The sequence below is a fragment of the Ixodes scapularis genome, unplaced genomic scaffold, assembly GCF_016920785.2.
Source record: "Ixodes scapularis isolate PalLabHiFi unplaced genomic scaffold, ASM1692078v2 PGA_scaffold6__148_contigs__length_123643588, whole genome shotgun sequence".
Classification (NCBI taxonomy): Eukaryota; Metazoa; Arthropoda; class Arachnida; order Ixodida; family Ixodidae; genus Ixodes; species Ixodes scapularis.
This window is the reverse complement of record NW_024609881.1, coordinates 40531265-40675443: the sequence shown is the minus strand read 5'-3', so window position 1 is coordinate 40675443 and position 144179 is coordinate 40531265. Positions and strand designations below refer to the sequence as shown.

General features: G+C 44.3%; 1 long non-coding RNA gene across 1 annotated transcript; it reads left to right on the top strand.

The window, feature by feature from the left end:
• Positions 1–49615: 49615 nt before the first annotated feature.
• Positions 49616–50139, top strand: LOC121838369. Its single transcript, XR_006078475.1, has 3 exons — positions 49616–49717; positions 49856–49964; positions 50091–50139. It is a non-coding gene; the product is annotated as an uncharacterized LOC121838369 (long non-coding RNA).
• The last annotated feature ends 94040 nt before the right edge of the window (positions 50140–144179 follow it).

Genomic DNA, 144179 nt, shown 5'->3' with positions numbered 1-144179 from the left:
CTCCTGTTCTATGCAGCATCTTTTTGTCCCAAAGCGATGGAGCCATCGCTCAGCAAATAACCAACGGCGAGGTTCCAAAAATATACAGGTACGTTGACGACTATCTCGTGCTTCTAAACAATAAACCTGGTAAAAAACTAGACGCAAATCAACAACATCCGAACAATCTTTACAAAGAATGCTGAAGGGCTAAAGTTTACATACGACCTATCTAAAGACTTCACCCTACACTTTTTCGATCTATGACCGAAAATTCCAAGAAAACCGCACTGGCTGGATATATAAGCCAAGGTCGAAGAAAAGATTACGTCAATATGAGTCTTCGCATTCAGTACTCATAAAAACGGCAATCATCAGCAACTGTTTCAATGCAGCCCTCAAGAAGTCATGTGAACACTAGGCGGGACAGAGTTTTAAAGTCCAATTACAACGGCTTCCGACTTCTGGCTATCCAAGTACCATCATATTTGACGCAATTGAAACAATAAAAAGCTCTCGAAGGGGAAAAGAAAAAACTAAGCCCCCAAGACAGCGCCGTGCAGTGATAGCCTACATTCACCTGGTGTCACGTAACACGATAATGGTGGCGTCTAGATATGACATCCCTGTATTATTTTCAGCACCAAGCAAGCTCAATAAGCTGCGTCAAAAGATAAATACTCCTCCTCAAGATCGACAAGTTCAGTCCACCATCAAACACAAGCAAAAGTATGTACCTCGCCAAAGCCAGGTAATTTATGAAATACCATTCACTTGTGGCAAGATATACGTCGGTCAGACAGGCCGCTGCGTCTACACCAGGTTGCGGAAACACGCCACCTCACTCAAATCAACTCCAGCTGGGCATCTCGCAGTACATGTTAGAGACTGTAAATGCCAACCGATTCTGACAAGAACCAAAATACAAAGATGGTTCCGAGATAAAACTTCACGAGAAATATACGAGGCCTTAACCATCAAGGAAAAGGAAGATGCTTGCGTGGCTATACCATCGGTGTCATTAGCTGACAAAGAATTATTGTACCTTGGATTGCCAACTTGAGGTTGATTCAGCGGGAATTTGTAGTGTTTTAACTTCTTTTTTTCAGCTATAACCTTTTGCTTAATTGTGAAATATTCCCCAGAATTAATTTAGTCACGCTGTCCCCTTTATTTCCTTCTCTTTTCTCCCTTTTTTCTTCTTTTCATTCCTTTTTTTTTATACCTTTCAATTTTCTCCTTTTATTATAAATCTTCTCTCTTCATTTTTTCGCTGTATTTATATGCTGCTTCATTTTCTTTTTTTTTATTAAAATGCATTTGTGGGTGTTAGCGCTTGTCCTGTCTACGTGTTCTGTCCTTTGTCCTTTGCCCTTTGTCTAACCTTTGCGCTATTTAATTTTTATATCATGCGTATCCAACTACCCACATCAATACTTTAGTACAATTACTATCTTATCCTCGCAGTACTATCAGATGGTTAAAAGTGTTGAGGCGTTCGTGTACGGTTTCCCCCAATGAGAGGCATTAGTAGAAGCCATGCTTATTCTGAAGTCGTTAAAATAATATCCACCACAAGAGCCGCGCCTACCGCTTTGTAGTGTTAAGGAGCACACCAACGAGGTAAGAAGTGCCGTCCTTGATCCCTCCGCGAGCGAACACAAACGTCGCTCCGGTCGCCACGTCCTCATTGGGTGAGGTATACCGTGACGTCGGCGGAAGGACTCCACTCCGCGATTTTGCATCTGGCTCGCTTCCCTGCACCGGTTTACTTGTTTGGCGTTGCGTGCCGCAAGCACTTCGAGGAGCGGGATCTCATTTACGCGCTGTGCAATTCGCTGGGTTAGGCCGATATTGACTTGCTTCCGCACATATTATAAGCCTGCTTGTCCCGTTTACCTTTATAATTGGGTTACAAATTCTGAAACCTATCGGTGGAGGCAATTCCACCGATGAACCTTTCTGTCGGTCCCCACGGCACAAGGCAATCTTGCGAGGTGTCGGTGAAGCGGTGGCGTAATTGTTTCAGACGCTGGAATTCTGTTCCGTGCATGTTCATGATTTAGGAGAATATTACATCCCGCTTTGCAGGCAGTTGAAAGAACATTTATATTAAGGGCCTTTGGGCGGTCGGCAAATTAGCACGCGAACCCGACTCTGCGCGTGCCATTCTGCATGCGCTGGCACGCAGATGATCTAAAGGCCCTTGGTCCGAAAACCTTTGAAGTGCTCGTGGAACAGTTTTGTTGAACATAAATGTAGCTTCATCGTGAATTAATTATATATTTCAGGCACGTATGCAGGCATATTTTTAGAAGGTGCACAATTACTCGAAATTAGTTTGTATGGTGGCAGGAAAAAACGCCGAATTGTCCCGGCCTGTATGATATGTATTGAACTCCCCAAAGTATTGCACAGCAATAGTACCGTAATTTGGAATGTATGTACTTTTTCTTGACAATCTTTGTTTATTCCAGCCTTGGGTATTTCGGAAATAGATAGTTTAGTTCAAGATGTCATTTCCATTTAAAAGATACATTGCTGCAGGTCCCCAAAAGCTTCCTCAGCCTCCAAACTCCCTGCAACTGAAGTACTTTACAACAGAGGAAAACAGGAGAAACAGCAAGCATTTGAACTGCTGTCCAGTGGTAGATGCAGCACTAGTAGCAGAAAATGGGGAACTTGTGAAGGGTTACAGTGTGCAAGAAAAAAGCTTCTGGTATTCTAGCTTCAAGAGAATTTTATTTAGCTAAAATCTGAATTTTAGAGCCTGAGGAACTAATAACGAGCTAACACCTTGGCTTACGTTTGTTGTACAATACTTAAGGGAAGATATGAAGAAGTCCACAGATACCACCTGTGTAGCCCATTCAAAAACTATCCGAATCCAGTAAAGGTTAAATGGCGAGAAATGTATATAAATACATGTTGCTTCTTTCTTAACTTTGACCCTGTAGTTGGGCTGTCTCACTTGTGATTCTCTCTCCATGACCCAGACTGTGTTTGACATGTTGCTCAAGCAGCATGCAGCTTTTCTGCTTCACTGATCTTTTTGTTTAAAAAAACAGAGATACAAACAAAATACAAAAGTGTATGCATAACCTGTCAATTCATTCAGATCATCAGCATTTATTGTGAGAGATTGAGTGATGCTTCTGGAAAGGTGGCCATATTTCTTTATTTTCACACACCAGCTGTGATTCATGCGTTGCATGTCCAGTCAACCATGCCTGAAATGTTGGTTGGAGTTTCGCATGCAGCTACAGGCCATACCTCAATAAAGCCACATATAAAAATTTACACTTAGTACGAAAAACACGCTCCAAAAAGATATTTAATAGAAACTAGCGCACCGTCAGCTAACGTCGTCACAGCCTCCCCAGTGCGAGCGGGACAAGTTGGGGAAAATTCCTCTCCTCGCCGTGACGTCACCCCGGTTCGCCGTAAGGGGGCGACACGCGAACCTCTCAGGGCTAATAGCTGAGCACGTTGCGGCTTGTCCCTCGTGTTTCCCCGATTTTGAGGTCACCTCCGTGATGGCTTCGCGGAAGTCGAGATACGGAGCCAAAATTTTTGAGATTTTCAAAATGCGTCACAGTCAAAGGAATATTGGTTCTCCCTCCCTCGGCCTCTCCTTGGCTGACCTTGCCTTTCTTCGATCAGAACTTCAGTCACGACCACCCTTTCTCCCTCTTTCAAAAATTCGTTAGGCTCCTCCCCCCATTTTAACCAATGCTCTAACCCGTCTCCTTCTTCAGGAAAAAGACCCTCGCCCTTCTAAGTTGTTATTAAAGCTTTCCTGGCAGTTCAGATATCGCCTTGTCCGTCCTTCTATTTCGTGTTCTTTACATTACTTATATTACCCTTAGCAGCATGCTCTCCACTCCAACTACACCTGGTATGTTATCGCTTCTCTGCATAGCACGGGTCAGGACGGCGCAAGTGACGGTAGTTACTCTGCTTCAAGTGATTTTTGTTATTTGGGTTTTCATTGAGAAGTCTAATAAAGTAATTCACTTTACTGGAGAGACTTACACTAAACTTTGGACAAAGCGGAAGAAAATGATTTGCAAGTCAACACGAAGACTGCAGCTTTACTATTGAAACTAGCTGCAGAATGATAGTTTATTATTTTGAACGCGAAGTAAACAAAATATCTGGAGGCACTCTGATGACGGTGTCCACAAGAAGTCAGCAGAAATATTTAATCAGTAAAAAAAGTGACAATTTTTTTTCTATTGAAACGAGCTATAGAACGTGATTTAAAAATGTTCAGCAGAAGAACAAATAGCGGCTAAGCAAACGTTTGCAGACTTCGGATGGAAATATGAACTGTAAATTAGCAGAAATATTTCAACGCGAAGTCAAGAGACAGTCAATAGCTTTTTCTATTAAATCGTGCTAAAGGAAGTAAAAACAAAATTAAACTCGAAGTTAACAGAATGTGAGCAGACAACGTCAGTAGGAAATCCACACATTTTTAATAAAAATGTAAAAACAAAATATATCTATATGAGTTGTTTAAGGCGTCCTCAGCAAGCGTGCGACGTGGTACTCATTCCAAGCATATGAGAGTTCAATTTTTGTAATTCGAGCAAGATCTTGTAATTCGAGCAAGGGCTTGCAATTCTTGAATCGCGATGATAACAACCAGGCTTAACAGAAAGTATTAATATCGCCGAACGCAAATAGCTGATTCATCAGCGTGCTCGACTCCCACACCCCTGGCTTTGCTTTGCTTTGCGGTTGTCCTCTTTTTGTTTGCATGACTGGAATGTTCCAGTTGACTGGAAATTCTTCTCACTTGTTTGAGCTGTGAATTTTGAGTCTAGTTTTAACATAAAACATTCTTTGGCTAGGTTCTACTGATTTTGTGATGCCGTGGAGAGGGAAGTCACATAATGCGACACGCGCAGTATTTCCTCATGGGATGTGGCAGACCTAAAACCACTTCAGTTTGTCCGCTAAATTTAGCTGGGATGCTGAATTGGTGTATAGGTTTGCGACGTCCCATAGTGCAACGCGCTATGGGACGTCCGCACCACTTTAGTTTCTCTTCAAAATATAACGGGCAAGTTGAATTGGTGTGTAGGTCCCGCGTTAATGTGACGTCAGTTTCCCCGCTAAATATAGCGGGAAAATGAGTCTCCTGTGATCTACAGAATATTTCAGTTCTGCCGTTATTTTTAGCGGGGAAATTGACGTCACGTGAACGCATATCACGTGACCCATACGGCAATTTAGTTCATCCTCTAAGTTTAGCAGAAGAATCAACGTTACCCGACTTACACACCAATCCAGTTTGCCTGGCAAATTTAGCGGGGAAATTAACATCACGTGGTCTGAGGTCACGTGACGCCAGATCTTTTCACGTATGTAAAAATATCGCCCAAAACATAATTTTCCCACATAACATCTGCTCTGTCATCTCTTTGAAACATGAAGTTATGGTATGCAGGCTTTGATTTTCGAAGAGCGCTTGTTACCTGTTTTTTTTTTTATTCTCAGAGGACGTCTCAAGGTTTTAGTTTGTAAAAAGTTTTATAGTGCACATCCCTACGATTAATTTCCATTGCTTCTGGTGTTACCCACGGTTTTAGTAATTTGATATGCGCGATGCGCTTTTTATGTAGAAAGCAGTGGTTAAAGATTTCAGAAAAGCTCTTAGTAAACAAGTTATACGCCTCGTCTGCCGAGACGCAGGAGCTCGCCGCACTCCAGTTTGTACGTTGTACTAATTTTTTTGTCTTCAAAACAGCGTAGTCGACCCAGCTTATATCACGATATTAGGAGTGATAAGTTTCAGATATTGTTCTTGCCGCATGTTCGAGATTAGCAAACAAATAAATGAGAAGGTGGTCACTGATCGTGGACCTTGTGAGACCTGCAGTTGCATGTGACTCATCAATATTCGTTGTAAACAGGTACAACAACGTTGCATTCAGATCATTTACTTGTGTTTACTAAGATATCGCAATAAAAGAAACAGAAACAATATACGACTGACACAGCAAAAGAAAGTCAAATCGACGGCGTAATGCTGCCGTCATGTTCATACTGAAATCCCCACACAAATAAATATATTACTCTCACCAGTAGACTTTAAAAAAATGTTTCCAGAAATTAAAAAAAAAAAAAATATCGGTCAATTTTTTTGTATGGCGGGCACCGAGATCATAGATTTTGCGCTCCAACTAGTCAAGATTTAAAAATCATCTCTAAACGCCTGAAACTCGGTAATAAACGTACATTCAAGGTAAACTATAGCATACTCTACTCAAGCTACTGAACTTCAAATACATTTTGAAGTATCTTGGTATCTTGCAAATACGTTTGACCGATAGTATTTGATACTGTATTTTAATTACATTTCTGAGTTTCTGGTACACATTATCTCAAATATATTTTTGGCATTGCGACATGTTCTGAGTTTTTCGGTATTAAGTGGCGTGGGCGTCACACGAGCAAACTTGAACATTCTTTCGAGCAACCAAATCCTGTTGCTAGCTCCGATAAGCTCGGATGACTTTGATTGAGCTCGTGAAAAGATCGCTTTTGTGCCGATTGTGTCTCATATTTCACGCCAAAGGTCTACAATGATGTTTTTCTCCTTCGCCTTCCTAAAGACGCCTGTTTTTCCGTAGAGCTTTCTCCGAAAAATCCTCAAACAAAAGGGGTGGCTTCACGAAAGTAAAGATTGCCACACTGAGGCGCGGTGCAGAGGGAGAAACGACTCACGACAACAAATCAGACTTCAGTGCCAAGAAAATAGCAAATAGACGAAAATCTAGAACTCAACACAAAAATAAGACTTTTCTTGTTGTAGTATATTTGATCTTGCTACGGCAAAACGTCGAGGTTTCTTTTGTTTCTATTCTTTTTGTCGTCCACCCGGCACTCATTGCTCTCGCGAGCGCAGCCAGTAAGCGAACATTGATAAGCAGAGAACCGAAGAGGAAACTAACTAGAAGCAGGATGACCTTTTGAATTACCAACAACTTGTCTACAAACGTTGAGGGCCTTTTTGAGCGCTACATACTTGAAGAAGGTGCGACGTGTGCCCTGGCTATTATATGGGCTTTCGTTTTCATACATGCACTCATTTCCTTTCCCAAGGTCGTTTATAGTGAACTCCCCATATATGAGAAATGAATTGTAGTTAAACGATGCTTGTAAGGTCTGCCGCAAGACGTTATATTCAGCGATGTCACTATTCGCAACTTTTTGCGATGGTGCTTTTATGGTGTGAGTATCGCGCTCCCTAGAGGTGCATGCATACACCTACCTGGCGGAAAAAAATTAATTAATACTGCTCGTATAAAGTAAAACTAGAATTAATTACGCGTCGCAGACCCCGCCTCGTACTGCTGCTCTACAAGAATCGTCCAGATGATAGCAATTTCGATAGGCACCTGCGTGCCCCTCATAGATCGTTAAAGTTCCCAATTGCTAAAGCGACCTCTTTTTTTGTGTTCCAGAAATGTTTTGTAACATGTATCAGTGATATTCTGCTACTCATCACTGGACTCCATAAAATAACCACACAATGTTTTTTTGTTTGTTTTTGTTCTGTGTTGTTGCCTGTTAACAAACCATTCAGGTAAACAAGATTTGCGCAACTGTATAATTGTGTTTGTCCATGACGTTGATAAAAATTATGCAATGCTGAAGTATCTTCAAAAGTTATTGAGTTACAGTACTAAGTATTTTTTTTCTACTCAAGATACTTTACAGTGAAAGTAACTATACGAGTACTTTAAATATTTTCTGACGCCGTCATTTAGTAAATTAACTTTAAAACAATTTTTACCGTGTTTCTTGGCCAACACTGCTTGTAAGTAACGTCGTCACTTCCAACACTGGGGGGGGGGGGGGGAACCTGGCTCGATTAAGCGTTCTTCTTCTTTGGGATATGCCAGAAACAAGATTTAGGTGAGCGGAGAATAAGGTAGAAAAGCATCCGCTCACTGCCGTTACCAGACAAGGCTCATTGGAGACGAAATATCCAGATCCCACTCCGAGGAGCTAAGGAAGGCGGGCAAACGAGAACAGGAACAACATCAAGGAGAACATCTTGCGAGCGTCGCAGTCCGACTGATCAGACCCCGAAAGGGCTAAATTTCGCATGTCCTTTTTTTGTTTTTCCTTTCTATGTTTTAGTTTTCTGGCATGAATGCATCGATAATGTTTTCATTTGCTTCTCTTTGGTGTCGTACAGTCATTGACAAAGGAATACGAACAGCTGACTGCGTGCAATCATGGGGGTACTTGGTGCGACTCTCCGATCAGGTTCGTGATTTCAACCGCGGCGTTTTCGTTCCTCTCCGATACACGTGGCGCTGCACTCGCTTCTTTAGGTTGGCGCTCATTTGAATTGCTGAAATTCATCAACAAAATGGCATCAGTGAAGCCATGCAAACGAGAATATACAAAATTGAACATTGTGACTTGCTGCTCTGAGTCATCCCGCCGCGAATATTATTTTTCCATCAACGAATGTCTGCCTTTGTTTCAACAAAATGATTGCATTATTAGTGCGCAACTCACAGTGCCTGTAAACTAGTAAAGAACGACGCCTGTTCGAAACGCAATTTGGATGAACTTATTCTAATGACTGAGCGGAATCTGATAGGAAAATACACAGCGGCTGCACACTTAGCTCCCGGGTGTCACAATTTCCTATGCAGAAGCGGCTTCGTTTTTGCAGCCATTCACTCAAGAGCACATCATAAAAACAACGCAGCTGGCAGTGAATCGGACATAGAAAATTTGTCGTCATGAATGAGGAAAGATGAACCGTTACCTTATTTTTACATTTCTTAGATCCGCTGCTATGAGGAACGCAATATATGTTTGCCTCCATCGCGGCTCTCTTGTTTGTATTTCTTTTCACCAGTACTGTAGGTGCCATTGCTTTATTCGATTTACGCGCGAAAGTGCACTAATTTTAGTTCATATCATTATGCCAGCACAGTAGCTTTTTTAAAATTTATTATAACTTTTACACGGAAGCAGAGCCGTAACTAGCAAATAATAGCTCAGAACAGACTAAGGGAGTATTTTCTAATGCAGACCCAATAGCGCTACCCTCTATAGCAGGCTCAAATCCCGGTCGAGGTGTCCGCAATATGACCATGCATTATTGGGGAGAAGGAGCAGTGTAACCGAGAATTCGACTGCTTGTCAAAAGATCACACGCTGATCGAAAGTAAACCTCAGTCCTCCGCTGGGCGTGCAAGGCGCACGTCTTCGGTTTGGCCCAAGTTGCGAACTGTCCTTATGGAGACATACCCTCCTATGTTTGAAAAAAAAAAAAAAAAAAACTTGACATATCCGCGCCAGAACGGGCCACCAGAAATGGGAAAGTTAAAACTATATACCTGAGCGAAATAGGGTCTTGGGAGGGTGGTGGTATACCGAATCCAAAACCACTTTTCACAACTCTCTTATTTTACTTTTCTTAAAACAAAAACACAACGTATGTCACATCACCCCTCCCCAATTGTACGTTTGAAACGTATGAGAGAAACCGGATAAGTGTTTTATTCTTGTTTGTCTTACAAAATACAAGCTGCAAAGCGGGACCATTCGCCTTACTACAACTGTTTGGCTCTGCCTTCAACTATTTGCCCCTCGTCACCCACTCAATCTTTTTTTGCCCACGACGTGGCAACCTGTTGCACTTGTGCGGAAGGCTTTCGCCCTTTACATAGGAAGCTGTTTTGGGTAGAACTATATTTTCCCGAAGTACCTTTTTTTTATATGGGAGATATCCGAACGCGATAAATTTCCGACTTTCTAACAACTTTTTTCAGCTTTCAACCAAGCGTGTTCGAATATAGTAGAACCCTTTATTTTCACGGCCCTTATTTTTCGCAAATCGGTCACGGAGGACATAATCGCAGCCATTAAATTTCGCAAATTTTTCAATTTGCGAAAGTTAAAGGCTAACGAACATTAAAGGTTCTACAGTAATCTTCTAAATTAACAACTATTCTTCGGTGCTTTCAGGCAGAAACGTTTTGGCCTTTGTCGCATACCTCATTATTGAGATTTTATGATTGATATGCGCTTATTATTGCTCACCAATCGCAAAAAGCTATCTCCGAAATATCCTGCAATTATACCCTTTTTAAAAGCCTGCACCATTAAGTGTCCACCATCGTTTGGTCACGTTCTCTGATCATGGATTGAACTCGAGGATGGCATCAGCGTTTCGAGTGAACGCGGCCCTGCTCATACTGGCAAATTTCAGAGAACAGAGATGGTGGCTCCGCAGTTTGAGAATCGCGCTCCTTAGACCTCTCGAAAGATCGATCGGATTCCGAACCAAGGTTCTTGCTTACTCCATTTTGACGTTGAGGTATCAAGTACGGCTCTTATATCGCTCTTTTATCGCAAAATTAGAATTACCTACGTGAAACAGACCCATCCTCGTCGTGCTGATCTACGACGATCATCCACATGCCAGCCATTTTCGTAGGACATAGCGCGCCCCCTGTAGGCCGCGAAAGTCGCAAATCGAAAAACAAATGCCGCGTAATCGTTCGACGATAACTCGGACTCAGTCACGTGCTACGTGTTTAAGCAGTGCCGACTGCCAACGTTAATTGACGGGCTTGTGAAAAGGGTCTCTTAAACAACATAAAGCTTTACCAGAAACGATAGGTTGCAGCGTACAAGGGGCACTCCACATTCCTTTTTTATGAGAGCAGCTCTTAGGCGCCCATTTCCATGTTGAGCGGCGTCGGCGTAACCGCGCTAAATTTAGCGGGAAATTGACGTCACACCCTTAACATCAATTCAATTTTCTGATGAATTTCGCGAGGAAATAAAGTTTTTCCGCGAGATTTAGCGGACAAATTCCATTTTCCGCTAGATTTGCGCAGAAAAGACGTCACGTGACCTCAACACTTATTCAATTCCCCGCTACGTGGCCTCAATACCAATCCAGTTCCCCACGTGACTTTAATTTTCACGCGAAATTTATCGGAGTTACTGAATTTGTTCATAGGTGACGTGACACAAAGTCCTGTGACGTAGCGTTCTGCCTCTAAATTTAGCGGGGAAAGTGAATATGAGATGAAGGGGAGAGGATGTTATGGAGGAGGAGCAGGAGACGTGGAGTGGAGGAGGAGGAGAGGAGGAGGTGGAGTGGCGTTTTCTCCCCTCGGTTTTCTCCCCTCCTCTTACAACAAAAGCTGAACACTAATTTCGCATGAAAGAGAGTCGTAAACCTTGTTCATTATTATTACGTATCCTCCGTTAGCTCACCAGACCTCTGTTATTCATCATATATTTGTACGCTAATCTCGTCTCTAACTTTTTTTTTTAGCCTCCAGATTATTATTTTTTTCTTTCAATGTCTCTCCTGCGCGTTTCGATATACCGTAGCATCGTGCTGCCGTGCGCTCATGTAAATATTTCTAATTGATGCATGTTATAAGCTTCTGACTAGCTGGCGTTCTGCACTGAGTAAACGGCAACTCAGCAGCGTTGATTACGATTGCCATATATGAAGATCAAAAACGTTTCGCGGAATTCAAAGTCATGATTTTTTACTTGCTTTCTTTTATTTTTATTAAGTTTCCGATAAACATTCTGAATATGGCGTATGGTTTGAGAAGTGGAAATTCGGTTCCTAACAGTCTTCATCTTTAATGGTCAGTAATTGTGCTAGCTGCGACTTAATACTCGGTAAAGAAATCGAGGTGTTTTTCTTTTTGGAATGTAAACGCCAAAATTTAGTATAAAAACCCCTTCAACCATGACCACCTTTGATTTCGATGAGCTGTCGAGTAAGAAAATCGAAAATGTCACCATGCTCGTCCAGACGGCAAGGAAATATCCTTGCTTGGAGGTCAGTCCTAACCCCTACATGACTTTCAAAGGATGCGATGAATTTAATCATATAAAAAACTAACAAAAAAAAAAAGTTGACCGATGACACTATGCGGGTCGACGACCAACATTTTGCCATTTTCGTGTTCAGATAGGTAGAAGGAACACGTTGAAATCAAAATGCGCCAATTCCTTCAAAAAAGACGATTAAAAAAAAGAAAAAAAGAACTGGGATCATCAGAATTGTTGTTATTACGAGGAAGGAAAGTTAATATACTCCGTTTCACTTGAAATTCGACCGCAGCCAACTCTACGACTTGATGAAGCAAGTCAAACAGCGCTCAAAATGCATCATGGCGCAGGCTGTGTTTTGGTGCGTATTTTATTAACGGTTAAGCCAATCACGTACAATAAAAGCTCCGGTCTACAGCTTCCTGTGGACCTGAGCCCGTGATTGCTATCGTTGGTAATACCAGACGCACAAACACGATGATTGGCTCCTTATAGAGTGAAGCGATGGGCCGCGATCAGACATCAAGTGAGATGGGCAATAGTTGCTCCTAAATTACCGAGCATTCAGACCCTTGCCGGCTCCAAACGCGAAATTGCCTGGTTAGCAAGAGGGTGGCTGTCTATCAAAATACCTTTTTTTTATCTTATTTCCCGTTCTATCTGCGACCCGCAGTAATGCTGCTGAAGCGTTTTTGCCAGCGTCGATCGCGATGCTCATCCATCGTCCCTAGTTGCGGCGACTGTGTGTGTGCGATCATGGTTCCCATTGTCACCCCTTGCGAACCTCGCGACTTTCCCGCAAGCCCGCATCGTGTCTGGAGGCCGTCGTCGACATCGGGGACACCGCGAAGGCGGAAATGGAAAAAAAAGGGAGGTAACTCGCCGAGTGCAGTTGGACAACGTGCGCGCTACGGCCCTCGGCTCGAGTCGTGGTCCCCTAGTTTTGGGTTCTCATATCTACACCGTTTCACTCCAAGCCCGACACCGCAGATGATGTTACGAATCGATTAGGGCAAGCCAGAGTTGGGCAGAAATAGTCACAATTGTATTTGGAAATACAAATACTGGAATACATTAAAAGAGTAGCTAAAATACTGATACTAAAATATATCCGTAAAAGTGTATCGCGATACGTATCAAAAATACATTTTTAAACAGGCAGAAGTCTTTGAAAATACAAATACAGGAATAGCTTTTATGGAGGGCAGAAATACAAATACAAAAATACCGATAGTGCAATACATTTTTTTCTAAATTTGTTTGAGACGCAAAATGAGATTAAGCTTGAAGTTGGAAGTGCAAATTTTTGATCCCGAGATTACTTTCCCGTAAGCTTGGCACTCTGCCTTGAAGGTAGCGGCTTCTGATGACGAGGAGTCTTCAGTGGACTAAAAAAAATTCAATCAAGGACTGACTGCGGTCCCTTCCCTGACATCCTCTCCGTCTGACGAGAGATGCGTAAAGACTTCGATGACTAAATAAATTCTATGTCACCCTAAAGCCCATCAAAACGTCACCACGCCCTTATCAGCATTGATCACATGACGTCACGTTGGAATGAACTGGTATTCTTTACTGTAGGTGTAGCCTTGAACAAAAAACTTCACCACGCTGCAGTATGAAATGACAATAGACTGTAGATTACCTCGTTGACGATCGCGCAGGCAGTGTCATTTGGAATTTTCGAGAAAAGTGGACAACCTGAAGCATCCTGGAACACATGTCTTTTCTTCTGTTACGGTTGAGAAAAACGATACGGTGGCATCCCTCTTGTGATGGTCCTTCCTGCCGATTTTCAGTCACCGATGCATGGATTGCAGCCCTGAAGTTTCACCTAGCACCATCCAAACAGAGACGTTGTGGATTGCGACCTGATATTGCCGGCACGGGTGCGAGCTCTCTGAGAAACTGCGCGGTGGAGACGAAACGCAGGTGTACGAAGACTGGCCAGGCAGAGCGAGGCCTCGTCTGGCCTCCTTCCTAGTTTTCGGATCATCAGAGCAGCGGGTCACGGTCACGTCGGCTGATGACGTACTCTTTAGTCGTGTAATATTACGGGCGCAGCCGCAGACGCATTCGAATGTGTGTTTAACTTCACGCGTATGTCCATCCTACAATTTCAACCCAAGCACCGCCAGCCTCATGCTGCAATGAATTGTGACTCAGCTTTGCCGGCTGGGTCTACTGTGTACGCTAAGGCAAGAGAGACGGCTAGCAGCGGGCATTTAATGCCGGCAAACGATGACTCAAGAAATCCCTACCTAAGGAACTGAGACAGAAGATGCTCTGACTCTACTCCTGGCACGCCACCTCGTTCGAGTCTCCGACTACGCAACACTTCTCAGAAGAGAGAAGAGGACGGATAGAAAAATAGCTTGGAGAATCGGAAGGAGCCTTGGTCAGCATGGTAACAATGCCTTCAGGAGTAAGAAGTAAAAAAAATCATTCGGACTTGTATTTTTTTTTTTCGGGCGGGAGGGGGGGGGGGGGGGGGGAGTATTTCTCAAGAAATGTAACGAAATAGCTTTCACCCTGATTTTATCGCAATACAAAGAAACATTGAAAATGTATTTTGAGACAGGAATGTAGATGCTGGTAAAAAAATGTAAGAAAGACAGATACGAAATGTATTTCTGAAATACCATCGCGATACAGTTGTGTCAAGATAATGCCCAACCCTGGAGCAAACCAAGCTGCGCCAAAAAGTGTAACGCCGTCGCGGCTCTCGTTGCCTTTGGGTGTTTGCTATTTCCGTGATCCGGTGCGATTGTTCGAGGTGGTTATAGGACACCTCCGAATGCAATGAGCGTCGTGACGAAGCACCTTTGGCGTTACGTGATTGTCTCCATCGGATTGGGTCGCTCCCTGCTGCGGATTTATTGTGAAACTGAGTATAAAACAGGCCCCGTTTGTGCGGCGCTTCGCTGTAGACTGCTTCGAAATGCGAAAGCATCGCTTGTGTTATGTGGGGGTTATAATTAGGTGATCGAATTGCGGCCGAGACCAAGAGCGTGTAAGCTAGTTATGAGTACGATACTTTGTCGTCTGCTCGCTTCTTCACAGGGTGCTTTTTTTTAAACAATATTTTTTTTATTGCAACTCACGCAGCAATTGTAAGCATACACGAAACAAAATGTAACTTATGTGGATGCATTTAACCTTTTGAACGGTCAACAACTAGGAGCTGTTCTTCAGATTTTGACTCCCGGGATCGGTGAAGTGAGAGCCTGGGCGCGACGAATTGGTTGAAAGCAGGACATTCCGCGCCATTATTGTGTGTGCGTTTTTTCATGTTATTTATCCGCTTTCCATGGGCCTTGGGGATATTTGAGTGCCCAGATAAAATACAACTGGAAAACTCAAACGGTACATCTTTAGGAACTCTAGGAGTGTGCGTCTGATATAATATTTGTACAGAGGCGTAATAGCTTTGAAACACCAAATTCGCAACGGCTCCAGATTTAGAAATGCCTGAGGATATCTCTGTTTCGTCAATGTACTCGTGTTAAAATGACTTCATTAGAAACTATGTATCGCCTTCATGCGTGCCATTTCAGCCAGATAACTGGATAGTATTTTCGTTTTCTAAATTTACACGCGCTCCATTTCTATTGCTAAAATATAAAAATAATGCAGCTTTACGCACATCATACATTCGAATTGTGTTCACATTTTATTGTTCTGGATTGCCTCTGAGGCAGCCGTGTTTTGTCGTCACTAACGGATGTCTCTTGACGTGTCTTGGTTTTTGTACTGTGTGTCTCACGATTGCCACTGAAAGGTTTATAACCCAGGGGAATAGCTTATTATTTCACGCTGCTGGTGTTGTAATTTTCTCTTCAGCGATCCTATTGGGTGATGCGACAACCCTCTAACCCCCCCCCCCCCCGCAATTCCAAAATTGTGTCCGTCCGTCTGTCCGTCTGTATGTACGCGCATTATCAGAGGGGAAAATGATATCACAAGATCTATACACGATTTTAGTTGCTCAGCTAAATTTGGCAGGAAAACTGACGTCACTTCACCGGATGTCACGGAGCATACAGACAAATGCAATTGCCCGCCAGTTTAAGCGTAAAAAATGACGTCACGTAGCCTATAGACCTTTGGCTATGCGTCACCGCGGTTTCCTCGCCAAAACAAAATTCCCCGCTAAATTTTGTCGGAAATTGATGTCACGCCACCTAAACACAAATTCAGTTACCCGCTAAATTTAGCGACGAAATTCACGTTTTGGGACCTAGACTCCAATCCAGTTCCCCCGCCATATTTAGAGGGGGAAATTATCTTTTGATTCATACATTCATTCAGTTTCCACGCTAAATATAGCGGGAAGATATACGTCACGTGACGTACCTATTCCCTCACCCATTACCCATAATGCGTTTCAGGCGTTAATGTTGTTTAAAGATAGAGATCGCTGACAATTTTCTAAACAGGAGGAGCCCCCCTTGCTTCTCAGTCTCTAGCGAATCGTCGTTCCCTCTCCAGCGCGCCTCCTTAGAACCTCAATCATGGTTCCACTGGTCATATCGCCGTTTCAATTCAGCTCTCACCCATTCAGTAGGGTCCTTTCTTTTTGAGAGGCATTGCGAAAACTGCTTCAGATCTTTGCGAGCATCTCGCGCCATAACTCGCGTTCGCGTACAGTAAGACGAAGATGGCACATAACGTATGCCGCACTTCCCCCGGGATCTGCGCATCTGCGCAGTAAAGGGAAAGGGACCGGAGTACTTCACTCTTCCACGCATGCGCGTGCATTGACATTTGACGATCTTAAATTTTTCGGGGGTGGAAACTTAACAAATATTACCGTATAGGAAATGATACTGACTCTAGCGTTCGCGAAACATGGAACGCCAAGACGCAGCTCGTTGGGCCGTAACAAGGCCTTTTTGTAGCACCCAAGTTGACCCAACCCAAACATGCAAAGAAGGACCTGAGCCTCTGAACTCCTGAAACACAAAGTTGGGGCCCAAATAGACGAAGCGCACCGATTAGCTTCTCCCGACGATGACTTCGCACTTTTTTCGACCACGTCCAATCAGCGCGCTCCTCGAACTTTCTGCTCCAGCTTTTTGTTGGACGAGTTTAGGGACCCAGGATGAACAGGAATGTTCAACAAATGTTCAAATTTGCCTTTCTCTTTAAGAAAAAAAATGGTGTTCGGCCCGCTTGTATAAACTGCGCATCACAAAAAGCTCAGGCTTTGGGAAGATGCAACACTAGCGGTGTGAATAGAAAGAAAATCTTCGACAACCTGACGTTACCTTGAGGAAAATATAGCAGAAAAAGAGCACATTTTTTATGAGCCCATGTATCCAAGCTTTTATATTCTAGAAAAAGTTAAGACATGACGTTTTGGTCGCCCGAAAATCTATGTCACTGACCATTGCAATTATCGAAAAGTGTTGTTGACTTTTATGAATTCCACATCCGTCCACAACGTCAGATCTTGTTTGCACGATGTTAGGCTTCGATGAAGGTATTGAAACATCATAAGTGTGGCCTATTATGTTCACGAAGTAAGCAGCTAAAACATAAGCTACCCTCTGCTTGTTCGAAGAGCATTTTTCCGCTCAGTTCTATACGAGGCATTAGCTGGCGAGAGCGCAAAGCCCAAATTCTGCGTAGTATAGCACGATGCCTATTTTTTTTCAACGAGTTATAAAAGATTTAAGCCACTTATGGTAATTGACCATTTAAGACAAGCAAATACATGGGGAGGAGCGAACGTCAATTTATCATAATCTAACCCCGAGAGAATGAGAAATGAAATACGCGAAAATACTTCGTTTCACCTTAGAACTCATGTGGCTTCTGAGATTCTCGTTTTATTAATCATAGCTCAATCTGCGAGCTCGCAGCAGCCGAACAAGGCCTAAATTATATTCATGCGCGGCCGATTTCTGTATTAACGAAGTGATAAAAGATCCCGACGCTTACCGTTGGCGCAGATCGACAGATGTCGCTACCTAGGTTCGCTGAAAAGGGTCGAACGATGGACGCCGCTCGTCAGCCACTTCCGAGTGATGGGTTCCTTCACAGAGGAGCGGGACTGGTGGGCCGCTCGTCCACGCGGGAAACCACCGCTCGCGAGTGGCTGACAAGCGCCGTCCATCGTTCGACCATTTTCAGGGAGGTCAGGCAGCGCCGTCTGTCGTTTCGCGGGAACGGTAAGTGTCGGGCCCGTTTATCACTTTTTTCTTTATAGGAAAATCGGGTGCGTATGATTCTAATTAAGGGCTTTTTAAGATTCTCTCGTAGATTGAGTTAAGACCATAAAACCAGGATCTCAAAAAGTACTTTAGTCCACTGACTAAAGTACTTTTTGAGGCTATGAGCCAAGCCGACGCTCCGAGGTGATCGGACCACACAGACCACGTTAAAAACGCACCATCGTGGTGTTTGTCCGCTTTCTGTACCTGTTCTACCATCGCCACACCAATCATGTACAGGGAAGGCCTAGTGAGACACCCCCTTGAGGGTGTGTTATTGGTCTTATTATCTCAAAACGTCGGCCGCCTCTACAACTTAATAAAAAAACACTGAAAACATTTTTTAAAGAGTCTGGTTGGGACACGCGTGTTCAAAAATCAATGTACCCCGAACAAAAAAAAATTAGAGCAATAATAAAAGGCGCGAGACGCGATTTAGTCCGTAGTCACCTTTCCACTTGTAATCTCTCTCGACATTCTCAGCGCGTCGAGGAGAGGTGGATCGGCTTGGCCATCAAGTGGAGGTGGAGAGAGTGTATGACCATTTCGTCACGTCATGAACTTCGCGTAAAGAATTTAAAATAAATCGCCCGTATTTAACGTTCTTCTGACCTTTCTCATTGCGTAAAACTTACTTTTTAACGCGTGTGTCTCAACCATGCTGTTAAAAATAATTTTCGGTTTCGTTTCAGTGAACATATAAGTTCAAACGAAGTATACACGGCACTAAATCCTAACTGCACACTTTCGCTCCTAACCATTTATCACTCTATCACTCCGTAGTTTTTCTATAAGATCAATGAAGAGCGAATTGTGACACGAGCAGCGCCAACTTAAAGGAGCTGTGCAACCATTTCGTGGCTTTGCTTAAATAACTGTAGAATTTGACGCCTGGGACTTGTGAACTGAACTACAGAAAACAGATTTTGCCTAGATACTCTAGTTTTTTATTTTAAAAAATGAAAAAAAGATCCAGGTTTTTGCCACCTCTCAGCTCGTACATCGTCTTCCGGATCACGTGCGCAATGACGTCGGTGGGGTAAGGGCGGGGTTCCGGCAAAGTTCTCTCTCTAGAGCCATCAGTGAGCGGCGAGAACTCATCCGCTTGCGACCGCGTGACCACGTGCTGGCGGGCGCATCGCGAACAATATGGTGAAAGGAGGAAAGTCTCATCCGGGTCCGGCCATACCCGTCCGGCCCTGTTCCCCTCCACCTCCGACTTCTGGCGGCTGCTCGCGGTAGCAGAGAGAGCTGACGGTTTTGTGGACCTCGGATGGATGGCGCAACTAAAACTCCGTGTGATGAAAGTTTTGTCGATGATACAAGCTTTTTGACGCATTTATATTTATGTTGGAGCGACAAGAAATATAGAAAAGGTATCTTTTATCGAGCACGTATTCGCACAACTTGCTATCTTTCCACAAGAATCCCATTGACGTCTTGCTGTTTGTTTCTCATGGCCCCCACTCGTGGCTGCAGGTCGGGGAATATTTTAATTTTTGCCTGACGAATACGCGGCGGAATCGCAATATTTCGGAGGTAGGAGGTGTGGTTCCTGTCATTTGTGACAAGGTGAGCAGTGTCAAAAGTAGAAAATGCCGCTTACCTCGACTTTAAAATCGTTGCACAGCTCCTTTAATAAGCTCTGCCCTGGGGATATAAAGCTTTCAGTGATAATATTGAAGCAGAGAGTACGAGAAAACTAAACACATAAAAAAAACTTCCGTTAATGAAGACTCAAGGTCGCTGCCTACAAGGCATTTCTGAACAATAAAAACGGCAAACAATTATAATGTATCATATGCGTAATGTTTCTTTATTTTTATTATAGTTCAATAGAAAGGAAGCGCGTGTTCATCAAGAAAAGATTACCCAGACATCTGGCCGAAATAGCACGCATGAACGCAATGAATCCTTTCTCTTGAAATCATTCTAACTCGAGTACATTTTCGCAACAGAGATATTCTCAGGCGTTTCTAAATCTGGAACAGTCGCGAAATCGCGACTAAGTCGCGAAAAAAAAAAAACGCCAGTGAGCTAGTGCTTACTAGCGCTCACACGGCAGTTCTCACATCTCAGCACTCAGGACTTGAAGTCCTGAGTGCAGAGTGCTGAGCAAACACGAGTGTAAAAGACGCTGCCTCTTTTACACTCGTGTTTGCTCCATATTTCGCGTACGGGTACGTCTTGCGTGCTCGAGCTGTCTAATGACGTTTGTATTCCTCCTACGTGGTACAGCCTCTGCGCTGAATTCCCACTTTAGCGACACGTTCAAAACAACTTTATTCAGCAACCAGAGAAACACACCTACATGTAAATAGGCACACGCAAGTAGCGAGAGCATACATAAGCATCTGCAGAACAGACAATAGAAGCGTGCCAAACCAATCAAATCGCTCGCGACGCAAGAGAGATCTGAAGCATAGAAGAAGGAGAGCGACACAATTGTATTTCCCCACCAGCCGTATTTGTCGCTATACAGACAATTCCGTCGGGACAAATGAGTTCGTCAAAGGCAAGTGTAGGCAGGTACCTTCGCGTCGAGGACACATCTCTTTTGTAAACTGGTAACGAAGTTTGTGAAGTGTGTTTTGTTAAAAGAAGAGCCTGGATCAACAGGGTGAAACGGCGCCCTGTAGAACTCCCTTAAAACGAACGGTGATTTTTTTATCAAAAAGCTGCTGAATAGAGTCACCAGAGAATGAATAAGGGGCAACAACTTTCTAACCGACTTTGTTTAACGTTTAAGTTAGCTTTCTATTAAAGATTGGCCGAAATGTCGTAGGAGGCGAAAGTCTTTCTTTCCCCTCAACCATGTCTTCGGTGTAGCTTTCAGCTATTAAGCTACAACCTTTCACCTGACAAGCTAGATCCATAAAAATATGCCTTGCATTCGGTTATATTTTTAGTAACCTTCCGAACAGCTTACTACGACTTACTGCTCTGCGTACTGAGAGGCTGCGACAAAATGACGCAAACAAAAACAAAAGCAATGATAACTTTTTTTGAATGATGGCATGCTAGGAATAAGGTATTGCTCTTGTATTTGGACCTAACACGCAGCAGATACAAGACGTATAACCCACGGCACTGAAATCAGGGCGCTGTATACCTACCCACGGACTTATATTCCATACGTTTTAATGGCAATCATTTGGCCTGTACCCACATCAGCCTCTATTAAGATTTCAAAGGTCGTTCTTATCCTCGATATAGAAATTAAATATCGCAAAGGTTAGACAAGTGAAAAAGGTCAGAACATGTAGACAGTAGAAGCGCTAACACTCACAACTGGCGTTTTGATAAAAAATAAGAGAAGAAAGCAGCATATAAATACACCGAAAAAAGGAAGAAAGAAGATTTATAATAAAAGGAGATAATTGAAATGTATAACGAAAAAGGAAAGAAAATGAAGGAAAAGAAATTAAAAGAAAGGGAATAGCGTAACTACATTAGTTCCGAGGAATGTATTGAAATTAAGAAAAAGGGTATAGCTGAAGGAAATAAGAAGTTGAAAAGACTAGAAAATCGCGCAGAATCGACCTCAAGTTGGCAACCGAAGGTACTATAATTCTTTGTCAGTTAATGTCACCGATGGTGCACTCACACAAGCATCTTTTTTTCCTTGATGGTTAAGGCTTCGAATTTTTCTCATGAAGTTTTATCTCGGAAACGTCGTAGGATTTAGGTTTTTATCAGGATCGGTTGGCATTTACAGTGTCTAACATGTAGTGCGATATGCCCCGCTGGGGATGATTTGAGTGAGGTGGCGTTTTCCCGCAACCTGGTGTTGCAGCAGCGGCCTGTCTTACCGACGTATATCTTGCTGCAGGTGAATGGTATTTCATAAATTACCTGGCCTTGGCAGGGAACATAATTTTGCTTGTGTTTGATGGTGCACTAAACGTGTCGATCTTGAGGAGTATTTATCTTTGGTGGACTCAGCTTCTTGAGCTTGTTTGTTGCTAAAAATAAAACAGGGATGTTATCTTTAGACACCACCTTTTCATGTTATGTGACACCTGCTGAATGTAAGGTATCACTGCAGGGCGCTGTCTTGGGGTTTAGTTTTTGTTTTTCTTTTCCCTTTCGAGAGCTGATCATTCATTCAACTGCCTCAGACAAGATGGTACTGGGATAGCCAGCAGTCAGAAGCCGTTGTAATTGGTCTTCAAAACTCCGTCCCGCCTTATCTTCACATGAATTCTTGAGGCCTGCATTGAGACAGCTCTTGATGATTGCCGTTTTTATGAGTTTTGAATGCGAAGACTCATATTGAAGTAATCTTTTCTCCGACCTTGGCTTATATATCCAGAACGTGTTGCTTTCTTGGGATGTTAGTTGTAGGTCGAGACATTGTAGGGTGAAGTCTGTGTATAGGTAGCTCGTATGTAAACTTTAGCCGTTGTTCACTTTCCGTAGGGATTACCCGGATGTTGTTGATTTGCGTCTCGTCATTTTCGCCTGGTTTATTGCTGAGAAGCACGAGGTATTCGTCAAAGCACCTGTATATATTTTGAACCTGGTCGTTCGTTATTTGCTGAGCGATGGGTGGATCGCATAGGGACAAGAAGATGTCGCATAGCAAAACAGAGGAGTCGGACCGAGCTTGTATCACGCACTTCGGAGTGATAAGTTTCAGTTATTTTCTGGCCGAATGTTTGAGATCAGCAAACAAATAAATGAGAAGGTGGTCACTGATCATGGACCTAGTCACACCTCCAGGTGCATGTGACTCATCAATATTTCTTGTTAACAGGTACAACAACGTTGGATCACATCATTCACTTGTGTTGAGTAAGATATCGCATTAAACAAGAACAAGAAACAATATACGACTGACACGGCAAGAAAAACTCCAATTGACGGCGTAATGATGTGTTCATTTTCATATTGTATTCACCATAGAAATAAATATATTGCTCTCACCAGTAGACATTAAAAATGCGTCAAGAATTTAAAAATATGGGTCAATATTTTCGTTTGGCGGGCACAGAGATCATAAATTTTGCACTCCGACTAGTCAAGGTTTCAAAATCATCTGTAACAGCCTTAAACTCGGTAATGAACGTACATTCAAGGAAAAGTTTAACATAAATGCACCCCCCCCCCCCCGCGCTTTGACCAACGATTTCGTATATAAAAATAGGCAGCCTTCTAAACTATCAATATCCTCATCAGAACGGCCTCAAGTCTCAGTCAACATCAGGAAATCAAGGGACAAAAACAAAATATTTTAGAAATACACCGAATTCATCAAATCTGATTCCTGATAACTGAACATACTCGTAAAAAAAAAATGGAATTGCTGAGGGAGATGTTTACAGAATATCAATTTTGTAAACTTATATAAAGATAATTTACTGCTCATTTATTCTTAAATCCAAAAGTACGTTAATGCGTTATTCCCAAACTTGAAAGACGTTTAGCATTCTCTGGAATGCCGTTAGACGGAGCTCTGCGGGAGGAGGAGGGGAGGATACGGATGTGAGTGTCACGTGTGACATCAGACATGTGACGTCACCGGAGTAAAATTTTCCGTCTAAATTTTGCGGAACATTTTCCCGCTAATATTATTGGGAAAAACGTTCCGCAATATTTAGCGCAAAGAGTTCCCTACAACCTCAACCGAGAAATTTTTTCTCTAAATGTAGCGGAAAAGTTTTGCCCTCGTGATGTCAGACGTGACGCCATTATGGGAAACGTACCATAATGCAACGCGCAGTTACGCCGACGGTGACGGCGACGGCGTCGCTGCCAAGCCGGAAACGGGCTTTGAAAACGTTATGTATTATCAGTCACGTTGCTACGCGGAACCACGTAACCAGAAACGCTGATTGCAACGCTACGTTAGTTGGAAGCAGACTTGTGCCTATATCAAATACACTACCCAAGATACAGTGCTTCAAATAATTTTTGAATTATCTTGGTATCTTGCAAATACGTTTGATCGAGAGTATTTCATACTGTGTTTTAATTACATTTCTGTGTTTCTTGTACTTCTTATCTCAAATACATTTTTCACATTCCGCCATTTTCTGAGTTTTTCGGTATTAAGTGGCGTGGGCGTCGCACGAACAAACTTGAACATTCAATCGAGCAACCAAATCCTGTTGCTAGCTCGGATGGCTTTGATCGAGCTCGTGAAAACATCGCTTTTGTGCCGACTGTGACTGATATTGTCACGGGTGTTGACGAATAAACAAGAAATAAACAGAAATAAATAAACGTTTAATGTGGCGAACTTGTGCCAAAAATATAGAAGGGAACAGAAGAAAGCAGAGCGTCGCGGGCGTCGAAGTCGGCGTGTCAGCAGAGTCGAACGCTGGGGCGAAACTGACTCGACAAGGTCGCGGGCGGCCTCTTATCTAGAGTGCGTCGCTATCTCGAAGATTCGGCGAAAGCGGCTCGAGCGTCGCGTGATCGGGCGAGAATGAACACGCACTTTCTAGAAAACAAAAGCAGGAATAAATGATAGAAGTTACGAGCGGTACATGAATAAACGAGAACTTTCTGGAGGTCCGTGACCGAGCGTTGCTTTCTCAGCCCTGGGCGCGGCAATATTTCAAAACAAAGTTCTACAATGATGGTTTTCCCTTTTGCCTTTCTAAAGACGCCTTTTTTCCTGTAGCGTTTTCTCCCAAAAATCTTCAGACAAAAGGGGTGGCTTTACGAAAGTAGAAACCGCCACACTGAGGCGCAACCCAGAACCAGAAACGACCCACGACAACAACGCAGACTACAGTGAAAAAAAAAAAAAATAGGAAATAGAAGAAAACTAGAAGTCAACACGAAAATAAGACTTTTTTTGTTGTAGTATATTTGACCCCGTTGCGGTAAAACGTCGAGGTTTCTTATGTTTCCATTCTTTTTGTCGTCGATCCGGCACTCATTGCTCTCTCGAGCATTGCCAGTAAGCGAACATTGATAAGCAAAGAACAGGACAGGAAACGAACTACGAGGAGGATGACCTTTTGAATTGCCAACAACTTGTCTCCCAACGTTGAGTGCCTCTCCGAACGCAACATACATGAAGAAGGTGCGACGTGTGTTGTGTCTATTACGTTTTTCTTTGTTATCAATTCACTCATTTCCTTTCCCAAGGTCGTTTATAGTGAACTCCTCATATAGGATATATGCATTGTAGTTAAACGATGCTTCGAAGGTCTGCCGCGGGACGTGATATTCAGCGATACCACTATTCGCAACTTTCTGCGATGGTGCTACCGCGGTGTGAGTATCGCGCTCCCTAGAGGTGCATGCCAACACCTACCTGTCGGAAAAAAATAAATGAAGAGTGCTCGTATAAAGCAAAACTAGAATTAACGCGTCGCAGACCCCGCCTCGTACTGCTGCTCTACGAGGGTCATCCAGATGACAGCCATTTCGATTGGCACCAACGCGCGCCCCTCATAGATCGTTAAAGTTCCTAATTGCTAAAGCCACCTCTTTTTTTTTTTTGTTCCAGAAATGTTTTGTAACATGTGCCAGTGAAATTCTGCTACTTATCGTTGGACTCCATAAAATAACCATACGATGCTTTCTGTTTGTTTTTGTTCTGTGTTGTCGCCTGTTAACAAACCATTCTGGTAAACAAGATTTGCGCAACTGTATATTTGAGTTTTTCAATGACGTCGATAAAAATTACGCAATACGGAAGTATCTTCAAAAGTAATTCAGTTACATTACTGAGTATTTCTTCTGTACTCAAGATACTTTACAGTGAAAGTAACTATAGTAGTAATTTAAATATTTTATGAAGCAGAGGCCAGATTTTTGAATCTTTCTTACGACAAAAAGTTCGCAAATTTGTCTTACAACAAAGTTACGAGCTGTTGAGTGTTCCCGAAGAAAAATGTTCGTACGTTTTCGCGTAAGTTACGGATATTGCCGTCACTTATGCAAAACGTACGAACATTTTGCTTTGGGAATACTCAAAAGTTGGTAACTCTGTGTTAAGATAAATGTACGAACTTTTTTTTCGTATAAAAGCGTCCGGAATCTGGCCTCAGGTATTTAGTAACTTAAACGTAAAAAAAATGAAAAAAATTTTATCGAGTTTTTGTGGTTAACACTGGTTGGTAGTAACGGCGTCGCTTCCAACGCTGGCGCGAATCTGGCTCAAATAGACGTTCTTATCCTTTGGGATATGGTAGAATCAAGATTTAGGTGAGGGAAGAATCAGGTAGAACAACATCCACCTGCTGCAGTTACCAGACGAGGCACATCGGGGACGAAATATCCAGGTCCTGCTTCGAGAAGCTAAGGAAGGCGGGGAAACGAGAACCGAAGAAATCAAGGAGAACATGATGAACAGAACATCCCACGAGCATCGGATTCCGGCTGATCGAATCGCGAAAGGGCTAAGTGTCGCATGTCTTTTTTTTTTCTTTTGTTTGTTCTTGTTTTTTTTTGGCGCAAATGCATCAATAATGTTTTCATTTGCTCCTTCTTGCTGCCGTACTGTCACTGAAAAAAAGAAATACGAACAGCGAACGGCATACAATCATGTGGGTACTTGTTGCGATTTCTCTGATCGGATTACTATTCGTGATTCCCCCCGTGGCGTTTTCGTCCCTCTCCGATACACGTGGCACTGCACTCGCTGCTTTAGGCGGGCGCACAATATAATTGCTGCAATTCATAAACAAGAGAAGATCAGTGATGGCATGGAAACGAGAGCACGCGAAATTGAACATTGTGATGTGCAGTTCTGCGTAATCTCGCTACGACTTTTTTGTTTCCATTCACGAATGTCTTATTTTATTGCAACGTAATGATTGCATTCTTAGTGCTCAAGTCACAGTGCCTGTGAATCAGCAAAAAACAACGCCTCTTATGAACATAATTTGGATGACTTTATTGTAATGACTGAGCGGAATCTGACAGGAAAATACACAGCGGCTGCACACTCAGCTCCCGCGGTGTGACAAATTCCCATGTCGGAGCAATATCGTCTTCGCAGCCATTCACTCAAAAGGACTTCATAAAAATAACGCAGCTGGCAGTGAATGGGATATATACACTGTGCCACTCTGTATGAGGAAAGGTGAACCGGTATTTTATTCTTACAATTCTTGGATCCGCGGCTATGAGGTAACTCTTCAGGTATGGCTGGATTGCTGCTCTGTTGTTTGTATTTCTTTTCACCGGGATTGTACGTGACATTGATTTATTTGATTTCCGCGCGAAAGCGCACTAATTTCTAGTTCATATAAATATGCCAGCACAGTTGCTTTTCTTATTTATTATATATTTTACACGGAAGCAGAGCTGCAACTGGGAATTAATTGGGAAGAATAGACTAAGGGAGTGTTTTCTAGTGCAGACCCAGTAGGCGCTACGTCTCTATGGCAGGCTCAAATCCCGGTCAAGGTGTCCGCAACATGACCAAGCGTTATTGGGGAGAAGGAGCAGTGTAACCGAGATTTCAGTTGCTTATCAAAAGGTCACACGTTGATCGAAATTAACGTTCAGTTCTCCGCTGGGGCATGCCAGGCACACGTCTTTGGTTTAGCCCAAGTTGCGAAAGGTCCTGATGGAGACGTAGCCTCCTATCTTGGAAAAATAAATTGAGATATTTGCGCCAGAAGCAGGGTCAAAACTATATACCTCAGAGAATTAGGGTCTTGGGTGGTGGAGGTATACCGAATCCAAAGCCACTTTCCACAACACTCCTATTTTACTTTTCACCAAAACAAAAACACAACGTATGTCGCATCACCCCTCCCCAATTTTACGTTTCTAACATATGAGAGAAACCGTAGAGCGTTTTATTCTCGTTTGTCTCCTGAAATACAAGAAGCAAAGCGGGGTAGTTCGCCTTACGACAACTGTTTGGCGCTGCCTTCAACTATTTCCCCCTCGTCACCCGCTCCTTCTTTTTTCCCCACTACCTGGCAATATATTGTACTTGTGCAGAAGGCTTTCGCCCTTTACGTAGGAGTCTGTTTTGGGTCAAACTATATATTCCCGTAGGAACGTTTTTGAGGGGCGAAGCTCGTTAGGGGCTGGCCATGTCCGTATGTCCATCCGCTGTCCGGCGTGCCCCTACTCGTGAGCTCACGAGCAGGAGGTCACGAGCTCGTAAGTTCAGCAGCGAGGGCAAGAAAAAAAATACGAAAAAAAAAAACGTCCGGCTTGCGCTTGCTCGTGAGTTCAGCAGCGAGAGCAAGAAAAGAAAAAATAAAAAATATGAAAAGAAAGACAAAAAGAAAAAAAAGAAAAAGAAGAAAAAAAGAGTAGGGGGTTCTGAGTTGCCATCCCATCTGTCTTCTTACAAAAAGAAAAAGAAGAAAATCACACATACGTCTACTGACGTGAATGAAAACGGCACCATTAGCACTACCTATGACCAAAATCGGTATGATCAGCACCACTCGAGCTTCGCCCCAATCAACATCATTCACCACGTGGAGATGCGGTATTTTTTTTTTTATATGGGAGATATCGGAATGCAATGATTTTTCCGATTCTCTGACAACTTTTTTTTCAATTTCAACCAAGCGCGTTTGAGTACTGTAAAACCCTTTAGTTTCGCGGCCCTCATTTTTCGCAAATTGGTCAACAAGGACTTAATCGCGGCCACTAAATTTCGCAAATTTTTGAGTTCGCGAAACTTAGACGCTAATCTTCTAAATTAACAACTATTCTTCGGTGCATTCCGGCAGAAAAGATTTTTCCTTTGTCACATACCTCATTATTGATATTTTATGCTTGATATGCCGCTTCTTATTGCTTACCAATCGCAGTAGGCTATCTTCGAAATATCCTGCTATTATACCCGTTTTAAAAGTCCGCGCCATCACCTGTCCGCCATCGTTTGATCACGTTCTCTGAGGATGGATTGAAGACGAGGATGGCGTCAGCGTTTCTAGTGACCTCGGCCCTGCTCATTTTGCCAACTTTCAGAGAACAATGGTGGTGGCTCCGCAGTGTGAGAATCGCACTCCTTAGACCTATCGAAGGATCGATCGGATTCCGAACCAAGATTCTTGCTTACTCCGTTTTGACGTTGAAGTATCAAGTACGGCTCCTATATCGCTCTTATATCGCAAAATTAGAATTACCTACGTGTAGCAGACCCATCCTCGTCCTGCTGATCTACGACGATCTTCCACATGCCAGCCATTTTCGTAGGACATAGCGCGCCCCCTGTAGGCCGTGAAAGTTGCAAATCGAAAAACGAATGCCGCGTAATCGTTCGACGATGACTCGGATTCAGTCACGTGCTACGTGTTTAAGGAATTCCGACTGCCAATGTTGCTCGATAGGCTTCTTAAAAGGGTCTATTACACAACATAAAGTTTTGCCAGAAACCATAGGTTGGAGCCTATAAGGGGCACTCCACATTCCTTTTTTATAAGAGCAGCTCTTAGGCGCCCATTTCAGCGTTGAACGGCGTCGGCGCAACCGCGCTAAATATAGCGGGAAAATTGACGCCACGTGACTTTAACACAAATTCAATTCCCCGCTGAACTTGGCGAGGAAATCCAGTTTTTCCGCAAGATTTAGCGGAGAAATTCCATTTTCCCGCTTGGTTTAGCGGAAAAATTGACGTGACCTCAACACTACTTCAATTCCCCGCTCCGTGGCCTCAATTCCATTTCAGTTTCCCGCTAAATTTATCAGGGAATTGAATTGGTGTTCATGTCACATGACGTTAATTTTCACACTAAATCTACCGGAGAAACTGAATTTGTTCATAGGTGACGTGACACATAGTCATTTTCTCCCTCTAAATTTAGCGGGGAAACTGAATTGGAGAAGAAGGGGAGAGGAGGTGATGGAGGAGGAGTAGGAGACGTGGAGGGGAGGAGGAGCGCGTACGGTCAAGAGTTCTAACGAGTCAAGAGGTCCAACAAGTCAACAGGTCCAATAGCCACGTGACAGCCGAGTCAAGAGTTCCAACGCGTCAAAAAGTCCAACGAGTCAGGAGGTCCTACGCGTCAAGAGGTCCATCGAGCCTTATTTTTTATCCTCTCTGTTTTTAATTATTTGGCTTTTAGTGGCTGCTTGTGACGGTTACTGAATGTTTGACCTATTTGGATGATTTCGGGCAATACAACTACTACATAGCTATTGGTGACAAGTAGAAAAAGACTATTTGCCTCAATGTATATGTATTTGAGTGTTAAATATTGGATAGTGCCTGGCTACATATTTTTGACTTGTAGAACTTAGTATCTGTGTTCCAGTCTCTATGTTCTAGGACACATTTGTGCCATTTCTGCGGAAGTGGCTCTCAAATTACCGAGATATAAAATACAAAGATACCTCAGCATCTCGCGTTTAGCCTTGCCTTTCATGTATATCAGTAATTGTAATCGCAAATACTTCCTTCGGTAACTTTGCCCAGTCCCGGGTTCTCGTATGTTCCATAAAAAAAATATGATGCGCTACTATTTTATGATTTAGCTTTTATTCACCGAGTTCACCGGTTCGCTAAAGACGTAAATAACACAACATGAAAAGGAGCTCAAATATCATTGGTGCTTACGCCCCTTGCCGTCAAATAGGGTGTTGCAAGTGAATGAGGGCATTGAATCCTTGAAACGTTATGACCGGTGCAATCTAGCGGACTATTCTGGGCCGTTGACTTTCTCAAAAGAACGGAGCAGCCACAAATACTTATACAAGTGGTATTTAACTCCTTTGCTGCTCTTTATTTTCGCAGATGCTGGGAAATAAGCCATGAAACGGAATGTTCCGTGATTAAGCACTCTTGACAGGAATTACCGAGCACTTGTCTGTCGATATCATTTATTTTAAGTCGACATTACGCGATGTCTTAGTCGGGTGGAATTGTAAGATGGGGGGCTAGTTGCTCAATCATTTTTAAGGAAATTGGATTATAGAGGTTGAAGTCGATTGAAGAACTGTTCGTGTCGGAAAGTGCGTCGATCTCGGATGCCGATAGATCTAGTGCGCCCAGTGCTAGTCCAGGGCGAACGGAAAAATGACTAACTTCACATGCAATGTTGCGCCAGGCCAAACTGTGTCTTCAAGTTCTTCGAGGATCAAGGACTTCAAAATATGAAGGAAGCTATTTTGACGTGACGTGAACTAATTAAATCAATTACTACAACTTCTGAAAATGATGCCACAGAAATTAAAAAAAAAAAAACTATTTTTAGTTATCTTGACGTCAAACGCCCGAATAGTGCTTTAGTGTGATGGTAGACGTCGAAATAGCAAATAACTATGGACATATCTTTTTTATATGACAAAATATGTGTGCAAAGTATTTTTACAATTATTTTGAACCCGGTTGTCAAATAGTGACTACCTAAACAAAAAAGGCACCTCAAATCGAGGAACGTTAAGACCTTTCCTTTGACGAGTTCGATATTCACTGGGGAGAGAAAAACGGGAGATGCAGATTTACGACTTTGTGGTCAGCGGTAGAAAAGCAAAAGGCCCACAGTCCTGCAGGTCCCCAACAAACCAATGCTGCTCTAAGCTTGACAGTTTATAACAAGAATCCCAAGCAGCACATTACGACCGGCTCAAGCTTGAGCCAGACTGGGTAGCCGGGGAAGTTTCACCGGGCCTAGATTGTTTTGCCTCATGGCGCTAGGCAGCCCCATCCTGGTATGCCAGTCTGGCGACCACCGGCAGTTCCCTGTGTAGCCATGGACTAGCTCACCGCTGGAATCATGGCCTGGGTCAGGCGGGAAGCTCAGTGGTACCCCAAGCTTGGCTCTGCATTGTATATACAGGATGGGCCAGCTTAGTGGCCGGGTGGTCAGCCAAGCTTGGCTAGACAATAGAAATGCACCATGCAGTTAAACTAGTTTAACTGGTGATATGACGACACACGTCATAAATTAATAAAGTTCAATTTATTTCCAGAACGAAATACATACTGCAGCCCGCAAAAATAAACATAAAAACATATGTACAATGCAGAAAAATTGCCATGATATTGATAATGTGCCCCAGGCGATTGGCGAGATTCTCCACATCTTCTGGAGTGTCGGGGTTCCGGTGGTGGCCAGGGCATCTGAGATAAGAATAATCATCAGTAATTAGAACCATGGCATATTTATTTGAACCCGTTTGTTCTAAAACGGTATGTAAATAATGCCACGAATAAAAAATATGCACCATCACAAACAGAATGAGAGGGAATATGGAAGCGTGTGCCAATTGTTCATGTGGTGCCAGTCTCGCGGCAATTAAGTAGAAACCGCATGTAAGCGATTTGACGAGCGAAGAGACGAGCGACGACGATCCGCTTCACTGTAGTTCGGTCACTCGCGCGACGCGGAAAACCGCATGAAAGCGACGGGAGCAAGCGACCAAGGCGATGAGCGACGACTTCTAGAAATTCAAAAACCGAGCTACGCGACAAGCGACCGTGGGAAATCTCCGCCGCTCGTCACTGACTCTCGTCGCGCGCTTAGTCGCTTACGTGCAGTTCAGCCTTTACGCAAAGCAACTCCTAGGAGTGAAAAGATTCTGCTGTTGTTACCCCCTTCCTGCCTCTCTAGTCTGTCGTCCGCTATGCAAATCACAATGGCGAGTTGCATAGCGGACGACAGACTGGGAAGGCAGGAAGGGAGTAACAACAGCAGGATTCCCCACCACAGTGGCTAACCACTGTGGCAGAGGATCTCTGGAGCTGAATGTCTACACTGGCGGTTGTATTAAAAAGTTCAGTTACACACGCACCTGATTATGAAATTGAATCCAAATGGCTGAGCCTGCTTACATGGCTCGCTGGCGCAGAGACAGAGACAGCCATTGCCCGCGCTGCAATGAGGACGGAGCGAATTCCGAACACGCCGTTTTTGGATGCAGCCATTTCGCCCACGAGCGTGTGGAACTCAGGCGGAGGACGTCATCAGCCACAGGAGCCATCGGCAGAGGCAACACTCAATGCGCCGGCAAACTATCTGATACAAACACAGCAACTTGTAACTTCCACAAGCAAACAGCAGCGCTAACAAAGACCCAAATTCGCGCCACTAACGCCGAATCCCGTTTTTTCTTTTTTTTTTTTTTCTTTTTTTGGTTTTTGGAATTGCGCCGCCGCCGACTGAAAACTGGCGCTTCGAGCGGACGCGAGGGCCGCGCTGATTGGCCCGCGTGCTCCCTCTCCTGGCACCGTGAGCAGCTCTCTTCTTTCAAAGCATCCGCGCTACGCGCGGGGACACTGCATCATCTACGGTCCCGGGGCACTGGCGCATTCGAAGCGCTTGATTCATCTGGGGTGCGGGAGTTTTCCCACGCTTTTACAACGTCACGTGGGAGGCTCCCAGCCTCGGGCACTTGGGGTAGATTAAGGCCGCGGGGAAAAAGCGGGAAAGTTGTAGAGTTCAAGTTCGACCAATTTCGACAGTTTCATTTCCAATTTGTCCGGTACAATTCCACTCCAACTAGTTCATTTCGTGTTTGGCCATGTCATATCCAAACTGTTCTCAAATACCTTTTTTTTTCTTTTTCAATGGGGTAAACGTGTTCTTTTTCATGTCTCTAGCTAAAACAGACTTCTTGCACTGAAACGTCGCTTTCTAGTGCGAGGGCTCGTGCCACAAAGCACCAAAAATATGTTAACAGAACGCTCATACGGATTAAAAAAAAAAAGTAAAAAAGTTGAACGAAGTATAGAGTAACTGTGGCTTTCAGCGGGCATTCTGGGTCCAATGAATTACGAGCTTGAGCCAAGGAACATTGCATAGCGGCAATTCCCTGCCCATTCCTTGTCTCACCCTATCTTCGATCTGGCAACATGCCCGAACACTGGATGTTGCTTGTATTGAATGGACCAGGGAATCCCTATGAACCACCATGGAACCTCAAAGCTTGGCATAGGCATTGCTACCTTGGCCATCTCTGACCGAGGAAAATCACTAGACAGCCAGGCTGCATCAAATACTGGCAGCGGCCTGTTTACCCTGGCCATCAATGACCAAGGAAATTCATAGGTCAACCAGGAAAGACGTTCCCTCGTAGTTCCGTGGCTTTCTGGGGCAAGGAAAGACTGTGAAACGCCAGGCTGGCATACAGACGTAAATGGCTGGGCAGTCGTGGCCAAGCTATCACAGCTAAGTGCCAACCCTGGCCCCAGCCAAACCTAACAAGTGTGCTACCTGGAATGATCTCCGGTGTTTGCGAATCCAGTGCCCAACATGCGATCTCCACAGCCCATCGCGCGCGTATCTGTCACTTCAGAAACTAATCAAATCACGGGTCTTACACACAAACAGTGATTACATCATCGGCCTGAAACGATGTATCAAAGCCGTGTTCATGAGATCCCCCTGCCGCGTGGAAGTCTTTACAGCTTAACTTTTTTTCTATTTTTCCAACAGTTTTCTTCTACGCCTTATTTTGTTAGCATCTCTGTTGTTTGCTTTTTTTAATGCGTGAGCATTACTACCTAGTTCAGTCAGCCAAAAAGCCGTCGGAAAAAACCGTCGTCGAAATCCGTGACTTACCCTACACGTACAACCCAACACAACTAAACAATTAAAAAAAAAAAAAAAACTCTGGTCACGCGATCTTTCTGGTTGCGTGAGCACGAAACCATCCCTTGTCTGGTTTCGAACCTATGCCCTCTGGATCGTGAAACTAGCGCGCTATCCGTTGCGGCAACAAAACTCGGGCATATGTAATGCTCGCGCATTCTCACATTATAAGGAAAAGCAACTTCCACCGTATTAAAAGCTTAGGTGCCCTAGTAGTTTCTGTTTTTTTTTTTTCTTTTTTGATTCTACTTATTTCATTTCCCTTGCCTGTACGTATTTCACACCAAGAGGTGCAACGAGTCAAGATATCCGATATTCGACTTGTTGACGCGTTGGACCTTTTGACACATCGAGGCACGAGTCAAGAGATCCAATATGGGTCAAGAGGTCCAACGCGTAAAGAGGTCCAACAAGTCAAGAGATCCACGGCGAGTCAAGAGGTCCAACGCGTCAGCACGTCCGGCGAGTCAAGAGGTCCAACGCGTCAGCACGTCCAACACGTCAAGAGGTCCAATAATGGGCCTCTTGACTCGTTGGACCTCTTGACGCGTTGGACCTCTTGACTCGGAATCGAGGAGGAGGAGTGGCATACTCTCTCCTCCGTTCCCTTTTCTCCTCCTCCTTGTTCATTTTTTATTACGTGTCTTCCGTTAGCTCACCGGGTCTCGGATATTGATCATATATTTGTACGCTAATCTTGTGACTAACTTTTTCTTTTTAGCCTTGAGATAATTTTTGGGGTATAAATGTCTCTCCTGCGGGTTTCGATATACGGAAGCATCGTACTGAGGTGCGCTCATATAATTATTTTTAATTGATGCATGTTATAAGCTCCTGACTAGCTGGCGTTCTGCACTGGAAAAACGGCACCTCAGCAGTGCTGAATACGATTGCCATATATGAAGATCAAACAACGTTTCGCGGAATTCAAAGTCATTATTTTTTACTTGCCTTCTTTTGTTAAGTAATTGTGCTAGCTCCCTAGCGACTTGATACTTGGTGAAGAAATCGAGGTGTTTTTTTTTAGTAGTGTAGACACCAACAATTTTTTAGTAATGATCACCTTTGGTACCGATGATTGTCGCTTATGAAAATTGAAAATGCCCCCATACTAGTCCAGACGGCAAGGAAATAACCCTGCTTCAAGGTCAGTCCTTACCCCTACATGACTTCCAAAGTGTTCGAAGAATTTATACATATCAAAAAAAAAACTAACAAGAAAAAAAAATGGTTGATCGATGACACTGTGCGGGTCGACGATCAACATTGAAGAGAAGCTTCTTGAAAGTTTGTGCCGGTTACGGTGGAGGTAATCCGGGCACTCGCTTCCGGGACCCGCTTTGCCCCACAGTTGGTCATTCGCGTGTTCAGAATGGTAGAAGTAACACGTTGGAATAAAAATGCGCGCATTCCTTCAAAAAGACAAATAACAAAAAAGAAACTGGGATCATCAGCAATGCCGTTATTACAAGGAAGCAAAACTACTATAATCCGTTTCACTTAAAGTACGACCTCAGCCAACTCTACGAGTTGGTGAAAAAAGTCAAACTGCGCTCAAAATGCATCATAGCGCACGTTGTTTTTGGTGCGTTTTTTATTAACGGTTAAGCCAAACACGTACAGCAAAAACTCAGGTCCACAACGCACGAATTGCCCGTGATTTGTTGAGCCGGTAATACCAGACGCACAAACACGATGATTGGCTCCTTATAGAGTGAAGCATTAGGCCGCGATCAGACATCAAGTGAGATGGGCAATAGCTGGTCCTAAATTACCGAGCATTCAGACCGTTGCCGGCTCCCAACGCGATATTGCCTGGTTAGCAAGAGGGTGGCTGTCTATCGAAACACCTTTTTTATTTTATTTCCCGTTCTATGCGCGACCCGCAGGAATGCTGCTGAATCGTTTTTGCCAGAACCACTCGCGAGTCTCATCCATCGTGCCCCAGTTGCGGCGACTCTGTGTGTAAGATAATGGTTCCCCCTGTCACCCGTTGCGAACCTCGCGACTTTCCCGCAAGCCCGCATCGTCTGTGGAGGCCGGCGTCGACATTGCGGTCCCCGCCAAGGCGGATATGGAAAAGGAAAAACGAGGTCACTTGCCGAGGTTGCAGTTGGACGAAGTGCGAGCTAGGGCCCTCGGCTCGAGTCGTGGTCCCATGGGTTTGGGTTCCGATATCTGCACCGTCTCCCTCCAAGTCCGACACGCAGACGATGCCACTAATCGATTGGAGCAAACCAGGGTTGGGCAGAAATACTCAAAGATATATTTGGCAATACAAAAAGTGGAATACATTAAAAGAGTAGCTAAAATACCGATACTGAAATATATATGTAAAAGTGTATCGGCGATACGTATCGGAAATGCATTGTAAGAAAAGACAAAAGTCTTTGGAAATACAAATACAGGAATACATTTTAGAGAGGGCAGAAATATAAATAAAAAAATACTGATACTGCAATACATTTTTTTTTCTAAATTTGTTTGAGACGCCAAATGAGATTAAGCTTGAAGTTGGAAGTGGAGAATTTTCGATCCCAAAATTACTTACCCGTAGGCTTGGCACTTTGCCTTGAAGGTAGCTGTTTCGGACTACGAGGATTTTTCAAAGGACTAAAAAGAAAAAAACGTTCAATCAAGGACTGACCGCCGTCTCTTCCATGACATCTTGTCTGTCTGACGAGGGAGGCAAAAAGACTTCGATCTCTAAATAAATTCTATGTCTCCCTAAATCCCATCAAAACGTCACCACGCCGCTATCAATATTGATCACATGTCGTCACGGTCGATTGAACTGGTACTCTTGATATGTAGGCGTGGCCTTGCACATGAAACTTTACCCGCTGCTGTATGAAATGATAATACGCACTTTCGTTGTAGACCACCTCGTTGAAGATCGCGCAGGCAGTGTCGTTTCGAATTTTCGAGAAAAGTGGTCCACTTGAAGCGTTCTGGAACACATGTCATTTCTTCTGTTACGGTTGGCATCCTTGTTGTGAAGGTCCTTAATGCGATTTTCCGCCACTGATGCCTTAATTGCAGTCCTGAAGTTTCGCCTAGCATCATCCAAACAAAGACCTCGTGATTTGCAACCTGATATTGCCGGCACAGGTACAAGCTCTCCGAGAAAAATCGCGTTGGAGACGAGTCGCAGGTGTACGAAGACTGGGCAGACACAGCGAGACCTCGTCTTGCCTCCTTCCTGGGTTTCGAATCACCAGAGCAGCGGGTCACGTTCATGTCGGCTGATGACGTACCTTTGAGTCGTGCAATGTTATGGGCGCGGCCGCAGACGCATTCGAATATGTTTTGAACTTCACTGCGTGAGTCATCCTACAATTTCAAGCCAACCACCACCAGGCTCGTGCTGCAACGGACTGTGACTCAGCTTTGCCGGCTGGGACTACTGTGTACGCTAGTGCGAGAGAAACGGTTAGCTGCGGGCATTGGATGCCGGAAAACAATGACTCAAGAAACCCCTACCTAAGGACCTGCGGCAGAAGATGCTCTGACTTCACTCCTCGCATGCGACCTCGTCCGAGTCCGCCACTGCGCAACACTTCTCAGAAGAGAGAAGAGTACGGATAGAAAAATAGTTTGGAGAATCGAAAGGAACCTCGGTCAGCATGGTAACAATGCCCTCAGAAGTAAAAAAAAAAAAAATACTTCGGACTTGTACTTTTTTTTTTTTTTTTTCGGGGGGGGGGGGGGGGGGGGGTTGTATCGCCCAAGAAATGTACCGACTTAAATTTCACCCTGATTGTATTGCGATGAAAAGAAACATTCAAAATGTATTTTGATACAGGAGTGTAAATGCTGGTGAAAAACAAAATGTATAGCGATACACAAATACAGATACGAAATGTATTTCTGAAATACTATCGCGATACAGTTGTATCGAGATAATGGCCAACCCTGGAGCAAACCAAGCTGCTCAAAAACGTGTAACGTCGTCGCGGCTCTCGTCGCCTTTGAGTGTTTGCTGTTTTTGTGATCCTGCGCGATTGTTCGAGGTGGTTATAGAAAACCAGTGAATGCAACGAGCGTCATGACGAAGCGCTTTTGCGTTACGTGATTTTCCCCATCGAATTGGGTCGTTCCGTGCTGCGGATTTAATATGAAACAGAGTATAAAACAGGCCCCGTTTCTGCGGCCCTTCCCTGTAGACTGCCTCGAATTGCGGGAGCATCGCTTGTCTTTTATGGGGGCTATAATTAGGTGATCAAATTGCGGCCGAGCCCAATAGCGTGTAAACTATCAGTAAGTATATACTTTGTCGAATCCTCGCTCCTTCACAGGACGTTTTTTTTTGTTTTTAAAATAACATTTTTTTATTTCAGTTCACGCAACAAGGATAAGTATATATGAAACAAAATATAACTTTTATGTCTGCATTTACCCTTTTGAACGATCAACAACTAGGAGCTGTTCTTCAGATTTTGACTCCCGGGATCTGTTGATTGAAAGCCTTGGCGCGACGAATTGGTCGAAAGCAGGACATTCCTGGCCACTACCTTGTGTGCGTTTTTTATGTTATTTATCCGCTTTTTATGGGCCTTGGGGATATTTGAGTGCGCAGATAAAATACAATTGGAAAACCCAAACGGTACATCTTCAGGAAGCTCTAGGAGTGTATGTCTGAGATAATATTTGCACCGATGCTTAGTAGCTTTAAAACACCAATCTCCCAACTGGTACAGATGTAGAAACGCCTAGAGATATCTCCGTTTCGACAATCCACTCGTGTTAAAACGATTTCATTAGAAACAATTTATCGCCTTCATGCATGCCATTTCGGCGAGATGATTGGATAATATATTTTTTTCCTAGATCGACACGCGCTGCCTTTTTATTGCTGTACAATAAAAAGAATGCACCATTATGCACGTCATACATTCAAATTGTGTTCACATTTTATTGTTCTGGATTGCCTCCGAGGCAGCGGTGTTTTGTCGTCATTAAGGGATGTCTCTTGACGTGTCTCGGTGTTTTTACTGTGTGTCTCACGATTGCCACTGAAAGGTTTATAACCCAGGCGAATAGCTTAATAAGTTCACGCTGCAGGTGCCGTAATTCTCTCTTCATCGATCTTTTTGGGTGATGCAACAACCCTCAAACCGCCCCCCCCCCCCCCCCGCCCGGCAATTCCAAAATTGTGTCCGTCTGTCTGTCCGTCTGTATGCCTGAACATTTTCAGCGGGAAAAATTATGTCACATTATCTATACACGATTTTAGTTAATCAGCTAAATTGGGCGGGAAAATTGACGTCACTTCACCTGATGTCACGGATCATACAGACAAATGCAGTTGCCCGCCAGATTAAGCGTAAAAAATGACATCACGTGACCTATACACCTCTGGGAAATTGACAGCGCGTGACCCATAGGCTATGCGGCACCTCGGTTTCCTCGCCAAAACAAGATTCCCCGCTAAATTTTGTGGGAAATGGACGTTACGCTGCCTAAACACAAATTCAGTTATCCGCTAAATTTAGCGGCGAAATTCACGTTTTGTGACCTAGACTCCAATTAAGTTTCCCCGCCATATTTAGAGGGGGAAATTATCTCTTGATTCATACAACCATTCAGCTTCCACGCTAAATATAGCGGGAAGATATATGTCACGTGACGTACCTATCCCCTCACCGATTGCCCATAATGCATTTCATGCGTTAAAGTACTTTAAATGTAAAGGTCGCTGCCAATTTTCTAAACAGAAGGAGCCCACCTTGCTTCTCAATCTCTAGAGAATCGTCGTTCCCTCTCCAGCGCGCCTTCCTAGAACCTCAATCATGGTTCCACTGGTCATATCGCCGTTTGAATTCAGTTCTCACCCATTCAGTAGGGTCCTTCTTTTTTGCGAGGCATTGCGAAAACTGCTTCAGATCTTGCGAGCATCTCGCCCCATAACTCGCGTTCGCGTACAGTAAGACGGAAATGGCACATACGTATGCCGCACTTCCCCCGGGATCTGCGCATCTGCGCAGTAAAGGGAGAGGGACAGGAGTTCTTCACTCTTCCACGCATGCGCGTGCGTTTCCATTTGGCGATCTTGAACTTTTCGGGGGTGTAACCTTAAAGAGATGGTGAACCGTTATTTGGATTTCAAAAAAACAATGCTGGAGATGTAGGCGGGACGCTACAATCCCTACAACACTTCTAGTAGGGCGATATCTCAAATGGACGGCCGTATTTTTGGAAAAAGGAGTCGAGATTGAACCAGGCCGACGTCGCGCGTGACGTCAAGATATCTACTTTCCTCCTCTCTTCGATTCGCTCCCTCAAGGCCGCGAGGCGGAGAAGTCGCGAGGCAGTTCCCTCTCCTTCTCGAACAAACATGACGTCAACAGTCCTGAAAAATGCGCCTCTTTGAAAAATACGGTCATTCGTTCGAGATATCACTATGATGATGATGATGATTGGGGTTTTATGGCGCAAGAACAACTAAGGCCATATTGCGCCAAACAAAGGTTTTTTCAAAGGGCTTAGAGGTGTAATCTAAAAGAACTGCAAGCTACAGCTGGTGTAAAAGGCCAGTGTTATGAAGGAACTTTAAAACTCGATCGAATGGTATAAATGGTTGATCGCCAAGCAGAAAATATGGATGAAAGGGAAGGTGATCTTGAAAGAGTTCTGGAAAACATGATCGGCGCTCCTGGTTTAAAGCTTTGCAATGCCACAGGATGTGCAAACTAGTCATAGCTTTCCCACAGTTGTCGCAAAGTTTAACATCCTCATCACAGAGCAGGTGCAAATGAGTCAAACGGGTATGACCAATTCTTAAGCGGCATAGGAGAACCTCAACCCGACGGACTTTATGGAACGAACTCTCCCATACTCCCAGTTGGGGCTTGATATTGTGAAGCTTGTTCTCTTTTTTAAAATCCCAATCCAACTGCCATGAGTTGATAATCGATTTCTGTATGATCGGTTTCAGGTCTTGGTGTGGCAGGCCAAGAGGCAGTTTGGGGCATTCCTATGCAGAGGCAGCAAGCAAGTCTGCCTTCTCATTGCCAGAAATGCCCACGTGGCTCGGGACCCAGCAGAATTTGATCTGGTGTCCTAGATGAAGTGCTCGGTTTAGTCGTACCCGAAGACATTGCACGAGAAGGTTTTTTCTGTCTGCTAAGGACGAAACGGCTAGAAGAACGCTCTGGGAGTCGACAAACAGAACTGCTTTCAAAATATTGTTCTCTAATAAGTATTCAACAGCCATTAAAATACCGTACAATTCAGCAGTAAAAATATTTGCACAAGTGTGGAGTTGTCGAACTTTCCTGAAGGTAGTGGAGTAAACCGCACACCCCACGAAGGTTGATGTTTTTGATCCGTCAGTGTAAAAGTGTGAGTAGTCCTTGTATTTCTGTTCCAATTCGGCGAACTCCCGCTGAAGAACGAGTGGAGAAGTAGCTCTCTTTCTGTACTTGGCCAGTGACCAGTCACAAGAGATTGGCAGAAGGTCCCAAGGCGCAACTCTCTCATTGCTCCTCAGCAAAGCAGCTTCACTAAAGGGGAGATGGAGCGATGTTGCCATGCTCTGCACTCTGAAACTCAGGGGCCGAACAATGCTCGGCTTGTTTTCATAGAGTCAGAACGATGTAGAAGGTTGAAGGGCGTCGAAAGTGGGATGTTGAGGATAGCTGTATATCTTGTAAGCATAACAAAGACTCAAATATTGCCTTCGTCTTTCCAAGGACATTTGATGTGTATCAGCAAACAAGCTAAGTACGGGTGATGTTCGAAACGCTCCCGTGGCAAGTCTGAGCCCCAGATGATGGATGGGGTCCAACATTTTTAGGGCAGACGGACGCGCCGAACCATAAACAATTGCGCCATAGTCCAGGCGGGACCGCACCAAGGAGTTATAGAGTCGCAAGAGGCACCGTCTGTCAGACCCCCAGGACGTATGCGACATGACTTTGAGGATGTTTGATGAACGTTTGCATTTATGTTTCAAATCTTTCAAGTGTGGTATAAAAGTGAGTTTTTTATCAAATATTATTCCTAAAAATTTGTGTTCTTCCTTTACAGATATAGCAACGTCATTCAAGTGCAACACTGGATCTGGAGACAGGCCACGGCGGAGTGAAAAGGGAACACAGATTGACTTTTCGGGAGAAAACCTGAAGCCATTTTGATCAGCCCACCTGCTCATCTTATTGATAGTGAGCTGCAATTGCCGTTCACAGCTGGACAGGTTACAAGAGGAAAATGATATCTGCACATCGTCAACAAACATTGAATAGGATACAGATGGTGGTATAACCATAGCCAGACTATTAATCTTCACGGCAAAAAGTGTAACGCTTAGTACTCCACCCTGAGGGACGCCGTTCTCCTGGAGAAAGACATCCGAAAGGATGGAGCCCAAACGCACTTGGAAGGTCCAAACCGTCAAGAAACTTTGAATGCAGCGAAGCATGCGACCTCGGACACCATACGAGTACAAGTCTCGAAAGATTCCATATCTCCAAGTCGTGTCGTAAGCCTTTTGTAGGTCAAAGAAGACAGAAACACAATGCTGGCGATGGACAAATGCTTCCCGAATAGAAGTTTCCAGACGGACAAGGTGGTCAACCGTGGAGCGGCCCGCTCGGAAGCCGCACTGATTCCTATCAAACACACTTTCTGCCTCTAAAAAATGGACAAGACGGCGATTAATAAGTCTCTCATAGGTTTTGCCCAGGCAGCTTGTCAATGCAATCGGGCGATAGCTCGTCGGTAAGGAGGGGTCTTTGCTGGGTTTCAGTAGAGGAATTATGTGTGCCATTTTCCAGCAGTCAGGAAAACAAGCAGCATCCCACAATAAATTAAAAAAGGTGAGCAAACTGTTTAAAGATTCAGGCGATAGTCTCCTTAGCATCTCGTATTGGATTCTATCCGGCCCAGCCGCAGATTCTTTTTTGACACCAAGAGCCAACTCAAGCTCACACCGTGTAAATGGCTTGTTATAAGGAACACCCTGGGCACCAGAAAAAGAAATAGCTTGTTTTTCTGCTGTTGCTCTAAACCTCTTAAAGGATTCACTGTAGTTGGCTGAGTTAGAGACTTCCTGGAAGTGTTCACCAAGAACATTTGCTTGCTCCTTAAGGGATGTTGCTGATGGAAAAAGGGGTATCCTGAAGGACCGATAGTCTCCCCTAATCTTCCTAAGACGATCCCACACTTCCTTTGATGAACCAAAACTACTCAGATATGTGACATACTTTTTCCAAGAACTGCCTTTAGCTTGCCTTCGCACCCAGCGAGCTTTGGCTCTGCTTTTCTTGAATTCAAGCAGATTCTGTGGAGTGGGATATCGCCTAAAGATGCACCACGCCTTGTTTTGCGATTTTCGTGTTGTGGTGCAGTCATTGTTCCACCACGGCTTGCACTTTTTGGGGAGTCGTCCAGAAGTCTGGGGAATGCAATGTGATGCGGAATCTATAATCGCTTCAGTAACGTACAGCGTGGCATCTTCGGGGCTCATATTTACAAGAACAGATGAATCAGTAAAAGCCTCCAAACAAAAAAGAGACCAATCAGCCTTTTCCAATTTCCACATTGGAAGTGGTGTCGGAATAGAAGGAATTGGCATCGTGCTTTCTAAGACAGTAGGGAAATGATCACTCCCAAAAGGGTTATTTAAAACCTTCCATGAAAAGCATGGAAGTAAAATTGGTGATGATATAGAAAGGTCAATAGATGTAAATGATTGATGAGCTGCACTAAAAAATGTGGGTTCCCTCCCATTAAAAAGACACAACCCAGATGATAATAAGAACCGCTCTATGACACCTCCGCGTGAATCCTGGCGAGAACTACCCCACAAAGGGTGGTGGGCATTAAAATCGCCTAAAATTAATAGAGGTTGAGGTAATTGTTTTACTAGTAACTCAAGTTCACTGATATGCAGTGGAGAGTTCGGTGGCAAATAAAGAGAAACTACAGTGATCAAACGGTCAACAAGAAGGCGCACCGCTACAGCCTCTAAAGGCGTAGAAAGGTGAACCTCCGAGCAAGCAACACCACTCTGCACCACTAGTGTCACTCCTCCGGACATGTTAGGGGAGAGTCTATCTTTTCTAAAAACTTGGTGCCGACGTTAAATCTGTGTATGAGTGTTATTTAAATGTGTTTCTTGCAGGCTGAGTGCAATGGGTCTCAGCTCGTCCATAAAATAATTTACATCATCTATATTTCTGATTAGGCCCCGGCAGTTCCACTGCATAAAATAAAAATTGGTCATCGTTTTAAAAAGGAGTTAAAATACGAATAAAGAAGAAACACTGGGAAAATAAATAAAAGCCCTAAAGCTGCCGCATGTGGCAAAGATTAATTTACAATGTCACGTTGGAGGGATCACAGGTTTTTTTTACTTTTGTGTTTACCCTTAGAAGTCTGCCACTCCATGTCGTCCTGGTCAGGCGCATGAGTGGAGACTTCCCTACACTCATCCATGGCCTCAGTTTCCTGAGGCGAGGCTTTTCCTCTAGGTTTGTTTGCGTTTGGGGAACGGGGCGCCATGCCCCGCCCACGACCAGCCAAAGGGGCAGAGGAGGTGCTGGGTGAGGCGTCACCCAGGTCCATCCGTTCCTGCCCCTTAGGCGCTGCAGGAGCGGCACGAGAGCCATGCCGCTCCTTCGATGATGCTCTCTCCAGGGAGCGTGGGCGAGAGCGTCGACCCTTCTCCCTGAAAGGAGACTGCGGAGGAGGGACGGTTGCGGTAGCCACCGGCCCATCCTTGGTATGGGAAACAGCCTGAGAGAATGAAGGCTGTTGTCCCGTTGGAGTGCGAAGGTCCGCACTCTGGCTGGGAGGGTCGGTGGACCGCCCAGCTGAAATTGCCCGCCCCGGGAAGCTGAATCTTCAGCTGGGGCCTGGGGGACTGCACTGGCCTCCCATAGTCCAGAAAGGATGTCTGGGTGGCCGCTGCTACCATCAGTGGTGCAGGTCCCCGCTGCACCACCTGCGCAAAACTGCCTTTACGCAAGAATCCAAAGCGACGGCGTGCCTCTGGGTAGGAGAGGTTTTCCTTGACTTTGAGTGTAAGTATCTCCTTCTCCTCCTTCCACGTTCTGCAGGATCGAGAATATGCAGGGTGGGGATCACCGCAGTTCACACAGTGTGCGTCGTTGGTGCAAGTGTCTGTGAGGTGGTCATTTTGGCACATTTCGCACAAGTGGATTTTCCACGGCATTGCTGGGAACCATGGCCAAACCTCTGGCATTTGAAACACCTTCGACGATTAGGCACATAGGGCCGAACCTTGCAGTGGAGATAGCCAGCTTTCACGGCCTCTGGAAGTGTGGCGGACTCAAATGTTAGGACTATGTGCTTTGTCTTGTGTTCTGTTCCATCACGACGAATTGTGATTCGTCGTGCAGCGACAACTCCCTGTGTCAGATGTGTCTAGTAGGTCATCTTCGGAGATTACTCCTTGGACGGTGTTCAGTTTCCGGTGAGGGGCGACACTGACTTTATAGTCTGACACAGAGTTGAGACCTAAGAGGGCATCACTCTGCTGCTTTGTACTGATTTCTACAAGGAGGTCTCCAGACGCCATTTTCTTTGCATTGAAGTTTTTGCCGACAACTCCCTCTAGAGCCTTAGCTACAAGGAAGGGGGACAGTTTGCCCAGTGGCTTTTCATTTTCAGAATGAAGAACAAGAAACCTTGGAAATTTTTCAGAAACAAATGACTTTTCAGACTGGAGCGGTACTTCGGTGCGGACCCTTTTCGGGGCCCGATCAGAAGGTTTTTTAGTTTGCAGACCCATAAAGATGGGGAAGAAACTTCAGTGCCCGGGTGCACCGCCCACCACGGAGCCCAACAAGGGGGTAGGTAATGTGCCATAACAAGAAAGGCTTGGCTGACACAATTACTCTACCACTGCTGCCCGGGCTCTATACCCTAGTGTGGTTGCAGGGACAGGACCTGTTTCCACTCAAGATTGGCCCTTGCCGCCTAAAAAGGTGAAAAAGGAAGGAAGAGAGTGTAGAAGAAAAGAAAAAGAGGTGGGAGGAAAAGGGAAAGAAGGAAGAAGAGGGTAGAAGAGGCGACTGACTGAATCATCCTGGTCGGGCCAAGCCAGGACACCCGTCTACGAGAAGCAGAGGTCGAAGCGGTGTATTGCCTCGCCCGGGGGGCCCCGAAGGGTCCAAACATACCCCGGGCTCAGCTCAACTACCAGGGTCCCCTTTTCCCCGGACACGGGTTAAGCGACGCACAGCTAGGCGTGGGTGGGTAAACCCACATAGCTCGGGGTTCGCGGTGGCGCCACTCACCAAGCACCTACCAAGGCAGGTGCCCCCTGCGTGCGGGTATGGTGGCCCACGTGGCTGGGGTCCGTGGTGACTCTACTCACCAAGCACCTAGCACCTAAGGTGCAGGCGCCCCCTGCGGGGCTCGGGGTCCATGGAGACGCCATTCTCCAAGCACCTGCTTTCACAGGTGCCCCCTGCGGGGCGAGATATCGCTATATGAGTTTTGTTTTGGTGTTTGTAGCATCCCGTTTCACGCTCTTGCCGCGTGTCTTGCGGAATCGAGATTTCGGTTCAGCATTACTTTAACAAATATTACCGCATAGGAAATGATACTGGCTTTAGTGTTCGCGAAACATGGAACGCCGAGACGCAGCTCTTTGTGCCGTAACAGGGCCTTTGTGTAGCACCAAACCCCAACCTGCAAAGAAGAACCTGGGTATCTAAACTCGTCAAATACAAAGTTGGGGCCCAAGTCAACGAAGCGCACCGATTGGTTTATCACGACGACGACTTTTTCGCTTTTTCCGCTGACGTCCAATCAGCGTGCTCCGCGAACTTTCTGCTCCAACTTTTTTTTGGATGAGTTTAGGGACCCAGGATGAACAGGAACATTCCCCAAAAGTAAAGCATTGCGTTTACCTTACAGAAAAATAAAAGGAAACGTGTTGTTTTTTTGGCCCGCGTGTATAAACTGCGCATTACAAGAAGTTCAGGCTTTGGGTAAGTGTAACACTAGCGGTGTGAATATAAAGGAAATCTTCGTCAACCTGACACTACCTTGTACAAAACATAACAGAAAAAGGCCATATTTTTTATGAGCCGATGTATCAAAAATTTCATGCTTTGGAAAAAGATACGACATGACATTTTGATCCCCCGAGCATTTATGTCACTGACAAATTATTGTCAAGTGTTTTTAACTTATATGAATTCCACATCCATCCACAACGTCAGTTCTTGTTTGCACGATTTTAGGCTTCGAAGAAGGTATTAAAACATAAGAGTTGCCTATTACGTTCACGAGGATAGCAGCTAAGACAAACTACTCTCTACGCTTTTTACGTTGCCAGGGACTGACCGTTTCATTTTATGTTTGAAGAGCGTTTTGCCGCTCAGTTCTATACACGTCTTTAGTTATCAAGACTGCACAGCCCAAATTCTGCGTAATAAAGCAGAATGCCTATTTTAATTTTTTTTCAACGAGTTATAAGAGATATAAGCCATGTATGATAATTCTCCGTTTAAGACAAGCAATACTTGGGGAGGAGCGAACTTCAATTTATCATAATCTAAACCACGAGAAAATGACAAACGAAACAGACGACAATACTTCGTTTCACCTTAGAACTCATGTGCCTTTTGAGATCCGCCTCATTTTAATTGTCATAACTCAATCTGCGAGCTCTAAGCAGCCGAACAAGGCCTAAATAACATTCATGCGCGGCCCATTCCCGTATTAAAGAAGTAATAAAATATCCCGACACTTACCCTTAGCGCAGAACGAGAGATGGTGCTGCCGGACCTCGCTGAAAATAGTCGAACGACGGACGCCGCTCGTCAGCCCCTCCCGAGTGATGGGTTCCCGCGTGGAGGGGCGGGAAACCACCGGTCGCAAGTGGCTGACAAGCGCCGTCCGTCGTTCGACCATTTTCAGCTTGGTCCGACAGCGCCATCTGTCGTTCTGCGCTAAGGGTAAGTGTCGGAATATTCTATTACTTCCTTAATACGGAAATTGGCCGGGTGTAATTGTAATTTAGGGCTTTATAGGGTTCTCTCGTAGAGTGAGTTAAGACCATAAAACGAGGATCTCAAAAAATACTTTAGTCCACCTTTAAGCTTAGACGAAGCCGACGCTCCGACGTCATGGGACGGCACAGACCGCGTCAAAACGCACCATCTTGGTGTTTGTTTCGTTCCTGTACCTGTTGTACCATAGCCAGGCAAATCATGTACAGGGACGGCCTACTGAGACACTCTCTTGACGGTGTGTGATTCGTCCCATTATCTCGAAACGTCGGCCGCCTCTACAACTAAAAAACAAAACACAGAAATTTTTTTTTAAACAGCCTGGTTGGGACACGCGTGTCAAAAAATCAATATACCCTGAAACGAAAATTTAGAGCAATATTAAAAGGCGCGAGACGTGATTTAGTCCGTAGTAACCTCCTTTCCACTTGTTTTCTCTCTCGGCATTTTGAGCGCGTAGAGGAGAGGTGGATCGGCTTGGCCATCAAGTCGAGGTGGAGAGAGTGTATGACCATCTCAATGAGGTGGAAAGAGTGCATGACCATTCCGTGGCGTTATGAACTTTGCGTGAAGAATTGAAAATAAATCGCGCGCAGTTAACGTTATTCTGACCTTTCTTTTTGCGTAAAACTTACTTTTTGACGCGTGTGTATCATCCATGCTCTTAAAAAAATAGTTTTTTGTTTCGTTTCGGTGGACATTTAAGTTCAAACGGAGCATACAGGACACTAAAACCTAACCAACTCGCTTGCACACTTTCGCTCCTAACCGTTTATCACTCTATCACTCCGTAGTCCTTCAATAAGATCGATGAGGAGCCAATTGCGACACGAGAAGCATCAACTTAATAAGCTATGCCCTGGGGTTACAAAGCTTTCAGTGACCATAGTGAGGCAAAGAGTGCAAGAAAACTAAACACCGCAAAAAACTTCCGATAATGACGTCACAAGGCCGCTGCTTCCAAGGCATTTCAGAACAATAAAACAGAAATAACCCGATTGCGATTCCCCCGTGTCGATATCCCCGCTGCAAATTCCCCGCGTTATCTCCCCCGACCTCATTTCCCCCGGGTTCCAAAAACCCCGTGCCCCCATCCCCTTATCAGTTCCCCCCGTCCTCTGCCCCCGATTCTCGTTACGGGACGAAAGAAAAAGTGCATACCGAGGGTCAACAAGAACAAAGAAACCTCGAACGCGACCAGGTGAGTTCTATTTAAGGAACTTTCAACATTGGATGCTTCCCAGACGAGGTTGAGGTGCAGGAGATGCGGGTCGAATTTTTAAAAACGCAAAAAGAGAAGGAGGTTTTAGTACCAGTCGGATTTAAGTATTGCTTTCAGCGGAAGAACCAAGATGAGAAAACTGCCTGGAGATGTGCTAAATACTGGACAAATAACTGCAAAGCAGCAGTTCTCACGAAGCACGGAAAAGTCGTCAAGACAACACAAGGTGAGCTAATGACTTTCCTTTTTTACTTTCGCAAACTCTCGTATTGCTGTTCAACTTGAAGGGCACTGAATGATGAGGCTAAAATCTGCTGCGGCCTTTCATTATCATCACGTCTATGTGTTTCAGAGCACAACCATCCACCTGATAGCAGCCAACTTCGGGAAGCGCGACTGAAGAATGCACTGAAGCAAAGGGTTAGGTTGGAGCCGCATTTGCCAGCACCGCAAGTGTACAGCAGAGAGATCTTGAGCATTGTGGGTCAAGCAGTCTTGCACACGTTACTAAAAAAAAGTAATTGATTACAATTACTATTACTCTTGGCTAAAAAGTATTCGATTAGATTACTTGATCACTCGACGGCAAAAGTAATTGGATATTAGAAAAGTAATCGTTACTTTTTGGATTACTTTATTGTGGGAAGACACATCTTTAGCGCTCATAACAATGAGCTCCTTCCAACCTATATTTCACATTTGCACAAGTATTGAAGAAGAAAAACTGGCTCCCTCTTCGTGGTAGTTGCACCTTCACAATGGGGACACAAGCATAGAATTCGTTTGAAGATGTTTAATGATTTGGTCGTTCGCCAGTCTGTACATGTGTGTGTGTTGGGGGGGGGGGGCGGAGGGGGTTCTAGATCTTGTTAAGCTTGAGCAAGGGTTATCGCTCAAAGTTTGCGTTGCTCATTTTATTATTCACATGTGGATGAGCTCGCATGTTATAAAAAAGAGCAGCAGGTCCAGGATTTGAAACGGATGATGTGTAATATCCATTAGCGGAAGAGATTGCCCCGACCACTTCTCAACTCGAAACATTGCTTGTCACAAACACCACGTAGGGGAAATGGGGAAATATTTCAACTGCCTTTGTTATATTTTCCATCCTCTTTAGGCATTCTTCGGTTCTGGTTCCCCTACGGGCTGCGAGTAGGTACCCTAAGCAGGATTTTTTTTATATTTTTTTATTACTGTGTGTGTGTGCGTGAGGGGGCAGGTTTGAACAAAGGACTCAAAAAGCTATATTCTGCTTCCTCAAACTTTGCCCTGAATGGCCTTCGTCACGCACTGTGGCTTCCCTGGGGCTTCCCATTCCCAGTCCCAGCTCGAAAAAAAAAAAAACGGACATTCGACAGAAACTGTACATAGAAGAGATTGATCTCGTTTCCTACAGCTCCGCAAAAATCTTCCTTTTTTCCGTTCGAAAAAAAAAAGCAAATTTTATTTTTGTTATTTCATAAAAAAAGGCGTGTGCCGGGAGGGGGGGGTCTCGTGGACAAATTGTAACGGTTGCAAGTAATTTTATTACTTCAAAAAGTAATCAGGTTACTCTTGTGATTACTGCCTAATAAAAGTAATCAACTAATTACAAAATTACTCCAAAAAGTAATCGATTACAAGTAATTTGATTACTTGTAATGCGTACGGTTCAAGTCTGGGGTCAAGTAAGCAAAAACATTCTCTCGTCTTTACATACTATGTTTTATTACACGCGTATGCGTGTTCATGGTGGCTGCGATTGAACCTTGTTTGTGACGGGGCCAATTTGTTCTAGGTTGACGACACGGTGATGGCTGAGCTGCCGACTTTTGAGAGCGTGAGGAGCACCATGTACTGGGAGAAGAGAAAGCAGCAACCGAGCCTACCAAGGGACATGGCCGAGATTAACCTTGGAAGACTACATACGGAGACACTCGACAAGCGAGACTTCCTGCTGTTCGACGTCAGCATAAGTGCAGGCCGTGTTCTTTGCTTTTGCACGCAGGAGCTGCTTTTTTATTTTTCGGAAATGGTTGAAGTGTTCATCGATGGCACGTTTTTTTCCTGCCCGTCATTGTTTTATCAACTGGTCACAATAAGCGCCGTCAAAGAGGGTTTGAGCTTCAATATCGCCTACTTTCTTCTACCTCGGAAGTCTCGAGAAGTATATGTGTCGGCCTTCACGAACTTCAAGACGGCGTTGGACTCTCTTCGTGCACCTCTGTCACTCAGCGTTGTCCGTACGGACTTTGAACTGGCCCTTATCCAGGCTTTTCTTTTCGTTTTTCCTGGAATCCGGCACCAGGGTTGCCATTTTCACTTCGCTCAAGTAATCTGGAGGAAGGTTCAAGAACTTCGACTTGCCAAGGCTTACCAGCTGATTCTTCGGTAACGATGTTTGTACGCCAGACAATCAGTTTGGCCTTTGTTCCGCCAGCGTTCGTACGTATTGCTTGGCGGGGTTTGAAGGCAACTGCACCACCAGCCCTTGGAGTCCCACAAGTTATCCTGTACTTCGAGGATATTTGGCTCTTAGGAAACTACGACACCCAGCAGTGGAACCACCACCAAAACAGCGGAGCCCGGACAAACAACCTAAAGGAGGCCTGGCACCGGTCAGTTCATTTTTCAGTATGGTATAAATTTGCTATAAAAAATCAGAATGCTTATTTACCAGGAGTTGTAATCCTTGTGCTTTTTATTTACAGAAAAATTAACAACGCCATCGGGAAAGCGCACCCCAATGTCTACACTTTCGTGGAGCACATCAAGCGGGACGAGGCCACTAGCAGAGTCACCCTCCTCCAGGTATCCAACGGCGGCCAAGCCCGAAAGCGACAAAAGAAGTAGGAGATGAAGGACGAAGCCATCAGGAAGCTCGAGCAGCGTCTGTCCAATGGAGAGCTCAACATTCAAGAGTTCCTGAGGCTGGTGCAGCGATATTGCGGTATCTAAGTAGTGGACATTGCTTCGACAAAACTGTATACATTAACATGTTAATAAATCTCCCATAATTTGCAATATTGTCAATCACTGAACTGACACAGGATCACGGAATAACCGTGTGCGTTGGTTTCAAAAAACATCGGAGGTGATCAACGGGCGTCCGTATCAATTCGTCGACACTCGTTTCATCGGCACCATGTTTCGTGAAAAAACTAGCTTCGTCGCACGTGCATCACAGGGACCCATGTTAATCCAGGCGGACCACCCGTCCACACCGCCTCGCGGCGACAGACACAGGCGACTTATTACAAAAGGAAGCTAATCCGAGCAGTTGGTGTAACAAACTTTTCATGAAACGATATGTCAATGAAACGTCGTTCGATCAACTGATTGCCACTGGATAGAGAGGCACACAAAAGTTGCAACATGGGGGAATTGGATACGGGGGTGCTGGTGCTCGGGAGAGGCAAGACGGGGAATTTGACAACGGGTATTTTGACACTCGGGGGAAATGGCACGGGGCATTTGGGACGGGGGAACTGCCACCGGGGGAATCGTGCTACAACCACAATTATAATGTATCCTATGCGTAATGTTGCTTTCTTTTTACTATACTCCAATAGAGAAGGAGCGCGTGTCCATCTAGAAAACAAAAATAATACCCAAATATCTGGCCCAAATGGCAGATATTTGGGTATTAAATTATCCAAATGGTGATAAATCGTTTCTCTTGAAATCATTCTAACTTGAGTACATTGTCGCAACGGAGATATTCTCAGGCGTTTCTAAATCTGGACCCTTTTTGGAATTGATGTTCAAAGATTTTAGGCATCTATGCAAATATTATCTCAGAGACAATCTTCTAGGGGTTCCTAGAAAAGTACCTTATGAATTTTTCCAAGAGCTTTTTTCTTCGCATTCCAATATCCCCAGAGCCCATAGAAATCGAATAAAAAATGCAATACAAAAAAAATACGCACAAGAAAATGGCTTGGAGTGTCCGGCTTTCGACGCATTCGTTCCAATTCGTCGCGCGCAAGCACTCAAACCACCGATCCCGGAAGTCAAAATCTGGAGATCAGCTTTTCGTTGTTGGCCGTTCAAAAGGGTAAACCGACGCACATAAGTGATATCTTGTTTCGTGTGTGCTTTCCCTTGTTGCGTGAGTGCCATTTCCCTTAAGTGACGCGGTGTGCGTGGTTCCTCCAGCGAAAAACATATGGCCGTAGATTGAGCGCTCAGACTCAAATCACTGGCTGCTGCTTCAAAGAATGTTCCAATATGGGTGGGTTCAGTAGAAAACGACTTCTCAAAAACAACAGGCAAACAAAAAAGTTCACGAATGTTTTTGTACGAACAGAGTTTCGCGATTGGAAGAGGCGTGTGCGCAACGGGACAGAGGTGGTAGGGTTGAATGTGGCACGATACATAAATATAAAATACGCAACTCGGAGGGCAGTTCCTATTTCTGTAGATTTGCTTCGAAGGATCAACGAAAACGTTTCAGCCAAAACCACCCGCATCACCATAAAAAAAAAAAAAAAAAAACTTGACCAGCAGATTTGCGACACGCGATTGAAATTCCGGCGCACATGTATTCGAATGATCGCGCTTGCGACAGGCAAAAAGATATGTACCAAGAGGATCAGAATTTATAAAAAAGAATAAAATTTTGCTTTGTATATTGAAATTTTATAGATATTTTTATCTTTCTCTTCTAATCTCAAAACAACCTCCGGTCCGAAAAAAAAAATAGTACCGGCACGGTAGTGGCGTAAAAACTTCCGTGACTTCCTGTGTTTTTTTTTTTTTTTTTTAAGCACAGTTTTAGTTTTCTAATACTCACTGGGGTGCACACTTCAGTTCTCACGTCTCAGTACTCAGGGCGCGAAGTAGAGCGTTTTTTACACTCTTGTTTGCTCTATATTTCGCGTAAGGGTACGTCTTGCGTGCTCGAGCTGACTAATAACGTTCGTGTTCCTACTACGTGCTACAGCCTCTGCGCTCAATAGACCTTTTGCGAAATCACCCAAGCGCCCCGGCCCGCGCGCAGGGAATTGTGGGAGAGACTGTCCGTCGCCTGGCCGCTCTGCCTTGAGATCGCATTTCCCCTTCGCTCGTCTTCTATTAATCCCCTGTTTTTCGATTATATTCCCTATTTTTATTTATTCCAGTGTATTTTGTATTCATTCTAAGTGTTTCTATTTTCTTCAGTGCGCGATATTTCTTCTATATATATGGTATTTGTGTCTTTATTTTGCCTTTTTCGACGGGAGTGCCGACGGACAACACTCCACTTCGCGCGTTGTTCCCCGGCTGAGTACTACCGTTGCTACCGATTCCTGTCGCGCTGTTAGCGGTTCATTTTGGATCATTTGACCCTCGTGCAGTCAAGAGGAGCCGTTTGTAAACACCCGCTCACATGTCATAGGGGCAGGCAGAGCTCTGAATCAACAATCGCGACGCGATAGCCGAGTGCGCTGTGATTTGGCCGCCCGCGCTCGCTCCGTTGACTCGCAGCGTATGCCTTCGAGTGCCGCTTACTTGACCAAGATACAGCACGCCGCATTGTCGCCGTGAACAATTGGTCCGAATGTTTGCAAAGCTGAGGCATATGCAGCGCTGCGGCGCCTGACAACTGCACGCAGCGGCGCGATCCCTTCGCAAACGCCGAAGGTTCAATGTCGCGGCTTTAATGCACCTATGGCATGTACTTCGTAATCTATCAGCTAAGTGGTTGTCAGTTGCCAACGCCCTTTTTTTAAGTTCAGAAAAATGTTGCCGCGAATCATTTGTCCAAATGCCTGCGAAGCCGTAACACCGTTCGTCATCTCCAACGCTGCGGTGCCTGACAAACTGCGCGCAGCGGCGTGGGCCCATCGCAAGCGCCGGTGGCCCAACGTCGCGGCTTGTATGCGCTTATGGTATGCATTCTTAATCTATCTGCTACGCGGTTTTCAGTTGCAAACACCGTTTTTCAAGTGCAGAAATGTGCTGTCACCCAGGCAGGTATCTTGAAACTCGTAGTTCCTTCGATAATTTTATTTCTCTCGTCAAGATGTCAGCTCAGGGTATTTTATTTCTTTAGGTCACCTTCAGCAGCAACATGACCGGTGGTACAGTTTGCTGCGTGACAGGTTGTGCAAACAATACTGCCAGCGCACAGCATGTTTCCTGGCACCGCTTTCCAAGAGGCAGCGTCCTGCGAAGCTTTTGGGTGAAGACAACTGCGTGCAGTTGTCAGGCGCCGCAGCGTTGTTTATGCCGAACGGTGTTACGGTTTCGCAGACATTCAGACAAATGACTCGCGACGGCAAAGCGGTCTCGTGTATTTTAGTCAAGTAATCGGCACGCGAAGGCACACGCTACAGTGCCAGTCAACAAAGCGAGCGCGGGCGGCTAAATCGCAGCGCACTCGGCCACTCGGCTCTCGCCTCGCGATCGTTGATTCAGAACCCTGCCTACCCCTATGACCTGTGAGCGGGTGCTCATAAACGGCTCCCTTCGACTGCATGCGGGTCAAATGAACCAAAATAACAGCTGACAGCGCAGCAACGGTAGTACTCACCCGGGGAACGACGCACCAAGCGGCGTATTGTCCATCGGCACTCCCGTCGAAAAAGGCAAAGTAAAGACAAATACTATACATATATACAAGAAATATTGCCCGCAAACCAGAATAGAAACGCTTACACTGAAATACACTGAAATAGATAAAAACAGGAAATAGAATCGAAAAACAGAGGATTAAGAGGAGACAAACGACAAGGCAATGCTATCTGAAGGCAGAGCGGCGAGACGAGTAACAATCTCTCCCAGAATTCCTCGCGCGCGGGCCGGGGCGATTGGAAAATTGCAAATCGACTATTGCCACTTTAGAGACACGTTCGAGACAAATTCACTCAGCAAGCAGAAGAACGCACTTACGCTTAAGTATGCACACGCAAGTGGCGAGAGCATACGTAAGCATATGCAGAATCCACAATAGAAGCGTGCCAAACCAATCAAATCGCTCGCGAAACAAGAGAGATCTGAATCAAAACAGAAGCAGCGCGACACAATTGTAGTTCTCCCACCAGCCGTATGTGTCGCTATACAGACAATTCCGTCGGGACAAATGGGTTCGTCAAAGGAAAGCGTAGGCAGGTACATTCACGTAAAGGACACACCTCTTTTCTAAAGTGCTAACGAAGTTTATGGAGTGTGCTTTGATTAAAAGGCACGTAGTGTAGCCTGGGAGCAACAGGGCGAAGTGCCGCACTGCGGAAGTCGCTTAAAACAAACGATGATTTTGAACAAAAAAGTTGCTGAATAAAGTCCGCAGAGAATAATAAACGCGCAACAACTTTCTATCTGGCTTTCTTTAGCTTTTAAGTTAGCTTCCTACTAAAGTTTGGCCGAATTTGCGTTGGAGGCGAAATACTTTATTTTGCCTCCAACATGTCTTTTGTGTTGCTTTCACTTAATAAGCTACAAGTTTTCACCTGAAAAACTAGACCCATAAAAATATGCTTTGCATTCGGTTTTATTTTTAGTAACCTTTCTGACAGCTTGCTACGGCTTACTGCTTTGCGGACTGGAAGCCTGCGACAAAATGACGCAAACAAAAACAAACGTAATGATAACTTTTTTTAATGATAGCGTGCTAGGATTAAGGTTTTACTATTCTTTTGGACCTAACACGCACCACATACAACACGTAGCACAAACTGCACTGAAATCATGGAGCTGGTTACCGATGCACCGACTTATATTCCATACGGTTCAAAGGCAATCATTTGGCCAGTGTCCACATCAGCCTCTATTTTAAAACATTTGTTGTTTTAAAATAAAGGCTGATGTGGCAATTAACTAAAATGTGAAAAACATTTTAGTTACTTAGCAAACTAATTACCTAATTTCACCTTTTTTCTAGTGGCTGCCATTGCCTTTTACACTTCCCCGGGGCTTAAATTACTATATCTCACGTTCCCTTTTCCTTGAAAATGTTGTGCAGCTAAAAAAAAACAAAAAAGCACTGCCTAGTTCAGGCACGTATGCAGGCATATTGTTTAGAAAATGCAATATTAATGGAAATTAGTTTATATGGTAGCAGGAAGACGCCGAATTGCCCCTAGTGTCCTGTATGATATGCATTGAACTGCCCAAATTATACACAGCAATAGTGCCGTAATTTGGAATGTATATACTTTCCTGACATGCTTTCTTTATTCCAGCCTCGGGTATTCGGGAAATACGCCGTTTATTTAAAATAGTCATTTCCATATTAAAGAGACACTACTGCAGGTCCTCAAAAGCTTACTCACCCTTTAAACTCCTACAGCTAAAGTATCTGACAACAGAGGAAAACAGGAGGAGCAGCACGCATTCTAACGGCTGTCCGGTTGTAGAAGCAGCACTAGTAGCAGAAAAAGTGGAACCTGTTAAGGGTGACAATCTGCATGAGAAAAGCTTCTGGTATTTTAGCTTCAGGATTATTTAATTAGGCTAAAATCTCAATTTTATAGCCTAAGGACTAATAACGAGCTAACACCTTCACTTCCGTTTGTTGCACAATACTTGAGGGATGATATAAACAAGTCCACAGATACCACCAGTGTAGTTCATTGAAAGGCTATCCGAATCCAGCAAATGTCAAATGCGAGCAATGTATATAAATAAATGCTGCTTCTTCTTTACTTAGCCCGTTGTTATGATCGGCCACCCAGAGAGCTGGTTCGGCTTCCTGGCAGCGCCATCGACCACCCATCGACTGACCAGAGTCTCGGGCTCCGCATTCTGGCGCCGCCGAATACGCCGACCGACGCGGCGTGGGTGGGGTGCGGCTTCCGGCCGACGCCGAGCGGGCCACCGGGCACAGCGGGAGCTGACACCCCTGACACCCCCGCTGAGAAACGGGGGCCCGCTTCCTCAGCCTTCGGACCGGGTGCTAACAGTCGATGGAGACAAGTGGAGACGTTTGGGTCTCGGCGTGTGAACAGGAGATCTGCCTGTTCCCGCGTTCTTTTGGGAAACGGGACAAAAGCGAAGCTTGGACCGGAGTGTCACCACGTGGGAGGTCCGCGTCCCGGGAGACTGCAGAGACGTCCCGTGGTGACGAAAGTGCCCTTTCCCCTCGCGGGACCTTGGACGGGGACCCCCTCGCCACATCAAGGGGGCTAGATTAGCCGGTGTTCGGACTCGTAGAGAGTCTTCTCTTCTCAGACACCAAAACTGAAAGATGACGATGTAAATATCCCTGTGCATAAACGTCTTCTCCTCTCAGTGAACGCTCCTCAGTACCTTCGGAGTCCACGACGCTTGGAAGTGGGAGCATGCTCGGCCCGGAATCATAACACCGTTTACTTGGGCTGTCTCACTTTTGATTCTCTCTCCACGGCCCAGACTGTTTTTAACAAGTTGCTCGAGCAGCATGCAGCCTTTCTGGTTCGGCCATCTTGTTTAAAAACAGAAATACAAACAATATAGAAAATAGTATACATTACCTGGCGGTGGTGACGTTTCCTAAGCTAAAATGGAAAACGACTAAAATTTGCTTGCACGAAAATTCACTGCTTAGAAGTTCCAGGCTGCCTTAACCGCAGCGCGATTTATGCATCACAAAACAAACTTGGTGGAAAAGCTATTCTTTCCGTCCGTCCACCTATCGCCAGCACAAGGCTGTGCCTCCCGAATTCTGTTACAGGTTTGTTTTTTTCTGAATAAGCTGCCTCAGCTACAAGGGTGATTTGTGCTAACTAAAGCGTGCAAGAGACTTACCGTATTTTACGGTGTATAAGACGCATCGTTGTATAAAACGCATCCCACGCTCTTCGCAAGTCTCCAAGTAAAAATTAGTACAAAAGATACACCTATATTCACGCACCTTCCGTGAAGAAACTTCATAACTTGTGTTTGCGCGAATATCGTGAAATGCTGTAGTTACCAATTAACGTCTCGGAGCACTAGTTTCTGAGAACGCTTGAGAAGCCCGAATTTTCGTGAAGAAAATCGCTCAACCACGCATTAAGTAATATCTCCCACGTATAATAGTTAAAAAGAGACTAATAAGCATCAACACGAGTTCCTACTGAGTTTGCCAAAAAGAAAAAAAATATATATACAGATGAGACGCGCCGTTGTATAAGGCGCACCGGTGAAAAGTTTGGAAAAAGGTGTGTTTTATGCTCCGTAAAATACGGTAGTTATTTATATAGATGGTGGGCATAATCACCTATCTTCCTCTGTATTTCTCTCGTTTCCTGCCAAAGTAGCAATAATAGGGGAGACAATTACGAGTAGACACCAATAACAAACTGGTGGGAGCGCAAAGCATTGCCATATTTCACCGCTAAAGTATGCCGGCAACCTGCCAAAAAAACAACGAAAAATAAAGAAAAAGTAAAGCGAGCCGCGGCAAATGCGGAGACAAGAAACCGCAGCCGTGGTGAGCACGCCAAGCTGGCGAACTCTGCTTGTTTTTGTCAGTTTGACACGTGACCTACGTACGGTCTCACCTTCTTACGTGATAGTTTACACCACAGGAAGTAATATATCTCTTTTAAACCATATTTTGCTGCGAGTTTCACAAAAAGGTCTTACGAAATAAGTTTAATTTCTGTGTGAGCGAACCTTATGATGATTATTTTAATTTTGAAATAAAGCTGGAATCAGTTCGAAAGCGGAAACAAAAAAAATATGGTGCAGTGCCACGTTTTTGTGCCCTTCTGGTGTTCCGATGCGCCTTGCTGGAGGAACGATGTTTTCCCGAGCACTTTTTTCAATACTTCCGCCAGATTTTCCTTCGTGTGTCATCTTTGCGTCGTGCACTGCAATGCACATTGCGTCTTTGGAGTTCGATGACTTTAATCGTAAATTCACAAACTTTAAAGAAACCTTTCGGTCAGAAGACGTGCGCGCTTCGGATCGCTTCGCCCGCTTTCATTTGCATGACCTAAGGTTCACTGCTTACGACTGTCTGTAGGCTTGTCGGCTTATTTTTAACCACAAGTATCATCGCTCGGTACGAATGAGGATAATAGGTTTGCCGTTCAGATTTTGTTTTCGCTTCAGCAGCAGTTTTGTTTCTATTTGTATCATTTATGTAATGAACTTCTCGCTCATACTGAAAAGCAGCTCGAAGCAGAAGGACACAGAGAAGAGAAACACATACAGAACTAGGTGCTGCGTTTCTCTTCTTTATGAGCTTGTGTTTCGCGCTGTTTTTCAGCATTAACGTTTACCAACTAGCCAACTGTACATTCCTGTGAGCTTCTTGCTTTGTTTGAATTTATTTTCTTTAGAACCGTTTCTCCTTGGTTGTTCGCGTTGTATGTGGCACTTTTTTCGTTATGAAGGGACCTAAACGGGAACTATTCTGCCGCCAAATGATTGCACGTTTTATATTGAGCATTTCAGTATTTCGGCGCCTACTTGATGAATTATTATGAGCGTGTTATTTCTCATTATATGAAAAATAACAAGCGCATATTAAGATATATAAGTGCGCAACAAGAGGGAAAGAAACCATTTTGAACTAAAAAAGCTAGAGATTAAACGGTCGAAAATATTTTATTTCAATTCCAGCACTGATCGATTAATTGAATGGTTAACGAACCAATTTAAACGCGGTAATAATTTGTAAATATTCAATCAATCAATCAATCATTTTATTTTTTCAAGTCAAATACAAATTCGACTTGAACGGTCCGCTGGCACAAAAGGCAAACAGGTTGCCTGACGAGGTGCCAGCGGCCGGCAAGGACGGCAAAATCCAGCGGCAAATACAAAAAAAGCAAAAAGCAAAAAAAAAAAAAAAAAAACGAATCCGCGCATGCAGAAACTCACAGTAACACAACATCGTGATAACACCCAGACATCATACAAGGCAAAAAAAAATACATATGCGTACAAACGACACCAGGGAGCACAATAAATAACACCGCCCGCCATTAGACATTGTTAGGGAGTGATAGAGAAGAAACACAATATGTAAATAAGACAGCAAAAAAAAAAGGCCTATAAAGTATACTATGTAAAAATGAGTATACGCATGAATTACATAGTACAGAGTACATAGTGTAAAAAAATAAGTATAATGCTTGTGTATGGAAAGCATTCCACGATATAAAAGTACCATATATTTTACGGTCGTCAGTCAAAAACACAATCTAAAACAGTGACAAATAAAAAATGGTCAGGAAAAAAACTCTTTTCCCATAATTCACCTTTAAAACAATAAAAACATATGCAGGCAAAAGTAAAAACCATTAGTATATTTATATTTACACAATACGTATCTCATTTTCGACCAAGAAGGAGCGAAGCTGTTTCTTAAAAGCCCCTGTGGTGCCGGCAAGCAATACGTTGTTGTCTAGAGCGTTTAAGAGTTGGGGTATTTAGAAGTTGATCTTTTGGTTGCCGTAATTCGTCCTAGTTCGTGGTAGTTCGTAAGCTGACTTTGCCCTTAGGTTATAGTCAGTTGGATTTGAGGGAATTAAATCAAAGCTATTTATTCCTTTTGCATGAACTAGCTGTCCAAGTTTATAGTGGTATAGCCTATTGAGCGGTAAGATGTTAAGTTTTTCAAGTAATTCATTAGCATTGCTATCGTATTTTGCGCTGGCTACAATTCGTATTATGCGTTGTTGTAAACGAATGAGCCCATTATAGTTTGTTTTGCAAGTGGTACTCCATACTAGAAAGCAATAATACAGTTTTTGATAAAACAAAGTATAATATAGTTGTACTTTTAGCCAGGTAGGCAAGATATCCCTTGTTTTATAAATGGCTCCTATAGCTCTAGATAACTCTTTCTTGATGTTCATGGTCTGTGTAGTCCAAGACAATTGGTCATTGAACCATACACCTAAAAACTTGCAGTCAGATATTTGTTCTATAGTGCAGTCATTTATTTTCAAGCGTGGTTGTCTGGCAATCTTTTTATTTTTTGCCCTGAATAGCATATATTTTGTCTTCTTAGTGTTTAGTTGCATTTTATTTGTCTCCAGCCAGCTGTTTAAAGTTCGTAAATAATTATTTGCATCGCGTTCAATGACGTCAATAGTAGTGCCAGAAAAAAAGAGACAGGTATCATCTGCGTACATAATTAAACTTGGAGAGTTTGCGATGTTGACTATGTCGTTAAGGTAGATAATAAAAAGTAACAGTCCTAAAATGGAACCTTGCGGAACCCCATACTTAAGTGTCATGTGGTCGGAACAAATACCATTGATTTGTACATATTGTTCGCGATTTTGCAGAAAGCTACTTATTAAATCTAGGGCCTTTCCCCTAATGCCATAGTGAGGCAGTTTGTGTAATAAGACGTCATAATTGATGCTATCAAACGCTTTTCGGAAATCCAAGTATAGTCCAAGTGTAAGCAACTTGTTTTCAAAATTATTTAGAATCTTATCTTTGATGTGCAATAGTGCATGCTCAGTTGATTTGCCTTTTTGAAACCCGTACTGTGCTGGCGAGAGTGCCGAGAAAGATGTTAGAAAATTTCGTACTCTGTTATTTATTAGATTTTCAAAAACCTTGGATAGAATTGGGAGTATAGAAATATTATTTGTTACTTCCCCTTTTTCGGTATTTACCAGACGCCTATCGTGTTCTTTCGGTCTCATTCCGGTAAGGTGCCTAGCGATCTTGGTAAACACAAGCTTGAGAACAGCGCATCTGTTCTTGTTTGCACAGTATTGTTTTTTTGCGTCCGTTCTTTGTTGCTGAATCAATTCCGGGAAATGATTCTATTAGGCGCGTAGATAAAGCATGCGGCGCAGCTTGCGCATTACAATTCGGTGCGAACTCCATGCACACAACTTGACGATCTGACTCTTTTTATGGTTCCGTAATGACGACTAAGCAAAAAAAAAAAAAAAAAACAGATCGTGACATATAGTGCCAATGTATATAGTTAATTAGATTCCGGAGTGCTTACCAGAAATTTCATGCTTTTAAGCCTAATCAGAGGTGTTATGATTAACAAGCAAGGACAGGTTATGCTTGAGCAATTGAGGCATAAATTAGCGTCTTTTGTCTTCTGCTCTGTCAGCTTGTGGGTCATCTGGCAAAGTTTCCTAAGAAAGCCAAATGAAAAGAAAACCACCGGAACTTCACGTAGAAAGGTTGATCTGCACCTGGAGGTGCTCAAAAAACTTGTTTAGTGGTAATATCGGAGGAGTTACTCCATCCGGTGTCACGGAGCCTCCATATATAGAACTGACTGAAAGCATGCATTGAGAGCATGTTTACAATGATCTACACCCCCTTAAAAAATTGCGCTTCGGATGAACGACACATCAGCCCTCTTATTGTGATTAAACCAGAGCCGTCAATCTTTTGAAATCGAAGGAACCGCGTTTCCGTCCTCTTAAATTCTTTAAAGAGTTTACGACAGAGCAAAACCTTTCTTTTTTAGCTTTCTCCAACGCTGTCTAAAGCCGGGTGAATTGACGCATTTGTTTTAAATCGCAACTGTCGTCAATTGTGTCCGCTCTGCCGTAGGCAACAAAATGGTGGCGTCCAAGAAACATTCGGGGAATCGAGTGTTGACAATTTAAAGGGTCGCTCACACACTTGCGACTACTTACAAGCGGCTGCGTGCATATATACTAGCTCGTGTGATCTCTTACGACGCGAGTGCACATTAGCGTCACATATCAAAGGGCAGTGAAACACTAGAGATTTCAGTTTTTTCCTTATTTGTCTGGCTCGTCATTGTTTCATTATCAGCTGGAAATACATTTGGCAATGATATGAAAGACCATGTCTTATAAATGGCACATACGTTCTATTTTGTAAACACTGCAGGTGCTTCGCTCTATGGATATGCAGTTCCCGGGTCCACCCCATAGAATGCGGTCGCGTGCCAGCGTGCCAGAGTATCCTTTCGTTATAGACTAGCAGGTTATGAGAAGAGGTACAATTATCTCGGTCATATGAGCAACCGCAAATGCGTGAACGCGCCTTAGGCGCAGCGTATAATTAGTGACTTGAGTGTATGGTCTATAGACCAAAACAACTCACGGACGTCACGCCACTGCTCATGCGAAGGCGCTTCACCTCATGCGGATCTGCTTTCTGCGCACGTGCAGTTCGTGCCCTCGGCATGGAGAAATGCGGGCTTGTTTGTAAGTACCGCGTTGGTTTATAGACACCTTGAGGCAGCTGTGCATTAGCGCCGCTATAACCGACCTTCACTTTTTCCCCTGACTTCGTCCCTTCACTTCGGCTTTACCACAGCGGGAGAGGTTATATCAACTTATTTCACTGCGTTTTTATTCCTAGCACAGGCCTTCGTGGAAGCTCGTCGAAGCCCGTTCAGTGACTCGGTACCACGTTAAGAGAAGAGAAGTTTAGCAACGGTGGCTGAAATCTGGCGCGTTTGTGTGAAGTGTCTATAGACGGACTTGCGAGTGATGCCCTACTCACGTAGGAGATCATGGGTATGTTGACGCTGGCCGCCAGGAAGGCTTCGTGGACGCAGGTCTCCTGCGGCCCTATGAAGGCGGACACGTTGCGGGTCCACAGGCGGGCGGTCTGGAGCACGCTGTGCCTCTCCCGGCCGTACGTCTCGGCCACCAGAAAGGCCAGGCGACGTCCCCCCAGCAGCGGATGCAGGCGGTTTACTTCGTCCACGGCCAGGCTCAGGGCACCGGACAGCGTCAGACCGGGCCGTCGGTAGCTGCGGTCTCCTGCAAGGATTCGACTCGAGTTGAATGTTTCCCTTAAACGGGAGCTAACACGGGAGCTAGGCCTTAAGAGGCGTATCTGAAGAAGTAACCGAGATAACAAGTTAAAACATTTTTTTTTATTCGCCAAGCTCATAAATCTTCGAGTTTTGTTCGAGAGGGTGAGTGGTACGCATCTGCTGGCAACATTGAAAACATTGCACCAGACCTTGTATTAGGGGGCAGATACAGCTTGTTAAAGAATTGCGACAATAAGGTGAGGGTGTTAAATGAATGCTGGGGAAGTTCACGCAGCAAAACGAAAATAAATGCTCAAGATACTTTGTTTTCTACACTTCCTGTTTCACTTGGAAGTTATACCACATATGACGTCATCCAACGGGAGTGTGCGGAAATATTTGAACATTGGTTTTGGCGTAACCCTTATTTTCATTTTTAACAATAGCTGTTTCGAGTTCGGAGTTAATACGCAGCATGCCGGGAAGAGTAATGCCTGGGTATTCAAGAAACGTATTTAATATGGGTAGCTAAAAAACCGCCTTTCATCCTCGTTCACACTTTCTACTTCTTACGAACGTGTGCCTTGAAACCTCTTGAAATTTCTTAAGAGTGAATATCCTTGCGCCATCTATCGAGCAGTGATAGATGGTACTTCCAGCCTTCCGCGTACTATTTCGTTGTTGTTTAATTTTTAACGGAGCAATCTTCTTTTTTTTGCATTGAGAAGTTTTAGGCAACATTATAACTTGGATTCTTGTTTTAGGCGTTTATTTATCTTTAAATTCGGAGGGTATTTCTCGGAGGTCATTTTTGCCGTAAATTCAGAGCTTAACAGGGTTTATTTTTGTTCAATTCCCGATTCTTCATAATTAAAGCTTAACTTTATCGTTATCGAGATTTAAAATAAAAATAAAAAAGTATCCGGGTGTAAACTTGTGCTAGAGTTAAAATAATGCGATTGTATCAATTGATTTTTGCTTCTTTGAATTGAGGGTTGGCGCCATTGACATTGGCAATACTCTTTTGCTACATGACAACAATGAAAAACAAGCGTTGCTTCGATAGCCATTGCTACCTTAATATCAATAAACTCCTAAAGGTAGCCGGCAGAATGCTAGAATTAATTCCATCGAATTCATTCACCTACCTTGCGGCTTCGCAGGGTGGAATGGTAAAGGATGTAATATAACATTTATTTTTCTTCGTTCCCCAATTCTCCGAAATTGGGAACTTAATTTTTCAATGTTCTTTCGTACGAAGAAATGATATCGGGGTGTAAACGTGTGCAAGCTTATGAACGAGGAGCTTGTATGAATTAATATTTATTCAACTGGATTTGGCGTTGGCACCATTGTCCTTGGCAATACTAATCTGTCCTACAACAAAAGACACACTTTTTTATAAGCGTCTAAACCTTAAAATGAAGAAACTCCTGGAGGTGTCTCTAGGAAGCTCATATTCATACCATCCATCAACCTATCCCGAGGCTACGATGGGGGGCATGGTAAAGGGTAAAATACATAAACTTTAACTGCCCGCCCCTCCACCCCCTTCTATGAAATGTCTATAGTTAATAGCTTTCACTGTTACAAAAACACCCCTCTCCTTTTTCTATGAAGCAATATGACCCAAACTGGAAACCGGACGATTCCGCGTCAAAATGTCCAACACGTCAGAATTTCCAATATTGGACATTTCGTCTCGTTCGACATTTTGACCTGGTTGAGTATTTCGTCTCGTTGGACATTTTGACTTTTTGGACATTTTGATCCGATTGGACATTTCATATCGTTGGACATTTTGCCTCTTTGGACATTTTAACCCGATTGGACATTTCGAATCGGTGGACGTTTTCACCCGATAGACATTTCGCCCTCTTTGAACCTCCCGTATCGTTGGCCCAGACTCTGACACTGCATCATGCTGAGACGGACGTGTTTAGAATTCTGAATGCTTACACGGGCCTTGAGTTTTCGCTAAACCGGTAGTAGTGTGGTAACTTGGTGAAATCTGACAAACTTTTTTCTGGAGAAATCAAAATATTTCTAGTAAACAAAAAAAAAAAAGATATACGTTGCGGACGCTGGAAGTCCGCTAAAATGCAACCCTAGTGGTTTGTAGAAAATGGCGAATTTCCGATTAGTTCTGTGGTTAAAAATGTTGGGGTGATCTTTTTTTTCCGATCAACAAATAACTTTGTTCCCGGTGACAGACGCTATTCACCTTCAAGTATGTGCGTGCTTTGTAGACCACCATTGCAGCATTGAATATTTCTAAGTATTGCCTACAATGAATCAGGCTGCGCTATGTTCTGAAAAATGGGTCCCTTGCTCCAGCCGCTGAAGTTATGTACTCGCGGGGTTGATGCTGACAGGGATATCTCCACCTTATTTTTGCGATGCTGAAAACAAGGTTTTCTTCCTTAAACGGCAAATTAGGAGACACCTGAGGCAAACTAATTAAACGTGTTGAATATCGGCAGCCAATGCAATAAGAGACTTTTTGTTATAATTAAGATAAGGTGATCAAAGCAAAGATAAAAGAGCGCTAAATAAAACTTTCGATTAGCTAGTTGGTTCACCGCCAAAAGGAATAAAAAACACAATAAGAGACGAACGAAAAAAAAGAGATGTTGTTCCATGTGTTCTCATTTGTCTGTATCTTTTTTTTGCCTTTTTACCACGTAATCTCTACATTGTTATCTTATACTAAGCCCATTTTAATGTTTCAAAACCAAGGAAAGTGATTCGTGTCCAGGTCCACGAGGTTCACACGCGGACGGTTGAAGCAGGAGTGTTTTAAGGAGACCCAAGAAGAAATTACTCATTGCAGGTGCATTCGCCATTACTTTACTTTAGTCTTCCATACCGAATCTTTCGCCCGCATAGGGCGAGCACATGTATAAGCAGTGTGTACGAAGAAACCCAGCATGCATCAGATTCGGCATCGCATACTTTCTTCGAAGCTATCCTAGATTCCTTTCTTCGAAAAAGGGGACATATGACTGCACCCTCGTGAGAATTAAAATCACTGCTGGTGGCATTAGTCAGAAGGTCTGGGACAGGGGTCGGCACATTATTTGCCTCAGTCAGTTTTTCGCGCGTTGCTATTGACTCGATCATACTTGATATAACCATACTTAGAAAGGGCTGCAAGGGCTTTCATAATAAGGATTCTTAGCGTACCCCATACAGTGTGTATACAGCATGGAACGGATTAAAAGTGACACGTGGTTCAGTACAAGTCTGTTTATTCCACGCATAAAAAAAACAGTGTCGCCTTTTCAAGCGCCGTTAGTCAGCTCAATGTGAGACTGGGAGCGGACCATTGCTGGGCAATTCTGTCGATGTAATTACGGACATCAACAACCGTGGGCAGGTGATAGCTGATGAAAGATGCAAAAGCATCAATTTCTTGGTGCAGTCTGTTGCATCGGGTTTGAATGACATGGGATTGCGGCTGAGCCACGGCCAGAGGGTCAAGCAGGAACGCTTGAATCTTGTTTTGCGCTGCATGCTTAGTCGACTTCAGGAATTGCAGAAACTCTCCCAGGTCGGGATGTCTGCTCGGCAGGTGACTATGCAGACCGTTGTGCCAGCCCTGTACGTTGTTGGTTGTCCTGGCACCTCGGTTGCCAAATTGCACCCAGATTTCTTTGAGCAGGCTCTTGGTAAGCCAGAAACCTCTGAAGTACCTGTCAAATTGGTTCAGGCGCGGAGAGTTCAGCGGCTGAAGGCTTGGCTTGTCTGAGAGCAGGTCGCTGGCAAATTCCAAGCGTAAGGCGACCGGAAAAAAGGAGATGTGCCTCACTCTAGTGAACCATGCGTGGACCGCAGGGTTATCCCGGCAGAGTGTCTTGAGGCTTGGCTCGTGCCGCCTTGTGTTAACAGCCTTTGCAAAGTGGAAGGATCGCCGTCGGATCTGTTGCGATGCAAAAAACGTAGTTGTAAGGAAGCATGTTAATTAGTCAAAGATCACGCCCCGTTTTCGTATACCAACCTAAAAAAGACACATTTTCATCTAGTTAACTCGAGAGTAAAGCATGCTTGAACTAGAGAATGAATAACGCATTCTCATAAATATACATTTTAGTTTTGCGTGTGGGCGCTCGTCACTTGCTATTTCAAAAGTGCCGGTTCAGAGACTTCAAGGAGCACAATTAATTGCTTTTGCAAAGTATTGACTATTCAAAGTGGTCTCCATGCTACTCCACGTCTGCAGAGTAGTGGCACGTGCTCAATGCTTCGATGAGTGCCAGCTCTATATTTCTCAAATTCAACCGATGGATCGCTTATATAAAAAAAGAGAATTTCTAGTGTGCCCCGCCTTAGGAAAACTTTAATAATTTACTTGTCGGCGTTCTGAAAATGTCCTGGACGCGTTGATTGCAGCTTGAATGGCTGCTGACTCGTAACCGAACATTAACGTAGCCGTCGTTGATACTGAGCCAATATGTGTGACTCATCGCTCCATTGATGCCTGCTGGAACCGAAACACAACTTCGTATGCTTCCACATCATAGGCTTGCCTCAGTGAGTACGGCACAGCGTGTGTTACCTCTCTGATGAAGGTGTTGAGTGTGTAGAGCTGTACTGGGCGGTAAAACTCAAGGGGGGGGGGGGTGTACTTGTAGGTCCCGTCGCCGAAAACGTGTTCTGCGCCCACCAGGTCATCGAGGTCCTTCTCGGCGTAGAAGACCAGAGTCCGCAGTCCTTGAGTATTGTCTTCAAGTTGGAGAAACTCTTGCGGATCCGTAGTGACACGGAGCTCAGGTAGAAAGGCGCCAAGAGTGTTTCCTTTCAACGCTGCGTGGTGTCTATTCCGTGAAAGGCACCGTCTCTTGGTAGAAAATTCGTAGTCACTGTTGAGTTTTGCTTGTATTTTCCCTCAAACGGTGTCGTCCTAATCGGCGAACCTTTCAGGTATAGAAGTGACGGCTTCGTCAAATGCTTCTCGGTCTTTTTCGGCTGCTGCGAACTTTTGTTCGTACTTCATACATGAAGCGTTTCGAGAGAATGGGGGAAACATCAGAGTCTCGGGACGGATTGCAGCTGTGGGATGTCTACGGCCGATCTGGATAGGTGTCCAGTACGCCGTTTCTTAGTGTCAGGTGAGCCACTGGGCACCTCTCAGTTGGTCCGACTGGCTGACTCATGCGGTAGCAGGCGATACACCTACAGTAGAGTGTACTGTGATCCTTTGGGTGTGTTGACTTGTAAGAAAATTTGAGAACAGCGTTCTCCCATCGTTTACTTCGATGCTGGATCAGAGGTCGACTTGAGCGCTTATGCGACGTCACAAACGAAGGGACCCCGAAGCCGATCTCCATGTCGACACGTAACCAGTCGATCAATGCTGATCTGATGTCGTCGCTGTAGTCTTTTCGTTAAATATGCAGGTAATAATCAGAATATATCACATTAAAATTTCTTCTGAACCATTTGAAAACTAATTATTCCCGTAGAACTCAAGCAGACATTTCACTATTCCACAAGACATAATTAATGTCTTACTTCTGTTTGACGAGCGCACAGGGAACTGATAATCTTCGAGTGTAGACGCTCTAATTGCTAAAGCTATTGTCTTTGATTTTAAGAGAACAAACCAATTTCCACTTACCAGATCCCAGAAGAACGTGTCGAATCGAGAGGCTGTTGCAACTTGTTTCTTAAGGTAGTGAGACTAGAGATCTTGTTCTGAACAGTTTATGTCTTGAATAACGCAGACGTCCGCAAAACGAAAGCAGACCTTGCACAAACCAGGGCGAATCTTGTCGTACCGAGAAGCGCGTTTTGTGTTAAACGGGGTCACCGGCCGAACGGACCCAGTGTCCCCGACAATGCGGTGAAATCCTTGGAACAAAACTGTGCCTCCGCCGACCTTGGCCGACAAAAGAATTTAGAGCCTCTTGTGTTAAACGGGGCCACCGGACGATCGGACCCATTGTCCTCCGCAGTGGGGCCAATTCCTTGAACAAAATTGTAGCTCCACTGACCTTGACCGACGAAACAGAAACCGATATAATTTAGCGCCTTTTGTTTTTAAACCGGGTCCCCGAAAGCCCTTCAGGGGGTAGTGGGAGGTCATTCAACCAAGATTGAGCACTTTGACGTCGCTATTGTGACCCGTTTTGGATATTTCGTCTTGATGGACATTTTGGCTCGAAGGACATTTTGACCCAATTCGAGATATTGACTCGATGGACATTTTTACCCGATGGGACATTTTGTCTCGATGGACATTTCGACTCCATTGATATTTTGACCCGATTGAACATTTCTTCTCGATGGACATTTTGACACAGGTGTCACGTGGCCTATTGGGCATTTTGACTCGATGGACATTTCGTCTCGTTGAAAATTCTGACCAGAAGCCGAACCGGACCAGTGGCTTTTGTCGTGGCACGAAAGAACTGTTGTCCTGAAGGACCTTGAAGAGATAAGCGTCAAGATTGCTTTTCTCAATAATCCGAGATTCGCAAAAAAAAAAAAAGAAGTGATATTTTTAAAAATTTATTGACCCTGCGCGCCGTAAAAAACAAATGGTCAAATTACAACTTTTTTGTCGTTGGAACTCTAAAATTCGGAGTTTATCGGATCAATACGAATTGACGGAAATTGTGCTGTTGGTTGCTTTTCAGAGTTTTTCGAATTTCTCTTAAATCATGGAACCACATAATTATAACCGACCATTTCTCGAAGTCAGTACCAACGTTTGATCTCGCAATCGGGAAAATCTTCGCACTAGTAAAGTGCAGTTCCTGGGTGAGCTCGAAAATTGCGCCAACGTACCAGTGTTGAAAATAATCCCTGGAGAAGGGGAACAAGAGGGACAAAGGACAAACATAAATCTCCAAACACAGCTAGGTGACTGGTGAGCGACCGAAAAAATCCGCCTGGTCCAGCTCGCTTGCACCTTTGCATTTAATTGCATTATAAGTACCAGTGTATTCTCTAGTCGTACGAGATTATGAGTAGTCGGTCCTATGTGAACACACGTGTGTGAACGAAACTTTATGGCTGTCCAAATAAAAAAAGAAAGTAAGCAAGTGTTGTGCACAGCACAAATCAAAATAAAAAAGTGCGTTTAGTAAAAAAAAACTAAATAAAAGCAAACATTGTGGCGCGCACGTCTGTTCATATTTTTTATTTTTTATTTTTTAAGACAAGTATTTTCGCAAATGGCTCGGCTTTCCTTCTTTTCTCTTCGCTGTCTTTCCTCCTTTTTCTTGTTTTCGAGAATTGGGGCCCTGACAAGTCCATCAAAGGCCTTGGCTACAGACAGCAGGGCGTGGAAGTGGCTGTCCGGACCAACTTCATGAGCACGCACCTGTCCAAGCAGCGATGCTACCGTTATTACAAGCGACAAAATAGCCTTACTCATTAGTTAGTAAAGAAAAAAAAAGTTGCCCAGATTTGTTTTCGTCCTGGAGATATAAGGAAATAGCGTTTACATTGCTCTCAAACACTAACCAACGTTACTAAAGCTTTATGTTAGATTTCGGTGTTCTGTGATAGTGATTAGCCGCTATCACAAACTTTGACAAGTAAATATTTACAGAGCAATTTTGTCATGTATATTCCTCTTTTCACATCAAATTTGTAGAACACAATTTTATTTTAACTCTGATTGGATCATCTTTGCTTTCACGTGTGAATGATTCAGTGAACTTCATGCGCGATCATGGTGCTAAGCAATAAAATTTACAATATATTAGAGCGCACGAATCGACCTAATTGCTTGTCTAATCACAAGGCCGTCTAGGCGGAAACACATGATTAGCAGAAAGCGCGCTGATCGACTTGGCATGTGAACCAATCAGCCATGTTTTCTTTTCAAAAGGAACCTTCATGCAGATTTAGCTGCCGCGACGCGTTAAAACCTTCAAGCGACGAAAACAGTGTCGTGTTCTAGACGGATGTCTATTACCGCAACATGTCCGTGTCTTTATGGCACATCTTCACAAAATGACAATTAGTGTCTTTCTCAGCTGAAAAGAACTATAAATTAAAAAAAGAAATACCCAGCAGCGAGTAACGTGACTTTTTAGACGGACCTTTACAGTAGCAACGAACGTGCTTCAGTTGTTCGGAATTAGGAATCTAACCAGTGCGTTTTAACGTTAGTGATAAAGGTACGGGTTATTTCCAACATCAGTTTCAAGGGGTCAAGGGATGGTAGCTTTCCTGCACCCCTTGCCCTTAAAAAAACAAAAAGACGAGAAACAAAATCCTTCTCAAGTGGACCAGTACTGTAGAAAACGGCCTTTTCTGGTACATCATTTACCATGCACGGCATTTGCTGTGTCCCTTTGGACAGCCACAAATTAGGCGGAGAAAATGAGGCACACAACGTGAGGAGGGTTATCATTAGTTAAAGATCCCCCGTACAGGTAGTTGGCGTCCTGTTTTTGTGTGAAAAACGGAGTAGATTTTAATGGAAGTTTTCGGTGGACGATTTGAACACGCCGACAGTCTAGCAATCCTGGCTGAGAGTAGCATCAAAGCAATGGTATCTTCCCCCTTTTATATGGTGTTGCTGACGCATAAAAGAGTAACATACTACGGGGATGAGTTGAGCTAGTTGGTTATGATACATTACGGTTGAATTCAGCTGAACATTCAAGGAAGGAGAAAGAGATTGGTTGTCTTTTCTCTTTCTACTTCCTTGAATGTTCAGCTGGTTCCAGCCGTAATGCATACATAAGAAGGGTTTAGCTGAGCTTCAATCAATTTTTAGTTTGTCATTATTGTCGTTTGATTTTGCGGTTTTGCGGTGCTTGCTTGCAAGTTTCGATTGTTTTTTTCGTGAATTTCAAAATAATGGTAATTCGATATATATGTCGCTGCTACATGGCATATTTCTTTACAACCATCACTCCTGTAAACTCCTAGTTCGTGTTAACGGTATCATTAATATATAAGAAAATATAAATATAGCCCCGCTTGCTATAGTGGGAGGATCGTGATGGCGTGCAAGTGCGGGGGAGCACAAAATAGAAATGAAAGTGTGCGCGCGAAGAGGCGGAGCGACTGAAGGGAATGGGAATGTCCTAGCCTATTCTATAATAACAAAGCCTGGCAGATCGCCACGAGAAGCGACCCCTGAAATCGAAAAGGTGGAGCGGCAGACAACGGACAAAAGGAGAGCCACGAGACTGGCGCCCCGCTGTGGCGAGACGCCGAAACACACTTCTCCCGAGCGAAGAAATGTGTTCAGGGTCCTTGCCGCTGCAAAAGCTGTGCACTGACGTCCAGTTTCCCCGAAAAATTACTCTTTGATGCTCTGTGCTACTAGATCCTCGCCCTCCAAATCTGCGACCGGGCACTCGATGGCTCCGTTGTCGAATTGCCAGGCTTTGTGAATATAGAGGAGGTTATGGTAATGTCTATGCCTACAAAGCGCAGTGGACGATGCCAGCCGATCAAGAAACGCCCGAAGCCCAAATAATAAACTTACCGCTTTCAGCACCCTTCTCTGGGTGTGTTATTCGAGCTTATGCTATAAAATCTAGAAAGTGCACAATGGAAATGCACCTTCATGCGCAAAAACATCTCTCTCTGCGCCACCCCCCTTCCCCCCTCCCGGCCTTTTCAAAAACCAAAAGTAAAAAAAAAAAAAAAAAAAAAAAAAAAAAAAAAAACAGAAATAAAAGGAACGCTCGTTTTTGTATTGTTCCTACGATTCCTGAGAGGCACTACTTTAAAATAGTCCACCTCGTCTCCCCTCCTCTTTTTCAAAGGAATTCACCATATTGTAAAGTCCGATCTCAAATTTTGGAGTGCTTCAAAGGCGCCTATTTTGGAGTGTGCATCTCTCGGTGGCAGCTCCGGCCGAAGTTGATCATCTTTCACTCGTGGATTTGAGGCAGCGCCCTCCCCGTGGAACGCTCCGAAACCCACCGAATTTGATCCATTGAACTGGACGGAGCTCAGCGGAAGTCGACAGAAGCGCGCTGGGTTATCTCCTTTCACTCGGCGGTGCGCACGCGCGCCGATGTCGCCTGGCCGGCCGGACCGTCGAGTTGAATCTGCTTCGGACGCGACAGTGGTTTAAGCATGACTGTGACGGCCCGAACGACTTGCTTGGATCAAGAGAGCAGAAACGGGTCTGGAGCGTGGAGAATCGTAAGCCCTGAAAAGTGTTATCCAAGAAGAATGAGAAAAAAAATGAGAGAAAATCCAAAGGAAGCAAACGCAAGCTTAGGCCTGTTCACGTTTGCCGCAGCTCTTTGTTTATTTTTTTTGCACAGCATGCCGCCAGAGTTTTCTTACGCAAAAGGCAAGAACCGTGAATGTGATGGTTCGCTTCCTCTCTGTGTTTATAAAAGTGTCATCAGCCCACTGAGTTACCCCGATAGCGATCGGTGTGAGCGCACCCCCCCCCCCCCCCCTCCCCCTCCGAGTCGGCCGAAAGTGGCGGTTTGGGACGGTGGCGAACGCGAATGTCTTCCTCGCTATTTGTGTCATGGGCTCCGTCGTACGGGTAATGCGCTCCGCCGCTGTCGCGTGTTGTTTTCGCAGCTGAACATTGACAGCAGTGACTGGGCGTCGGACAGCATGCAGTCTACTCTTCCAACCATTTCTATGGGAAAACGTACTTGATATTTTTCTCTGCGCCACTGAATAATAGAAATCACCGTAGTTTCACTACTCGTAATGGGTACTATGTAGTTTTTTCACATGATAAACGTGCTATTTGTTTAGTAATGTTTTATTTATTACCCAGTGATGTTTAAGTTAGCGAAAATTGAGGCCCAGGTCTATGATGTAGAGCATGATGTGTTAATACCAGTAATCATTTCAAGCAGACACATCAATTAAAAAGTGCGCAGGGTTTATTCAAGCTATAATAACATTCAGATGACGGAAACAGAACTGAAAGTGACTGTGGTCGGATCAAACGCAAACAGGAAATATAAAGAAACAATGAAAAAAAATAACTACGTCAACGTTTTGTTACCATCGCCAGTATTCTGCGAAAGAAAAACACGCCTAAATTTATGTCCTGTTATTTCTGCTGCTAAAGGGCAATCCTGACACGTATGATCTGGAGGATTTATAGAAATATAGCGTAAGAGGCAGTCAATACGTGGCCAGGACGAGATCGAACGTACAGCGCGAAAGGCTTGAAAGGCTTGAAATCAACGAAATCACGTTGAAAGTGGAACACATACAGATAAAGCTCCAAGCGACCGTGCGTTTGGGCCGTCCTGCTATTGGCAAAAATTACGAGCGAGAGAACGAGACTACATTTTATTATTTATGCAAAACTAGAAGGAAGAAGACAAAAAGTTATTTATTTTAGAGCAACAACAATTGTATTTCAAAGCGACAACACTTGGTTACTGCTTTATTTTTATTACGCATGTGGAGTTTGTTACTAATCAAGTACAAATTCATCCTTTGGTAGCTCTATGCTTAGTTCTTGTCGTCACTTTTGAAGGTATTATTAGGCACATATTAGCATCTTTTGGTGTTTTTTTCTAGCTGATTCACTCTCTGTGCTTCATAGCATTGACTATACATAATAACAGTCTGCAACGCCAACACTTATTATATATATGTATTGGGCTATTTTGGCCCCGTGTTCGAAGTCATGAATTCTAAAGATAAACACTCTGACACCTAGTTTTGTGTACACCCAATTGTAGAACGGACCAGGTTTTTTTATTTTTATTTTGTCACAACACTAAGAAATATTTGCTCTTTTAATCAAGCGGGAAGAGAAAACGCTGTCGCGTTTTTCTATGGGAAGGAATTACCTGAAGTAAGATTTGCACAGGAAGGATGTCGGCTTCAAAATGCAACAGCACACAAGAGCCACCTGAACCTCTAGATTCTAGCGTTTATTGTTAATAACTCTATATCGGCAAGGAGTGTTCGCGCGTACAGCGCAGGTGAGTAGGCATTGGGAGTGCGTTTCCTTTGAACCACTGACCAGAGCCGCTGACCTTGTTGATGAAAGAGGCGAGGCTGCTACATTTCACCGAGCATGCGCGCGCAATGCGTAGTCGCATTGCGCGCGCCCATGACGTTTTCCCGCCTATAGGTGAGCAAGCGTCACAAAGGGTGCGTTCCCTTTGAACCACTGACTGTCAGCAGAACGAGCTGCCCCTTTCTCTCTCCAGCTATTTCTCCTAGAAGAAACCCTCGCGCTGCGTAGATATTGGAGAATGCAGGATGATGGCCACCATTTGGCCATCAGTGGGCGAGGCGATAGCAGCGAGGACAGTATGCTCAACCGCTGTATGCTTCTGTCGCAGTTCTTCGTGTCCGTCGCTGTTCCTGTCTACAGTGCTACCGCGGCGCACGGATACCAGCTACTGCCGGCGCTTCGTGCTTCGTCAACTGTTCCTTGCTGCGTGGTCGACCCGTCTTGTTCGTCCACGGACTTCCTTGCCAGCGGAAATGAGGGTGTTCACGGTTTCCTTAACGGCCTACAAACCGTGAATCTGCAAGTCACCCCCGTCGGTGATGCCCTCCTGGATCGTCCAATCATCGAAAAGCCCAGTTCTGTGACATCGGTTAGCAAGGATAGAAAAGCTTCACCGACATCTTTCCTCTTCAGTGGGCGAGGCGATAGCAGCGAGGACAGTATGCTCAACCGCTGTATGCTTCTGTCGCAGTTCTTCGTGTCCGTCGCTGTTCCTGTGTACAATGCTACCGCGGCGCACGGATACCAGCTACTGCCGGCGCTTCGTGCTTCGTCAACTGTTCCTTGCTGCGTGGTCGACCCGTCTTGTTCGTCCACGGACTTCCTTGCCAGCGGAATTGAGGGTGTTCACGGTTTCCTTAACGGCCTACAAATCGTGAATCTGCAAGTCACCCCCGTCGGTGATGCCCTCCTGGATCGTCCAATCATCGAAAAGCCCAGTTCTGTGACATCGGTTAGCGAGGATAGACAAGCTTCACCGACATACTTCCTCTTCAGTGGGCGAGGCGATAGCAGCAAGGACAGTATGCTCAACCGCTGTATGCTTCTGTCGCAGTTCTTCGTGTCCGTCGCTGTTCCTGTGTACAATGCTACCGCGGCGCACGGATACCAGCTACTGCCGGCGCTTCGTGCTTCGTCAACTGTTCCTTGCTGCGTGGTCGACCCGTCTTGTTCGTCCACGGACTTCCTTGCCAGCGGAATTGAGGGTGTTCACGGTTTCCTTAACGGCATACAAACCGTGAATCTGCAAGTCACCCCCGTCGGTGATGCCCTCCTGGATCGTCCAATCATCGAAAAGCCCAGTTCTGTGACATCGGTTAGCGAGGATAGAAAAGCTTCACCGACATCTTTCCTCTTCAGTGGGGGAGGCGATAGCAGCGAGGACAGTATGCTGAACCGCTGTATGCTTCTGTCGCAGTTCTTCGTGTCCCTCGCTGTTCCTGTGTACAATGCTACCGCGGCGCACGGATACCAGCTACTGCCGGCGCTTCGTGCTTCGTCAACTGTTCCTTGCTGCGTGGTCGACCCGTCTTGTTCGTCCACGGACTTCCTTGCCAGCGGAATTGAGGGTGTTCACGGTTTCCTTAACGGCCTACAAACCGGGAATCTGCAAGTCACCCCCGTCGGTGATGCCCTCCTGGTTCGTCCAATCATCGAAAAGCCCAGTTCTGTGACATCGGTTAGCGAGGATAGAAAAGCTTCACCGACATCTTTCCTCTTCAGTGGGCGAGGCGATAGCAGCGAGGACAGTATGCTGAACCGCTGTATGCTTCTGTCGCAGTTCTTCGTGTCCGTCGCTGTTCCTGTGTACAATGCTACCGCGGCGCACGGATACCAGCTACTGCCGGCGCTTCGTGCTTCGTCAACTGTTCCTTGCTGCGTGGTCGACCCGTCTTGTTCGTCCACGGACTTCCTTGCCAGCGGAATTGAGGGTGTTCACGGTTTCCTTAACGGCCTACAAACCGGGAATCTGCAAGTCACCCCCGTCGGTGATGCCCTCCTGGATCGTCCAATCATCGAAAAGCCCAGTTCTGTGACATCGGTTAGCAAGGATAGAAAAGCTTCACCGACATCTTTCCTCTTCAGTGGGCGAGGCGATAGCAGCGAGGACAGTATGCTCAACCGCTGTATGCTTCTGTCGCAGTTCTTCGTGTCCGTCGCTGTTCCTGTGTACAATGCTACCGCGGCGCACGGATACCAGCTACTGCCGGCGCTTCGTGCTTCGTCAACTGTTCCTTGCTGCGTGGTCGACCCGTCTTGTTCGTCCACGGACTTCCTTGCCAGCGGAATTGAGGGTGTTCACGGTTTCCTTAACGGCATACAAACCGTGAATCTGCAAGTCACCCCCGTCGGTGATGCCCTCCTGGATCGTCCAATCATCGAAAAGCCCAGTTCTGTGACATCGGTTAGCGAGGATAGAAAAGCTTCACCGACATCTTTCCTCTTCAGTGGGGGAGGCGATAGCAGCGAGGACAGTATGCTGAACCGCTGTATGCTTCTGTCGCAGTTCTTCGTGTCCCTCGCTGTTCCTGTGTACAATGCTACCGCGGCGCACGGATACCAGCTACTGCCGGCGCTTCGTGCTTCGTCAACTGTTCCTTGCTGCGTGGTCGACCCGTCTTGTTCGTCCACGGACTTCCTTGCCAGCGGAATTGAGGGTGTTCACGGTTTCCTTAACGGCATACAAACCGTGAATCTGCAAGTCACCCCCGTCGGTGATGCCCTCCTGGATCGTCCAATCATCGAAAAGCCCAGTTCTGTGACATCGGTTAGCGAGGATAGAAAAGCTTCACCGACATCTTTCCTCTTCAGTGGGGGAGGCGATAGCAGCGAGGACAGTATGCTGAACCGCTGTATGCTTCTGTCGCAGTTCTTCGTGTCCCTCGCTGTTCCTGTGTACAATGCTACCGCGGCGCACGGATACCAGCTACTGCCGGCGCTTCGTGCTTCGTCAACTGTTCCTTGCTGCGTGGTCGACCCGTCTTGTTCGTCCACGGACTTCCTTGCCAGCGGAATTGAGGGTGTTCACGGTTTCCTTAACGGCCTACAAACCGTGAATCTGCAAGTCACCCCCGTCGGTGATGCCCTCCTGGATCGTCCAATCATCGAAAAGCCCAGTTCTGTGACATCGGTTAGCGAGGATAGAAAAGCTTCACCGACATCTTTCCTCTTCAGTGGGGGAGGCGATAGCAGCGAGGACAGTATGCTGAACCGCTGTATGCTTCTGTCGCAGTTCTTCGTGTCCCTCGCTGTTCCTGTGTACAATGCTACCGCGGCGCACGGATACCAGCTACTGCCGGCGCTTCGTGCTTCGTCAACTGTTCCTTGCTGCGTGGTCGACCCGTCTTGTTCGTCCACGGACTTCCTTGCCAGCGGAATTGAGGGTGTTCACGGTTTCCTTAACGGCCTACAAACCGTGAATCTGCAAGTCACCCCCGTCGGTGATGCCCTCCTGGATCGTCCAATCATCGAAAAGCCCAGTTCTGTGACATCGGTTAGCGAGGATAGAAAAGCTTCACCGACATCTTTCCTCTTCAGTGGGCGAGGCGATAGCAGCGAGGACAGTATGCTCAACCGCTGTATGCTTCTGTCGCAGTTCTTCGTGTCCGTCGCTGTTCCTGTGTACAATGCTACCGCGGCGCACGGATACCAGCTACCGCCGGCGCTTCGTGCTTCGTCAACTGTTCCTTGCTGCGTGGTCGACCCGTCTTGTTCGTCCACGGACTTCCTTGCCAGCGGAATTGAGGGTGTTCACGGTTTCCTTAACGGCCTACAAACCGTGAATCTGCAAGTCACCCCCGTCGGTGATGCCCTCCTGGATCGTCCAATCATCGAAAAGCCCAGTTCTGTGACATCGGTTAGCGAGGATAGAAAAGCTTCACCGACATCTTTCCTCTTCAGTGGGCGAGGCGATAGCAGCGAGGACAGTATGCTCAACCGCTGTATGCTTCTGTCGCAGTTCTTCGTGTCCGTCGCTGTTCCTGTGTACAATGCTACCGCGGCGCACGGATACCAGCTACTGCCGGCGCTTCGTGCTTCGTCAACTGTTCCTTGCTGCGTGGTCGACCCGTCTTGTTCGTCCACGGACTTCCTTGCCAGCGGAATTGAGGGTGTTCACGGTTTCCTTAACGGCCTACAAACTGTGAATCTGCAAGTCACCCCCGTCGGTGATGCCCTCCTGGATCGTCCAATCATCGAAAAGCCCAGTTCTGTGACATCGGTTAGCAAGGATAGAAAAGCTTCACCGACATCTTTCCTCTTCAGTGGGCGAGGCGATAGCAGCGAGGACAGTATGCTCAACCGCTGTATGCTTCTGTCGCAGTTCTTCGTGTCCGTCGCTGTTCCTGTGTACAATGCTACCGCGGCGCACGGATACCAGCTACTGCCGGCGCTTCGTGCTTCGTCAACTGTTCCTTGCTGCGTGGTCGACCCGTCTTGTTCGTCCACGGACTTCCTTGCCAGCGGAATTGAGGGTGTTCACGGTTTCCTTAACGGCCTACAAACCGTGAATCTGCAAGTCACCCCCGTCGGTGATGCCCTCCTGGATCGTCCAATCATCGAAAAGCCCAGTTCTGTGACATCGGTTAGCGAGGATAGAAAAGCTTCACCGACATCTTTCCTCTTCAGTGGGCGAGGCGATAGCAGCAAGGACAGTATGCTCAACCGCTGTATGCTTCTGTCGCAGTTCTTCGTGTCCGTCGCTGTTCCTGTGTACAATGCTACCGCGGCGCACGGATACCAGCTACTGCCGGCGCTTCGTGCTTCGTCAACTGTTCCTTGCTGCGTGGTCGACCCGTCTTGTTCGTCCACGGACTTCCTTGCCAGCGGAATTGAGGGTGTTCACGGTTTCCTTAACGGCCTACAAACCGTGAATCTGCAAGTCACCCCCGTCGGTGATGCCCTCCCGGATCGTCCAATCATCGAAAAGCCCAGTTCTGTGACGTCGGTTAGCGAGGATAGAAAAGCTTCACCGACATCTTTCCTCTTCAGTGGGCGAGGCGATAGCAGCGAGGACAGTATGCTCAACCGCTGTATGCTTCTGTCGCAGTTCTTCGTGTCCCTCGCTGTTCCTGTGTACAATGCTACCGCGGCGCACGGATACCAGCTACTGCCGGCGCTTCGTGCTTCGTCAACTGTTCCTTGCTGCGTGGTCGACCCGTCTTGTTCGTCCACGGACTTCCTTGCCAGCGGAATTGAGGGTGTTCACGGTTTCCTTAACGGCCTACAAACCGTGAATCTGCAAGTCACCCCCGTCGGTGATGCCCTCCTGGATCGTCCAATCATCGAAAAGCCCAGTTCTGTGACATCGGTTAGCGAGGATAGAAAAGCTTCACCGACATCTTTCCTCTTCAGTGGGCGAGGCGATAGCAGCGAGGACAGTATGCTCAACCGCTGTATGCTTCTGTCGCAGTTCTTCGTGTCCGTCGCTGTTCCTGTGTACAATGCTACCGCGGCGCACGGATACCAGCTACTGCCGGCGCTTCGTGCTTCGTCAACTGTTCCTTGCTGCGTGGTCGACCCGTCTTGTTCGTCCACGGACTTCCTTGCCAGCGGAATTGAGGGTGTTCACGGTTTCCTTAACGGCCTACAAACCGTGAATCTGCAAGTCACCCCCGTCGGTGATGCCCTCCTGGATCGTCCAATCATCGAAAAGCCCAGTTCTGTGACATCGGTTAGCGAGGATAGAAAAGCTTCACCGACATCTTTCCTCTTCAGTGGGCGAGGCGATAGCAGCGAGGACAGTATGCTCAACCGCTGTATGCTTCTGTCGCAGTTCTTCGTGTCCGTCGCTGTTCCTGTGTACAATGCTACCGCGGCGCACGGATACCAGCTACTGCCGGCGCTTCGTGCTTCGTCAACTGTTCCTTGCTGCGTGGTCGACCCGTCTTGTTCGTCCACGGACTTCCTTGCCAGCGGAATTGAGGGTGTTCACGGTTTCCTTAACGGCCTACAAACCGTGAATCTGCAAGTCACCCCCGTCGGTGATGCCCTCCCGGATCGTCCAATCATCGAAAAGCCCAGTTCTGTGACATCGGTTAGCGAGGATAGAAAAGCTTCACCGACATCTTTCCTCTTCAGTGGGCGAGGCGATAGCAGCAAGGACAGTATGCTCAACCGCTGTATGCTTCTGTCGCAGTTCTTCGTGTCCGTCGCTGTTCCTGTGTACAATGCTACCGCGGCGCACGGATACCAGCTACTGCCGGCGCTTCGTGCTTCGTCAACTGTTCCTTGCTGCGTGGTCGACCCGTCTTGTTCGTCCACGGACTTCCTTGCCAGCGGAATTGAGGGTGTTCACGGTTTCCTTAACGGCCTACAAACCGTGAATCTGCAAGTCACCCCCGTCGGTGATGCCCTCCCGGATCGTCCAATCATCGAAAAGCCCAGTTCTGTGACGTCGGTTAGCGAGGATAGAAAAGCTTCACCGACATCTTTCCTCTTCAGTGGGCGAGGCGATAGCAGCGAGGACAGTATGCTCAACCGCTGTATGCTTCTGTCGCAGTTCTTCGTGTCCCTCGCTGTTCCTGTGTACAATGCTACCGCGGCGCACGGATACCAGCTACTGCCGGCGCTTCGTGCTTCGTCAACTGTTCCTTGCTGCGTGGTCGACCCGTCTTGTTCGTCCACGGACTTCCTTGCCAGCGGAATTGAGGGTGTTCACGGTTTCCTTAACGGCCTACAAACCGTGAATCTGCAAGTCACCCCCGTCGGTGATGCCCTCCCGGATCGTCCAATCATCGAAAAGCCCAGTTCTGTGACATCGGTTAGCGAGGATAGAAAAGCTTCACCGACATCTTTCCTCTTCAGTGGGCGAGGCGATAGCAGCAAGGACAGTATGCTCAACCGCTGTATGCTTCTGTCGCAGTTCTTCGTGTCCGTCGCTGTTCCTGTGTACAATGCTACCGCGGCGCACGGATACCAGCTACTGCCGGCGCTTCGTGCTTCGTCAACTGTTCCTTGCTGCGTGGTCGACCCGTCTTGTTCGTCCACGGACTTCCTTGCCAGCGGAATTGAGGGTGTTCACGGTTTCCTTAACGGCCTACAAACCGTGAATCTGCAAGTCACCCCCGTCGGTGATGCCCTCCCGGATCGTCCAATCATCGAAAAGCCCAGTTCTGTGACGTCGGTTAGCGAGGATAGAAAAGCTTCACCGACATCTTTCCTCTTCAGTGGGCGAGGCGATAGCAGCGAGGACAGTATGCTCAACCGCTGTATGCTTCTGTCGCAGTTCTTCGTGTCCCTCGCTGTTCCTGTGTACAATGCTACCGCGGCGCACGGATACCAGCTACTGCCGGCGCTTCCTGCTTCGTCAACTGTTCCTTGCTGCGTGGTCGACCCGTCTTGTTCGTCCACGGACTTCCTTGCCAGCGGAATTGAGGGTGTTCACGGTTTCCTTAACGGCCTACAAACTGTGAATCTGCAAGTCACCCCCGTCGGTGATGCCCTCCTGGATCGTCCAATCATCGAAAAGCCCAGTTCTGTGACATCGGTTAGCGAGGATAGAAAAGCTTCACCGACATCTTTCCTCTTCAGTGGGCGAGGCGATAGCAGCAAGGACAGTATGCTCAACCGCTGTATGCTTCTGTCGCAGTTCTTCGTGTCCGTCGCTGTTCCTGTGTACAATGCTACCGCGGCGCACGGATACCAGCTACTGCCGGCGCTTCGTGCTTCGTCAACTGTTCCTTGCTGCGTGGTCGACCCGTCTTGTTCGTCCACGGACTTCCTTGCCAGCGGAATTGAGGGTGTTCACGGTTTCCTTAACGGCCTACAAACTGTGAATCTGCAAGTCACCCCCGTCGGTGATGCCCTCCTGGATCGTCCAATCATCGAAAAGCCCAGTTCTGTGACATCGGTTAGCGAGGATAGAAAAGCTTCACCGACATCTTTCCTCTTCAGTGGGCGAGGCGATAGCAGCGAGGACAGTATGCTCAACCGCTGTATGCTTCTGTCGCAGTTCTTCGTGTCCGTCGCTGTTCCTGTGTACAATGCTACCGCGGCGCACGGATACCAGCTACTGCCGGCGCTTCGTGCTTCGTCAACTGTTCCTTGCTGCGTGGTCGACCCGTCTTGTTCGTCCACGGACTTCCTTGCCAGCGGAATTGAGGGTGTTCACGGTTTCCTTAACGGCCTACAAACCGTGAATCTGCAAGTCACCCCCGTCGGTGATGCCCTCCTGGATCGTCCAATCATCGAAAAGCCCAGTTCTGTGACATCGGTTAGCGAGGATAGAAAAGCTTCACCGACATCTTTCCTCTTCAGTGGGCGAGGCGATAGCAGCAAGGACAGTATGCTCAACCGCTGTATGCTTCTGTCGCAGTTCTTCGTGTCCGTCGCTGTTCCTGTGTACAATGCTACCGCGGCGCACGGATACCAGCTACTGCCGGCGCTTCGTGCTTCGTCAACTGTTCCTTGCTGCGTGGTCGACCCGTCTTGTTCGTCCACGGACTTCCTTGCCAGCGGAATTGAGGGTGTTCACGGTTTCCTTAACGGCCTACAAACCGTGAATCTGCAAGTCACCCCCGTCGGTGATGCCCTCCCGGATCGTCCAATCATCGAAAAGCCCAGTTCTGTGACGTCGGTTAGCGAGGATAGAAAAGCTTCACCGACATCTTTCCTCTTCAGTGGGCGAGGCGATAGCAGCGAGGACAGTATGCTCAACCGCTGTATGCTTCTGTCGCAGTTCTTCGTGTCCCTCGCTGTTCCTGTGTACAATGCTACCGCGGCGCACGGATACCAGCTACTGCCGGCGCTTCCTGCTTCGTCAACTGTTCCTTGCTGCGTGGTCGACCCGTCTTGTTCGTCCACGGACTTCCTTGCCAGCGGAATTGAGGGTGTTCACGGTTTCCTTAACGGCCTACAAACCGTGAATCTGCAAGTCACCCCCGCCGGTGATGCCCTCCTGGATCGTCCGATCATCGAAAAGCCCAGTTCTGTGACGTCGGTTAGCGAGGATAGAAAAGCTTCACCGACATCTTTCCTCTTCAGTGGGCGAGGCGATAGCAGCGAGGACAGTATGCTCAACCGCTGTATGCTTCTGTCGCAGGTATGTTACCTTCAGAACGCTCATTGTGCACGGTCCGATGATCGCTTTTTACTGCTATTTCCTCGCCCACGTGGGTACGATCACGGTATTTGTTGTTTTGTTGACCTGTGCTCTCAGCTGGTGTATTGCATCAATAGCCTTCTCCTTAGTGGAGACGTTGAAACGAATCCAGGACCACCAAAAAAAGACAGCAAAAAAACAAAACAAGATAACGTAGTTTCAAAGTCCTGTTCCAGTAACAGCTCGGTTACAGAGGACTCGAGGGCTTCTAATTCGGGTGAGAGCGATAATGACGGAAGAGATATCGAGAGACAACCCACAGTTTCGGATATGTTTGCTGAATTGCTGGCTGGCCAGAAAAAGATGGCTCAGGACATAGCTGAAATCAAATTATTCAAACAGTCAGTTAACTCCCGATTTGACGCTCTTGAAGCACGAGTGGCTGCCCTCGAGTCGCCTTCTGCCACGCCAAGTGTCCCTTGTACATCTTGTGACAATCTGCTTATAGAGCTTAAGTCATTGTCTGGTGTGGTTGACAGACTCGTCGCGAGGAATGACGACATGGAAAACCGTTCGCGCAGAAATAATCTAATCTTATATTGCCTCACCGAAAGCGCAGACGAAACTAGCCTCTTTCCGTGACAGTGGCTCCTCCGTCCGCCTTCGATATGATCATGTGTTCATCAATAATGAGCGATATAATCGGGATGTTGAAACTAATACTCTGGTTAAGTGTTCCGACTACTCCGCCCAGTCTACTACCACCGCCCCATCTACTGGTGGTCGTTGACTCGGCCGCGGTTTAAAAGACGGTTTAAGTGAAAATCTTTGTGTCTTGAATGTTAACGCCAGAAGTTTAGTAAACAAGTTCCCCGATTTTCTGTCACTAATTTCTTCCCACTCTGCTTACATTATTGGAGTCACTGAAACATGGTTACGTGATGGCATATACGACACCGAAATTACACCCTCTGGTTTCTGCGTGGTTATAGAGGTGATAGAAAGTACGGGCGTGGCGGTGGCGTCGCACTCTTTTTAAAGACCAATATTAAATTTTCAGTGACACAGGGTCCTCCCCAGATTGAATCCGTGTGGTGCAAACTTAATGTGGACAATATATCTTTAGTTGTTGGCGTTGTCTACCGCTCTCCTGGCTCTCCCATTGATCAGTTACACGCTTTATGCGACTTCATGTACGAGCATAACCTGTCTTCTTCCAATTTAATATTATTGGGTGATTTCAATTTACCTGGCATCCAGTGGTCGTCTTTGTCGCTATCTGGTCCTGACGTTCAAATATCTAGAGAGTTAGTGAACTTTTCTTTGTCATTTGGTTTAAAACAGATTGTTCAGGAGAGCACGAGGGAGTCGTCGGTTTTAGATTTGGTATTTCTTAGTATACCTCTTCTAGAAAACCATTTTGAATGTGAAGTCGTTGACGGTATATCAGATCACAGGGCAGTCTTTGTTTCTGTTGCTTATTCTGTCCCTGAAACACGTTTTGTTTACCACACTTTTCCTGATTTTAACCGTGCCGATGATGTGTCCATAATTGACTCATTAAGCTATTCCTTTGAAGTGTTTGAACAACTTAGTATCTCCAGTGACGTGAATGTACTCATTACATTTTTTTAAGACTTGGTTAAATCGTGTATCCAGCGATTTGTGCCACTCAAAACTAAAAAAAGTAACATTGTCAAACCTTGGATAACAAGAGAATTATTACATTTATCGCGACGGGTCGGCAGACTGCGGAGTGGAAAACGTTGCGCTGACCCAGTAAAGTCTGCTCAGTTTATTCAAGCTAAGGAGGAACTCCGACTAAAAAGTAATTCCTCGAAGGACTTCTATTTCCGTGTTACCTTACAAAACTTAATAAAATGCAACCCTCGAAAATTCTGGAAATCTATTTTACCAGGCAGCACAACTTCAAACTCGTTTATAATTAACGACGTAACTACTATGGACGCGCTGACAATCGCTACAGCGTTTAATACGTACTTTCAGTCAGTATTTACAGTTGATAATTTCGAAGTTCCTCCTTTTACTCATGTTTCGCAGTCTGCGGTTGACGACATAGATGTGAACGTTCGGGGCGTACTAAACCTGATTTTGAAGTTAGACACTAAAAAAAGTCCTGGTCCTGATGACATTCCTAATTCATTTATTGTCAGGTACTCCCAATGGTGCAGTCGGTATCTCACGGTTATTTTTCAGAAATCACTGTCAACGGCCACAGTTCCTTCATCATGGAAACTCGCAAAAATTATTCCCGTATACAAATCTGGCAACTTACAATCACTGTCAAACTATAGACCAATTTCTATAACGTCACATTCATGCAAATTATTGGAACATATAGTCTACAGGCATGTAATAGAGTTTCTCGATACTAACAATATTTTATGCGATTTCCAACATGGTTTTAGGAAGAGCAATCTTGATTGACCGTAAAATACTTGAGGTTTCCGGTTTAACGGGTCTGTTTTTCCATCAAAATCCTTACTATTATTGAAGGACATCTTGATGGTGACTTAAACATTGTTCTCTGCAAAATCAATGGTTTAAATGAAGTGCTTAAAATTTCAGGATGTTCCCTATGACACACAACAAGGAGGCCCTATGTGTCTTAACAGTAGCTGCATGACACGTATCATACTATATACAGATACATGATGTATCATGGCATTTCTTTGCAAGTGTGAAAGCTTGTGGATCTGGTGAAGTGCCACAGGCCGCCTCGGTTGCAAGTGCCCATGCAAACAGCTTTGATTTCCTGCCAACGCGTTTTGCTGCACTGCTATGCGACAAATATGAGGCGCTGGTCCGGGAACTTATGCAACCGGGACGCGGCGGCAACGTACCAAGGCCTATCCACATGGAGCGTATTTCTCGGCTTTTTTAGCGGGCGCTTTGGCGAGCACCTATGCTCCCCGTTCGTTCGGAGTAGAGCGAAGCACTTGTTTCAAATATCGCTTGTTCCTCCCCTTTCTTAACGTGCGCAGAACACGCGCACCACCAAAGTTCCCGCCACAGAGTCGAGCACTTCGCTGCATGCGGATGTAGAATTCCTGTGTAGGCTCCCTACGGGTGCCGAATTGGCGCGACAATTTTCCACGAGCCGCCGAGTCGCAGCTTTTCGCCGAGATCGATCAAGTGAGGATCAAAAAATCTTGAGCCGTGTGGGAAAGCCACCGATGTGATTCCTCTGCCGACGCTGCACGCGCCCTAACGTATGTTACAATGCTCCTGCCTCGTTTTCCGCGTTTCCTTTTTTCCATGCGCGGCGACGCGTAGAAAACGTGTTAGGAATAAAACACGTGACGCATGATATCAGTGAGCACAAAATGAACCTCTTTTTTACTGCTAGAATGAGAAACATGCCCATAAGTAATTACGTTTACGAATAAATCATGCGGGCACAAAAGGTGCGCTTTTGTTCCTTATGCTATGCGTAACCAATTTTTCCTCTCCAAGTAACGTGATATTCTCCAAGTTTTCCATGATACACCCCCCCGCTAACGCTACATTCTGACGGAGTTTAAACTTTCTGCGTGGCGTAATCTATTTATTGAGGCCAAAAATCCGGGTTTCACTTTTTCGGTCAAACCGGTAACGTAACTAACTGAACATTATTATTAATACTAGATGAGCCATCACTAACTAAATACAACACTCGATTTTTTTGTTTTGTTTACAGACATATCAAGTGCAACCACTTACCGGGTAGTCTTTGTGACCCCGTCAAGTATCCGACAGTAATTTTCTCCCCCGAAGCCTCGAGCGTCGTGGTCGACGTCGTAGACGTTGATGACGTCACTGGTATTGTCGTCGAGGACGCAATGGCTGAAGACGAGTTTTCCGCCCGTGTCATTGTTGCCCTCGGAGTTTGAAGACAAGCCAGTGCCAGCAGTTTGAATACGGCAGCCATATCGCTGAAAAGGACGAGACGTGCCGTGTGAGAAATTTTTTCTGCATAACACTGTTGATTACTCCTTGCACATCAATGGCAGTTTTAAATATAATGTGTATTTTAGGCTTTACAAAATGGTTGAACATTTTTTTCTGAAATTCTGTTTAATTCGGTCTGCGCAGGTAGGTTATACAGAGAGGCAGATATATGGGGCTAATAACAACGATATGTCGGATAATTAATAAAATTGTGTTAAATCACTCTTAATGTATTGAAGGTACGTTTACATTAAAAACTTTCTGAGCAGCATCTAATGCAATGCCAGTAAATCTTAGAAATGTCTGATACCCGCGGGAAGCGCAGTTGTGCGGTAGAGTTACCGCTTCTGCAGCAGGCGTAAGGCTGGTGGTGGGAAAACACGGATGATAACAGCGGTACGCGCTAATTTTTCGAATTTTCCCTTCGCCAACCTTGAGCCCGTTGCGCGAGTAACAGCATTATCACACAACCAAGCGTTCATTCCAGTCAAAATATTTCAAAAATTAACTAATTTAAGGGGTTTTCGGTGATGTTGAGCAATTTTCAAATTAAAGTGCGACGTTTATTTTTGCAAATTCAAAAGTTAATAAACAGGTTTTAATTGCGTAACTTTTGTATCGGGACGACTACCCCCCCCCCCCCCTCCCTTTCATGTTATGTCCCGATGTGCGTCTAGCTCACCTGCGTATGCTACATTTGCCTGGCCTTCGCAACTTTGAACAACACTGCCTGTAGAGTCTAAAAGAATACTCTGTATATTAACATCGCACGCGTTGTTGCTCCCGAAATTACACTTAATGTTTGGGGTGATGTTTGCGGTTGGCTCACCCTAGTGAAATCAGGATCCCATCAATCAAAACTGAACGACCACATGAAAAGCGCTAAAGCCTCTGTGTGCGAACTGTTAAATTGTTTTTAATATTAGCACGTGCTCTGTTCTTCATGTATCTATAAAAAACTGTTTTCAGCTGCCCATGCCTTATTGTAGCTGTTACTAATGAAGTATCAGTGGTTAATTATCTAGAAGTTATCATCACTGAACTCTTCAAGGGGAATAAAATCATCGATACCTTTTACAACATTAATATGCACATTGTCGTTTTTCTTTTGTTCCTAGTCGCGGTTTTATCATTATGTGGCATCGATAACATTCGTTTTGGTGCTTTTAGGATCACGTAGGGAGTTAGACGTAAGGTTTCAAGAGCCCCAATGCAAGTAAAACTTGCATTGGGGCAAATCAAGCATTGTCTTGAGTACGCTTCCTGTCTATCGCACTCACACATTGTCACAAATAAATATAGCTCGAAAAAACACAGATGATTGTAGCAACGTATATTTTGAACCCTTATTGAATAACTGATAGCGTTTCTGAAATTATTAGTTTATTTCGTCTTGAAGCACTTCACGTTACGCACTGTCAAAAAAAGAAAAAAAAGATAACATTATTGTACACGATATATAAAGGTTTAAGTTGTAAACCAAATAAACAACTTCCTTTATGTTTTTCCAGTGTCGCGAGCATTTTCCTTGTTAACAACGAAAACATGACCAGGAAGTTTGGTGCACAAAATCATAAATTAATATTGTTGCTTCCTTTGAGGACTATAACTCTAAAAAATCAGTTGCCAAAAGTTACTCTCCGTAGCTCAAGAAATTTCAACATTCATTGGAAATTTGAATGTTGCTCCTTTGCGAAGATATTTGTGAGAATAAAGAGCCCGAAAGACGATTGCAATCAGGGCAACTGGCGGCCGCCATGCTCCTCCTCGTGTTAGGAAGCACGCGCAAATATGGGCTTGCCAAGACTATCTTCACGTGCATGGTGTACGTGCTTGACTGCAATGTGCACCAGTCGTGACGAAAGGCTTGCAAACGTCTATTAGCGGCGAAGTGTTTTGGTGGCGCCCTCATATGGTTTCCACTCGTGATGTCCTTACCTTTCTAACAAGAAGTTCGACGGTGTTTATAATTAGCCTGGTGGAAACTTGAGATCACTGCCCTCTGAAACGCACACTGCCAACACCGTCAAAATTAAAGTTTTACATTAATCTGTTTTCTGTGGATGAGAAAACCTTTGGAGACGTCATAGTCATCATTCGGCCAATCGTGGAAGGCCGACCACCGCAACGCTTTTGATCGCTCACGTCGCCAATAGGTGATATGTTTTACACATTGTACTGCTGTTCCTTATGCGTTTATTATATTTTATGCTGTAGACTCCTGCTTGAATTCAGGTGTTATGTAGGGATGCTAAATGATTAAAAAGAATAAATGTAAGCGCGAAATATTTCACGGGTGGTCTGTAATTGCTTGTGAGTGGGTGTTTATGAGGGCGGAAGTTCGTTTTTTATAGACTATTCTACTAAAACAGCAAGCAGAAAAAGAAACGCTCTTTCTCATCCCGCAACGGTGCGCCGTCTGCTTCATAGTCTGGGCCGCAACAACATCCGTTTAGCGTGCAAGTATAGTGAAAGTTGCATCCTTTCAGCAATATTAGGCTTAAGTGTGAGGATTTAGATGTGCAAGTTAACATAAAATGTTATACCCGATAAGAAAAGTAACCCTGACAAAATCCTGTTGTCGCCTGCCAAGCAAAAAGAAAATAAAAAGAACCCGTGTATAAACTTTGTAAACAGCATGATTTGGGCCTTCAGCAATAATATGTGGGAAGTATAAATTTAAAATATCTTACAGGATTAATATTGAGAAACAAAGAATTGTTCCAACTAATATCTCGTTAACCGGTTCATTGAATTCAGGGTCGCACCACTCATTGGAAGCATTGACTGGACGCCATATTTGAAGGCAACGTCTATAGCGCGTGCTCAATGAGAGCTCACATCAAGAGCCTTCTAAGACCGGCATTCTTCCAATGCGTTTAATAGCAGAACGCAATGATCTCGCTACATCCACAACTTCGTGATTTCCGTACAACTTCATCGTCCCGGGGAATTTTGACATTGGCAGGTTCGCAAGAGGTGCCTAGACGGAGCGACCGGAAGTATCTTTAGAACCGAAACACGTTCGTGTTCGTAAACAAAAAAAAAAAGTGCATATTCCGTTTTATTTTTACATCCGACAGCAGTCAACGCCACAACCTGAAATGAAGCCCAGGAGATAGGAAGCTTTTTGAGGTGTCGTGGCACCACCATAAATGAAGCCGGGGAGACTTCCAGTTAGGAGAGATACGCCCCCAACGACGACAAAAACCAAAATAGGCTATTGGACGGAAAAGAAAGACGACTTGGCGCCGCCATCTTTTTTGGTCACCCGTTGAAGACGCTGTTAGCGACTGCTACCTCTACTTTCGGCCTCACCCGCGTTGTTCTCGTTTGGCTGGGTTGAGGCGGCATGTCGCCTGATCTTCTTCCTATCTCCATGCAGCAGAAGAATAAAGACGATGACCGCGATGAAGATGCACATTAGGAAGCTAAAGTTAAACAGAGTATAAAGCTCTGGTAAAGAGGTCAAAATAGAGTTTAGCATTTAGCGCCATGGTTATTTTTTTTTTTGGTTAATCAAGCTGAAAGTTTTTCTTTTTTTTAACGTATGCCAGTATGTTTTTATTATAAGAATGATCGCGTGCAAACGCACATGTTCCTTCCTTCCTTGAAATATTTTCAACATCAATTTCTTCCTCCTGATTTATATGTCCCTTGTGTCTTTTCACATCGCTGTCCTTGCCGGTGTTGCGTAATAAGTTGATGGTACTGCAGCCTTCATATACAATTTGTTTGCTATTCCTTTCCGATTTCTTTGTATTGCTGAAACTTTTTGAGTGTCTCTTTATGTAGCACGTTTTATGCATGTTCATCACCTCTCATATATAGTTACGCAAGCTGAAGCCCGCATCGCTTAAAAAAAAAAAGAGATGTCACGGGCTCAAAAAAAGGATGCACATGACTTTTTTTTTTTTAAGGGCATGTGGCGTCACTTTGGAAACAATGCGAATAGTTCGCATATGTAAGTGAGGTCACATTAAGCATATACTAATGGCCTCAGGCAAAATGTTCGGCGGCCTCTCAGCCAATGCACTATCGTCTTGAAAAACAAAAAGTATTTTGACAAAAAAAGTAGGAAAACGGATATTTGGTTGAAAGAGACCGTTGGCCAAAATAGGAAGAATTTAAATGAACAATTAGTTTAACGATTGATGTAAACGTGGGAGAAGGTATTAAAAAAATGAGAAACAAAATACAAGAAATTTTCAGCGTGGTCAATCTAATCTTAAGAGAGTGGTAGGTGCGTGGTGGTGACACGCACACAAGTCGGCTTTGTGAATAGAAACCAAAAAAATGTGTTACTAAATTCGGGGTTAAGCGTGAAAATGTGGCTCAGCTCCGTGCTTTGGGAGTTCCTAAAATTACAAAGGGACATTATAATTTACTAATTATGAGGACGTAAAAGCAATTTCACGTACTTATGGATTACACATTTATGTCAAGTAGTTACCTTAGATTTGTAGCTGCACGCTACAGCGAGTAAAGAATACGAACCACATAAGAACCGACACACACCAATTTGTTTTCCCCGGCCTCAAAAATCCTAACCGAAAAATACCGACACAGTGGAAAACAATGAACAAACAAAGAAACACCTCTCCAATTAAAACAAAAACAAACCCCGAAAAGACAAAACCATAGCTACAAATAGGGTTATGCCTGTACGGTAACTAGGGATCAACCCAGAAAATCAACTGCCGAGACGATTTCAACAAAATCAAGAAAAATTGAAAACCCCAAAATTGAATCTGTTCCTGAATAAAAACAAATCCCAAGCTAGAGGAGAAGAATATCATTAACTGCCGTTTCATTTTAGGTTAACACGAAACAGGTCCTTCACATAAATAACGACGAGGCTGCTGCGTTCTTCGGAATCCAGAATCAACCTCGTTTTTCTTTTTCTTTTTTCTCCTATTGGTATTAGGACGTCTTCCAAGCAATCCGGTCACAGTCATATTCCCTGGGGTTAGGGGAGTTTCATTCCTTTATTTTATATTCTTTAACATAAACCTAATAAGTTGCGAATGTTTTTCTTATACATAAAAAGCGGACACGATAAACACTCTACCTCTGATAAATATAAACTGTTAAAAAAACACCTCGGAAATGCAAAAAAAAATCATAAAACACAAAATATTAGATATAACACAGTCATGCCTCGTAATATAACTGCCATTACTATGGAAACTCCGGAATAAATACAGGATTTCCTATAATATAGACAGCAGTTGGCGACCCCAGAGACTGAACGCTGGTGGGATAGCGGCGAAATGGCGGTTTCATCTTCCAGTCTACAATTTTTTTACACTGCGGGGTATAGTTAAAGTTCGAAAAGGTGAGATCAGCGCCGTACCTGGGCTCTTCTGCCGTGCTTGGACGGAGCGTGAACAAAAATAATAGGAAATAAGGAATTAACACAGATGGCTGATTCCCTCAGGCTCCGAATATTTTGGCGAGTCTTCGACGAAGAGCAGGGTTTGCGCTGGTAAGGTGGACGACATTTTTTTGTACTAATAAATGGAGCAAAACTTCCTATGTGCCGAAAAGTGCTGCAAAAAGTGTATTGCTTCTTAAATGTTGACGTGTTGCCCAACTCCTGTACGTGACTGTTCGTTTTTTTTTTGTTCGTTTTTTGCAAATTGTAAGCAATTCTTGAAATAAAAAAAAACAAAGATGCTACCTGAGAAAATTAAGTTTTTTAGAGTAGCTCCTCTAGGTCTAAAATTGTGGTACCATTTCGCAAAGTAAGTGAGGCTATCACAATGCTTTTTTTGTTGTTTTTAATGGAGTTAATTTAGGGTATGATTGATACGGACATGGTACGCCTGGAGTGAGGCGAGGGGTAAAACACCCTCTGTCGAATATTCGCGTTCGTCGAGTCTCAGCCAGGCTCAATATTTACGCCAGTATAAATATGTTTCGCGTGCATACCTGTTTACCCATCATTTGTAGGTAATCGGCTAAAAGGCTGTAAAAACACAAACAAAGAAGAACCCCGAAAAACATTGATTTGAGGCAGACCCCGCAGACGCCTTTAAGCAAAAAATGTTCGTATTAGGGGAACCACCATTGCCAAATAGTTTTTCCATCCGTCAGTACATCTGTCCGTTCACGCATTCCCTGCTAAGTTTAGCTGGGAAAGTAACGTAACGTGCCCTTTCTACCAGCTTAGTCTTCATACAAAAGTTTGCTAGGAAATGAATGTCGCGAGACCGAAACTTAAATTCAGTATTTCAGCTAAGTTTATAAGTAAATGTGTGGCCCGTGATTGGATGTCACGCAATCTGTACGACAATTCATAATCCCACTGTATTTATTAGGGAAATTGACGTTCCGCGATCTCTCGCTTTCAGTTTTACCAGGGAGCGAAATTGTATTTAAGGAGTTCGATTTTGGTCACCACTAGAGCGAGCGCAAGATCCAATTTTCCTCTCGCAAAGCGAGCAAAGAACGCGTTCGTAAACAGTTCGTTTCCTTGTGCGAGCGAAGGACATTGCTGCTACAAAGCGTCATTTACGGACGAAAATAAAATAGGAAAGTACTCTATGACGCCTGTTGGGAGACATTTAAAATATTGATTGTCTGCTATGAACTACCATGGCGAAGAGAGATCGGACGCAGGCTGAAATTGTGATCATCTGCCGTTTCACCCTGGGAGCCAGACAACTCACCCTTTCTTTAAAAATCGTTAGTCGTTCCACTGGCGTGCACAAGCTGACATCGACCGGTCGTTGATGCAATACTGAGGACAGACGGATCAAACACAACGAGACAGTTATCGGTATGATATATTCATGAGACGTTCCCACCAGCGTGTGCCCGATTGTGATCTTGCGAACCAGCCAAATAATGTATCATTGATCGATTGCACCCGAGTTCTGATATCACGTTCAATCAGCAGCCAAAAACGCTCTTCCTCTCACCGTGATCATATCGGAACGGAGGTGCTTATCACTATATAAAACAAAATATATCGATTTGTTAATTAAACTTATCAAAGCATATTTGAATAATAAAATGCATATTTAACACCTCACATGATCACATTTGTCCTAATGTGTTCAGTGGACACTATATATAAGTGTTTCCGCTAGGTATGGGGGAGCTTCTACGTTAGGGGAATATTCAAACAGCTAACGGACATGTTAATTATCTCGGATTCCACGTAATAATGTTCAGTGAGACGAGAAAGTGCTCCGAAATGCGTCATTGGCGGATGGGAATGCAATGAGGAGCAGGCGAATGCAATGGCAACCTAGGCAACATGGGGATCATATAGGGAACACGCGTTAACGAAGCAGCCTAGCACATGCCATCTGTGGTTGAAGTGCGAAAACAAAAGCAAAATCACGTGTGAGTTTGAGGGGGGAGGGGGTGTAAACAAAGGCGCAGGCAGATGAACTTTCACGTCCTGCACTTTGTTTCAGTTTTCGTCTTATAGAGGTATTTTTCCTGCACCATGACCTTTCGGAAGGGAAAGACAACTTTACACTTTGCACATTATTAGACACAGTAATAATAATTTTAAATTATATTGTTTCCTGATAAGTTCATGGAATATTTGAATACAATGTCGAATTTTGTACCGGCGCGTTCATATGACTGGATTTGGAGAATAGTCAAATCAAGACATTCCCTGATGAACTTGTCAATGCGTAGAGCAAGTCGTCTGCTTCTTGCGCAGGAATTGCGATGACGTCAGAATGGAGCCGAGATCTGATTGGATTTGATTACAACGATAGCGAGTAGACCTCAATGCTAGTTGCCTTGAGGTCAACCCACTATCTTTTCAATCAGCCAGCAAGAGCTCGGCGTTCTGTCCTCATAGCAACCCCTATGCAAGAGGCAGACGAAATTGGGCTCTGCAGTGTATTAGTGTTTGCTGACTCTTTTTTTCCGCGGTAAATGTGCAAAGAAAAATCGCGAGATGAAGAGAAGGAACTAAAATTTAAAAAAAAACGTCGCTGAGTTTTTGTTTTGTTTTTCTCTGGTGCTTCGCTGTAGATTATAACAAATGCGCAAGCCTCTGTTTCTTTCTTTTTTTCACTTCGAAGGCCATATTTTGTTGGTCAAATTTCGTCGGACCTCATTTTCTCACTCGGCCCTTGGTCGTACGAGAACGAGTCCACGTTGCTTCTGTTTTCCTAGCTAAACGCTCTCCTCTTCTTTTCGGGGTCTCACAGGCATGGCGGGCCCTCTGAACCTCGGCGAACCGCTGCTTGTGCTCAGCATTGTCCTCTTCAGTCCTCTTATTCCTCTCACGATGAATTGGACTTCCAGCGAGCATATGACTTTTATGATTGACTTATTTTGAGAGTGTGCCCTTCGTTGGAAGGAAGCTATAGAATCTTTGCATGGTAATGGACACAAGCACGAACTTTTGTTCGTTTGTGTTTGATTGGGACTCATCGGCACGATCCCTGGTGCAGCAGAAGTGAAAGAGGAACAGGGCAGATTGTTGGGCGAGTTGACACTGGCCATTCAAAAACATGGTAGCGCTTGAGACAAACACAATTACAACATAGGGAACTCCACAACATAAAGCGCTGACTTCACCTTTTTAATAATTGTAATTCGGAAGATATATACACTGCGATCATCGCACTCTAAGCCGATCGCAGGCCTCTCCGTCGCTCGCAAGATTCTACCTTATTATATTTCAGGTCACTGGAGGCAACGCTGACACGGCGTTCACCAAATCGTTTGATCACATCTGCCTCGATTATCTATCTTGCGGTCTTATCTTTGTGTCTGGCACGAATAGTACGCGTATGGAACAGAGGTGTTGTAATTTGGGCGAGTTGGTATGATGACATGATGAACAGAACAGCGCACACAATGACAGAGACAGAGAAAAAGAACATGCGCGACACACAAGTGCTGTGGTATGATGACATGATGAACAGCGCTTGTGTGTTGCGCATGTTCCTTTTCTTTGTCCCTGTCTTTGTGTGCGCTGTTCTCCTCGTCATGTTGAACAGAGGCCTGCAGCCGTCGTCTTGAGAGTGAACTGAGAGATGACCATCTAGATAGCTGCTAACATTTAGGTTTTGCTTTCGTATCCTATGACATAAGCGTCTGCCGGTTTGTTCAACATACTTCTTTTCGTATGTGATGCGTCTCTTGCGCATCTCAACTTTGACATATTCTAGTCTGTTACAGCAGTCTGAACGTCTGTTATCATCCCGGTTCCCAAGTTATGTGATAATATCAGTTGCGGAAAGGCTTCTCAAGAGGTTAGGAGCTAAAGTAAATTTTCGTTCAAAAGAAAAAAATAATATATTGTTACAATTTCTGCTTTCCTTTTTAACTGGTTTAATCACCGCACAGAGAGGTCCGACATCTTCGGTGGTTGGCTTCCAACTGCCTCGCGCACACGCACGAGCACGACGAGCGTTCTCTTCGTCGCGTGCCGGTTGCTTCTCTTTTACGTTTTTTGTTCAACACGCACTCAGCGTCTCCGCTAGAATATATATATATAGCAGTTGTGCACTATATTCAGAAGGCTGCGCACAACCTTGAGAAATAGCTAATCGTATGAGCACAAATGTTTTTTTTTTTTTTTTTCTGCTCGACAAGAGCTTGCTAATTTGTCTAAATTAACGAACCCTTTTCAAAAAGCCTCGCTGTGCTGCGAGAAGAAACACAGAAGCCCCTTTTGTAGCCTGTGCAGAGGAAATCGTGTATGAGAATCCATTCTATGCGGAAAGAAGTACGTCGGACAAAACGGCAGGCACTTAAAGGGACAATGAAGACGATTTTGTTTAATTTTTTTTTTTTTAAATGGTGTTTTTATGCTTCTTGGAAACATAGCATGCTGCCCAATTTTTTATAGACATTTGCGACGCGTATTTCTGTGCCTACAAAAGAAGTAAAGAAACCAAAACTGAACAATCTCCATTCTCGTTTCTGGGCCTCCGAAAACGGACGTGAAGTAAAGAGTGACGTCAAATGTGAATAGTCGGTATCGGTAGTATTTAGGAGATCGAGACTTTGTTACCACGGTGGGTTATAGCAGCGCGGTGGCGCGGTCGTTTTGTCGAATCCGTCAACATGGACGGCAATGCCGCTCTCGCGAGCGAGTTCGAGCTTCCGTTCAGTGACCCAACACAAACAGAACGGGAGTACATGTGTGGCGGCCTCCGCCATCACCCGAGAGAGACCTCCCAGGAGCGGCCCGCATGCCGAAGTGCCCATAGTTGCTCGTTGGCCGTTTCGCGTCCAGCGTAGCAAAGAAAAACAATTATACTGCTTTATTTACGGTTTGGTAATCATTTCCGGTCCGCTTTATGCTTTTCATGGTTATTCGAGCGGAAAATAGAGCAGTATTGCTAAAAACGGCGAACCAAAACGTGACCCAGGGCACGTCTCTTCTTTCGACCAATCGCTGACACGTCTCTTTTGACGTCGCCGTTCTTGGCCCCGCATCGGTCACGTGAGCTCCGCTTCTCCTGGCTTCTCCCGCAACTCTCGGGCGCCGCCCCAGTCGATCCCGGTACGATTATTACTGCGATTGTTTAATTGATTTGCGCGGCACACAAACGCCGGTTTCGGCTGAAATTTGGGCAACGTGGTCTGAGACGTGCTTGGAACCCAGTTTAATCGCCGTAATGATCTCCAAAATTGCCTTCATTGTCTCTTTAAATGATACGTTACGCGAGCACGACCTAAAATGTTAAGATCTATCGAGATGACCATCTTTCAGTTCAATCTCACGACTGCGGCTGCAGACCTCTGTTCTACACGTGCACTGTTTTTGCCGGACATAAAGATAAGACCGTAAGAGAAATTATCGAGGATGTCGCCATCTAAATATCTGGTGCCGGATGAGTCAGCGTTGCCTCCATTGACCTGATAGATAAGAAGGTACAATCTTGCGAGCGGCGGCGAGGCCTGCGATTGGCTGAGAGTACGTTGATTGCAGTGTATATTTTTGCTCATTTATGATGATTAATAATTGGGGTTGTGGGGATATTTATACAGCATCTGTATAAATACTTTGACCTCGTCTCAAACGCTAGCAATTTTTTTTTCTTCTTTTTTATCTTGAAGCTGTGTACACGCTTTCCAAACCTTTTCATCTCAGTAGTTATGCGACCGGCGGACAGAGGGCGCTAGCGCACTCGCCGCTATTGGTTGACTTCAGTTTGGTTAGCTTGTGTTTCTGCGTGGTATCGACTGCGTTGGCGTTTCATGTCACTTTCCTTCGGGATTTTATACAAACCTGTTTGTTGGAGCCGCGAAATGATACAACCGTGGTACGGAGTTACTTGAGAACTATGAAGTCGTTTCTCCTGATAATTGCTAGGGATGCCGCAAACTTTATTCGAACTGAAGTTTCGATGATCGATCAAGCGGTTCGAAAGGTCGAAAGATTTCGAATTCTCGAATTTTCTATATCGTAAACTTTGACGGAAGTCGAATTTTCGAACTTGTTAAGCTAAGAAGTTCGACGCTTTTCGAACCGTGGAACTTATTGCGCTAAAAATATCTATCCTTTCCGAAATTTTCGAAGTTATCACGCTGCGAGATTCGATGCTTGTCGAACTTCCGAACTTGACAGACCAAAAATCTATGATTTTCGAACTTTTGATGTTCTTGCACTAAAAAGTTCAAGGCTTTTCGAACTTTCGAATTTTCTATGCTAAGGAATTCGATAATTTTCGAACTTTCGAGCTTATTTATGAAGAGAATTCAGAAGGTCTCGAACTTTCGAATCCTGAAAACTCAGAAGTTCGACAAACGTCGAACGTTTAGAATAAAAGTTAGTTCGACATTCATCGAACTTCGAAAGACCGGCGGACGGTTTCATTTGAATTCAAGTAATGGGGTACATTTGTAATTTTGTTTCTCGAACTTTTACATGCGGTGCTGCGTTCTTTACGAAAGACAATGCCGTCTATTTCGGTGCTCTGGCATGCGTAGTTTTAAAGAAATACATTCCCAAAGGGGCGAGGAGGAAGACAGGTTTTGACGATTATCGTTTGTGCCGGATTTAAAGCGCGCTCTAGCCGAAGCTATTTATGGTGTAGAGATGTATAGCCTAGATAAAGTGTCGTCTGAATATGTGATTATAGTTATGCAAGGTGAGTTTCAAAGAAATGTCCAAACATGTATCTGCATGCAATTACTCCCTAAACTTAGTAATTTGTTTTGCCTACCTAGTGTGAGGTATCGCATTTAAATAAATACTACAGCCAGTACATATCATTTCCATCTGCAGAATACAAAATGATTTATTTATTGTTTTTCACGTTAAGGAATAAATTAACTCATGGGAGAAGATTTCTAATATTGTTCAAGTTCATCACGTCATTAAAAGAAAATATTTTTTTTCGCTTCGCGTTTCTGGGACGTGATTCTTTTAGCCTGTACACATTTTGCTAGGAGAATTTTGTTTCGAAGTTCTGAACATCTGAATATGCAATAATGCAACACTTCCGGCGACTTCTTCATAGTTTTTTTTCTCCAGTTTGTATCCCCGCATTTATTGATAAGTATTTTTTTCCCTTGGCACAGTTATTTAAGTCTAGGAGACATAGCTTTGAACTGCTGAACCACTCAGCATGTGACGAGTAGTGCCTTCTGACAACGAGTTTCTCACAATGGCCATCTACGCGATCTTTTATGCAGTGAAGAGCGACAGTGGCTATACATGTGCATAAATAATTTCAGGTTAAAATAAGCTCGGCCACGCTCTCTTTCCCCGTATTGCTTTCTTTAACAGTCCGAAATATCTTGAAGGGGGAAGGGGGGCTGAAGCCACCCCCCCCCTTCCCCCCCCCCCCCCCCCCCCCCCCCGTTTTTCCTTTTCCGACGCCACTTGTTTGGTAGATCGCTCCTCGACTTCGAAGTGTGTCGGGTTCTGTGCTTTTTGCGAGGCGATTCGTCCGTCCCAGAAAATAAACCCCCAGGACAATTCCAAACTTAACTTACTATATGCAAGCGTCACTCTGGCGGCGTTCGATCGGATTACTACCAGCGTGCAAAGAGTGGGGAGGTAGTTTGCCAGGTCGCTTCAAGGGTTTTCTGAGCCTCAACATCCTGCCCGCCCCTGGCCATTTCTAACTGGATGAATATCGTAAAACAGTGTATTCGTGTGGTCACTACTGCGTGATGCACGTTAAAAACCCCTCCCCCCCCCCCCCCCCCGCCTGGGCTGGCGGTCACAATTACTGATCTATGGTCACACGTCACTCTGCATTGGCAAATACTCCAGCACATCCGGGACGCTCGTCGTCTCATTGAATTGCCTGACCAACTTCGCAGAGTCTAGATAGCACAGCCTAACTTTTCTAAACTTGATTTCGTGAAAATTAGTGAGTCGTGAAAACGTTATTTGAGACTGAAACTGGTGGAAGAACTTGAAAGCCGGACTTCAAACTTTGAAAACTTGGACTTGAAAGGAATTCAAAACCTTCAGTTTTTTCTTCCCAATTTCGCATTAAAAGAGAATTGAAACCTTCGAACTTTTCAAACTTTATGCAGAGAGAAATTCAAAATCTTCGAATTGTTCAAACTTGAAGTCTATAAAAATTCGAAGCGTTCGAAGTTTTCCAATTTTATTTCCGAAGAATTCCGAAATCTTCGAACTTTTCGGACTTCAGATACCAAGAAATTCAATATCTTCAAATATCCCAAACTTCAAGTTAGAAAAGGTCGAAATATTCGAACTTATCGAACCTCAAGTAAAAAATATTCGAAATAATCGAACCCGATGTTTTAGAAACAGTGAAAGCTTCGAACCTGTCGAGTTCGAAACTCCACTGAGTTCGAAAGTTACGAATTTTTCGAATTCAAACCTCGGTCGGTGCGAAAATATCGAAATTTTTTTAAATCAAACCTCAGTTCGCTCCGCATATATTGAAACCTTTCGAAATCGAACCTAGGGTGGTTCGCGACGCCCCTAATAATTTCTACTTTTACGAACACTTTACGCTGCATATGGTAAGGCTTGTCATTAATGTTTTCTACTTTCTAAATACGTAAGCAAATCAATTGAACTAGCGTTTTTACAGCAAAAACACTAAGAACATCTAACAGATTTTGGTGTAAAACCATGAATAAATACGACGCGTAATGTTCACGTCACAATTACGTGTCGGATCAAATTACATGCAAGGAAAACATTTGTTGCCTTTCGTCGCGAGTCCCGCCATACAGTCAAAAGGCACTGTTTTTTTTATTTTAATTCAAGGCAAAGAAAGATTCTTTCAGTAAACGCACGAAGTTGCACCTTTGGCATTCTATTTTTGTCAAGACCTTACATGCGTAACCATAGAAAAACATTTTGCTCTTCTTTCGGAATGATCCGCCACTAAATCATTGAGCGAACTGGAGCTTTCATAAGTAATTGGGCACAGAATCTTAGCGCATTTTTTGCCAATCTACATAATCAATCTCGGTCAGGGCTAACGTTTCTTTTAGCCCATCCCCCTCACACATAACTTGCATGCCGACGGTGAAAATAGCTCAAAACCAATTACGACATTACTGCAGAAGTGGTGCACATAATGTTGGCATTCAATAGCGCAGGACTACACTTTAAAACGTAAGGCGAGAAACGCTGTAAAGCGCGACGACGTGCACGAATACTCCTTCGTCTATGCGCGGAGAGCAGAGCAGAGCTACGAGTTGAAGCCCCCTCAAAGCGGTAGCATCACGTGACTCCAAGATGGCGGCGTCCATGGGACAGAGGGTGCTGAGCTCTACTATTCCCGAGCAGGACCGATTGAAGCGCTGCAATCACTCGATGGTGGCGTAGTGACCAGTATCATGAAACGGGTAGACGTATTTTCTCCGCTTTACTTTGCTTTGGTTGTGTTTTAGGGCGTGGTATACCACGCCCTAAAACACAACCAAAGCAAAGTAAACCACGCCTTACTCACGTTTCGCTCAAAACGTGAGTAAGGCGAAAGCTAAAATTAGATCGGATAACGCCAAGCGAAAATATCGGTAGTTTTGTGTAGGTTACGAGAGAAACCTACACTAGCTTTATGGCCGCAAACACCGATCGAATGCTTCGACATGGAGACCAACGAGCACATGCTTCGACGTTGTCTTCGCGCGCTTCACAACAAGCAGGAAAAAAAAAGCGTACTAAAAACTACGATTCGTTGTGAAGGCCGCTGGATTCACGGATTGCGGAAGCAACGACAACAATCCCACTCCCTTAAAGGAGCGATGCAACAATTTTGTACTGTGCACAAATACCGCTTAAAACGGATCCCTAACGTTAATGACCTATGAAACACGCGTTCGTTTTTCACCCCACGCAATAGAAGTCCCAGAAAAAAATTTAAGAAAAACAAGCAGCGTTCACTCCCTGAACTCGCAGCCAGAGCAAGCGGCCACGTGATCTGGAGCCGATTATATGCCGCCAGTGTTGATCATAACCACGCGCTGGGGTTGGCAAAGCGCAGGACACGCGCTGAGTTCCAGACATTGTTATGGCTCGGCTGTTGTCGTCGTTGCAGCGATTGGACACGGGTCACAACCCGAATGCTTCTCGAGCTAGCAATTGTCACGAGCCCAAGTCGAGTGCCCAGGCAATGCTCAGGTCCAATCTATGAACCGCATTCAAATATCGTCACTTGGCTGTACTGCGATTCCCGAGTTACGTCATCAAATTTTGCAAAGGAGAGATTGAATGAAAATGATCGCTTTTGTCTTTGAAATTACACCGCAACAAAGGAGTTTCTTGGCCAATGGCGTTGCGTGTGAGAATCCTTGAGACCCAGGTGTGCCAGTAAGCTCGTGTCAAGTGAAAAACATTCCAATTGAATATCGTTGCACAGCTCCTTTAAGCGGCCATTGAAATCGGTGGCAAGGACTAGCAAGGCGCTCGTCTCTCGCGGCCTACGATTAGCTGCCACATTGAATAGATATGTTCCCGCGACCCTTTTTGACGCAGAACCACAACTTTCTCCACGCTTGGGAGAGGGTGCAAAGTTGGGAGATAAATGTCACGAAAATAGGGGTACTGAAGTGACGTCACAAAGATAACGCGGAGCGGCAACCGATCTAAAGTCTCTTTGTAGTAAAAAGTTGCGATATCTCTTGTAGAATGCCGCCTGCTATCTCTGAGCTATCCAGGCGGCGCCACCGTCGACGCGCGAGAGTGCGAAAAAGCAAAACATTAAGGTAAAGGAGCGTGCACGGGGAAGGAGGTGTTTCCTTTCAATCAAGTAACGCTCAAAGTGTAACATCACGGCTTCTATCGCGTTTCGTCGAGCGTATTCTTCGTGGTTCATCCACTTGAACGCAGGGGTGCGCCGTGAAAGTGGTCTTTAGTCCGCCTATATGTTTTTATTAGCATAAGGCCACCCGCTATCTTGAAGTGATCCAGGCGGCGCTACCTTCCACGCTCTAGTCCGAAAGTGAAAAAAAAGTGTGCGCGTCAGAGAAGGAGGATGCTGATGTCGCTATTTTTCTTGTATAGGGGCCTTAGACGGATCTTCATCACCGCGCTCCCTGACGGTGCGCAGTGCCTATCGCCGTAAACCGCCCAGTGCGCACGCGCGTCCGTTTAATGCGATAGCATTTTTTAGCTACCACAACCCTATTTTTCGCACTTTCTGGCCTCGTAATGAGCAGTGGATATGTACTGTAGACAGTTTTACCAAACATTCTCACATTCCTTCACATTCGCACCCCCTTCGAAGGATCTGACGAACTTGACGTCGTCCTGAGGTCGTCCTTGAGGTTGCCCTTGAGGTCGTCCTAAGCTTTGTCCTCTAGGACGTCATCGACGTCGTCCTAGTGGTCGTTTTAGAGGTCGTTCTTAAGGGCGATCTAGAGATCGTTCTGCACGCGTTCTTTGAAGTCGTCCAAAGGTCGTCTGATAGGTCGCCCTAGAGGCCGTCCTAGACGTCGTTTGTAATTTCATCCTCTAGAACGTCGTCCTCGACGTCGTCTTGGACGTCGTCCTTGACGTTGTCTTAGAGGAATGCTATCGCATTTCATAGACAAGCAACAATAGTGCTTTCTGCAGCAATTTCTCATCTGCTGGCTTCCTCGTTTGCTGGCTTCAATGCAACGCGCTCCTGCCTCATGGAAATTCGTATAGATGCCGCTCTGGCAGCCGTGATTCCACAATCATCGCTCATCGCCCTGGATAGCAGCCGATCGCCCAGGTATTTGCCTACGCGGCACGCGCAGTTTACGCTATTCTCTGGCGCGAATCAGCAAACTGATAACACCCCCCCCCTTCCTTTACTGATTTCTTGTGCCACACACACGTTGTTCTACGTATATTTATGGAGCAGAATACACCTATGCACCGACACTTTTTATTTAGGTAGACCCATTTCGTATGAATAGTTTCAACCAGGGTGTAAGATAGACAGGTGGGGAAGCAAGAGCCAAATGAGCGACCGGATTGTGTCCCCCTCGGGTTTCTCTTTTTCTGTGGCGCCATCTATGTGGAGCACCGCAAACTCTCACTCCGGGTGGGTGACCCGTGGCGACCGGCTAAACTGACGGAGATGATTTCTCGTGCTCTCGGTTTATTTTGCGCACTCTCCCATAAAATTCCATGCAAATTCGATTCCAATTTTTTTCCTCTCGCCGCAGCGCCATCTGTTGCAAATCGGGGGTACCCGCAAGTAGACGAGTACACAATCTGGTCACGGCGCTGCGGTAGGCTTCTATAAGCCGTTTCCCCACCTGCCTATCTTACACCCTGGTTTGAACCTTGATCTAGATCATCCGGTGAGAAGATCAGTACAGGCCTCTTTCGAAATGCATGAGCCGATCATTAGCAGGTCGGAACAACCGCACGGTTGCGTAACATCTGACTTCGCGGAAGGTGCAAGCCATTCCACGGGATAGCGAACCTCGGAGCGCGGCCAATAGGAGCTCACGAGCCGATCAGCGTCGAAAGTTCAACGTCACTGAGCTCATCAGCTTTTTCTGGGGCGTGTTTTTGCCATTTAATAAAAACTAATGTATAAAGTGTACAGTGGCCTTGCGGTGTAAGTTGGCGATACCTGCAAACGAAGGGCAGTTATTCGATAAGGTTCCATTAAATATCGTCGTTCCCTTGTCATTTTCGAGTGTTTTGCGGTTGTGACAGACGCTATCGTGGCAGCGAAATTCTCGTCAACTATATTTTCCACTTTAATAAAAATAATAATGATAATAATAATAATAAATAAATAAATAGTAATAAGTACTAAATATATTTCTACAGAATGAATGCATTAGTTACGCAATGCTGTTCGTCAAAGCCACCGAGGGCTTACACCGAGGCAAAGTAGTACCTTGTGACGAAATGTCTCACAAAAAAACGTTAAAAAACAGAGCTGGACTCGAGCAAAATTAACGTCAATTGTCACGATAAGAAAACTATCACGAAAAATAAAAGTCACACCATAGTCACAGGAATGTCACGTGACAATCACGGGAAAGTCACACACACAAGCCTGAAGCTTCCGTCAAGAAAGCATGATGTATATAAAAAAAAATCCCTCTAAGATGCATAACAGCTTCGACAGTTCAATTAGCGTCAAAAGTAATAATAAAACGGCCTAGAGAAAAAAGTGTTATTAACCTAAAATGAAACTACCCCCCGCCCCACTTCCCTTTTTCGCAATCACAGGAAAATATGTTGTACCTTCGTTATTCCAATAGACATGACGTAGAGCATTTCTAAGCTTTTTTTTTTTTTTGCATATCGCGTTTGAAAATGGGGGCGGTAAAGAAGCAAATATATGCGAAACGCAAAATGAACGCAAGTTTTTACAATACCGAGTGTAGCAACTTGGAATGAGGTATCGTGCAATCTTGAGCAACTGACGTGAGACCTGGAGAAGAAATTTCAATTCGTCATTCCAGTGGTAATTGAATACCACAGACTCCTAGAACAAACATCGAAAATCGGGCTGTAAAAGAATTTGGAAAACATTTAAACTGGTGGACGTAAAATTATAGCCCACATTTCTATGAATTCTCTTCAAAATGCTGTTCACCTTCGTTTGCCATAAGCTCGAGCATTGGCCGAATATAGTTACACCATTTTGTAGGTCGCTGTAAACTAAAGAATGCGCAGTTTGCCTGCGAGCACCAGGAGGCATAAATGACTTGACGTGATGAAGTAAGCAGGAAGCACCCCTTAGTTTTTAACAAATTTTTTGTGAGATGAAAAGTTCCATGATAGGTCTGAATCTAAGAGTATTCCAAATGTATTTAGCGGCGTCTTAATATCAATTTAATCACAATGGAACATGATTCATTCTGGTGTGTCTAAAAAAATGAATATTTAAACAAAGCGCATTTAGACGATTGTAAAAGCAGACGAGCTTCGTTTAAGAAATATTTATATCAGCTAGATTACGACTAAACCATGTCATTAGCTCATATGAAAGACGTTTTAGACCATCTGTATTAATGATTATTCGGAGAGTTGACGCGTCAGTAACAGAGTGTCATCAGCGTATTGGTAGACGATACATTCGGAAACTGCAGTACACATATCATTGACATAGATATTTAACAATAGTGGTGAAGAGACTGATCCCTTTGTTATACCAAATTTTAAAAGTACTTTAGAACAATGCACACCATTCACCAAAACTATTTGTGAGCGCTGAGATAGGAAACTTTAATAGCAAAAAGAAAGGATTCCGGAACCTGTAGCTGAAAATGTTTTGAGTAAAATGGAATGACCAACTGTATCGAGAGATTTTGATACGTCAATAAAGCACGCACAAGTACATAAGTTGCGTTCAAAGACATAATTTATGTCGTACAAAAGAGCAGCCACGAGAGGTCTACCTGGGCCGGCAATGAAGCCATTCTAATTTGTTGACATTTAGTTGTGCTTGTCTATAAACGTAGACATGGTGATAAAAATTAATAGCTCTAACGTTTTTGCTCGACATGGCAGGATGGATATAGGCCGATAGTATTTGACCTTACTGCGGCAGCCTCCCTTTAAGACAGGTTTAACACTTGCGATTCCTAGTTCATCAGGTATGCACGCGGATACGATTATAGTGTTCAGCAACAGAAATGTGTCCCGAACACAACTAAAATTCCTGCACAAATCACTCAGTCGTACGCCATCAAGTCCTCGAGATTTACTTGAATTCAAGCTAAAAATAATAGATTGTAAGTTATCAGCTGTCATCTGTGGATGAAAAGCAGAAGCAGGGTTTGAGTAAGGGAAAGAAAGCCTTATGGTGTTTTTTGGAGTGTACTATTGAAAAGGTGGTAAAAATCATTAGAAAGGATGATCAGTTATAAAGTAATTATGCCCAAATACATCTTAAAGACAATTTTTTTATGCCCGACAAGACACATCGGAATTGGATAATTAATGACCAAGTTTTAGCGAAGTTATTCCAAGATTCCGAAGCTGTTTCTGGAAGTAAATTTGTTTAGCCGAGCGAATAAGCACGGTAACTTTGTTGCGGGCAATTCTGAACTCTTTCTGAGGGATTTGTTTATAAGGTAAACAACGGCGATGCTTTCCGGCTACTTCTTTGAGTCTAATGGCGGATACTGTGTCAGTGGTTATACAACGTATCTGTGCGTTTTTCCTGTTTCAGAAATATCACTTATTTTGATGCAGTATAAAGCTGCAGAGACAACTGAATAAACGAATTATAATTTTCTGGATGGCTCACACATCATTGTATTGTAACCCAGTCGTAAACGGTGACATTTATCAAATGTCGTATTGTCAGCAATTGCATTTCGACGGATATTTGTATTTGCTCTTGAGAAACCTGTTTTAGAAATTCGATTTGACACGCTACAAAATAGTAATCTGATCATTTTTGTTTTTTCATTGCCGATTTAATTGCCAACAATGATGTTCTCAGGTTAATATTATCTATCGATGATCTTACAAGTCTGTCACCCAGAAGTGATCTTGTTGGTGCGTGAACGTAGGGTTCAATTCCGTAGTCAGCCAGTAAGATAAGATACTCGCATACTAGTAATTTTAAGGGTTTTTGAAGATAAATGTTGATGTCTCCTGTGATGCAGAGCGTTGCATTTCCCGGGAAATATTGAATACAGCTGCGTAGATCAGAAAGAAAACTAGAAAAACTTTTTAATAAATGGCTCAATTGGTAGAAATGTAAGTTGCTTAACTGACTGAGGCCTGCGATCACTAAGGAGTTCAGCAATCGCCTATATCAATCATGGTGTAAGCTAATGGCCATATAGTTCCATGGTTCATGGTTCATCTGGGATTTTTCGGGTGAGTCGAGGACTATTTATTAACTACCAGAAACTGCGTTTTTGGTGTATTGCGTCTTACCGAGGATGTAACGGCAAAAATAGGCACAAATATAATTGCACCGCAAACTTCAAATCACGGCCTTCGTAGACTGGAAATCCTTAAATATGTTTTGCACGGAAATAGAGGGTAAGGCATATTTCGATACATCTGAAAATTAGTTCATGGCGGCACACACTTAAGAAAGAGTCTTTCTTCTGACCGTCCAACGGGTTTCAACTGAAAGGTGCAAAGCCGTTGATGTCCTTATTATCTCGCGTAGAAAGCAATTCTGCACCCTACATGGGAAGAAGGGAATATAATTATTAGGAGAAATAAATAAATTTCTTTGACTGCACTTCAAGTAGTGCAGTGTGATTGCGATGAAAGATGACAGACATGTAAAACGTAAGCTCCGTATAAGGACTCGGCGAAGCAATTTCCAGTCGCAATTGAAGCAGTGGTCCAATTTAAAATGCGCCGATGAATAAATATTACTACAGTGAACCTGATGCTAATAAAATATGCTATTCAACAAACAAAAACACGACTCTATTTGTATGGCAATTAATTTGTAAAGTCATTCGCAATCTAACGGAAGACCTTTACTTTATGTCACGGAAAATTGATTGCTTCAGTTTGTATTACCACTTATATATAAAACAAACGTGCTACAAAAGCCTCAGTTTGTTCTTCTATACATTCGCGATGAATTGACAAACCCAAAATATCGTGTTTGGGAAGGATATGTTTGACATCTTAACCATGTCATTATTTTTCGAGGGTAATGAATTTCAGATGTTTGAGGGGAACGCTTGCTCAAACAGTCTTCCTCATTCTGGTAAGTGCAAACGCAATCTCTTTTGATAGTAGCCGGAAACCTTCTTCTTGCTGGCGTTTATTTTTTATTTTTTTATTAGCTAGTCCCTGTTGAGCACAGGCCAACTTTTTTACCACAAGCAAGATTGATAGTTACCATGATCCTGATATCGCCGTAATGCGGGAAACCTTTCAAATATTTTTATTGATTGTTATATCAACCTTACAGTTCATTATGAATACATGCGATATTCGGAACGATGCCAATGCCCTACTTTGAGTTCAAGAACAAGCGAGCGAGATTTCATATGTTTGTATAAATGCCTTCATGGAATATTGCGGCGCCCTGATCTCACCTCAAGTATTCATTTTCACGTTCCAACGCGTTTTTTATTACTGATACCATCTCAGTAAGCCCCATGACCCGTCTTCATTACTTGAATGATATTCTCTTGCAGTGGAGATTGACGATTTCAAGAGTTTGTTTCTTTATTTTTGTTAAACTTGAGGAAGAATACGAGAAGGGACGTCCCTTCTCGTTTTCTTCCTGAAGTTTAATTATACCTACCAACCTGCTCGTTTTGTCCTTATTTTTGTTGTTTGTGACTTTTTGTAAGCTCAATGTTTGTGCATAATTACCACTGAATCAGCTGATCACAAACACAGAAAATGACCGAATGAATAAATCCACGAGTGACAGAAATGTTAAATGCATGCCTGAGTCACCGAATGAGCTCATGAAATTATTACAGATATTTTATATAGTCTACGAATTTAAGTGATTGATGTGCCTCTAAACAATATTGGAAACAATTTTTGTTCAATTTTTTCTAATTATCCGGCTTTGATATACTTTATACTGCAAAATATTTCAAAGCGCAAGTCTGAAAAATAAGAGGAAGCATTACGGCGAGGCTTCGTGGGCCCTTTGTCCTACCTATAAGCCTCGTATTGAAAAAGTGGGTCTGATGTTTAATAATAAAGACAAAAGACCACAAAACCTTCATCCAGAAACTAAAATTCTAATACAAAAGTCACCTACAACGTCCTGACACTTTGAAAAAGCTCTCTCCATCACACGCTTTTTTGTTCTAAACTCAATTTTTGCTCTTTTCTATTTCAAGCAGGGTTTCGGACATAATCGAAGAAGCTTCTATGTCCCATCCTTAGCTACACGAGCAAACCCAAGATATCTTAAAATGGAATGGTTCTTCATACTTACGAATTGGACTCCTTAATAACGGCTTATTACGAGGAAAAATTGATTACCAATGTATTACCATTTTCAGAGTTTGGAAATCTCAGTCGTATAAGCAATATTGATGTATTCTGTTATAGAATTCAAAGAGTTAAATTTATATATTCTTGGATTTCTTTCTTTCTTATATTTGGATAATACATTAATCTTCAAACAATTCGTAATATGGGTCAAAAATATTCGTTGCATTTACGCTGTATATTAAACCAACGTTTTTGTTTCTGTTTCCTGAAAACTTGGTAGCCTAATGACAAAACAAATAGAGTCAGCTCATTAGAGTACATAGGATCATAAGACGCTTACGTTTGTGCGCGCAAATATTATTGGTGAATATGTGTTCGAAAACAAATCGAACGTCCCCTCCGTTTTTTGTTGTCGGGATGACGTTGAACACAAACTTTCAGTTTGTAAATATCATCTGAACAATTTTTTTTTGCCATTGTGCATTTATGTGAACTTTAAGAGAGAACTGCCACTTCATGTTTGTTAGTCATATGCACTGTCTCCCCTTTCTGACCCCACCAGTAAAACAAAATGAACTTTCGCCCAATATAAAAAAAAATCATTCTCTCAATTGCGGATTCTTTACATGTCAAAACACACTGTAAGTTTACTTCTATATGAAACAAACGAAGCAAACATGGGCAAATATTAATTTTCACATATTTTAGATTTATGAAACCATGTTGAACTACACTGCGTTTAAAGGGCTATGAATTGATCTTTAAAATTCTTCTTTCTTAGCTGTCCTTTCTTGAAATCATCGAAATTCGCGCAGCGTTACCAAATGTAGATGGGTGAGGTTATACCGCTAGCAGTATAAAAGGAAGAACAGGTGGGCCTTCCTTTTGTCTCCATTCCCTCTCTAAAAAATTAGACCGTCGCTCAAAATTCTGGAAAGAAAAGTTGCTTTCCCCGCTATTCCGCGCGTGGCTTGCGCATTTCTGCGCGCAACTATCCTCCGTTCGCCCGTAAGGTGTCAGTGCTGTGGAAGCAACGTGTTCCTTGGGCTGATCCCACTCCTATCTTTTGTCTGGTGATCAAGCTCCATCGCGCATATCGACGCTCAGAGAATGGTGTCAGGTGATGGAAAGGAGGCGGCTAATTGGTCCGGCAAGTGCTTAGCTTCGACCGCACTGCCAGCTTAAGTGTGAGCGGAGTATAGTCAGATTGTATAGTCACGCAGTGCTTGTGTCCAATGCGTGAACTGGGGGTGGTTTACGTGCTTTGGATACCGGGGATGTATCACAGTAAATAGGGGGAAAGATTCCGAAGGGAAATACCTACTGAACCATGGTTAATAGCGCTAAAAAGACGTACACAAGATAGAAGACAAACACGGGCGCTAAAGATAAACGGGCTATCTTGTGTACGTATGTTTAACGCTTTCGAACCATGGTTCAAAAAATAGTCAACACCAACTAGCCCAACAACAAGTTCTTTTACGGAAATGGGTACGTACCATCTCTTGCCCCACTGAACGATATGCGATAAGTAAAATCTCAATCCAAATTCATTTATCCCCACACAAAGCTAATTTTAAGGCCCGTTTATTGACTAGGAATAACTCACATGGCTTGAGAATTGGTACTTTAGAAGACTTCTCCAAATTAGGACATCTGACCAGCTTGTGGTAACAATTTGAAGGAGGGGAAGGTATGGAAGTATAAATGTACACTTTAAGTACTACATGCATTGCGTGCATTTGATCGTCCATCGCGCACTTCGCCTGGTAGCCACGCATAAGGTAATTCCGAGCGAGCATGCAGTTCAGTGCATCCAATGGAGCGACTAGGTTCGCAGATATGCAGGCTTCATTTGCTTTGATTATGCGAAAATGGCTCTATATTTTAACCCTGATGTCGCAACAAAACTTTCGTAATACCAGATAGACCTGCCTGACTATTATATATAAGTGGGGAATATTATCATGTCAAGGTTTTGTGTGGTACACAACCAAGCCCTGTAATAACGCTATAATATTGACGGTGACTCTTAAAGCAATAACTAATTACGAATGATTTTAATAATCTAAATAACCACAGTAATACTGGTCTATCTTATTATATTACACTCATCTTTCATGCCATTATTGCTGCAATTTTACTTTTTTTTCAAACAGGCATATAGAAATAGTGAAAAACCAGAATAACATTATGGCGACCGCAACAAGTTTAGGAGTGCAGTGATAGTACGAGAACCATCAGATCTGATAATCACTACCAAAATCAAATTGCACGACACCAATTTTTTTAATAAATGGGTTTGACTGATTTCTTTTAACACGTGATTTTGAATACCCAACAAAGTAGTAGTGGCTAAGAACACGAAACGCCTCCGGTCCTATGTATTTTCAAGACGAGAGAAAGACATTTAGAACAATATAAAGATACCTTTTCATATAATATTATCTAAGCACAATTCTAACTAAAGTCAATCGCATGCCTTCCTACCCTAGTTTGCACTTCCTAATATTGTATCCAATGTTTTTAGATATTTAAATCCTGATCAACGCTAGATTCTGTGCGTTAGCTGGCGCGTAGGGCAGTTCCATGACACGCATCTTTACAGCCACTAAGCCATGTTCCACTGTGTTGATGATGAGCGTCCGCCCTTTTACCCATTAGTCTAGATGCAGACGGTTAGGTACAAGCGTCGTTCTTGATTTTGGGTAAACGCAAAAACATGGCGAGAGACATCGTCAACATCAAAACTCAGAAGCCACGACAGAGAAAGGGTTTGGGCCGTTTACATTAGTGCCCAGTCAGTTTATTTTTCTTTATTTTTGATCGTTTCTAGTCACCCCAGCGGCCTCTACCGGGGCCATTTTGGTCACCGACGGCTCGACTTTCCGATCGCCTTCTCGTCCTAAGTTCGAACAAAACCGGTATGTGTGAAAATTGAGTAGCAGCAGGTGCTTGTATATATAACTGAAACTTCGTTCACCACAGCAATAAACGACATTGCAAAAAAAAAAAGAAAAAAAGAAAAGGCTATTTTGCGATTTCGAAAACACTGTTTTCTCGCATGAAGGCGGGAACACATTTCCGAAAAAACGAACCGAAAATCGGAGAGAAATCGGAGGCTGCGAAAATCGTACCTTGCGATTTTCGGAAGACGAGCCACATGAGGTGGAATGCGCGGCGCGGAAATCGCAATGCACTGCGGTTTTCGTGCTCCGACTTCAGGAGGCTGTGCGGTAGTCTGGCGAACTGGCGTCCCATATTTCGCGCCTCTTAAAAACTTCAGCTATTAAAACCTCGTTGAATGCCACGCGAGCCTCTGTACCACCACCCTTTGATAAAGAAAGAAGGGGTTTTCTACGAAGCTTGAGACGAGAACGCAGGGATGGCATACGATGTTGCCTGCGCTGCTTCCGAAGCTGCGTGAGCCGCCATGTTGCGAGCCGATCGTATCTTTTCGTTCCGTCCTGTTCCGGGCTTTCGCTCACCGAGCTCCTCCGCCCCAAATTCGGAGGCGCCATGCGAAAATATCTGGCGCTGCAGATCTTTCGAACCGCTCTCGATTTTCGGAAAAGGGGAGGAGCCTAGCTGCCGTGCGATTTTCGTGTGCGGTTTTCGCACAAAATTCGGCTTTTTTTCGCAAATGTGTTCCCGGCTTGAGAGAGACATAGGGGCGACGGTAGATCAAAGTGTCATCCGGCAAGTGTCTGAACCGGAAGTACGTCACGCGAAACAAAACAAAATTTATGGGTAGAACGTAACGAGAGGGTTAAGCAGAAATACTCAAAAATGTTTTTTTTTTAGGAAATGCAAATACTGCCGCACATTAAAATAGTAGCTAATACTCTGATACTTAATTATTTCTGTAAAAATGTATCCGCTACGTATCCGAAATACATTTTAAATAGAGGCAAAAAGTCTTTGGAAATGCAAACACAGGAATACATTTTAGGAGGGCAGAAATTCAAACACAGAAATACTGATACTGCAGTACATTTTTTTTTAATTGTTTAAGATGCAAAGTGAGATGAGGCTTGAAGTGGATGTTTTTGATCCCAAAATCACTTTCCCGTAGGCTTGGAACTTTGCCCTGAAAATAGGGATTTCGAACGACCGAGGAGTCCTCGATGGCTCAAAAAAAACGTTCCATCAAGGACTGACCGCGGTCCCTTCTCTGACATCTTGTCTGTGTGACGAGGCATATGAAAAGACGTCGACCTCTAAATAAATTCTATGTCATCCTAAATCCCATAAAAACGTCACCACGGCCCTGTCCAATAAGGACGCCTCTGTAAACAATCATGTTATGACGTCACGGTGGAATGAACTGGTATTCTTTATCTGTAGGTGTCGCCTTGGACATGAAACTTTACCACGCTGCTGTATGAAAGGACAATAAGTACTTTCGTTGTAGGTTACCTCATTGAAGATCGTGCAGGCAGTGTCATTTGGAATTTTCGAGAATAGTGGACCGGCTGAAGCATCCTGGAACACATGTGTTATCTTCGGTTACGGTTGAAAGAAACGATACGGTGGCATGCCTGTTGTGAAGGTCCTTCCTGCCGACCATCCGCCACCGACTCATGGATTGCCGTCATGAAGTTTCACCTTGCATAATCCAAACAGAGACATTGTGGATTGCGACCTGATATTGCCCTGTACAGGTGCGACCTCCCCAAGACACAGCGCTCTCGAGACTAGTCGCAGGTGTACGAAGTCTGGGTCGGCACAGCGAGGCCACGTCTGTTCCCCTTCCTGGGTTTCGGATCACCATAGCAGCGGTCCACGCTCACTTCCGCTGGTGGCGTACCCTTGAGCGGTGAAATAGTACGGGTGCAGTCGCAGACGCATACAAATATATGTTGAACTTCACTGCGTGAGTCATCCTACTATTTCAAGTAACCACCACCAGGCTCGCACTGCAACGGACTGTGAATCAGCTTTGTTGTCTGGGTGTACTGTGTACGCTAAGGCAAGAGAGACAGTTAGCAGCGAACATTAGATGTCAGCAAACAATTACTCAAGAAACCCCTACCTAAGGACCTGCGGCACAGGATGCTCCGACTCCACTCCTGGCACGCTACCTGGTTCGAGTCCCCGACTACGCAACACTCCTCAGACGAGAGAAGAGGACGCATAGGAAAATAGTTTGTAGAATCGGAAGGAACATTGGTCAGCACAGTAACAATGCCCAAGGATCTCCTTGACCCTAATTCCCTCCTAGATAAAATAAATAAATGCGCTCAGGTTTTTTTTTTTTTGTGTGTGTGGGGGGGGGGGGGGGGGGGTTATTTCTTAAGAAATGTAGCGAAATACATTTCATCCTAATTGTATCGCAATACAAAGGAACATTCAAAATATATTTCGATACAGGAATACAGATACTGGTGAAAAAGATGTATCGCGATACAAAAATACAGATACGAAATATATTTTTGAATTACTATCGCGATACATTTGTATCGCCAAACTGCCCAACCCTGCTTAACGACTAGTCGGCAGGTTTTCGTGTTTTCTCGGGTTTACGTTGCGGTCAAACGAGCGTGATATTCAAAATCAAAGAATAAAAAGAATACTCTAGAATTCCTTTAGAACGTTTTTTTTTTTTTTTTTTCAAAAACCTCTTTAACTTCCTTTTAAATTAAAATAATATTTCATTAAGAGTTCCCCTGACCTTTTAAATTCTTCGAAGCGACCGATATCAAAGCACAGATTCAGGACGCGACAATGACGTCATACAAATAACTACAACCTCTCACAATAACCGTTTTTTTTTATTTTGAAGATATTAGAAACGTATAGTACAGGGGTGGCCCGGCTGACCCGGCCTAAGAGCCGCAAACAAAACCACAAAACTTCTAAGAGCCGGGGAAGAGGGGGGCAAACTTTTGTCCAGAGCAATACACAAAACTCGAACTACTTTCCATCTATCCGATTCAAAAGCAGTCCATCTGTACGTAACGTAACTGTAGCACACAACTACCAAACCGCAACCTGTCTTCCGATTTAAAACGGGTTCCATTTCTCTCTTTGGGGAAGTGCTCGTGTGACCGGGAGGGAGGCAGGGGAGGGGGGGGAGGGGGGAGGGGAGGTAGAGGAGGAAGCCGCGAGCCGCACTTCAGCACACGAAGAGCCGCATGCGGCTCGGGAGCCGCAGCTTGGCCACCCCTGGTGTAGTATATATATCACGAAATAAGAAGGCTGAACATAGGAGTCAAGCCCGGCATTTCCTAAGCGGTCACCGGCTACGGAGTGTTCAGTGTTTTGAAGAAAGATTAGCTCCCCCACCCTTCTTGCTGAACGGTATTAAAACAACAACTTGACGCAGTTACTTTTCCAACAAAATAAAATCGATCAGGATGACGATGTATCGAATTCGTCATCAAACCAATCGAGCATCAAACCGGAGCAAAAACAGAGGCTAAGGAAATATGCGTAATGAGAAGTGAAATTCTTAGCGGAATCGCCTCCTTACCTTAATGTAGACGTCCTCCACGATGCAACCGGCGTCTCCTCCCAGGCGTTGAAGTCTCACGAGCACAAAGTATTTCAGGAATATCCTCGCAAAGCGCTGTATACCTTGACGGCAGTATTTACAGAGAATAAATTTGTCAACGAGCCACCGGCTCCCGTCCCTATTAAACTGCCAGAGGCGCGCGAGCGCGTGGGATCGACCTCGAGTCAAGCTCAGAGGGAAGCGACCGCGGTCACGGCTCCGAACGGAGTTGTGCGGGTAAGCAGATATGAATGCAACTTGTTGCGCGGCTCGGAGTTGGAGCCGCGGGGGAGAAAGAAGCCCTTCAGTGGCGCCATCTCTTGCGCCTGAAAAGCACTGTCAGCCTATACGGGCGTGCGGCCCGTGAAAAATATGCGTGTTTTTGCGCATATAGTCACCCTTTAAAAGAGAGTGTAACCGGGTGCTCCCAAGAGCCACATGCTCTTAACGGAGACTCCAACACCTCTCTAGCTGCTTTTAACCTTTAATTACGTACACGGGAAGTGGTGCGCGAGAACTCTATACTCTTTGTTTTAAGTCAGATATTACTAACTTTAGCTGGTGGTAGAAAACACCCAAAGACGACGAGCGTTGTGACGATGAACTTTTCTGGTTGCTGCTCCCGTTACTATACGGAGTATACTAACGCCATAAAAAAATTGTTATTAGTTCATAATTCAAGTTATTCGGGAACCATAATGTAGGATGTAAAATAAACATAGCATTTTGCCGCCACTTTCTATTCTCATTGGCGCTATGGGAATAGACTAATAGATGACCGAAATGTCAAGGCCGCGACCCAACCACGGGCGGTGTTCCTTATTGTGAAGGGAGCCGGGAATCTGAATCCCGTTATGAGGATGCGGGCGATTTTCTATTCTACGGGTGAGCTTCGGACGAAGACGTAAGCGAGAACCGTGCGCACAAAGCACTGAAGGCCCTTACCTTTACCTCTTTTCTCAGTCAATCCTGCCTCTGGGCGCCAATAATAATGATCTTTATTTTGCTGTGTCCACAAACAGCACATAGCCTAAATAGTGGTACACAGTTCGTCATTGGAAATTAAACGCAGACAGCCACATAGACTCCACATTATACACAAATGATTGACTCCAGTGTACGTCGAAAAGTTGTCACGTGACTAAAAATTTCCATAGCAGATTGTTCGAGCCTGTTAACTTCCAACTGCATTCTTGTTAAAGTAGACGTACCACATAAAGTCCGGGGGTAGAACGGGTTCTGAAACCGACCCTACCGCAAGGGAACATAAAAACAAACAGTACTTAACAAAAGCGGTGAATCAACATTTCCGTTCACATCACAACCTTATGAAAAAACCTAAAATCATGTAAACGCCTCCTATCGAGCAAGGTGCGCAACCCTACTTTTTTTAAGTAGAACACTTTAGTTGTAGAAACACTTGCGCTCGAAATGCCTGTCATAGATTATGCCTGTGAAGCGTCTTTGAACACGCTCAATAGAGCATGATGCAGTGTGCTTGATGCAATTCCAAACAATTCAAGCAAACCCCAGGTTTGTACGCACTAAGCAGCAAAACAAACACACGAGACAATCAGGAGAAGAAAAGTGCCTTGTAAAACGAAATATCACCCCAAGATTCCTTAAGCGAGTCATTACATATCGCTGAAACATGATGAATAAAATTTAAAGATGAATCAACAAAAATTCCAAGATCACGAATGACGGGCACTCGTGAGATGAAACTGCTGTCTACTAAGTAAGGGAACACAAGTGACTGATGCTTTCTAGACTGTGACATTATTTTTGTCTTTTGCTCATTAAGCAATAGATGGTTCATAAAACACCACATTGAAATTGCCAACGCGTCATCGTGAAGACGTTTGCACTCCGAGTATGAACGAACATAACGAAAAAGTTTGATGTCGTCGGCAAATAGTAATACTTCAGAGTTGTTCACGCTATGAGAGATGTCGTTCACAAAAATCAAGAATAAAAGTGGACCAAGGTTGCTTCCTTGGGGCACTCCGGAAGGCGACAAAAACTTATCAGACAATAGCCCTGACACAGAAGATAATTTTCACATAAGAGATAACTTTTAAACCAATGGCAGTACGTTGGACACAAACCATAACTTTCAAGTTTGGTAAGAAGAATATTGTGATCAACCTTATCGAAGGCCTTCGTCATATCGAAATATATCGCATCGGCTTGTGCATGGTCACGAACAAATGGAAGAGTATAATCTAAAAAAGAGCACAGATTCGATTGAACTGACTTGCCCTTCAAAAATCCGTTTTGTTCGGGGTTTATTTTTAGCCAGAAGTAACTGTGCAGACGTTTGTGTATTTTCATCTCAAAAACCTTAGAATAAATACAGTAATGAAACGGGACGGTAGTTGTTTAAAATACGAGGATCGCCTGGTGTATGAATCGGAACAACTACAGCGCTTTTCCAGATAGACGGAACTATTCCTGTACGAAGTGATAAATAAGTGTAATAAGACAAAAGACAGAAGATCTACACACTCTTTCACAATAAAACTGGGAATACCATCTGTACCCCAAGACAGGTTAGGTTTCATTTTAAAAACGCTTTCCTCAATTTCAAGTTCGTCAAATGGGGTAAAATAAAGAAAATATAATGTGCCTTGGCACGTCGTGCTGCCGTCAGTCACTGCCGCAGAAGAAAAACAGGATTTAAAATGCACTGCAAACTTATTGGCAATTTTACTTGGACCACATGTGTAACCATAATCATCTCTTATGGGGACGACATTATGATTTCGCTTCTTTTTTAATGGTACATACTTCCAAATTTTTTTGGCTTCGTGTGCATATGAGTCTCAAGTACAGCAGTATGCATACTTTCGTCGTCTTGTTTAAAAAGCCTTTTTGCCAAAGCACGACACTCACTCAATTTGGCGTACCACTTATGCTGTCCAGAATTTTTAAAAAGACGATGATAATGAAGCTTACGTCGCAAGCAACGCTGAGCTCCCTTGAAAACCATGACGGCTACGTGTTTGCCCGAGAAAAAAGCTTAGACACAAGTTTATTTATGGCGCTCGAAGCTACTCTTGTAAAAGCCTCAGCAGCCGAATCCGCGCAATTATCTTTCAAGATCTTGAAAGACATGAAAAGATATAAATGGCGACATTCTACAAACGCCATCATGATGACGTCACTAAACTTTTCTTCTTCCCTCTAATCGGCACTTTATTAGCTTGCCTGCATCGGATGATTCTCATCCGATGCAGGCAATCAAACAGTGTCGAAATGCATCATTAACGCGCTCCTAAGTCATTAGTGGGTTTTAGAAAGTCGTTTTTGCACCTGCGATACGGTACGATAGGCCTTACGGTACGAACTGCGCATGCGCTTCGACACAAAACTGGCATGTGCGCACTTTCTACCGGAGGTCCAATTGTACCGTATCGGATGTGAAAAATCGGTTCCCTAAAACTTCCTATTGAACGTACACCCGCCGGCAATATGAAGGTGAACGCCGGACCGTCGACCGCTCTGTGCTATCAGCGCGATGACGTAGCTGGCACGGCAGCCGGGTCATGGCGCTGATAGCACGAAGCGGTCGACGGCCCCGCGTTCACCTTTATATCGCACACGACTGCAAGCTATCATAAGCTAAACCAATCACCTAAAAAAAGCAAGACATCGCGGGGTAATCACTTTTCCTGAGTCGTGTAGTTAGTGATAGAGGACGGACAAAAGCGATAATGGCCATGACAGTGCACTTTTGGTGCTTCTTACTAGGCCCGTTTTGATAATAGCGTCGGGTGAGCCCTGATTTAAAGAGAAACTGAGTAAATATTGTGCGTTTTCTATAAAACCATGACGACGTTGTGTAACTTTTGAGCCAAATACCTCGCACTGTGACAATATTGGCTGACGGGCGGCAAAAAGCTCTTGCACCGCGAGACCACTGCAGTGAAATATTGTAATTCCAGCAACACATGCAGGAAGGCTGCAATCGCGCGTACCCACGTAACATACCGTCGTTAAGACCCTTCGCGCGAGACTTTGGTATAAAACAATGTCGACACGGTCTATTCTGCCATCAAGGAAAACGACTGGCTGGTTAGGACACAGTGCAAATATCCTTCAACCCATTGTCTACCGTAAATGGGTTAATATGGCCATTGATATCAAATTATCTTGATAGATGTTAGAACTTTGCATGATCCATATCAAGACGCATGGGACGTGTCACTACCTACCTACGTGCGTCTAAAGAACAATGTTTCACTGACCGAAGATTCGCCGGCCTTCCGAGCCAACCTCTTAAAGCCGCTGCGTTCCGGATACGTCGGAGGTTCCATTGCCAGTAAGTGCAGATTAAGGAAGGTTCGGAATGCACCTTGTCTTTATACAGTGCCACTAAGACAACACCTTGTTCGGAGCCTACAAGCAGCCTCACTCGTATTTAAGAACGTAGCTTATGTGGTAGAATTTAACGGGCAGGTAAGACTGCGTAGCATGGCTAACTCTTTGAGGCACGGTGACTTACGTCACGATTCTCACGCCACGTAGCGCATCAACTTCTAGTGAGATATGAAGGAATGAGTTTACTGTTTTCCTAAATTAATGTGAAACTTTTATTTTATCCACAACGAGCTGAGGCAGGAAAAGAAAGTCCCCATATCAAAAATTGAGGGCACATATCACATACATATAAAACAAAGGCAATCAATTAGAACAATAAAAATATTATACCACAAAAATACATCCTAGAAAGTAAAATATGTACTATAGTATTCCAACATTAGAAATCACAATGAGATGCTAGAACGCGAGCACAGAAGACACCCCACATCGATCTAAATGTTCATGCACGATAAACTCGGAATATACCTCACAAATACTTAAAAAAAGAAAAAAAATATTTGAACACGGAACAGTTTAGATTATGCATATTAATGACGACGCTTCCTCTCCGATGCAAATTGAGGGCGTCCCATTCTTTCGCAATTTTAATTTGGTCGCCACCGTTTGCAGGAAATGCTACATCGCCCGTCCAGCGTGGTGGAAAAGTACGCTCGTCCCGAACAATTATCTGTGTCTCGGGGAGTTTGACAGCTTCAATGTTTATATATCAGACCACTTTGGCGGTGATATAAGTGAAAATATTATACTCATCTACCCCCCCCCCCCCCCTGAAATTTATTTTATGGTTTTTTTCACGTATTTTGTAGGTTGTGCCCTGAGTATTTTACAGTGCCTTATTTTGTATTGAGTACGTTCTATGCTGTGTGAAGTGTTCGCGCACGCTTATCAACGATATGTTGTTCAATGTGCCTTTTCATTCTTGCAGTTCCACTAAATAATTAGTTAATTGAAGATCTAAAACAATACAGTATCGACTTACTTTGACCTGTTTGCCAGGATTAGATACGAGACATTTCCAGTATAACTGAAAGATTCACTGAAGTTAAATAATATAATCTTATAATATACAATTTGTGAAATTACCGGGTGGCCCAGGAGCTTGTGTATAAAAACAATATCTACTTTTTCTAGATTCTTTAGGGTCGTTGTTTTGTGTTTTTAAATTGTAAAGTTTTGTTTCTAAAGGAATCGTGTAAAAAATTATAATTCACCGTTCCTTTCCTATCTATCTAGAGGAAGTACTGGCAAAGCTTGCAACCAGTTCAGGTTTCGAAGCGTCAAATCAAAATATTGAACGCAAAATGGTGCCACCTTTTAAATTTTCGATGTCCTTTGGAAGGTTCGCATCCGCGATATTCTGGCGGCTTCATATTTCCCAACAGACGTTCTTTACGGAGCCGGGTTTCTCATCCTCAGAGGTGTTAAATTTAAGGATTCTCAGAGGTGTTAAATTTAAGGATCGGAAGAGCCATGGCGCTCCCATTGCCACCACTTTCCGAGCCGCCGACATGGGAAGTGAGCATCTCACGCGCATTACGTATACCGAGTGTTCGATTTCGCAGCTATAAATAGCCACGTCCAATCAAAACACTGTGCGAACGTAACGTTTGTAGTTCGCCAAAGACATATCAGGAAGCAACACCTCCGTGGTTTCACGTTGAGGCGCGTAGCCTTAAGTCTGTAATCGCCACTGTACATGTACAGCGCAGGCCGTCAGAAGGTTAAGCAATTTAGAATAGCTTTAAAGATAAATAGGAGAAACCATAAAACAAGTGACAGAACATTTTTGCATCGTCCTCCACCTTATTCGAACAAAAATGAGACGTTTACAAATCTGTGTAACCCGTAATTAGAACCCACTTCTTGAGGAGGAGGAGGTTAGTATATGGAGGGGAAGGCATGCTCCTCTTCCGTACCCTTCTCTCCTCTGCTCCTCCTCCTCCTATCGTCCTCTCCTATCCTCCTCTTCCGTACCTCCCCTCCGCCTCCCATACCCTCCCCTCCTTCCACACTTTCCCCGCTTATTTTAGCTAGTAAATTGACGTCATGTGACCTCAACACCAATTCAATTCGCCGCTAAATTTATCGGGGATTCTGAAATGGTGCTGAGGTGATGTGATGTCAGTTTTACGGTTAAATTTATCGGGAAAACTCTTTAGTCCAGTGTTTAATTATAGGACGTTACAGACCTCTACACCAATTCAGTCTCTTCGCTAAGTTTAGCGGTAAATTGAGTTTGTGTATAGGTCTGTGACGTCCAATAACGCCACGCGGCCGATTACGCCGACGAGGCAAAACACGAGAACGAGCGCCTAATGCTGCGCTGTAAAATCTGCCCTGTGAGGACCCCGTGCTGCAGAACGCTCTCGGGTAGCAGAGTGCAGTGCAATGAGTTTTTACTGTGAGTATAAAAAAAAGGCAGTTGTAAGTTTCAACACTCTAAGCTCACGTACATTCGCATGAAAATGTTACGCCCGATATTCTTTTCTTTACATTGTCATTTTTTCAGCGTAGCATTCTCAGCATCTCCTAATATCAACTGTTAGCGGTTTCGCACGGAAGCCAGTAAGACAAGGATGTGCAAATGAAACACTGTATTGTTTTTCTTGGCTTCGAGTTGTAATTGGTAAACCGACATGTTTTGTTTTCCGATTACCCGCGTACAATTTTTGCCTTGACCTATTATTAGGCTTTTAGACGCGGTAACAGGTTAACACGTGGCAAGGTCACTGTAACCTTCAACGCAAATTTTAAGAATCATTGTCACTGTGCCTTCGCAAGTTCCCAAAAGAGCTCAGTCGAACGATAACCCCCCCCCCCCCCCGGCCCAAAAGGATGTAATCATATTTTTTTTTAATCATGTAACCTTTAATCTTTGCCATCAACGAAACGCTATGCGCATATGCGAGCCAGTGTCAAGGAGAGAAGGAAGAACAAAAGTGCGAACGTCCAGTTGGGAATTCGAGCGCACAACATTGTGCGCCTAAAACTCAGTCAAACAGCCCCAAAGAGGGATTTTTTTCGTTTTTATTACATGTGTTATGGAACAAGTGGAGCAGCTAATCGCGCCCAGAGGAGACTTGTCAAGCAGTGAGTTTAAGAAATGCGGAAATATTTATTGCGCCAAGGACACGGTAGAACGCGCAAAAAGCGCAAGCGGGTATAACTTCGACTTTTTTAACATTTTTATAAGTACACTAAGAAATAAACAGTTTAGTTACAGAAAGGCTACACCAGAAGGTGTTGGTAGGTCTCGGACGGGCGCGTCCACGGGAATTGGAAGGTATAAAGCGGAGAATAAAGACAATAGTTTTCAATTGTGATAGATGTTTTCATTGATATCTATAAAAAACATTCATAGAAGTATCGAAGCAGTTGCTCAGTAGTTTAAGAGGAAAAAAACGAGTACACTTTCGAGTGTGCCGAATGCTGCCGTATTTCAACCCCAATTTTTTTTTCAATCATAATACTACCACTGTTACCTTCGGTACAAGGTTGCGAACCATGGCGAGGAGACACACACCCGGGGCAGACGAGCACAATCGCAGGCAGGTAAGCAAAAACACGAAAATGGATTAGGCGGGAACGTTTTTGTAGACCGTCGGAGCAGCTAAGTAATACAACAAAAATAAGTGGCAGAAAACAATTATCACTTCTGTGCGCAGTGAAGTCTGGTATTCGTTTTTGAGTCCGAAGATGCGCAGAAGCATATTAAAGCATTTTGCCCATGTTTCTGCGTCGCAAACATTATGCCGGAGATTGGGTTTACGATTGGGTTTTTCTGCATTCAAGGAAAAGTACTTTCTGCAAATAGGGCTCGTCCAAAATAGAGTGCACATGCCTAACCAGTCTTTATTTGAAATTTTACTACTTCCATTCTTGCATAGTGAAGAGTGACAAACTGTTTCTGCGTCCAAAAATAAATTACCAGCCAAACTTTTTGTCATGACTTTTTTTTATAATGGTAGCCATATTAGGTGTTGCATTATTTCCTGGGGGAGAAGTATTTGCTGTTGTTCCCGACTAATAGATACTAATGACTGATGAAGGAACTGTATTTGATGGTAGAGATCTAATTAAAGTAGATAAGTTGCAAAATGCATAATCGGTTTTGTTTCATATATTTGAATTGGGCACTGATGTAAATGAACCCATTTATCGGCTTTCACTATGCGATAAACTATAGCCAGAAATATGTGCTAAAATTTCCACCAATGAGTCACTTCGTTTTTCATTTGCGCGAGGGACCGACACTTTCATTGAAGAATACAGGGGTCTGTAAAAACCACGACGGTTGGCTCAAACTGAAAAAAAATAACTGCGAGCGAATCATTTGAACAAAAAAGCCCATATGTCTATCGATTTCGGGGCCCCTTTTATATTTTAACGGGAGCTTGTGTCGTAGAAAGGCTGGCGCCAGTGGCGTGACGCGGAAATCCTGATTGGTCGACAGCGTCATCACGTCGCAGCCACATGACCTCGCGCGAGAATTTCAAACGACCCACAGTGCTCACGTCTAACATGACGTCACGCGTGGTATGAAAGTCATTAATTATTATATGTGATGTATTGCGAATTAAATACAATAATACAATACAATACAATCGATTTTCTATTTTTAGTACATTTTGCTCTGTACCCACGTAAGCCACGAAGGCTTTTGTGTGTGACGCGGCAGCTGACTAACAACCAGAATTTGCAGATTTAACTCATTCTATGAGCTTAATCAAACAAAAAAAAATATAAGAAGATAAGCGTTTTATACACGCGTAGACAATAACCGGTGGAACGAGCCTCTATTAGGTACATACTGATATTTACTAACATTTCTGAAACCGTTGTTTTAATATTCAATACAATACATAGAGTTGTTACGATCGTATGTTGATGCTTTTTATCGATTGGCCCATTTTTTATCTTCCTTTGTTCATTTATCTATATTCTTACTATTTTTTATTGCATGTGGATATTTGCACTCAATCAGCTCCTCAGTTGGTTGGTTTTATTAAAGAGTTCAGGCACAAAATATTTTCATGTCGCCTGTCCATACTTTGCTTTATTAATGACTCAAAATATTTCCTATTTGGTCGTAATGGTCTTTCTTTAACGATTTCTATTTTGTGGCAATTGATTAAAATAATTTTGTGACTACGTCATATTTGAATTGATCACTAAATCAAAATACGCCTAGATATTTAGGAATATCATCTACTGAATCGTTTCTTTCTTTGATTTGGCCACCCATTCTTCTCAATATTTGTTTTTAGATAGTTTTAATTTGTTTTTTAAGTATTTGGCACAGTGCCCGTAAACAGTTATTTCATATTGTATTACGAATTTTCCTGGTGAGTTATAAATCCCTTTAAGTACAGAATGGGAGACCATATCTTGAATGTGAAACATATAGGCCATCAGTGTTCTCAATTTTTCGGATACTTGCTCTTTGTGAGACTTCATTTAAGATGTTGGTCTATATACATTCCAAGGTACTTTACGTTTTTTTACATATTGAATTGCTACGCATGAACAGTCATTAAAATTTGTATGATGCATTTCACTGGGTAATTCAGCTAACAGTATTTTTCTACGGACTCTAAAGCACATGATTTGAGTTTTTGAAGTATTTACGACAATCTGATTTTTACAGTACCACTGACAAATATTGTGATTATCTTTTTTTACTTCTCGAACGGCGATTTCATTATTTTTGTACGCGCATACAATTACTGTATCACCTGAGAACTCGAATAATTTTCTCGTTAGTTTCACCTAAGCAAACTCACTGACATACACATTAAACAATAGAGGGACCAGATCTGTACTTTGCGGTACCCTTTGTTTTACCTTAATTCCCTAGTCTATTTCAACCCAAGTCGCACGATCTGATATCTGTCTAGAAGATAATTTTTTAACAAGTCATGTACTTTTCCCGAATCCCCATGCTCTACAATTGAACTCATGTCCCTGCTTGTATCAAATGATTTCATTCTATTGAGTAATACAGTTGCCTAAAAAAAACAAACGAAGACTGAAAGACGGGATTGAAACTCACGACCTTTCGGTTTTCTAGCCAGACACGCGACCGACTAGGCCACACAAGTTTCTGTACTCTGTATTAGATTGGGCCATGCAAGGCACGCTTGTCGCGTTCCACTGTTAAAGGCGAAGCTTCAGCGTCCTCTTCAGCTTTTAGCTTCCGGTAGTTGTGGCATTTGTGTTGTCCTGAAACTTCCTGTCCATAAGAGGAAAACACAAATGCCTGCATGCACTCAGTTTGTTCTCAAAACACCAACAGGGCACTATTGAATAGAACCGCGCAGCTCTATCATACATTTGTTTATGTGGGGTGGTTTCATGTCATGTACGTCCGGCTCGTAATCGTCCCAGAATCCATGCCGGAATCCATGCCGGCCTATATGTTTTTAACCCTGGATTCAAGGTTTTTTAGCATTCACAAGTTTTTTTGCGTCGTGATCGATTTCTCCAGCCAGAGTAGCTGGCGACATAAAGGGTTACCGCCTAACGCTGGAATTTTATCCACACTCATACAAAAGTCGGCTCGTTGGCTGTCAAGAAGCCCCCGCGGATGCCGCCTGTGACACCCGTAAGTGCTAAATAAGCATATGTTTCTGCAATTCAAATGCGGCCCCGGTTTTTCTCTTGAGTCCTTTTGTAAACTTCATGCTTGCAGGATAAACTAAAACATTAAACTTCAGAAATCACTAAACTTTTGCACACAAACTAACGAAGTACATGGTTGAAGCTGCTCACCACATGGCCGCACATGGCTTACAGAAAGTAAAAACGCGGTTTCTGAAAAAACGCTTATTGCTCATTTGAGTACCTTTTGAATGTAAAATGCGCCTATGTGAGCGAGGTATGACTATACAGTATTTTAGCGCAGGTTACAAGGGTTTCTGAATTTTTAATATCTTACGCTGCTCAGGATTTCCGGCGGTCAGAGAGCGGGCTGATTATTTCTTCTATACAGCGAAATTTTATATGACTTGTTGGTCGGGTTTCTTTTTTTTTGTGTCCGTCGACATAGCAGTAGTAGTAAAAAAATGGTCGACAGGAGACTCACGCGCGCGCCTTGTCTCCGTTCCCAAGCACCTTATCTCTTATCAGTTGGTTTGACAGTTGTGGTTTTGACAAGACACAACACAAGTGTCAATACCACGCGATAGATGTGACACAGGAAGAGCCCTCCGCATGCGTTTGTCGGTAAACATTTCGGTTGCATAAGCTGCCGGGGCAACGGCAGAGTACGAAGTGGGAAGTGACGTCACTAGCCCCGCTAACAAATCGAAGCACGTAAGGCTCCCCGCATGCGTTTCCCTGTATAGTTTGCGGTTGTGTGAGCAGCCGCGGCAGCGGCAGCGGACGAAGTCTTTCATATCTAAAAAGTTTTCGCACAGTGCATTTAGTTTCCTTTCGACGATCATTTGGTATATACTCTTTTGCTGTTTACAAACATGAACTGCCGCTTGTGTTCCCAACTACTTTCGGTTGCACCGCATTAACGAGCTTGTTGAGCTTGTTTAAGTAACCAGTGCTTGAAAGAACAAATCCAACACGGACAACAATTGAGATTCAAGGAGGGTCTTCGGCTGCACAGTATTGTCGTGTGCATGACCGAGAAGATAGCTTTTTGTTCTTCTAGAAGATTCGCGATCAGACTTACCCCAAGCGTTTACTATAATAACGCCAGAATGAGCGTGTCTAGTCAAGTCCTAGCTCTTTCCCGAACATTCTAGGACGAATATTCGAAATGACGAGCATAGTAGATCAGGAGCCCAGCGCCGTATCCCCGACTCATTTAGCGATTTCCTCTCGTGATAATTAGCTGTTACGCCGAGGTACCGTCGCCTGCTGCTGCCGACGCCGGCGCACGCAGCTGCTTTCTCGACTTGTGTTCTTATTCTTAATTTCTGGCACAAGTTAGCCCCATTAAATATTTAGTTAGTTACGTTTTTGCCTGACTCATCATCTGTCATTCGTGACAATATTACATCTTAAAGGAGGCAAATTGGTTTACATGAATACTCGACACATTTTAACAGATCTCTCTTTTCTTTGTTCTTTTGGCGTTCACCTGGGGAATTGGTGGTTGAACGTTTCATCTACATTTCAAGCAGCGGTTTCAAAGTGGTTTCGTTGCTTTGGCAACTCGTCGTTCATTCTCTCTATAAACTGGAATTCCTCCAGGACGTCAACCACTTGGGAACGACCTGGTTAAGTTTGCCATAAAAAGAGTATATTGTGCAGTGGGCAATCATTGCAGGTGATACCACAGCTTCGCTGGCCAACCCCCCCCCCCCCCCCCCCCCATCACAGCGTGGATTTCAGCCTTAATAGTTTTTTTTGTTCGCTCAACTTTTAGAAAGAGGTGGTCAACTCCGCGATTTCTTTGAATTCGTTTAATGTAGCTGAAAAAATTATTTCGAGTCAAGTCGTCTTCGAGCTGTACTGCATTTGCACGCAGTCAACAAATCAATAAAAGTAAATAAAAACATTGAAACTGCTTCCTTGCGGTTTAATTTAAAATTAAACCCGTTTACAAATTCCTGTAACGCAGAATTAGAGCGCAGCTCTTGAGGAGGAGGAGGGAAGGGCACTTGGGGGGGTGGGTCAAGTGACCTCGGGTGGCGGGGGGGTCACGTGACCTTGGGGGGTCACGTGACAATGCTGATGACGTCATCAGTGACGTAACTGATGACGTCACTGGTGACGTCATCAGTGATGATGACGATGACGATGCGGATGCCGGTGACGCCACTAATGACGTCATCAGTGATGATGACGATGACGATGCGGATGCCAGTGACGTCATCCGTGACGTCAAGGATGACGTGATCAGTGACGATGACGTCAACGGGGGTCACGAGACCTCGGGGGGGTCACGTGACCTCGGGAGGGGGGTCACCTGACCTGGGTACCCATCGTGACTCTCGTAACGGTAACCCTAGTAACCCTCGTGAGGGTAACTCTCGTGACCCTCGTGAGGGCAACTCTGGTGACCCTCGTGAGGGTAACTCTCATAACCCTCGTGAGGGCAACTCTCATAACTCTCGTGACCCTCGTGAGGGTAACCCTTTTGAGGGTAACTAACCCTCGTAACCCTCGTGAGGGTTACGAGGCTTACAAGGGTAACTCTCGTGAGAGTAACCCTCGTAACCCTCGTAACCCTCACGAGGGTTGCGAGGGTTACTCGCGGTTACGCCGACGCCGACGGCGACGGCGACGGCGACGCCGCTCAAGCCGGGAACGGGCGCCTAAGAGCTTCGCTCTAAAAATGCCTTCAACGACCCCAATAAACTTGAGACAGTTAGTATTAACCTCGCCTGTAGAGTGCCCTTTCAGTGCTCTTGGTCAGGCTCTTTCGCTCATCTTTGTGTAGATTTTACAAGAAAAAAAAACAGCTTGGGCGCTCGTGCAGCTGCGGCCCTCTGCTCATTATCATAAGTTCGAGCGCACAAAAGATAGAGGTTTTTGTGCGTTTTTTTAATTTTATTTCTCTTTTAATTTTGAGACATTTCTTTGTTCTGACTTCCCGCCTGGACTGAATACAATAGATTGCACATTTCCAAACGCGTGTGGGGGAATCCTCTTTTATGGTTGGCTTTCATCTTTCGTAACACTATATCTTTACCGAAAGGACCATTCTATTTTTGCTCCCTCGTGGGGAACGTTTTATTTCTCGAGGATATCCTCCTCTGCTTGTTTTAATCGCTGTTATTGTAACTCTTGACGTTTTAAATGACGATATAAATTCTTCCAAAAAAGTTGTCGAAAATTGCCAGATACTTTGCTTTTTGTTATTTCGTTTGACGCATTCAATGTTTAGAATTGGTGGTGAAACTTCTTAGGGATGGAGAGATAGAGATATTGAAGTCGTCTTCCAATGGCGATGGCTTGGCCTATGCTCGTTAACATTCTTAACAAACGAGCTCCGACCAAGTCTTAGTAGTCACTAAGTTGGTTTAAAAGTGTTTGAACACGTTAGTAGACGCATCTGTGCTAGTAACTAAAATTTCATCTGGCAAAATAACTTTGTAAAAGTCACTCTTAATTTAAACTTTGTACATATATGTTCTATTCTGATAACGCCAAAAACGACTCGTCAGATATTGCATTATGGCCAATATGGATACATTACAGCTCGTTCCCGACGAGTTACAAGAACTTTGGTAGTTAGAAATAAATGCTGGTTACCTTCAAGGCTGGCAAAAAAGTACGCAAACGCGTGTAAAATAGTTTGCTATATTGTCTGATTCGCTTGCAACGTGCGACAACATGTTACAAATCGATGCAAATTGCAATACAACGGGTGACGTCACTCCACAATATAGTATGGGAAAATGTAATCTTATATTTTTATTGCCTTTAATGGTCGGTTTCTGAAGAGCGCTTTTAAATTTAGAGATGATAGATTGCATGCTGGAAAGAATAAAGCCTGGGTATTTCGAAAACGTGTACTGTTCCGATAGTCAAAACAACCATAGGAGCCCCCGTTTAAAGGGATGGTGAACCAACCATTTCAGTGTCTATAATAAGCGGCGCACTATCTTTCCATGAGTCAGCATCCGCTCTTGTTCGCGAGCACACGCAACAAAATTGACGTCATCATACATCCCATTGGAGCTTATTAAACGTAAATGGAGGGATAAGATGACGACAATTTCATTGCGTGTGCTCACGCACACCAGGGCTGCTGACTCATGAAAATATTGTGCGCCGCTTAATATAGACCCTAAAATGTTCGGTTCACAATCCCTCTAAGCGTGCTATGACCATGCGTGTCCTTTGAATTATTAAAAATGAAAATGACATTACGACACGTCTTTCTCTTTAGATTAAAAATAATGCACACACAAAAGTTAACCCTCGATGTGCCATGAACTTTCTTTGAACCTGAGGATCGAACATCGATCCAAACGGTTCGAACGGTTTGGAACTATTTACATATTCGAAATTGTTGCATTAAAAAGCTTGACAACTTTTGCTAACCTTTGAATTTATCGCGCAAAGAGAATCTCGAATTTTGTAACCTTTCGACAAAGACAAATTAAAGAGTTAGGCAAACTTCGAACTTCTAAACGAGATGTTTCACGAAATTCGAAGAAACTTTATCTCCATGATTTAAAGTAGAAAAGAGAAACACCACGACTACATTCGTGTGTTCAGTGTGCAGAAAACTGCACGGAAACTTTTTTCAGCCCATACTGAGGATCTTTCACAAAGACAAAATGCGCTTTGGGTGGCTTTGGTGTCTCAACCTCGTGACTTGTCCAAGGGAGTTTAACGCGATAGCGGTTAGGAGCTCGTGTCGCAGCAAATCCGGCGTCGGCGGGATAAAACATTGTATAATGCATCGCGCGCAGCCACGTGCGACGTATCCGTGTTCCGTCGCACTTTGCTGCGCGCATTGAATTGTGGTATTTTCCGAAGAACTTAGAGGAGCACTTTACCTCCAAGATTAGCGGAAAGTTTCCCGACAAACTTAGCTGAAAATGTTTCCGCCAAATTTAGTGGCTCGATAGTGTCAAGAGGTCCGAGCCACGGGTGGCGTCCTGTGTCGCGTGACGTCATGTGATAGGTGACCGTACCCACTTGGCCACACATACACTATTGCACGGCCTGGAAACGAGCGCGGGTTTATATGAACAGGCTTTGGGAACGGGGACCGATAACGATATCGCGTTCCACTCTTGAAGGCGAAGCTTAAGCGGCCCGCAAGTGTTTTTCCTCCGGCTTTTGCACGCAGCCTGTCCATTGTAAAACTCCTATGTTGCTCCGAGTTAACGTGCGGGCCAACGAATCCTTGGTCTGCAGGCTTCAAATTTTACTCGTGCGCGTCTCTGGGGCGTCGTCCATATCTTCCCTTATTTTCGAACGAAAATGCCTCGATTTCCTCGTAAAAACGGTTGCCTGGTCTAAGCGACTAGTCGGGGGAAGGCCCGCTCAAAAAGTGATGCCGAGTGCGATAATATATATATATATTTTTTTTAATCGGCGCTTGCTTGAGTATTGTTATAAGCCGCCTGCATTTCCGAGTGCCCAACATTTCTGCTTGTGGAAGAATATACGAGAAAACGGCGATGTAGTGGGACTAATGCACGACTGGTTGGAACCTGGTCAGCTGTAATGCCTCATCTTGTATATTTTGTTGTTTCTTTCCAGCATCGCATTGATAGGGCGTTTGATCGAATTGCGGAGTTCGTAAAGAGGTAAGAGGTCGGCCAAAGAAGTATTTGTCACATTAAGACCATGTAAAAGTTTTGTGCAATCTAATTAATTTCTTAGGGGCGATGAATTCCTGAAAAGTATATTCGCCATTGCGGGTCCGTTGCTAATGTTGATATATTTCGAATTTTTTTACCTTCTGCTTCAAATTTTCGCGAAACATTCCAACATTTCGAACTTTAATTTTTAAAAATGGAACTTTTAATATATTTTTTTAAATTTATCTGCAAAGAAATTTACATCTTCGAATATGAGCTTTCAAAAACTTCGACCTATTGGAACTTTTCAAAAGCTAACCTCAATTGGGTTGTGAATATTTTATAGCTTTCTAACTCGGAACTCCGGAGGTTCGCGGTGTCTCCTTTAACAACCTATAAACAGTACAAACTACCGTAATCAGAACCTCCTCGACTTCCAGTGCTAAAAGCAGCTGCAACTAAAACGGGAAAAACCGCGAGACTTTCTTTAAGTGCAAATAATCTTCCTAAGGTATTTCCTAAAATATGAAATACATTTATATTGATCTCCGTTTTGGCTCGGGATTTCCGGTGAAACGCAGTAAGGCAAGTTGCCCGCACCGTAAATGCCTGCGCTGCCGCGTCTTATGAAAATGCAATGTTTTTGTAGGGACGAAAGAACAAAGATGATGTTCAAATTGAGCATGCGGACGAGGCTGGGGATGGTACCTCACGGGTGACGTCATCTTTGTCTTTTTTTCTTTATTGCGGCAGGTTGATTTCTTTTTAACCACAGATGTCACCACCGTATGAAGCAACTAAAGAAACGGCACCCCTTCACCGAAATAGCGTTACAAAGGCAATGGTAACCCAGAATGTGATGTGTTAGCGAGGGAAACTTGCGAATAATCGTGGCCAAATAATAGGAAGAATCGTCGAATCCGGTGTCGCCGTTAAAGTGTAGCGTATCCCCTGCAGTCTCACCTGCTCGGACCGGGAAAGGGAACCCATTTTTTTTATGCTTCGTGCGCACGTCTGACCTCGCAGCCCTGTATCATGCACTACAAGCTAGTGAGCGCTCCGTAGATGTCTTACATGTGTTGGGGACATTTTATGCGCTGGCAGCTTTCTCAGTGTCCGCTTTAGCGTGAGACTCAGTAGACGCAGCGTGCCGACAGCCCGTGGCAAAAGAAAGCAAAAAACTCAAACTACCTCGCCCCGTAACGGCAAAATAAGTACGTTTGCTTTGTTTTGTTTTCTGCTTTTTCCCAGCTTTCTCTTTGAGATCTTTTTCCGGAAAAGCCCAGAGCGCACTCGTTTCGTACAGCTGAAGGACGCTGCATGTCTAAAACGTGGACACTATAGGAAGACGTTCGGCTGGTCCTGATGTCCGATCCATAAGGAGGCGAGCGCTCCGCCAGCGGTCTGCTGGCAGTCTGCTTATCGACTTCCATCCCTGGTTGGAGGCCGAAAACGGTTAGATGCTAGCCGTATAACACAAAAAAGTGTACAGGCTTTTAATTCGTTGTCTCATTTTTGTATGCTCACACTTTCACAATCACACTGCTCTGTGGTGCAAAATATTACAAGAGGACCCTGAAGCCTCGCCTTAGAGAGTGAAACGCGATAGCTAAACATATAGACTCCGGCTCGTTCCCATGCCAGCCAGCGCGTCTTCGTGGTCTAGTCGGTAGCGTGCCTGACTTGCAACCAAAGGGGCGTTGGTTCGAATCCCACCTCCGCATGAAATGCTTCAATCTTGCTCTCTCAGCCAATAAAGTGCGTTATAAATTGACAGCATTCGAGAATGGCGGGCAAATTTAATTCGCATTACGTGCCACGTTACATTTACTGCCATTCCGTGTGCGACGTGACATTTTACGTGAGAGTTATGGTTACTTTGAAATTGGTAAGCGAGGTCATTCAGTTCTGACGTCATAACTCCATTGACCAATCTGTACTCTTCCGTCCCATCGACGCTGACGCGGGATTTTCTGCGACACGAGCTCCTTCATGCTATCACGTGAGAAAGATTTTGCAGTTCAGCTATCGTCACTAACAAAGCGATTGGAGCGTGTATTGGGGGGAACGCCTTCAGTCCGTCGCTCCAAGACACATGCACTCCTTCAATCGCTTTGTTCGTGACGATAGTTAAACTGCAAAATCTTCTTTTTTACATTAGAACGCTAAACGTTCCATTCTTTCCGCAGTGGCTCTGGTGCGTGCGCTTGCATCCGAGGTGCACGAGACGGCGACACTTTTTTGAAGGAAGGAAAGTCGCGCTGGATGCGAGAGAACTGCAGATATTCCCCGCCATTTTCACCTTTTCAGTGATTATAGGTCTCGACATGGGGCATTGATCATTTTTATTTTATTCGTTTGATGATGAAGACAATTGCTAACCCTAACCGACGTTATTTAACCCGACGTCTAAAGCCGTTTCGTTAAGTTTGGCGCACCTGAATCCAGTTTAGCTACAAAGAATGTGCTCGCACTCGCGGATCTTTTCTCCCTTGGACGAACTACGTTGAGCTAAGCTGGCATCTAAGCTACGCTATTTGTAGTTCCCGAAAGACCCTTTCACCTAATATTGGGGACAAACAAACCTGCGCACCGTAATTGTCGAACAAACAAGCCAGGCATCGTTAATTTTACTAGGAACAAACCAAGAAAGAGAGCTTTGCATGTTTGGCCTACTGTCTTTTTGACCTTCAGAATAAAGTTTAAATAAAGCAGTTGTCCGTCTACAACTCTGCAGGTTCTCTCGCGTTATGTACGTTCTAGTCTGATGTACGGTTCACTCCTGCTCTAACTAGAGATTAGACCTCTCATACGTATACTCTTTGACGGTGTAAAAGTAGCCTCCAACATGCTCTTCGGGGCTTCGACGGTGCTTAGGCTGCGCGCTGGCGCTCTAGGTCCGCGGGACACCGAAGCTCTGTCGGATTTGGGAAGGTCGTGCCGGAAGCGGGGACACTAATGTTCTCCATGAAGTACTCACTTTGTCAGTGGCTATAAACACGAAATACAATGAGCATTGCTTCTTTTCTGTTTTAAGTTTCTTACGCGGAACGTGTTTATTTACTTGACAATTTCGGCTTTCTATTACGTTAAGCATTCGTCGACCTTCGACGATTTACTCTCTCGCCAAGTTTATAGTAGAGTAATCGGGACTAAACTTATGAAAAATTTCACGCCAATTGAATGTGTAAGCAGCGGTTCTAATTTACTCAACCATTCCACCGATATGCGCCATGCGCAGATTCCAACGCAGAAAGTTAATGTGAGATAGATTCACTTAAATTACTACATCAAACTTTTGTTATATTGATATGTAATAGTTAACTTTAGTTTGGTTCGTAGTAGGATGATGGCTCTTAGTTGTACATTTTGGTTCAGTTGGTTTCAATGTGATATTTCAAATAAATGCGCGTTTCGTACGTAAATTTGAGGTAAACACCTGTGTGGAAGCGAGCAAAACTTAATTCTATATTTAAAGTTGTTCGTTATTCTTTGACCTCTGAAGCAGTTCTCATTAAGTCTTTAAAAGTAACTAAGCTACTGTAACTCTCTGCTGACCCAAAATAAATGCAATGTTCAGTACTTATTATCTTGGCTTTGAGAAGATGTCAAAGGCTCTATTATAAAAAGCGCTGACTTCATGTTTAAGGTGATATTTTGTCACACTGAAGAATTTAACACTACGCTAAACGTCACACGATATGCAGAGAAACCCTTATCCTTGCAAGTAATTTATAAGTTTGAAAGTTCAGTATACTTTTGCGTTTTTCTTTTACAGTTAATGTTATTTTACATTGCAGCAAATAGTGAGTTGGGCGAGTTTGTCTTTATCTCGAATTGAACGCCAAAAAAGAACACAAGAAAAAACAGACCACGTTTGTTTTTTTTAAATTGAAGTGTTTTTTTTATTATTTATTTTTTAATGTCAAAAAAGTTTCCGGCGGTGGCTCTCTCGTTTTTTCCAGATTCTTTTTATTATGATATAGTCAGTTGAACATATGAAAGCATACGTAATATTCAGAGGCTCCTAAACATCAAAGCCAATAAATTCATATTAGAAATGAGAGCTAGATACACATTTTATTTAAGCTCCCTGAGCATCGTATTTTCAGGAGTCAATCGATGTATGGATAAAATTATTCGTACCAAAACCGCATTTCTATGGCAACGAAATCCGAACTCTGGCATTGCGCTGCTGCCCTACCCGGAAATGCAATCTATTTCTAACGAGAGTGGATAATGATACAGTATCTAGAGTACGCTTGCGTCTTTTTAATTCGAAACAAAAGATTGCAAATGTTTCGCGTTGGTATAATGTAATATATGAACCTCATTCCACGCCAGTGTCATTCACAAATTCAGGGCCTACTTGCAATGATTTATTTGGAGCTCAACGTTGCAATTATGGAGTGCCAAAATATGGAACACTCGCTCTCTACTTGGCTTCAGCTCAAGTCCAGACGCAACCGACGCTACGAGCTAATAAAACAGAAAAGTAGGGTCAAAAGTGCAAGTTACTGGGTCTTTTCTGTTTATGATTGGTTCGGCGATGATAGAACACAAACAAAAACAGGAGGAGCAGCAAGGTGGTGCAATTTTGATGCTCTCTCATTGGACCCCTCAACTAGTCGCGTCGCTTGCTTATGGACAAAATGGGAAAGAAAGATTAACAATCCACAAAACTTACATAATTTAAGAACAGTTCAAAACACCGCCTGTTGCTTTCTTATGTCATCTTCCCTCTTATTACCATCCTTCCGATTTAGTTAAATTACTTGGACTGGGGCCAGCTGCACTTAGAGGAGAGATGAAGCGTGAGAAACAGGGACAGAAAAAGACATAGACACTCCGCTGGACTACCAACTACGGTTTTTAATTCTTCTTTTTCTTTTTCTTTCCCCCCGTGATCCTCTGCTGATTTTGTTTTCGAAATTCTTGCTTTCTTATCTTTTTCTTCTTCTTTTTGTTTTCGTTTCTGGAGCTCAATGTTTAAAGGACATTTGGACGCCTGCGGGGCGGAAAGCACCGCAAAAATTGCTTCTCTTTGGGGCTAAGCATGATTGATGGCTCGCTGACGCATGTCGCTTGGTTCCCCTCTATGGCCATGGTCTCTATCATTTCCCGAGCATACGTGTTTTTGTTTCTTGCTATGATGGTAATATTGTTGAGCTCTGCACTGCATCTGCACGTGCGGCAGTGCGCTGGTAGATGGCCTGCCGTTGTTCCTTTAACCGATGCTGCATGCTCTCTCATCCTTTCGTTTACGCATCTGCCCGTCTGGCCGATATAACATTTTCCACATGATAGGGGAATATGGTAAACGACCCCGGTCTCGCATGGAGCATACTGTGTCTTGTGCGAAACATTGCAGATTTGTTTTTTCTGGTTGGTGTCTTCATTTACTTTTCTGCACATGGAGTATGCTTTGTTTGGGGCAGAGCACACGACCCTTATGTCCTGCCTTGCGGCTATCTTCTTTAGTTTGTGCGTTATTCCATGGACATAAGGTAATACTGCGATTTTCTGTTTTTGTTTTGCCTTCGTAGTTTCTTCTGGATGAGTTGACCTCCGCCTGAGTTTTGTGCAGATGTTCTCGCATACGCATATCAATAGGTCAATTTGGATACCCAGATTCACGTAATCGGGAAATTTGTTTTTGAAAACTCGCCTCTATTGCGTGATGACATGATTTGTTCAGAGCCGTTGCAAGGGCGGTGATGGCAACACTTCGCTTGATGGTCTTAGAATGTTCAGATGCAAATGGCAATAACCCTTTGTTCGACCTGGGTTCGTATCTCCAGCATACATGTCCATAATTAAATTCCAGTTTCAGATCTAAAAACTTGATGCACCTATTTGTTGCTGGCTCGTGTGTGAAGCATAATTTCGGGCAACTTTCCCCGAAGCATCTCAACACCGTGTCTATGCATCCTTTGCTTTGATCTTCTTCCTTTTCTTTGGTGTGAAGAATTAGGAAATCGTCAACATACCTGAAGATGCAGTGCAGAGCTCAACAATATTACCATCATAGCAAGAAATAAAAACACGTATGCTCGGGAAATGATAGAGACCATGGCCATAGAGGGGAACCAAGCGACATGCGTCAGCGAGCCATCAATCAAGCTTAGCACCAAAGAGAAGCAATTTTTGCGGTGCTTTCCGCCCCGCAGGCGTCCAATTGTCCTTTAAACATTAAGCTCCAGAAACGAAAACGAAAAGAAGAAGAAAAAGATAAGAAAGCAAGAATTTCGAAAACAAAAGCAGCAGAGGATCACGGGAGGAAAGAAAAAGAAAAAGAAGAATTCAAACACGCTTCATCTCTCCTCTAAGTTTAGCTGGCCCAAGTCCAAGTAACATGCACCAACTGGCTCAACTGAAACCCGTAACTTAGTTAAATTAGTTCGGCTCCTGCTGCTATGTCAACCTCATTGCGTATTTTTATCCAGACTAATTTTTTTATATCCTTCCCCAATTGGTTGGTTTCTCACTCCACGCGAAGATGCTTTCCATTTACAGAACCTCCCGATCTCAGACATGTTTCGGTATGTTCGTTTGTTTGTAAATACTACTCTAAATTTAGCGGGGAAATTCGCGTCACGTAACCTAGCGTCATGTGATCTGCGGGCGCGAAAGGCGGGCCCCGATTGAGGAGGTTTCTATGTCATGAAAATGTATAACAACAGCCAACATCCAAAGGGAAAGACCCAGAAAGGTAAATTTAGCAGCCAAGAAACGTGTCCAGTGGCATGCGGAGAATACTCTATAGACCGTTCTTTCGCGAGTAGCGCCATTTAGAATACTGTAGACATATGTAACGAGTGTCAAGTTCCGCGGTCATGCTAAGGGGTCAGAAACGCTGGTGAAAGTGCTCTTTGGCGCGCCGCCCCGCGTAGGGTGTGCTGGTTAGGTGATTCAAAGTGCTGGGTATCCGACTTAGGGCGCGTCTCACGTTTTTGTGTGCCGCGGATGGCGTTTTCAAATCATTGGGAAAGTTTCTTGCCCCATAATATGCATCCGCCAGTGCGGCGATGACGAAAAGTGTGATAATAAACGTGCAACCAATAGAAACCGGAGGTGAGCACTCAAAATATAGGGTCCGTTGATGGCGATTGAATTTCCCGTAAGATGTTTTATCGTTTTACATGAAGTACAGTGATAAAATGTTTGCCGTTTTTTTGTCTTACACAGACATAAAGTATAGTATATGCAAGGACGTGGGAGATAATAGCATTGCAGGAAACGATCGATTGAAGGCACCTCGTTCCAGCTTGAAGATGTTAATTGCTCTATATATTCGCGAGGCAATAAAATCACCATCAACAAACTCGGAGGAGATCTCGCGGTATAATGCTTACCGGGGATCCGTTTTCAATTGGCATCACGAGTGGTACGTTGTTCCAGGTCATTGTTCTATGAATGGGCCTCACTGTACTGGCGCTGGATGACTTGTGCGCCACCAGCGTAACCAGCGTATCCGCGGGCCCTATGTTGCACCTTTTGGACTCCGACGGCGACTATGGAGAAGGAAGT